The sequence below is a fragment of the Mobula hypostoma genome, chromosome 16, assembly GCF_963921235.1.
Source record: "Mobula hypostoma chromosome 16, sMobHyp1.1, whole genome shotgun sequence".
Lineage (NCBI taxonomy): Eukaryota > Metazoa > Chordata > Chondrichthyes > Myliobatiformes > Myliobatidae > Mobula > Mobula hypostoma.
Window position 1 is genome coordinate 6,427,021 of NC_086112.1, and position 144,179 is coordinate 6,571,199.

General features: G+C 42.8%; 3 protein-coding genes across 4 annotated transcripts in view; 2 read left to right on the top strand and 1 right to left on the bottom strand.

Annotated features, from left to right (window-relative positions):
- Positions 1–12,112: 12,112 nt before the first annotated feature.
- Positions 12,113–29,292, top strand: lysmd3 (LysM, putative peptidoglycan-binding, domain containing 3). The gene is made up of 3 exons (XM_063068479.1): positions 12,113–12,247; positions 14,062–14,331; positions 26,814–29,292. The coding sequence occupies exons 2-3, from the start codon at positions 14,068–14,070 to the stop codon at positions 27,453–27,455; spliced, it is 906 nt and encodes a 301-aa protein (XP_062924549.1). The 5' UTR covers positions 12,113–12,247; positions 14,062–14,067; the 3' UTR covers positions 27,456–29,292.
- A 17,402-nt stretch (positions 29,293–46,694) lies between these two features.
- On the bottom strand, positions 46,695–80,468 carry polr3g (polymerase (RNA) III (DNA directed) polypeptide G). 2 transcript variants are annotated; one of them, XM_063069134.1, is made up of 7 exons: positions 80,165–80,468; positions 66,621–66,716; positions 62,611–62,670; positions 60,867–60,923; positions 55,886–55,977; positions 49,616–49,729; positions 46,695–49,437 (listed from the first exon to the last, which is right to left on the bottom strand). In XM_063069134.1, exons 1-7 carry the CDS (start codon positions 80,187–80,189, stop codon positions 49,354–49,356), a joined length of 528 nt encoding a protein of 175 aa, XP_062925204.1. In that variant the 5' UTR covers positions 80,190–80,468; the 3' UTR covers positions 46,695–49,353. The 2 variants fall into 2 exon arrangements, with proteins under 2 accessions (XP_062925204.1, XP_062925203.1); XM_063069133.1 differs by having other exon boundaries at positions 66,621–66,750.
- Positions 80,469–105,980: 25,512 nt separating this feature from the next.
- The window catches only part of LOC134357514 (ATP-dependent Clp protease ATP-binding subunit clpX-like, mitochondrial), a 39,510-nt gene continuing 1,311 nt past the window's right edge, over positions 105,981–144,179 (top strand). The window contains exons 1-10 of the mRNA XM_063069135.1: positions 105,981–105,996; positions 108,149–108,272; positions 116,006–116,157; positions 118,457–118,619; positions 119,846–119,998; positions 121,915–122,079; positions 127,041–127,129; positions 129,790–129,954; positions 134,786–135,070; positions 137,820–137,912. Of these exons, the coding sequence (XP_062925205.1) occupies positions 108,167–108,272; positions 116,006–116,157; positions 118,457–118,619; positions 119,846–119,998; positions 121,915–122,079; positions 127,041–127,129; positions 129,790–129,954; positions 134,786–135,070; positions 137,820–137,912 (1,371 nt within the window). The 5' untranslated portion in view covers positions 105,981–105,996; positions 108,149–108,166. The remainder of the gene's footprint in view (positions 105,997–108,148; positions 108,273–116,005; positions 116,158–118,456; positions 118,620–119,845; positions 119,999–121,914; positions 122,080–127,040; positions 127,130–129,789; positions 129,955–134,785; positions 135,071–137,819; positions 137,913–144,179) is intronic.

The window sequence follows — 144,179 nt, forward strand, 5'->3', positions numbered from 1 at the left end:
GAGTAACACCTCTGGTGAAGGGGCTTGTCATGTCCATTCTGGGGCAGCTCACTCACCTTTGGTTCCCACCGGACACTCAGATCTCACCTGTGGCTGCCAGTAGATGTTTGCATTTGACAGTGGCCACACCCCGCTACACCGCTTTGACAGGTGACCTAAAGCAGGTGAGGGTAGCTGGCGGCCTCACACCCCGGTGAGATAGGGACGTGCCTGTCCCAGCGTGCGAAGTCAATTTCGGCGGACTGAGCGGATGAGAGCCACAGTGAGGTCCAACTGCCAGGACGGTGGTAAGGCAACACTCCGTGGAGAGCGAAGGGCATAGCTGCAAAAAAGGAAGACCCCAGTTTGTGACGTTTGTTCGTACCACTGGACCCAGACTTCTGAGCTTGAGAGTGGAACTGCCCCAGTGCAACAGCTTTTCCACTTTAAAAACTCTCCCACCCAGGTTTCCTGTTGTCATCGGACATAATGAACAACCACCCACAGGGGGACATGGAACTCTCCTGCACGGGCTTCCCGTCATCGTTGGATATGACGAATAACCACCACAAATGTCACCACATGATACCTTGAAATGCTTTTTTTTTGCAGTATATCAAAGAAATACAAAATAATCAATGGAGAACCACACACAATGACTGACAAACAACCAATATGCAAAAGAAGACAATCTATGCAAATAAAAAAATAAAGCAATAAGTAAATAAATAATACTGAGGACATGAGTTGTCGTGTACTTGAAAGTGAGTCCACAGGTTATGGAAACAACAGGAATTCTGCAGATGCTGGAAATTCAAGCAACATACATCAAAGTTGCTGGTGAACGCAGCAGGCCAAGCAGCATCTATAGGAAGAGGAGCAGTCGACGTTTCAGGCCGAGACCCTTCGTCAGGACCACAGGTTATGGAATCATTTCAGTGTTGAGGTGAGTGAGGTTATCCACACTGGTTCAGGAGCCTGATGGTTGAGGGATAGCAACTTTTTCTGAACCTGGTGCTATGAGTCCTGAAGTTCCTGTACCTTCTTCCTGATGCTGACAGTGAGAAGACAACATGGCCTGGATTGTAGGGATCCTTGATGATGGATCCTACTTTCCTTTGGTAGTGATACTATAATGCATCTGCCTTCCTATAATTCAGGATGATTTCTCGCATTGTTACTGTTGTTATTATTCAATGTTTAAAGTTTCAAACAACACACACAAAAAATGCTGGTGAACGCAGCAGGCCAGGCAGCATCTATAGAAAGAGGTACAGTCGATGTTTCGGGCCGAGACCCCTCATCAGGACTAACTGAAAGAAGAGATAGTAATAGATTTGAAAGTGAAAGTGGGAGGGGGAATGAAAGTGGGTAAGATCCTGAAGGATAGTCATTAATTTAAATAGAAAAAGGTAATTTATTTATGCTAAGTATGGCCGCAGAAAAAGGATCTCAGGATTGTATGTGGTGACATGTATGTAATCTGATCATAAATTTTAGTTTGAACTTCAACTTTAAAGGACTTGCTCTGCAGAAACAACATTTCTCAGCGCAGCTTCCTTTGCAGAGAGAGCCAGCCTGCATTGAAACAAGCAGTAAACATTGAATACATGCTTAACATCAAAGTCATATATTAGTCATAGTCATAGTCATAGTCATACTTTATTGATCCCGGGGGAAATTGGTTTTCGTTACAGTTGCACCATAAATAATAAATAGTAATAACACCATAAATAGTTAAATAGTAATATGTAAATTATGCCAGGAAATAAGTCCAGGACCAGCCTATTGGCTCAGGGTGTCTGACCCTCCAAGGGAGGAGTTGTAAAGTTTAATGGCCACAGGCAGGAATGACTTCCTATGACACTCTGTGCTGCATCTCGGTGGAATGAGTCTCTGGCTGAATGTACTCCTGTGCCCAACCAATACATTATGTAGTGGATGGGAGACAATATCCAAGATGGCATGCAACTTGGACAGCATCCTCTTTTCAGACACCACCGTCAGAGAGTCCAGTTCCATCCCCACAACATCACTGGCCTTACGAATGAGTTTGTTGATTCTGTTGGTGTCTGCTACCCTCAGCCTGCTGCCCCAGCACACAAGAGCAAACATGATAGCATTATGAGAATGATCTTAGAAATGAAAGGGTTAACATATGAGGAGTGTTTGATGGCCCTGGGCCTGTACTCACTGGTGTTTAGAAGAATGCCCGGGGGGGGGGGGGTCTCACTGAAATCTACTGAATATTGAAAGGCCTAGCATTGAAAGATGTCCTCTTAGGACAGAGATGTTTATGGAGGGAACATTTCCAGTAATGGGAAAGTCTCAGATCGGAGGGCACAGCCTCAGAATTGAAAGACATCCTCTAAGGACAGAGATGAGGAGAAATTTATTTAGCCAAGGGGTGGTGAATCTTTGGAATTGATTTCCACGGACAGATCTGGAGGTCAAGTCAGTGGGAAATTTAAAGCAGAGATTGATGGGTGCTTGATTAGTCAAGGTGTCAAAGGTCTTGGGAGAAGGCAGGAGAATGGGGTTGAGAGGGAAATAAATCAGCCATGATGAAATGGCGGAGCAGACTCGATGGTTCGAATGATCTCATTCTGTTGCTGCGTCTCATGATATCTAACAATAGGCTAAAGCTTTAACAGTTCTTGAAAACAGCACTGAGTTATCAAAATCAGAATCAGGTTTAATATCACCAGTATACAGTATGTGGTGAAATTTGTTCACTTTATGGCAAGAGTAGAGTGCAATACATGATAATATAGAAAACATAATTACAATAAGTATATATATATTAGCTAAATTAAGTAAGTAGTGCAAAGACAGAAATAAAAAAAAGTCATGAGGTAGTGTTCATGGGTTCAAAGTCCATTTAGGAATCGGATGGCAGAGGGGAAGAAGTTGTTCCTGAATCACTGAGTGTGCGTCTTTAGGCTTCTGCACCTCCTTCCTGATGGTAACAATGAGAAGAGGGCATGTCCTCAGTGGAGGGTGTCTTTAATGATGGACACCAGCTTTAATGAGGCACTGCTCCTTGAAGATGTCTTGGATACTACGGAGGCTAGTACCCATAATCGAGCCGACTAATTTTACAACTCCTTGCAGCTTTCTTCGATCCTGTGCAGCAGCCTCTGCTCCTCCATACCCAACAGTGATGCAGCCTGGCAGAATGCTCTCCGCGGTTCACCTGTGGTGTCTCCTCAAACTCTTAATGAAATATAGATGCTGTCTTGCCTTCTTTGTAGTTGCATCGAAATGTAGGGAACTGCTTAGAGATATTAACATCCAAGAACTTGAAATTGCTCACTCTCTCCCCCGATTGCTCTATAAGAATTGGATTGTGTTTCCTCGTCTTACCCTTCCTGAAGTCCACAATCAGCTCTTTTGTCTTACTGACGTTAAGTGCCAGGTTGTTGCTGCGACACCATTCAACTAACTGATATATCTCGTTCCTGTACCACCATCACCACCTGAGATTTTGCCAAAAATGGCTGTATCATCATTAAATTTATGGATGGCATTTGAGCTATGCCTAGCCACACAGTCATGGGTATAGAGAGAGTAGAGCAGTGGGCTAAGCTAAGCACACATCTCTGAGGTGTGCCAGTGTTGATTGTCAGTGAAGTGGAGATACTATATCCAATCCGCACAGATTGTGGTCTTCCGGTTAGGAAGTCGATGATCCAGTGACAACAACTGGGGAATGTGTAATTTACAAAGTTATTGTCTGTACCTCCAAAATTTTCTCCTATTGACAATGCAAACGTTGAAACGAAAATAAATTCTCATAGTGAGTAGCTATTTTGGTAAAGATGAAATAGCCCCACCTGGTGGATTGGTTGCACATTTACAACTCTCTCTAATTTTAAACACGAGGTTCTGCAGATGCTGGAAATCCAGAGCAACACACACACAAAATGCTGAAGGAACTCAGCAGGTCAGACAACATCAATGCAAATGAATAAACAGTCGAGCTTTTGGGCCGAGACCCATCATCAGGACTGGAAAGGAAGGGGGAAGACACCAGAATAATAAGATAGGAGAGGGGAAGGGGGATAAGCTGGAAGGTGACATGTGAAGCCAGGTGGGAGGGGAGGGGAGGGGGAAATGAAGAGAGATGCTGGGAGGTGAGAAGTGGAAAATGTAAAGGGCTGGAGAAGAATAAGGAGAGTGGACCATGGGAGAGAGGGAAGGAGGAGGAGCACCGGGATAGGGTGGTGGACTGATGAGGAGAGGAGGTGAGTGGGGAAAGTGGGGAAATGAAGAAGAGGAAAGGGGGAGGGGAAAAGAACGTGCCGGAAGTGTTGCTCCGCCAACCTGAGAGTGCTTTCATCGTGGCAGCAGAGAAGACTGACATGTCGGAACAGCAACACGGATAGGAAATTAATTGGTTAGCCACCCACCAGGAAGTTCCGATTTGTGCTGAGGTGCCCAGCAGATCAGACAGCATTTAGAGAGATGAATAAACTGTCGACGTTTCAGGAAGTATAACCAAAAGCACAAATAAGTGGTGCAAAATATTTAAATTACTGTATATTTTATATTTATAATTATTTATTTGTAACAATTCTTGCACTCTTAAAGCTCAAACAATCTCAAATACAAAAATGTTAAGAAAAATCTCTTACTTTTAAAACTAATCTCTTAGCCTCAGGCGAGAAAATCTGTCTGTATGCTTTGCGTGGGTGAAAGTTGTGCGTCAGTTCTGAGTTTCATTCAATGGAACAGAAACTCATTTGCCTATCACAAATCTATAAACACTTCTTTAAACATCCTGCAGTTTGGAGCTTTAAGAAGCGCACAATCAGAGATTGGAAGCCTGAGAAGATGTAGTTCTCCTGCTCTGCAATTGAGTTTGGCACTTTGAGCAGCAGGCAATCAGTGTTTGGGATTGATTGACAACAGCAAATTAAAGTAAGACAGGGGCAAGCAGAACACCCATTGTCAGAGCAGCCATCATTGGAGAGGTCAGAGTTAGAGGGGGGTTTTGAGATTTCAGCGAGGAGAGGCTTCAGTCAGAGAAGGGTAAAAAAGCTGTAAGTAGAGTTTTTCTCCTCCACAGTTTATTGTTTTCCCTTCTTTATAGTTGCTCAGTTAGGAACAGTAGAGGTTCCAGGCAAGATAGCAGAATGTGAGAAGGCAGGGAGACCTCCAGTGTCCCTGACAGCTACAACTGCGAGAAGTGCATCCAGCTGCAGCTTCTAACAGTCGGCATGGAGGAGTTGGAGCTGGAATTGGATGAGCACCGGGTCGTTCGGGAGGCAGAAAGGATGGTAGATAGAGAAGCAGTTACACCAAAGGTGCAGGACACAGGAAACTGGGTGACAGTCAGGAAGGGGAAAGGGGTTAAGGAGCCAGTGCAGAGTAATCCATCCCCCTCAACAACAAGTATGCCACTTTGGATACTGTTGGGGTAGATGACCAAGCAGAGGAAAGTCATTGTGATTAGGTCTCTGGCATTGAGTTTAACTCTTCAACTCAGAAGGGAAGGGGGGGAGAAGATGAAAGCTCTGGTGTAAGGGTATTCGTTAGTTAGGGGAACAGAAAGGAGGTTCCCAGATGACATGTTGTCTCCTGGGTGCCAAGGTCTGGGATATCCCGGACTGAGTCCTCAGCATTCTTAAGTGGGAGGGTGAACAGCCAGAAGTTGTGGTCCATGTGGGTACTAATGACATGGGTAGGGCGAGTGATGAGGTCCTGCAAAGTGAATTCTGGGAGTTAGGTGCTAAGTTAAGGGTTGTGATGTCAGGACTGCTGCCCATTCTATGTGCTAGTGAGGCCAGAACTAGGAAGATTATACAGCTAAGGAGTTGCTGTAAGAAGGAAAGCTTAAGATTTTCGGATCTTTGGGCTCACTTCAAGGGAAGGTGGGACCTCCATAGAAGAGGCAGTTTGCACCTGAACTGGAAGGTTTGCTATCATCCTAGTGGGAAGACTTGCTAGTGCTGCACAGGTGGAGGGGGTAGTGCAGAGATTGTGAAGAATGTTGTTGTTAAGACATCAGACCAAGTCAGTAATCTAGGGGTTGAGCATGGTGCAACTACTGTGTATACTTCAATGCAAGTAGTATTGTAAGAAAGGCAGATGACCTCAGGCCATGGATCAACACCCGGAATTCTGATACTTTAACCACTTGATTGCAGGAGGGGCAGGACTGACAGCTCAATCTTCCAGGGTTCCGTTGTTTTGGAGGTGACAGAGCGGGAGGGATTAAAGGAGAAGGAGTGTTGCTAAATTAAAGGGCAGAACCTCCAGGGTTGTGATCTCAGGATTAATTCCCGTGCTACTTGCTAGTGAGGCCAGAACTAAAAAATTACACAGTCTAATACTTGGCTAAGGAGTTGGTGCAAGTTCAAAGTGAAGTTTATTATCAGAGTACATACATGTCACCACATACAACCCTGAGATTCATTTTCTGCAGGTATACTTAGCAAATCTATAGAACACTAACTGTAAGCTATAAACATAGTCATAGTCATACTTTATTAATCCCGAGGGAAATTGGTTTTCATTACAGTTGCACCATAAATAATTACATAGTAATATGTAAATTATGCCAGGAAATAAGTCCAGGACTAGCCTATTGGCTCAGGGTGTCTGACCCTCCAAGGGAGGAGTTGTAAAGTTTGATGGCCACAGGAAGGAATGACTTCCTATGATGTTCTGTGTTGCATCTCGGTGGAATGAGTCTCTGGCTGAATGTACTCCTGTGCCCACCCAGTACATTATGTAGTGGATGGAAGACATTGTCCAAGATGGCATGCAACTTGGACATCATCCTCTTTTCAGACACCACCGTCAGAGAGTCCAGTTCCATCCCCACAACATCACTGGCCTTACGGATGAGTTTGTTGCTTCTGTTGGTGTCTGCTACCCTCAGCCTGTAAACTGTAAACAAACTCTACAAATGCAGATATAAATAAATAGCAATAAATATTGAGTATGAAATAACGATATAACGGAGTCCTTAAATGAGTGTAGCTATCCCCTTTTGTTCAAGAGCCTGATGGTTGAGGGGTAGTAATTGTTGTTGAACCTGGTGGTGCGAGTCCTGAGGCTCTCGCATCTTCTACCTGATGGCAGCAGTGAAAAAAGAGCATGGCCTGGGTGATGCGAATCTTTGATGATGGATGCTGCCTTTCTACGGCAACATTTCATGTAGATGTGCTCAATGGTTGGGTGGTTTTACCCACGATGTACCGCACCAAATCCACTACCTTTTGTGGGATTTTCCACTCAAAGGCATTGACATTGCGGGAGAGAGGGAATAAGATTCTTGGATCATTAGGCTCTCTTCCAGGGAAGGTGGGACCTGTACGGAAGGGACTGCTTGCACCTGAACTGGAGGGGGACTAATATCCTAGCGAGAAGACTTGTTAATGCTGCATGGTGGGGTTTAAACTGGAGTTGTAGGAGGATGGGAACTAGAGTGCCAGCACAGTTAGTGGAGAGGTTATAGAGGCAGATGTTGGTCAAACCTCAGACAAAGTTAGGGATTACAATGTTGAGTATGGTGTGACTCGTGTCCTGAGCTGCATACATTTCAATGCAAAAAGTATGGTAGGAAAGGCAGATAATAGTGCTGAAGATGAGGCAGCTGGTTTACAAACAGAGGCAATGTGTAGTGAGGAGGGGCTGTTGATAGGGCAAACAATACATAGAAATCCCAACAAGAGGGTGTGTGATACTGGATCTGAGATTAGGGAGTGAGACAGGACAGGTGACAGAAGCCTTTATAGGGGAATACTTTGCATCTGGTGATCACAGTGCCATGGGTTTCCAAGAAAATATGCAGAAAGATAGGTCTGGTCCGCAGGTTGAGATTCTAAATTGTAAAGGACAAAATAAGTCCTCTGGGACGTCAGAAAGGTAATGCACGTGTAGAGACAAAAGAGATGGGGTGGATCTTAAATGCAGGTTTTGCATCCATATTTACTCAGGAGATGGGCACAGAGTCTATAGAAGAGAGGCAAATCAGCATCAATTTCACGGACCCTAAACAGATTACAGGGGAGGAGGTGTTTGCTGTCTTGAGGCAAATCAGGGTGAATAAATCCCCAGGGCCTGACAGGTGTTCCCTCAGACTCTACAGGAGGCAAATGCAGAGGTTGCTATGGCCTTAGCAGAATATTTAAATCATCCTTAGCAACAGGTGAGGTGCCAGAGGATTGGAAGATATTGTTCCGCTGTTTAAGAAAGGCTCTAAAAATAAACCAGGAAACTATAGGCTGATGACCCTGACATCAGCAGTGGGAAAGTTATTGGAAGGTATTCTAAGGGGCTGGATATATGAGTATTTGGATGGACATGGACTGATTAAGGATAGTTGCCTCTCTGACTAGAGGCCTGTGACTGGTGGAGTGCCACAGGGATCAGTGCTGGGTCTGTTAATTGTCATCTACAGTACCTCAATGATCTGGATGATAACATGGTTAATTAGATCAGCAAATTTGTGGATTACAGCAAGATTTGGGGTGTAGTGAATAGTGACGAAGGCTATCATGGCTTGCAGGGGGATCTGGAAGCGGATCCAGCTGGAAAACTGGGCTGAAAAATGGCAGATGGAATTTAATGCAGAGCAAGTGTGAGGTGTTGAACTTTGTTAGGACCATCCAGGGTAGGTCTTACACAATGAAGAGTAGGGCACAGAGGAGTGTGGTAGAACAAAGGGGTCTGGGAATACAGGTGCATAATTCATTGAAAGTAGCATTACAGTTGATAGGATTGTAAAGAATGCTTTTGGCAGATTGGCCTTCATAAATCAAAGTACTGAGTACAGGAGATGGGATGTTATGTTGAAGTTGTATTAAGATATTTGTGAGGCCTAATCTGGAGTATTGTGTGCAGTTACCTACAGGAAAGATGTAATGTTTCAAAGTACAAAGTATATATACTGTACATCAAAGTATATATGCATTAAACAACCTTGAGATTCGTCTCCTTACAGGCAGCCACAAAACAAAGAAACCGAAAATAACCCATTTAAAAAAACACAACAAACTCCAAAATAAAATCACACAAACAGTAAACGCAAGCAAATAATGTTCTAAACTGAAGTCCACAGGGAGTCCATCCCCAGACACTCCGTTCAACACAGAGCCGAGTAAATGTCGTGGAGCAACAAACTGACCCATCCTGTCCCTCGCCTCGGGCCCCGACACCCTGGCTTTACAATCTGGCCTGGCGCCTAAATATTCGTCCAAATACCCCGTTCGGTTGCTCCAATTATCTGTCCAGTTTGCTTCCCAAAGCAAGACTTTGCCAAAATGCTGGAAATCAGAAATAAAACCAGAAAATACTGGAAACCCTCGGAAAATTAGGTAACATCATGGATGAAACATGTTTGTTTTAGGTTTCATTACAATTTCAACTTAGCTGTTTCTCTGTGTCACAGGTATCAGAAAATGACACTCAGTGGCCACTCTGTTAGGCACACCTGCTCATTAATGCAAATGTCTAATCAGCCAATCATGTGGCAACAACTAAATGAATAAAAGTATGCAGACGTGGTCTGCAGTTTTGGTCACCTACCTACAGGAAAGATGTAAACAAGGTTGAAAGAGTACAAAGAACATTTACAAGGGTGTTGTCAGGTCTGAGTTATAAGTGAAGATTGATTTGGTTAGGACTTCATTCCTTGGAATGTAGAAGATTGAGAGGAGATTTGATAGAGGTATACAAAAAAATTATGAGGGGTATAGTTACCAAGTGCAAGCAGACTTATTCCTCTGAGGTTGCGTGGGACCACAACCAGAGGTCATGGGTTAAAGGTGAAAGGGGAAAGGTTTAAGGGGAATTTGAGGGGAAGCTTCTTCACTCGAGGGTAGGACGAGCTACCGGCGCAAGTGGTGCATGTGAGCTTGATTTCAATGTTTAAGAGAGGATTGGATAGATACAGGGAATGTAGATTCTGGAGAGCGTTGGTCCTGATGCAGTCAATGGGCATAGGCAGTTGAGATAACTCAGCATGTTTCTGTGCTGTACTTTTCTATAACTTATTTTCTTTTCATCACAGTGGCAATATACCTTACCTTTGGCACTGAAATAAATGTCACTACTTTCGAGCAGTGTCACAACAACTTTGCACTCAACGTCAGTGAGACGGAGGAATTGGCTGTGGACTTCAGGAAGGGGAAGTCAAGGGAGCATACACCAGTCCTCAGCGAGGGACCAGCAGTGGAAAGAGTGAGTAGTTTCCAGTCCTGGGTGCCAACATCTCTGAAGATCTATCCTGGGACCAAAATATCCATGCAATTACAAATAAGACATGGTAGTGGCTATACATCAAAGTTTCATTTATTATCAAAGTATGTATGCAGTATACAACTCTGAGATTCTCTAGATAGCAACCAAATAAAGAAAAAAACATGCAATTCAGTTCAGAGAGAAACAGCAAACCCACCATCACAATCAACAACCCTAGAAAATACCCTTCCCCCACACAAAAACAAGAAAGAAGGGCAAAAAACACAGAATATAAAAATCGTAAGGCTGAAAAATGTCCACGGTCCATTGTCCAAAAATCCATATGCAAAAAACTCGGTAATATTCACCAGCACTATTGAAAGAGAGAGACTTGGACAAAACCCTAGGCCCCACAGCCTTCCTCTTTGGCAGCAGAGCAATCCCACTGTCGATCAGAAGGTCACTAGTGCTTGCCCTCAGCATTTGCCTCGATGTAATCAGTGAATAATGGAAGCTTTAAGCGGCAAAATGGAGTCAAACATCGGATCTTCGCTCTTGGTTCACAGTGCTTCCCAGAGTCTTCTTGGAGAGAGCAGAGCACTGGATTGCTCATTCGATCTCCAAATTGGGAATTGTGGGTTCTAGCAGTTCCAGGAACATGTTCAAGATGAAAAACAGACATACAGGAAGTAAGAAGAAGTGAAATAAATAGCTTTGTAGTTTATCCAAAAGATGTTGACCAAGGAGTGTTGTACGCAGGTGCCATTTTGACCAGAAGGAGGAGTTTGAAGAAACTTGGGACGACACCAAAGACTCTCACGAATTTCAACGGGTGTATTGTGGAGAGCATTCTAACTGGTTGCATCACCAGCCGGTATGGAGGGGCCACTGCACAGGGTCGGATGCGGAAAGTTGCAAACCAGGACATATTCAAAAAGCGAAGCCTCAAAAAGGGCAGCATCCATCACTGAGGACCCCATCATCCAGGGCATGCCCTCTTCTCATTACTACCATCAAGGGAGAGGTACAAGAGCCTGAAGAAACACACTTAATGTCTCAGGGGTAGCTTCTCCCCCTTCACCATTAGATATCTGAATGGATAATGAATCCACGAACACCACCTCAGTATTTTTTTCCTCTCTCTGCACTATTTATTTCATTTTACCAATGGTGTAGTGTCTTACAGCCACACAAGTGCACATGACTAATGCCGGTTAGAAATTGTTTAGCAGCAGTCTCCTGTCCAATTTAAGCAGCTAAGTGTCCCAAATAAATGAAGTGAATCCTGGTTATTTCCTCACTCAGTTTTTGCTCTTTAAGAGTTGTCTCAAATAAGTGGCTGCCCTTGTATACCAAATCAATAGTTCAATTAACCAAATCCACTGTATTTGTATTCAGAAGCTAACCAGTGATTGGGTAATTTTAACATTAGAAGCTTGACACCATCCAGGACAGAGCAAGTACTTAACCTCAGACTGTACTCCACCTGAGATATGCATTCCCTCTTCTACAGAAGCACTCTGTACTAATTGCAGTTAAGTTAATAACTGGGTTTCTCCTACAGCATCTCCCAAACCCGTGTGTCTACCGAGGAGCATAAGACCAGAAAGTGCCTAAAAGAAACTCACCACCCACACAGTTCTTTCTAACCAACATACCATCCTGCATCCACACTCCCAGGATCTCCCTTTCTCTACGGATCCTCTCTCCACGTTCTACTCTCCCCCGGACCCCCCTTCCTCAATTCGCCTCTCCTTGGAATTCTTCCTCTCCTTTTTACCTCTCTCCCTCCTCTCCCTATCCATCCTCATTCTCCCCTCCATTCCCTCCTCTTTCTCTCTCCACCCCATCCCCCTCCTATTCATGTTCATTCCTTCGCCACGCCCCTCCCTCGCCCCGCCCCCTTCTCGCGAGATTTCGGCTTCGCTGACCTGGCAGATTCGGGGCGTCGATTCTTGGTGTCGCAGCTCCGGGCCGTCGTCGTAACGGTAACGGTGAGCCCCCACTCCCTCGGATACCTGACGGCCATGCAGCCCGCTCCGCGCTGACGAGATGGCACCGGCGGGCCGAGCAGGTGAGCCAAGTCGATCTGCGTGGCTCAACGGCGCATCTCTCTTCGGGGAAGGGGGGGCAGATTACCTGTTAATGGGCTTGAAGGGTGAGGGATGGGGTAGGGAGAGATGGGGGCAGGGGGAAGTGGGGGAGAGATGGGGAAGTGGGGGAGGAGATGAGGCAGGGGGAAGTGGGGGAGGAGATGAGGCAGGGGGAAGTGGGGGAGGAGATGAGGAAGGGGGAAGTGGGGGAGAGATGGGAAGGGGGAAGTGGGGGAGAGATGGGAAGGGGGAAGTGGGGGAGAGATGGGAAGGGGGAAGTGGGGGAGAGATGGGAAGGGGGAAGTGGGGGAGAGATGGGGAAGGGGGAAGTGGGGGAGAGATGGGAAGGGGGAAGTGGGGGAGGAGATGGGGCAGGGGGAAGTGGGGAGAGTTTGGGAGGAGGAGATGGGGGCTAGTGATGGGGAGGGGAAAGAACTGGATGAGGGGGGAGGAGGGAGACATTATTTGAGGCCACAATCTAATTTCAAGTAATTTTGCAAATGTTTTAAGTAGATTTTTGAATGTATTTTACAATTTATACATTTTATTGTGAGAATATAACAAGCTACAATTCTTTAAAAAAAACAGATCCTGGAATTATCAAATGCAGTAAACGATCCAAGATTGTTTAACATCATTTCCAGAACATAAATTTAAAGGGGAATGACATAATTGTTACTCTGGATCTGATGCAGCACAAAAAAAACACAAGATAAAGAACACAATTTAAAAACAAACACAATAATTATATTTACATAAGGTAGCTTGTATGCATAAATTCGATTGTATGCCCCCACACACACAGTGGATTCCAGTTAACTGGGAGACTTTGAGCCCAGTACATTTTGACCCAATTAAGCAGCTGTCTGAATTAGCTGAAGCCTTATGGAATATTTAAAATGTATAAAAGTCAAAACTACCATTTAACTGAGTAACAAATTATATACCTAAATGAAATACAGAACAAATTAGAACTACCAAAATTACTGCTACGGTACCATAAAACTGAGTATTAGTTTCTAATGGTTATTGACAAAGGAATTCACTGCACGCTGCTGAGTTATTTTGATAGACTCTTAAAAGTCACACAGACACTTAGTGCAGTTAAGGGACTGCCTTCACACAATCCTTTTGACAATCATCTAAATCTTCATTTCCATCGTACCATTCAAGATCATTGTTGATTGATACCTTCAAATTCTTCGTAGCTCCTAACTTACTGAAGTAGTGAAATTGTTCCATTTTCATTCCCAACTGTTTCTGGAATCTCCAAGCCTGAATGCATGAAACCGTGGTGAGGAAAGCAGTTCCAAATTGGCTGCTTATTTCTCCAGGTATGGTGAACACATACAACTGATGCTATTTTAAAACGATTCACTCTAAGCACAGTGTAGTGCCTAGTGGCCACACATGCACTCAACTGACACTAGTTAGAAACTGGCAACAGTCTCCTGTCCCAGTTAAGAGGCTAATTTCTTGATTGGTTTTTGTGATTTAATAGTTGTGCCAAATAAGCATCTTCCCCAATTAACCTTTGGCCCAACCAACCAGAATCCACTTGAGGCAAGCACTATTAATAGATAATGAAATGAAATTTGTAAATATGTTCTTTGGAAGGAAGCAGTAGAGTTGATTATACAGCAAGATAATGTCAGAACAATTACTAACCTTAACAAGACAGCTGGATGCTGCACTAATGTGTTAGAATGGCTTGAATTATTAATTTATACCTGTTTTGTGATTGAATGTTTTGTTTGGCAATACTAGATTAATCATTGTTGTACCTTTCTTACAGTTAACCATGACAGGGAGGAGCCAAGCTCATTTTCTGCCAGCAACTATTCAGCAGTCGTTGGGAGGCAATGTTTATGTCTTTGCCAACAGCACGGCTTCGGAAAATGAACTTTCAGAAGAGGACGTAGAATGCTTTGAGCTTAGGCCAAGAGGGAAGGAGAAAATTCGAAGAACTGCATCTAAAGATCGATTGGACGATATTGTGTACCTGGTTCGAGAAATACAAGAGGGTGACACCTTGAATGCACTTGCTTTGCAGTATTGCTGTACTGTAAGTGATGATTTGATTAGTAACATAGAGGATTGTTGCAGAGAAGGAGTGGGAGGAATGGTAAAGGAAGCCATAGGTGGAACAGAGCATTGGAAATATTTATATATATAAAAGTAGAATATTCTGTTAAATGTAAACAAGAATAAACATAAGGAGTGACTACAGACCAGTTCTTCCCCCCCGCCCCCGGTATTAATTCCAAATTAGTCAAATGGCAGAAGTTTCACTTGTAAAATATTTTCCAAGTCCCAAAAAGATTTCCAATGCTGTGTTTCATTATACAGTTCTTTTATTAAACATTTCATCAAAATTTAATTTCCAGTGTGCTGTTCATTTGTGCGTCCTCTGAATGTTTGGCCTTTATAGACTTATCAATCAATTGATTGGTCCTCAATTCAGAATATAGGATCGAGGTCAACGTGTCTGTTTACAGTATTGTTTGCTGAAAACAGACATGTAGACCTCGATCCTATTTATAAGTCAATACGGGAAAAATACCAGAGCACAATGCACAACCAGTTAGTGACAAAACTCCCTTCCCATATCATAATGACAATCAGTTGATGGATAAGTTTTAAAAGGACTCGCCACAAATGAACAGCGCACTGATGATGTCTCCTTGTATGGTGATGAAACGTTTGCAAATGGATTGCCAAGATTGGAGAACAATTCTAATATCCTTTCAAGAAAGTAACTTATGCAATAATTAAATTTATGATAGACGTTTCAGGATGAGGATAGTTGTGCTTGATAATTTTCATCCTATTTTAAGACACTTTTGTATTCCTGTTTCCTTCCTTCCCTGATACCATTTTCACTGAGTGTATTTATCTACCAAGCCTGCCTTCACTGCTGTAGCCACTTGTGGTTAATATGTTATCAAAATCTTTTCACTGAAAGTTGTCTCCTAATTTTTCCTCTTGTCTCTGCTAGTACTATCACCAATTAAGTGCTACTAGCTTGCCAGAGTCTTCTATCCAGGACCAGTCCTTCGCGTTGATTCCAGGTGTAGCCCATCTTGGTGTCAGATCCTTCTTCTCCCATGGATGAGATCCTTGGAGCTTCTGTTGACGTTTTTATAGCACTGGGTTTTTACAGGATAAGGTTGCTAGCCCTTTGCCCACCCTTCTCCTTTCACAGCCAGGCTTGGGGCAGTCCTTGGTGGAGTTCAGCACCACAAAGAAGGGGCGTTAAATGTAGCCTTGGCAGTATCAGCTATATTGTACGAATTAAGAAAATCTTCAGAATTTTGTGTTTGTGGTTGATCTGCAAGAGTAAATAGTTTTGAATACTTGTAATCCCTCCGAATCATGAACAAGTCCTGAATTACTTAAGTCTGCGTTTAGCATCTTGGATATCGTACTGCTAAATCTGTACTATATCTGGATGTTAGCAATGACTTTATAAAAGGTGTTCAGAACAATGTAGTATTTTCTATCTCTCTAAATTCATCACACCCACATTTTTGAATTCGGGGGCCCTATATGTAAAATTTATCATTTGGTTTGAATTTCTGTTGTAACGTGCACAGAAAGCTGTAGGAACTCTGGAGGTGAGGCAGCACCTATGGAGAGGAATAAACAGTTTTGGACTGAGATGTTGTCGATTGTTTTTTTTCCCCCCCTCCATAGATGCTGCCTGATATGCTGAGTTCCTGTAGTATTTCGTGTGTTCATTACTCTGGATTTTACTTATCTCTTGTATTTTTGATTTCCTGTTGACTTTTTTCATTAAAATATGATTACATTTGGCCCTCTGTATTCGCGGGTTCCGCATCTGCCGATTCAACCAACCGCGGATCAGGATCGGAAAAAAAACCCGGAAGTTCTCCAACACTTGTTGTTTGAGCATTGTTCGCCTTGCGTCTCGTTCGGTCGCTACTTGTGTAGTGTGTATCCTTTGTTTCTGTGGATAAAATGACTCCTAAAAGCAATTAAGTGGTCAAAGCAATTTCTCAAAGGCTAAGAGGGAGAGTAAAGTACTGTAATCTAGAGATGATAAGAAGTATTACTCGTTGGTTGAACATTGTTCACCTCGCGTCTCATTTGTTCGCTACTTGCGTTGTGAGCGAGAGGAAGGAGTTTAAGGCTAGTAAGGGATAGCTGGCTAGCTATGTAAAGCGTGACAGCCTGAAGAACTTAAAGATCACAGGAGAATTGCCATCAGCTGATTCTGAGGCAGCATCAACATTCCCAGAAGAGCTACATGGTTGCGTTTGTACTGAACATGTACAGACTTTTTTTCTTGTCATTATTCCCTAAACAATACAGTATAACAACTATTTACATAGTATTTACATTGTATTAGGTATTATAAGTAATCTAGAGATGATTTAAAGTATACAGGAGGATGTTTGTAGGTCATAGGCAAATACTACGCCATTCTATATACGGGACTTGAGCATCCGTGGAATTTGGTGTCCGTGGGGAGTCCCGGATCTAATCCCCCGCAGATACAGAGGGCCGACTGTATTGAATATTAAATCCCTGCAGCTGCTGGTAGTCATTTGCCAAATTTGCATGTTCAAAGTTCAAATTAAATTTATTATCAAAGTACATATGTATATGCCACCTTATACAGCCCTGAGATTCATTTTCTTGTGGGCAAACTCAATAAATCCAATAACCAGAATCAATGAAAGCCCACACCAACAGGGCAGACAAACAATGTACAAAAAAACAACAAACTGCAATATAAAAAAAGGCAAGTAGTGTTGAACTGGTGGTGTTACGCTAATGATTGTTATTTGTTGTACGAGTGCCTTTTAATTGTTGACAGTATGTGACATTTCAATAGTCAACAGGTGATAATTTTGAAACTTTGGAAAGACTGCAAAGAGATTGGGGAAGTTAGAGTCAATTGTTAAGGATGAGGTGATGGAGTACTTGGTGACACAGGACAAGATAGTACAAAGTCAGCATGGTTTCCTTCAGGGTAAATCCTGCCTGATGAACCTGTTGGAATTCTTTGAGGAGATTGCAAGTAGGATAGATAAAGGGGATGCGGTGGATGCTGTATATTTGGACTTACAAAGGGCCTTTGACAAGATGCCACACATGAGGCTGTTTACTAAGTTAAGAGCCCATGCTATTACAGGAAAGTTACTAACATGGTTAGAGCATTGGCTGATTGGTAAGAGGCAGCGAGTGGGAATAAAAGGATCCTTTTCTGGTTGGCTGCCAGTGACTAGTGGTGTTCTGCAGGGGTCAGTGTTTGGACCACTTCTTTTTATGCTGTATATAAATGATTTAGATGATGGAATTGATGGCTTTGTTGCCAAGTTTGCAGATGATAATGAAGATTGGTGGCAGGGCAGATAGTGTTGAGGAAATGGGTAGGATGCAGAAGGACTTAGATGAGAATTGGCAAGAAAGTGGCAAATGAAATACAATGTTGGAAAATGCATGGTTATGCACTTTGGTAGTAGAAATAAATGTATGGACTATACTCTAAATGGGGAGAAAATCCAGGAATCTGAGATGCAAAGGGACTTGGGAGTCCTTGTGCAGAACACCCTGAAGGTTAGCTTGCAGGTTGAGTTGGTGGTGAGGAAGGCAAATGCCATGTTAGCATTCATTTCAAGAGGTCTAGAATAAAGAGCAAGGATGTGATGCTGAGGCTTTATAAGGCATTGGTGATGCCCCACCTTGAGTATTGTGAACCGTTTTGGGCCCCTCATCTTAGAAAAGATGTGCTGGCATTGGAGATGGTCCAGAGGAGTTCACAAGGATAATTCCAGGAATGAAAGGCTTATCATAAGAGGAATGTTTGATGACTCTGGGCCTGTACTTGCTGGAATTAAGAAGGATGAGGGGGGATCTCATTGAAACCTTTCAAATGTTGAAGGGCCTAGACAGAGTAGATGTGGAAAGGATGTTTCCCATGGTGGGAGAGTCTAGGACAGGAGGACACAGCCCTAGGATAGAGGGGCGCCCTTTCAAAACACATGCAGAGACATTTCTTTAGCCAAAGGAGGGTGAATTTGTGGAATTTGTTGCCACATTCAACTGTGGAGGCCAGGTTGTTGGGTGTACTTAAGGCAGAGAGTGATAGGTTCTTGATTGGACATGGCATCAAAGGTTATGGGGAGAAGTCTGGCAACTAGGATTAAGGAGGAGATCAAAAAAATGATCAGCCATGATTGAATGGCGGAGCAGACTTGATGGGCCACATGGCCTAATTCTCTCCTATGTCTTATGGTTGTGCTAATGATGAGTAAAATATTAAATGGCGTAGACAAACAGATGGGAGGAGCAGAGAGTGCTAGAGGAAACAAAAAGATACTGCATACTATTTCACTTGGAGCAAAATCCCCAAATGTTGAAATCTGATAGCAGAGGGGAAGAAGCTGTTTCCCTCTGCTATCAGATTTCAACTTGCTGGTTCCAGACACCTGACTTCTCTTGGCTTTAACCAGCCTGTCAACATCAGGGACCAGTTTCTGGGCAGTTGTGATTTTCATAATGTCATTTAGATGTTCGTGTGTCAGCTGCGAGTGCAGTTCAGATTTGTTAATGTTCATTATGAAGAATGCCTGCTCACAGAGATATGTTGTCCCGAACATGCAAAGGATCTTTGAGGCAGTGTCTGTCATCTTGGGATACATCTGTCCCAGGTAATGATAGAATGAGTCCAGACCCACAGTCTCAAATTTATATTTCAAAGCCGAGTTACACTGAATTTCAATTAGTTCCATTAGTTTCTCCGGCACAACTGATGCTGTGTTGACGGCAAACGGCGAGCAGAATAGTGAGAATTCCTTCTCAAGCTGAGTGAAGACTTGGAAACGATTCTGAAACTCACTTTTCAGCCATCATATTTTGTCCTTGTACCTGTCCATGTTGTCATTATTCCCAGGAGCGACATGCACAGACTGCAAAGAGGGGAAATGAGCTGGGTTGCTCCAGAATAGTTGCATCTCCCACAGGCCTAATTTAATTTGAAAGGCACGAATGCAGTCATAGTATTCCGTAACAAGTTTTTTACGGCCTTGCATGTTAACATTAAGCACACTTAAGTGCTCTGTTATATCCACCAGAAATGCAAGATCATGAAGCCAGTCTGGGTCATCCAACTTTGCCACTGGCTTCCCTTTCTTGTTCATGAATAATCCAATTTCCACATGTAATTGAAAAAAACACTTGAGCACAACCCCTCTGCTCAACCAGCGGACTTCAGTGTGGTAGGGTTGGCTGTGTCCAATATTACTTTCGGACAAAAGAGTGTTAAATTGCCAATGGCTGAGTTCCTTGGCTCTAATAAAATTGGATTATGAGGACACTCAGTCCTCGTTTATTGTCATTTAGAAATGCATACATTAAAAAAATGATACAACATTCCTCCAGAATGATATCACAAGAAAACACAGGACAAACCAAGACTAGAACTGACAAAACCACATAATTATAACATATAGTTACAACAGTACAAAGCAATACCATAATTTAATAAAGAGCAGACCATGGGCAGAGTTTAAAAAAAAGTCTCAAAGTCCCGATAGCTTCATCATCTCACGCTGGCAGCAGAAGGGAGAAACTCTCCCTGCCATGAACCTCCAAGCACTACAAACTTGCCTATGCAGCACCATTGGAAGCACCCGACTGCAGCGGACTCTGAGTCCGTCTGAAAACTTCAAGCCTCCGACACAGCCTCTCCGAGCACCATCCTCTGCTGAGGACTTGGGGCCTTCCCCTCCGGAGATTCTGGACCACACAGTAGCAGCAGCAGCGAAGCAGGCATTTCAGAAGTTTCGCCAGATGTTCCTCCGTGCTCTCACGTCCATCTCCATCAAATCAGGATTGTGCACGGCACCCTACTTGACAAATAACAGACATCACCACCGGAGTGGCCACTGCGAGCTGCGTCGCGTCGCCATCTTCTCCCGATTTTGATTACTAAATCCATGACATTGTCCATTTTCAGGCTGCTGCTACATAACGCCTCTTGGTGTATAATACAATGAAAATTCCAGAATTCCTGCTCTGGATTTTCTGTCTGAACTTGCTCTCTGAATTTCGCAACAACACCAGCCTTTTTCCCAACCAGGCAACCCCCGGTCTGTCCAAGGCCTCGACGAGGCTGGAGAAAACATCGTTCGCCGTTGTTTGTCATGACCATCTCCACAAAATCCTCGGTGACGGTCAAAGATGCATCAACACCACGAATAAATATTCCCAATTGAGCTATATCAGTCACGTCGGTGCTCTCATCAATTCCAATACAGAAGGCAATAAATGACTTCACTTTGTCTTTTAGTTGACTGTTCAAATCTCCTGCAAGGTCCCCGATTCTCTCTGCCACAGTATTTTTTGACAAGCTGATACTACCAAAAGCCTGTCTCGTCTCTCAGGGCACATCAGCTCAGCTGCCATTAGCATGCATGCTTTGATGAATTCCCCCTCTGAATATGGCTTCGATGCAGCAGCTATTTTGTTGGCAATAATATAGCTGGCCTTGACAGCTCCATCATGAGTCTCTTGACTTCTGGTGAACACTGATCGCTGTTTTTTTAGAGCTGCTTCAAGCTCGTTTACCTCCTGCGTTCTGAGTCGTCCTAAGTACTTGTCATATTTTTCTCCATGTGACGTCTCATCGTATCGTTTGATATTGCCACAGCCATTTGTTGCGAGCATATCAGACACACAGGTTTGCCGTTGACCTCACAGAAGAAAAAACGATCTTTCCAATTATCGTTGAATATCCGACTTCCAATGTCAACTTTTGGGTAACATTTTGAACCACAGCAGCAAACAGTCTCAGCCTTGCTACAGGTGTTACTTACCTGAGTACTCAGTGTTTATACTGTGTCTGATGATGTAAGTGGGGCCCTAGTGGTCTTCAGTGCAGGGTGGTAGGTGCTTGTACACTGCGAGTGGTTAACTGCCGCCTATTGTTTTCTAAGTACACACAAGCTGTCGGCGCAGCAGCTGGCACAGACAGCAGTGGGGGAGAGAGCGGCTGCCGTACAGATACACAATGAATGGTCGTGAATATACTTTTTTCTCCCCAAATCATCCCGTGGGCCAGTAATTTGACACCCCTGCAATAGCTATTATTATTAATGCTGTTTGAATTCTCCATGACCTTCCCAATCCATATCCCAATATCTTTCAACCCCTCAATCCTCTTGAGAATTATTAACAGCTCATTTCTTCAGAACTACATTCTGCCAGGCAGAGAAATTTTATCTCAAAACAATATTGTATAGAAATTGCAGCAATTTCAGTCTAGCCAGTCTATGCAGCTGATAATTCTCCACTCCAATGACTTTGCATTGAAATCAATTTGCTAATATTGTGCCTATCTGCAAGTCTATTAATGTTTTACTGTAATTTCTTGCAGTCCTCCTCAGTCTTAACTATCCCTTCTAGTTTTGTATCTTCAACAAATATGGAAGTACAGCATCTGATCAAGAAAAAATGCTATGGACACATCACACAAAATCTGGGTAACTCAGCAGCTCAGGCAATATCTGTGGAGGGGAGTAAACAGCAACATTTCAGGCTGAGACCTTTTCTCTCCCCGATTCCTCCCACTTTATTCTGGCTTCTGCCCACTTCGTTTCTAGTCCCAATGAAGAGTCTCGGCCTGAAACATTGACTGTTTAATCCTCTCCACAGATACTGCCTGACCTCCCAACTTTCTCCAGCATTTTGGGTGTGTTGCTTTGGATTTCTAACACTTGCAGAATCTCCTGTGTTTATGGAAATAATATGGATTATAGATTTATGGATTTTCAGAAGGCCTTTGACAAGGTGCCACACATGAGGCTACTTAACAAGATAAGAGCCCATGGAATTACAGGAAAGTTACATACGTGGATAGAGCGTTGGCTGATTGGCAGGAAACAGAGTGGGAATAAAGGGATCCTATTCTGGTTGGCTGCCGGTTACCAGTGGTGTTCCACAGGGATCAGTGTTGAGGCCGCTTCTTTATACATTGTACATCAATGATTTGGATTATGGAATAGATGGCTTTGTGGCTAAGTTTGCTGACGATACGAAGATAGGTGGAGGGGCCGGTAGTGCTGAGGAAACGGAGAGTCTGCAGAGAGACTTGGATAGATTGGAAGAATGGGCAGAGAAGTGGCAAATGAAGTACAATGTTGGAAAGTGTATGGTTATGCACTTTGGCAGAAAAAATAAACGGGCAGACTATTATTTAAATAGGGAAAGAATTCAAAGTTCTGAGATGCAACGGGACTTGGGAGTCCTCGTACAGGATTCCCTTAAAGTTAACCTCCAGGTTGAGTTGGTAGTGAAGAAGGCGAATGCAATGTTGGCATTCATTTCTAGAGGAATAGAGTATAGGAGCAGGAATGTGATGTTGAGGCTCTATAAGGCGCTGGTGAGACCTCACTTGGAGTACTGTGGGCAGTTTTGGTCTCCTTATTTAAGAAAGGATGTGCTGACGTTGGAGAGGGTACAGAGAAGATTCACTAGAATGATTCTGGGAATGAGAGGGTTAACATATGAGGAACGTTTGTCCGCTCTTGGACTGTATTCCTTGGAGTTTAGAAGAATGAGGGGAGACCTCATAGAAACATTTCGAATGTTAAAAGGCATGGACAGAGTGGATGTGGAAAAGTTGTTTCCCATGATGGGGGAGTCTAATATGAGAGGGCATGACTTCAGGATTGAAGGGCCCCCTTTCAGAACAGAAATGCGAAGAAATTTTTTTAGTCAGAGGGTGGTGAATCTATGGAATTTGTTGCCACGGGCAGCAGTGGAGGCCAAGTCATTGGGTGTATTTAAGGCAGAGATTGATAGGTATCTGAGTAGCCAGGGCATCAAAGGTTATGGTGAGAAGGCGGGGCAGTGGGACTAAATAGGATGAAATTGATCAGCTCATGATAAAATGGCGGAGCAGACTCGATGGGCCGAATGGCCTACTTCTGCTCCTTTGTCTTATGGTCTAATCTAGTCTCTGTGGGCTTTTACTTCCCACCATGTCATTGTGAAAGGCTACTCTTTCTTATGACTACTGTGTTTCAGTTAAGTGTCCACTCCGTTTATTTCACATCCTCTGTCCTTGCTCATTTGATATTCGTGTTGTACCTTATCAAAGGTATTCAGAAATCAGAATACATTAAAAGTATTGCATTGTTGTTATTGCATTGTTGTTATCCAATCTCCCTCTTCACAGAAAGGCTGGGTCAAGCAAGGTTTTGTACTTTGAAGTCCACATCAAGTATGCATTGAGAACCTACTCTGGATAAAAATGATGTACTGTAGTTCCGACTATATATATCCCTGTATAGACATAGATTTATTATATGCATAGAAAATCTGTACTATATTATACATGCATACAGTGGTGATACAATATAAGTAATGAAAGTCAGTTCATTTCTCCCATAGTGAAATCCAAAGATTCTAACCTCATGATCCAAGAAAATGATAGGTCAATCTGCTGGGCTATTAAAACAAAAACTTCACATCATCTTAATAATTTCTTCTCCCAGGGCAGTTAATTTGATCTACTATTCTCATTAGCACCCCTACCACCTTCTATCTGTTACCCTCATCACTGCACTGTAAGCACTTTAAAACAATTTTATTTTATAAGACCATAAGATGCAGGAGCAGAATTAGGCCATATTGCCCCATAAGAGCTTGCACTGCCATTTTATCGTGGCTGATCCAATTTTCCTCTCAACCCCAATTTCCTGTCTGCTCCCCATATCTCTTCAAGAACCTATCAACCTCTGCTTTAAAAATACATAAAAGACTTGTCTTCCATAGTGGCCTGTGGCATAGAATTCCACAGATTCACCCACTCCCTGGCTAAAGAAATTCCTCCTCATCTCGGATAGGTCTGGCCTCTATCCTGATGTTGTGTGCAATCCCCCTGCAACTCTAGTTTAAACCCCACTGTGCTGCATTAACAAATCTTCCCACTAGTATAATAGTCCCCCTCCAGTTCAGGTGCAAGCTGTCCCTTCTGTGCAGGACTCGCCTTCCCTGGAAGAAGTCAATGATCCAAAAATCTTATGCCCTCCTTTATACACCAACACTTTGGCCATGTATTAAACTTTATACACCAACTCTTTTGGCCATGTAGTAGACAGTGAGGAAGGTTTTCAGAGCCTGCAGAGGGACTTGGACCAGCTGGAAAAATGGGCTGAAAAATGGCAGATGGAGTTTAATACAGACAAGTGTGAGGTATTGCACGTTGGAAGGACAAACCAAGGTAGAACATACAGGGTTAATGGTAAGGCACTGAGGAGTGCAGTAGAACAGAGGGATCTGGGAATACAGATACAAAATTCCCTAAAAGTGGCATCACAAGTAGATAGGGTCGTAAAGAGAGCTTTTGGTACATTGGCCTTTATTAATCAAAGTATTGAGTATAAGAGCTGGAATGTTATGATGAGGTTGTATAAGGCATTGGTGAGGCCGAACCTGGAGTATTGTGTTCAGTTTTGGTCACCAAATTACAGGAAGGATATAAATAAGGTTAAAAGAGTGCAGAGAAGGTTTACAAGGATGTTGCCAGGACTTGAGAAACTCAGTTACAGAGAAAGGTTGAATTGGTTAGGATTTTATTCCCTGGAGCGTAGAAGAATGAGGGGAGATTTGATAGAGGTATATAAAATTTTGATGGGTATAGATAGAGTGAATGCAAGCAGGCTTTTTCCACTGAGGCAAGGGGAGAAAAAAACCAGAGGACATGGGTTAAGGGTGAGGGGGGAAAAGTCTAAAGGGAACATTAGTGGGGGCTTCTTCACACAGAGAGTGGTGGGAGTATGGAATGAGCTGCCAGACAAGGTGGTAAATGCGGGTTCTTTATTAACATTTAAGAATAAATTGGACAGATACATGGATGGGAGGTGTACGGAGGGATATGGTCCGTGTGCAGGTCAGTGGGACTAGGCAGAAAATGGTTCGGCACAGCCAAGAAGGGCCAAAAGGCCTGTTTCTGTGCTGTAGTTTCTATGGTTTCAATGTATAATCTTCCTAGTTCTGGCCTCACTAGCACATGGCATGGGTAACAGTCCTGAGATCACAACCCTGGAGGTCCTGCCCTTTAACTTAACTTTGTGAACTCCCTATGCTGAACATTGTCACTCGTCCTTACCCCTGTCATTGGTACCATGACTTCTGGTTGATCACCCTTCCACTTAAGAATGCTGATAACTCGATCGGAGAAATCCGGACCCTGGCACCCAGGAGGCAATATACCATCCAGGGATCTCTTCCTTGCGCACAGAACTTCCTGTCCCTTCCCCTAACTAATGAGTCCACCATCACCACAGCGTGCTGCTTCTCCCCTCTTCCCTTATGGGTCACAGAGGTAGACTCAGTGCCAGAGACCTGACCAGTGTGACTTTCCTCTCGTAGGTCATCCCTATAATAATGCTGTTTACATTGTAAATACTTGCTGGTATTTGTGCATATTTGCACATTTTATTCCATATCTATACTTTAACCTCTAACTTTTATTTTTCTGTACTAAATCAAAGTAAACTAACGGTAAGGTAGAAACAAACAGAGAAAATCTGCAGATCAGATGCTGGAAACCCAACCAATGCACACAAAATGCTGGAGGAACTCGGCAGGCAGCATCTGCGGAAAAGAGTGCAGTTGACATTTAGGGCCAAAGCCCTCCATCAGGACTCCAATTCCATAGATGCTGCCTGGCCTGCCGAGGAAGGGAAAAATTTGAAACAGTTCACTGCTCTGACATATGAATTGCAACCATAGTTTGTCCTATTGAGTGAGGACATCAATAAAATAGCTTCTCAAAAATTAGAGATTAGCTTTCTTTGTCATATGTACATTGAAACATACAGTAAAATGCATCATTTTGCATCGAGGATGTGCAAGTGTCACAATGCTTCTGATGCCAACAAGCGTGCGACAACTTAGTAATCAGCCAACCCATACGTCTTTGGGAGGGGACCAGAGCACCCGGAAGAATCTCACAGGGTCACAGGGAGAGCGTGTAAACACCTTGCAGACAGTGGTAGGAATTGAACCCTGATCTTACAACTGATGCTGTAAAGCACTACACTAACCACTATAATATTGTCTCCCCCCAAAATAACCTCCAGATTAAACAGTTCACAGCTTTAATGTTGAAAATGCACTTTAATTGCTGTCATAGTTTGACTGTCGTCTGGTAGAAACTATTTTGTTGATGCCCTCATTCTCAGAAGTTAATTTCCATAGGTTTTTATTTATTTTAAGATACAGCATGGGTCTGGCGCTTCAAGCTGTGCTGCCCAACAACTCTGATTTAGCCACAACCAAATCACGAGATTTGTTATGACCAATTCACCTACCTGGTATGTCTTCGGACTGGTGGGAAAAATCCCACACATTGCATGGAGACACTAACAACAAGGGTGCCAAAGTTGAACTCTGAACTCCAGTGCCCTGACCCGTGATAGCGTTGTGCTAACGACTATGCTACCATGACTGTTTGACTGCTTTTCTGATCATTATGTAACATTATATAATACCATTTATATTTTTCAGGTTGCAGATATCAAGAGGGTTAATAACCTCATCAATGACCAGGACTTCTTTGCTCTCAGATCTGTTAAGATTCCTGTGAAGAAAATCACTTTACTGGGGGAGAGGCACAATGCCGCTACCTCAAGACTGGTTCCACGTGTAGCCTTGGAATCTAATGCACAGTGTCAGGAATTTAAAACTGTAGACGCTTCTTCCAATGAAAATGCCGACAACTTTCTCAGAGAAGTTGATAAAGACTTAGAAAGGATAGTAAAATCTAATGACACCACTCGGGAGCATTTAAATGAGGTGGTTTCAGCATTATCTACCCAGCCATTTTATCAAGCAGCAGATCGCAAAATCGCGCGAAGAAAAGACCCCCATTATGGAGCAGACTGGGGCATGCGCTGGTGGAACGCTGTCATGATAATGTTGATTGTTGGAATTGTTACACCTCTGTTTTATTTACTGTACTATGAAGTTCTGGTAAAGGTTGAGACAAGCCATCATTCAACAATGGAATCAACGCATCTACCTGTTACTAACATTGTACAGCAAGACCCAAAGCATAACAGTGAAATTGATCCTTTGCAAAGGACTAAAATCCACTCACAGGAAGCTCTGCATCACGTGAATTCAAAACTTCAGCCATCTGACACCTGACATCAATCGTCTATCACATTTTTCAGTCCTGTGCAAAGCCTTACCAGCTGTTACCTAATGGGGAAAATTGCATCATGTTATCAGTTTGAATTGTAATGTGGAGGAGCTGCAAAAATTACATCATGTCATGAATTTTCTATTGAAATAAAGTGAGTCAGTGTTTGTAGAATAGTTGATAGGTCATCAAAACTTGCCTTCCAATGTTATAGGACAACATAACATAAAAACTGATACTGATATATGATTGGCTAAATTTAAAGGGTGAGATAGTTTAGGCTGGAGTCAGGTGACTATAAGACATAGGAGTGGAATTAGGCCATTCAGCCCATCAAGTCTGTTCTGTCATTCTATCATGGTTGATTTATGATCCCTCTCAACCTCATTCTCCTGCCTTCTGTCTGTAACCTTTGACACCCTATTAACCTATCAACCTCTGCTTTAAATATCCCCAATGTCCTGGCCTCCACAGCCATCTGTGGCAAAGAAATCCACAGGTTCACTGCCCTCCAGCTAAAGAAATTACTCTTCAAATTAGATTGAAATATACATTCCTCTATCCTGAGGCTGTGCCCTCTGGCCCTTAACTCAGCCACCATAGGAAAAATTCTCCACATCCACTCTTTAGAGCAGGGGTTCCCACCCTCAGGTCCACAGACCCCTCGGTCCATGGCATAAAAAAGGTTGGGGACCCCTGATCTAGGCCTTTCAGTTTTCAATATGCAGCAATATAATTTTGTAAACAATGATGTTAACCAAAAGCTTAATTTAAATAATGTCATGTGATCTTGATTAGTATGATGTTCTTAGCCAGGCTTTCTTTTGGGGTTCAATTGTATTCGATAACTAGTGAAAATACCCTAGTTATTAAATACACTATTATTCTTTTTGAGCAAATGGTAAAGCATAAATATGATTTAAATGCAAAACCTGACATCTACTGACAAATTAAGCATTTAATTTTATTCCCACCTTCATGTTCTTTAAACTTTGGAGTGATACCTTGTAGACTTTCAGTAGTCAGAATGGTTATACCACTTTATTACAGCTGCAAGCAAAAACATTCTAAATGTCAGAGGACCACATATTCAGCTGTTTATATAAAAAGTGATTCTGCTGCCTGAAAATAAGTTTTAATATAAAATATATTTATTGACTGTTAAATACAATAATTGAAGACATGCGTATATACTATCGGTGGCCATCTTATTAGGTACAGGTGGAGTGGAACCCATTTTGGTTTTCTGCTGTAGATCATCCACTTGAAGGTTCAATATGTGCATTCAGAGGTGACCTTCTGCACACCACTGTTGTAATATGTGGTTATTTGATTTACTGTCTCCTTCCTGTCAGTTTGAACCAGTTTGGTCATTCTCTGACCTGTCTCATTAACAAGGTGTATTCTTCCACAGAACTGCCACTCACTGAATGATTTTCAGTTTTTTGCACCATTCTCTGTAAACTCCAGAGACTTGTGCATGAAAGTCCCTGGAGGTCAGCAGTTTCTGGCATACTCATAACACTCTGTCTGGCACCAACCATCATTCCACAGAGAAAATCACTTTGATTGCATTTCACCCCATTCTGTTGTTTGGTCTGAACAACAATTGAATCTCTTGGCCATGTCTGCATGCTTTTATGCATTGAGTTGCTGCCACATAATAGGCTAATTATATATTTGCAATAAGAGTAGGTATACCTAATAAAATGGCCACTGAGTGTATTCTGTTAATAATGAGGCTTTTGAAAATTATCATATTATGTAATAGTTATTGATTCTTAAAGCTTTAAATTATACAGTATTCTTTATATTCTTTTCAAATAAAAATTGAAGCCTCGATGCACTCTGATTTCCGATTGATATTCAGATTATGTTTGAGAAGATTGTACATTAAGTACAGAAAGAGGCCCCTGCCAGCAGGATCACACCCAGCAATACTCTCCAATTTACAAATTCAGTATGGGATAATTTTCAAGGAATTGGTTAAATGTGTTCTAGTATCCCACTTGTGAGGTGGTGGTGGTAAGTGTTCCCTGATCTTGTTTGGCTTGAAGAATTAAATTAAGGACATGTACAGTATATGAAAAGGTGCCAGAAAAGGTCCAACAATATCGTGAAGGATCCTACCCCCACCCCCATTCGTGGACTGTTTGTCTCACTTCCATCAGGAAGGAATTTATGTACATTTAGGCCAGGACCACCAGACTTGGGTTTCGTCTTTCCTCAGGCAGTAAGGTTGATCAGGACCTCCACCCACTAACTCCATCACTACTTTTATCATCTCCCATCCGTCACCTTAGTGCAGCCTAGCATAATTTTGTGGACATGTATGTATATTAGCTACCTTATGTATTTATATTGTTTTTTTTCTGCTGCATTAGGTCCAGAGTAACAATTATTTTGTTCCCCTTTACACTTGTGTACAGGAAATGACATTAAACATTCTTGAAACTCGAAAAGGGAGAGATCAGGAAAACTTTTAAGTTTCTCACACAAATAAAGCATGATGTACATCAGCATATCTTCATTGCCACAACAGATCCCTACTTCAGCCAAACAGACAGGAATTAAGTATTGAAGTGATAGATAATATCAGAATTGGACAGTAGATTTACCTGAACATGGACACAGATAAGACTATTTAAAGTTAAATATCTGCATCTCAGAGATTAATAAATTTTCCAGGAAATTTATTGTAAGTGTGTTTTGGCTTGGTCTGTAATCCAGAACAAACGAAACAGTCCTCCAAACATGCTTTAGTATACTGTAAATGAAGTTGATTCTTAAAGGCAAACCACCCCTAGTGTAGGAGTTCCCTATCTGGGGTCCATGGCATAAACAATTATGGGAATCTCTGTCCTAGTGTGTGTGAGACAGACTGCAGAAGCACGAATCCGAGCAACAGTCAGCTGGAGGACCTCAGCAGGCTGAGCAGCAACCTACTGAATATTGAAAAATCTAGACAGAGTGAATGCAGAGAGGATATTTCCTATAGTGGAGGAATCTAGGACCAGAGGGCACAGCACAAAAAAGCAATGAAGAGGAAGTTCTTTAGCCAGAGGGAGATGAATTCATTGCCACAGATGGCTGTGGAGGCCAAATCATTGGGTATATTTATAGTGGAGGTTGATTGGTTCTTGATTAGTCAGAGTGTCAAACATTATGTAGCGAAGACAGGAGAATGGGGTTGAGTGGGAAAATAAATCAGCCATGGTGGAGCAGACGCAATGGATGAGTGGCCTCATTCTGCTACCAAAAAATCCTCAACAATTCCATTCTTCCCACAAATGCTTGCTCAACCTGCTGAGTCTCCAGCAGATAGTTTGTTGCCGTAGTGTATGAGTTTAATTAATTAGATTAGATTATGAGGACACGCAGTCCTCTTTTATTGTCATTTAGTAATGCATGCATGAAGAAATGATACAATATTCTTCCGCTGTGTTATCACAGAAACACAGGACAGACCAAGACTGAAAAACTAACAAAAACCACATAATTATAACATATAGTTACAGCAGTGCAACAATACCATAACTTGATGAAGAACAGGCCATGGCACAGTAAAAAAGTTCAAAGTCTCTCGAATGTCCCACATCTCACGCAGACAGGAGAAGGAAGAAAACTCTCCCTGCCATGCCTGACCACAGTCCAACTCTGAGTTGTCCGAAAACTTTGAGCTCTGATCAGCCCTCTGACACCAAGTACTGAGCGCCATCTCTGCCGAACGGTTCGACCTCGGCCTCGGTTGCCAGCAGCAGGCAAAGCTGGGGATTTTGGGGCCTTCCCTCCGGAGATTCTTGATCGCACAGTAGCAGTGGCAGCGAACCGGGCATTTCAGAAATTTCCAGATGTAATGGAAAATAACCGATTGGGTGTACCCATGTGCTAGCCACGTTAGTGCATCTGATAGTTTCTTGGAGTCAGAATCAGGTTTACTATCACCAGCTTATGTCATGAAATTTGTTGTTTTGTGGCAGCATAGAGTGCAAGACAAGAATTTTGTGTTCTATGGTAGGATAGTGGTTATCACATTGCTATTACAGCAATTACATCAGGTGTTCTCTCTAAGAAAGTTTGTACCTCCTACTGGTGGAATGCGTGGATTTTCTCCGGGTGCTCCAGATTCCTCCCACAGTCCAATGACATACCGGTTAATAGGTTAATTTGTCGTGTGATTAGGCTAAGATTGAATAGGTGGGTTGTTGGACCAGAAGGTCCTGTTCTATGCAGTATCTCTGAATAAATATAATTACTGCATTATAAAAACAAATAATATTACAAAAGATGAATAACAAGGGCTGTTCAGAAATCTGAAGCAAGAGGGGATGAAGCTGTTCCAAAAAAATTGTGTGTGGGTCTGCAGTATCCCATTTCTGCCTTAATGATATAAAATGGATGACAAAGATGCAAGATCAGTCCTGATGAAGGGTCTCAGTCTGAAACGTCAACAGTTCATTCCTCTCCATAGATGCTATCTGACCTGCTGAGATCCTCCAGCATATGCAGAGTCTCTCGTGTTTATGATGAAGAATTCTCCAGCATTTTGTGTGTCTTACTCTACGATAAATGGTGCAAACTTTATTCTGTTGAATAGTCAGAGTTGAGCTGGAAATATTTGACATTCTTCATCGTCTAGTAACCTGATTTCTCTGTCTGTGTCAGTTCTCCTTAAGGTTGTTATAGCCGAGTGGTAGTAATGGGAATAAGCTCCCGCTACCTATTAAATGCTCCCAATGGTGTGCGCCTCAAATAGCCTCTGACAACCAAGTCCAGCTTCTGGCCTTTACGTGTGGCTTAGCTACTAAGCCCAGTGCAACCATTTCTACTGGGCATGCAGGTACAGCAGGCGGTGAAAAAGGCGAACGGTATGCTGGCATTTATAGCGAGAGGATTCGAGTACAGGAGCAGGGTGGTTGGCGGCTCATTTAGGAGAAGGAAAACTCTGATCTGTATTGTGTGCAGTTTAGGGCCCCTTAGAGTGGATGCACTGGAATTAGAGAGGGTTAAAAGCAGGTTCATGAAAATGATTCCAGGTTTGAATGGCTTGTCAAATGAAGAGCATTTGATGGCTCTGGGCCTGTACTCACTGGAATTCAGAAGAATCAGGGGTGACCTCATTGAAACATATCGAATTGTGAAAGGCCTTGATAGAGTGCCTGTGGAGCGGATGCTTCCTATAGGAGGGAATGTCTAAGACCAGAGGACACAGCCTCAGAATAGAGGGACATCTTTTTAGAATGGAGTTGAGGAATTTCTTTAGTCAGACAATGGTGAATCTGTGGAATTCTCTGCCACGGGCAGCTTTGGAGGCCATCTTGATGTATATTTAAGGCAGAGATTGATAGGTTGTTGATTAGTGAGGGCAGGAAGGGATACAGGGATAGGGCAGGAGACTGGGACTGAGAGAAAATTTGGATCAGCCATGATGAAATGGTGAAAAAGACTTGATGGGCTAAATGTCCTAATTCTTATGGTGATCTCAAACTTCCACTGCCTTGCAGCTATACCCACTCAGATAAACTCCGAGGGAAGGATCTGGAGCTGGAGTCCCTAAGGCTGTCCTACATAGAGTTTAATGTTGATTGGCAACTCCTGCAATGCTGTTGGTACTGAACTGTATCAGTCTCTGCCGTTCTTTTGGGTTCATCAGAAGCATGGAGACGGGGAGCTTGTTACATGGGCAGCAGCTTGCTCTCTGTATCATACAGCCCAGGCTTGCATATATAAACAGCTAGGATGCAATATCCATGGTCAGCTCCTACTGATGGAGGCCTCAGACTCAGATTAGTTCTCCACCTGTATCTATTTTTCTTTGTTTCCCTTTCCCTCTGTATTTGGAGGACACATCCAGCCTAACCTGCTGAGCATTTTATCCTCGCAAACATGAGAAATTCTGCAGATGTTGGAAATTCAAGCAACACACATCAAAGTTGCTGGTGAACACAGCAGGCCAGGCAGCATCTCTAGGAAGAGGTACAGTCGACGTTTCAGGCCGAGACCCTTCGTCAGGACTAACTGAAGGAAGAGCTAGTAAGAGATTTGAAAGTGGGAGGGGGAGGGGGAGATCCAAAATGATAGGAGAAACATAGAAACATAGAAACATAGAAAATAGGTGCAGGAGTAGGCCATTCGGCCCTTCGAGCCTGCACCGCCATTTATTATGATCATGGCTGATCATCCAATTCAGAACCCAGCCTTCCCTCCATACCCCCTGACCCCTGTAACCACAAGGGCCATATCTAACTCCCTCTTAAACATAGCCAATGAACTGGCCTCAACAGTTTGCTGTGGCAGAGAATTCCACAGATTCACCACTCTCTGTGTGAAGAAGTTTTTCCTAATCTCGGTCCTAAAAGGCTTCCCCTCTATCCTCAAACTATGACCCCTCGTTCTGGACCTCCCCAACATCGGGAACAATCTTCCCGCATCTAGCCTGTCCAATCCCTTTAGGATCTTATACGTTTCAATCAGATCCCCCCTCAATCTTCTAAATTCCAACGAGTACAAGCCCAGTTCATCCAGTCATTCTTCATATGAAAGACCTGCCATCCCAGGAATCAATCTGGTGAACCTTCTTTGTACTCCCTCTATGGCAAAGATGTCTTTCCTCAGATTAGGGGACCAAAACTGCACACAATACTCCAGGTGTGGTCTCACCAAGGCCTTGTACAACTGCAGTAGTACCTCCCTGCTCCTGTACTCGAATCCTCTCGCTATAAATGCCAGCATACCATTCGCCTTTTTCACCGCCTGCTGTACCTGCATGCCCACTTTCAATGACTGGTGTATAATGACACCCAGGTCTCGTTGCACCTCCCCTTTTCCTAATCGGCCACCATTCAGATAATAATCTGTTTTCCTATTTTTGCCACCAAAGTGGATAACTTCACATTTATCCACATTAAGTTGCATCTGCCATGAGTTTGCCCACTCACCCAACCTATCCAAGTCACCCTGCATCCTCTTAGCATCCTCCTCACTGCTAACACTGCCACCCAGCTTCGTGTCATCCGCAAACTTGGAGATGCTGCATTTAATTCCCTCATCCAAGTCATTAATATATACATTGTAAACAACTGGGGTCCCAGCACTGAGCCTTGCGGTACTCCACTAGTCACCGCCTGCCATTCTGAAAAGGTCCCGTTTATTCCCACTCTTTGCTTCCTGTCTGCTAACCAATTCTCCACCCACACCAATACCTTACCCCCAATACTGTGTGCTTTAAGTTTGCACACTAATCTCCTGTGTGGGACCTTGTCAAAAGCCTTTTGAAAATCCAAATATACCACATCCACTGGTTCTCCCCTATCCACTCTACTAGTTACATCCTCAAAAAATTCTATGAGATTCGTCAGACATGATTTTCCTTTCACAAATCCATGCTGACTTTGTCCGATCATTTCACCGCTTTCCAAACGTGCTGTTATCACATCCTTGATAACTGACTCCAGCAGTTTCCCCACCACCGACGTTAGGCTAACCGGCCTATAATTCCCCGGTTTCTCTCTCCCTCCTTTTTTAAAAAGTGGGGTTACATTAGCCACCCTCCAATCCTCAGGAACTAGTCCAGAATCTAACGAGTTTTGAAAAATTATCACTAATGCATCCACTATTTCTTGGGCTACCTCCTTAAGCACTCTAGGATGCAGACCATCTGGCCCTGGGGATTTATCTGCCTTCAATCCCTTCAATGCGAAGACAAGAGGGGGAGGGATGGAGCCAAGAGCTGGACAGGTGATTGGCAAAAGGGATATGAAAGGATCATGGGACAGGAGGCCTAGGGAGAACGAAAAGGGGGAGGGGGAAAAACCTAGAGGATGGGCAAGGGGTATAGTCAGAGGGACAGAGGGAGAAAGAGAGAGGAAAAGAATAAATAAATAACGGATGGGGTACGAGGAGGAGGTGGAGCATTAGCGGAAGTTAGAGAAGTCAATGTTCATACCATCAGGTTGGAGGCTACCCAGACAGAATATGAGGTGTTGTTCCTCCAACCTGAGTGTGGCTTCATCTTTACAGTAGAGGAGGCCGTGGATAGACATATCAGAATGGGAATGGGACGTGGAATTAAAATGTGTGGCCGCTGGGAGATCCTGCTTTCGTAGGTGTTCAGCGAAACGACTCCCAGTCTGCATCAGGTCTCGCCTCCCTGTTCACCTTTTCACAATTCTCTCATTCTTCACTCTATGTTCTTGCTCTCCAATGTCCCTATTCATTTATTGACCACATGACCTTGTTTACAGCCTGTTTCTATGGACCACCACGGTTTTGCCCTTTCAGAGACAAAGCTCCTTCATTCCAACCCTGCAGCTTATCGGTGCATGTGAAAGAGAGTTGTAGATGGCTATACACCGAACACAGGCCGATGGAAGAGGTTGAATGAGCTCGGGCTTTTCTCTTTGGAGTGAAGGAGGATGAGAGGGTGACTTGATGGAGATGTACAAAATGATGAGAGGCAGAGATCGAGGGCATAGTCAGAGACCTTTTCCTAGGCCAGAAATAACTAATTTGAAGGGCCAAACAACAGGAATTCTGCAGATGCTGGAAATTCAAGCAACACACATAAAAGTTGCTGGTGAACGCAGCAGGCCAGGCAGCATCTCTAGGAAGAGGTGCAGTCGACGTTTCAGGCCGAGACCCTTCGTCAGGACTAACTGAAGGAAGAGTGAGTAAGGGATTTGAAAGTGGGAGGGGGAGGGGGAGATCCAAAATGATAGGAGAAACATAGAAACATAGAAACATAGAAAATAGGTGCAGGAGTAGGCCATTCGGCCCTTCGAGCCTGCACCGCCATTTATTATGATCATGGCTGATCATCCAATTCAGAACCCAGCCTTCCCTCCATACCCCCTGACCCCTGTAACCACAAGGGCCATATCTAACTCCCTCTTAAACATAGCCAATGAACTGGCCTCAACAGTTTGCTGTGGCAGAGAATTCCACAGATTCACCACTCACTGTGTGAAGAAGTTTTTCCTAATCTCGGTCCTAAAAGGCTTCCCCTCTATCCTCAAACTATGACCCCTCGTTCTGGACCTCCCCAACATCGGGAACAATCTTCCCGCATCTAGCCTGTCCAATCCCTTTAGGATCTTATACGTTTCAATCAGATCCCCCCTCAATCTTCTAAATTCCAACGAGTACAAGCCCAGTTCATCCAGTCATTCTTCATATGAAAGACCTGCCATCCCAGGAATCAATCTGGTGAACCTTCTTTGTACTCCCTCTATGGCAAAGATGTCTTTCCTCAGATTAGGGGACCAAAACTGCACACAATACTCCAGGTGTGGTCTCACCAAGGCCTTGTACAACTGCAGTAGTACCTCCCTGCTCCTGTACTCGAATCCTCTCGCTATAAATGCCAGCATACCATTCGCCTTTTTCACCGCCTGCTGTACCTGCATGCCCACTTTCAATGACTGGTGTATAATGACACCCAGGTCTCGTTGCACCTCCCCTTTTCCTAATCGGCCACCATTCAGATAATAATCTGTTTTCCTATTTTTGCCACCAAAGTGGATAACTTCACATTTATCCACATTAAGTTGCATCTGCCATGAGTTTGCCCACTCACCCAACCTATCCAAGTCACCCTGCATCCTCTTAGCATCCTCCTCACTGCTAACACTGCCACCCAGCTTCGTGTCATCCGCAAACTTGGAGATGCTGCATTTAATTCCCTCATCCAAGTCATTAATATATATTGTAAACAACTGGGGTCCCAGCACTGAGCCTTGCGGTACCCCACTAGTCACCGCCTGCCATTCTGAAAAGGTCCCGTTTATTCCCACTCTTTGCTTCCTGTCTGCTAACCAATTCTCCACCCACACCAATACCTTACCCCCAATACTGTGTGCTTTAAGTTTGCACACTAATCTCTTGTGTGGGACCTTGTCAAAAGCCTTTTGAAAATCCAAATATACCACATCCACTGGTTCTCCCCTATCCACTCTACTAGTTACATCCTCAAAAAATTCTATGAGATTTTTCCTAATCTCGGTCCTAAAAGGCTTCCCCTCTATCCTCAAACTGTGACCCCTCGTTCTGGAACTCCCCAACATCGGGAACAATCTTCCTGCATCTAGCCTGTCCAATCCCTTTAGGATCTTATACGTTTCAATCAGATCCCCCCTCAATCTTCTGATGAAGGGTCTCGGCCTGAAACGTCGACTGCACCTCTTCCTAGAGATGCTGCCTGGCCTGCTGCGTTCACCAGCAACTTTGATGTGTGTTGCGTTAATATGAAGGGCCATAATTTTAAGGGACTTCGAGGGTGATGATGCATGTATTTCTGAATTCTGGTTACTCTTTTTGCTGTTATTTTTGACTGGTTTGATCGATATGAACTGAGGTGCTTCAGCGAAGATTGGCTGGCATGTAACCTGCAGTGGGCTGGTGATGCGGTGCTGAACCAAACTAAACTAACCATTACTGGACTCCCGGTTTGATGATTGACGTTCTCTTGTGTTGTTCGCTTGCTTTTTGCAATTTGTGCAATATGTTCCTTTTTCAGGTGTTGGGTGTTTGAGGTTCTCTTGAATGGGTTCTATGGTGTTTCTTTGTTTCGTGGCTGCCTGCGGGAGGATGAATCTCAAGAGTTCTAACCTGTATATATACTTCGATAATAAATCATGGGAAAGCTTTTAGAAAGGCATATGGATGATAGAAAATGGAGGGTTATGTAGGAGGGAGGGGTAAGATTGATCTTAGAGTAGGTTAAAAGTTTGGCACAACATAGTGGGCCGAAGGCCCTGTACTACACTGTACTATCATGTTCTATATTTTATGGGACCGGCTCAATGGTAACACAATCAGCATGGACGAGTTCAGCCAAAGGCCCTGTTGCCATACTGTATGGCTTTATAAACTTATGACTCTAAACCTCAACCATATCTGCTGACATTAGCACTACATGCGACTTGATGCACATAGCTTGCGGAGGTAGGTGAGAGAATGTAGCCTGGAACTGAAGGAACCTAGACACAACCTGAAGAGGAGCACGAGCAAGAGGAGGTAGAGAGTGAAGAAAACCACAGTCGAGTGATCGAGTCATAGAGCACTACAGCACAGAAAACGATCCAGTCCATGCCAAACTATCACTCCGTCTGGTCTCGTTGACCTGGACCACAGTCCTGCATACCCTTCCCGTCCATGTGCTTATCCAAACTTCTCTTAAATGTTGAAATTGAACCTGCATCCACCACTTCCACTGGCAGCTTGTTCCACACTCTCACCACACTCCGAGTGGAGAGATTTCCCTTAAATATTTCACCTTCTGCCCTTAATGACACAAAACCCTTCCCTGTAGTCTCATCCAACCTCAGTGAAAAAGCTTGCTTGCATTCCCCCTATTGATACCACTCAATTTTGTATACCTCTATCAATTCTCCTATGCTCCAGGAAATAAAGTTCTGAACTATTCAACTTATTCAACTCAGGTCCTCAAGTCCCAGCAACAACCTTCTAAATTTTAGGTACACTCTTTCGATCATAGGTGACCAGAACTACATACACTTAGTTAGACATCACAAGTGTCCTTTGCAACTTAAGTATTACGTCTCATCTCCCATACTCAGTACTTTGATTTCTGAAGACCAATGTGCCAAAAGCTCTCTTTATGAGCCTATCCACCAGGAGGATGCTCAAGCTAAATATCCAAGGCCTCATTTCTCGAAAGGGCAGAGTAGAGGGGCTGCGACTGACAAAGAAATAAGGGACCACCAGGTTAAGGAACAGTTATTATCCCTAAAACATCAGCGCGCACAACCGTTCAGAATGATATTGATTATGTGTAACTAGGGGCCATGCACAATCCTGATTTGATGAAGACAGGCGTGAGAAGCACGGAGGAACACCTGGAGAAACTTCTGAAATGCCTGCTTCACTGCCGCTGCTACTGTGCGATCGAGAATCTCCGGATCCTCGGCTTTGCCTATTGCCTGTTGCCGGGGCCGGGGTTGAAGCGCTCGGCAGAGTTGGTGCTCGGTGCTCGGTGTCAGAGAGCTGGTCGGAGGCTCGGAGTTTTCGGACGGACTTGGAGTCGATCTGTAGTCGGATGCTTCCAAGATGCTGCATCGGCTGCATGAGATGATGGGACTTTCGAGAGACTTTGAGACTTTTACCGTGCCATGGTCTGTTCTTTATCAAATTACGGTATTGCTTTGCACTGTTGTAACTATATGTTATAATTATGTGGTTTTTGTCAGTTTTTCAGTTGGTTTGTCATGTGTTTCTGTGATATCATTCCGGAGAAACATTGTATCATTTCTTAATGCATGCATTACTAAATGACAATAAAAGAGGACTGCGTGTCCTCATAATCTAATCTAATCTAATCTTGAACTAGAGGGAATAATTTCACCTAATTTTGGTCAGCCCATCACTGAAATGTTCCCATGACCTATAGACATACTTTCAGATACTCTTTGTCTCACGTTCCTGATATTTATTGCTTATTTATTTATTATTTGTTTGTTTCTTTTTGTATTTGCACAGTTTGTTGTCTTTTGCACATTGGTTGTCTGTCCGTCCTGCTGGGTGCTGTCTTTAATTGATTATATTGTGCTTCGTGTATTTTCTGTGAACGCTTGCAAGAAAATGAATCTCAGGGTTGTATATAGCGATGTGTATGTGTTTTGATAATATTTATTTTGAATTTTGAATTTTGCTTCCTTAGCACACAGTTTTCAAAGTCAGGCTGCAAATTCACAGTCCTGACACATCATTTAGGATCATCTTTAACACGTTGCTTCACCAAGATCCCATGAAAACATCAGCTAAACCACAATAATCTCTTATATCCTCATTTAGCCAGCTTTAAGGATTAAAAGGGAGAGAACAGGAAGATTTTTAACACAAGAGATTCTGCAGATGCTGGAGATCCAGATTAACACACACAAAATGCTGAGGGAACTCAGCAGATCAGGCAGCATCTATAGAGAGGAATAAATAATCAATGTATCAGGTTGAGACCCTTCATCAGAAGATTTTTACATTTCTCACTTGTTTGAAGCATAATGTATCTAAATTCACATAGCATATCTTCTTTGCCGCTACGGCTCTGAACTTCAGCCAAGCAAGCAGGAATTATGTGTTGAAGTGGCAGATATTATCAGTATTAAGGTAATTAGTCAGCAGATCACCGGCACCTCATCCATACACATGAACGATACGAACACAGAAATTACATTTGCTTCCTGATTTTTAGAAAAATTATTGAGAGATACAGCGTGGAATAGTCGCTTCCGGCCCTGCGAGCTGCTCTGCCAGCAACCCACCAGGTTAAGCCAAGCGTAATCACAAGATAATTTAAAATGACCAATTATACTACTAACAAGTATGTCTTTGGACTGTGGGAGGAAACTGAGGGACCCACAGGAGACCCACACATTCCATGGAGAGGACGGACGGACAATCTCCTGACAGAGGACGCTGGGACTGAACTCCGAACTCCGAGCTATGATAGTGTCACACTAACTGCTACGCCACTACGGTGCCAAGGTAAAAGAATGTCGATCTCCACGCAATATACTCACTGATCTCTGACGAACTCAGCTTTGGTTATAATAGCTGCTCAGCATCAAAGGACGAAGAGGCTACTCTATAGTGCAGAAGAAACAGCCGGGACCCTTCATCAGGACTGGAAGGGAAGGGGACAGAAGCCAGAATAAGAAGGTGGGGTGGGGGGGGGGGCAGACTGGCAGGTTATAGATGAAGCCAGGTGAGCGGGAAGATGGGTGGGTGAGGGATAAAGTTTGGGAGGGGATAGGTGGAAAAGGTAGATGACCCTGACAGACTAACTGGTGAAGTGTTGCCTCACCTGGGAGGACTATTTGGAATACTGAATGGTGGTGAGGGAGGATGTGTAGGGACAAGTGTAACACTTGTCCTGCTTGCAGGGAAGGAGAAAAGATGAGTGGACAAAGGAGTCACATAGAGAGCATTCCCTAGGGAAAGCAGGGAGTGGAAGGGGAGGGGAAAGTTATGCTCAGCAGTAAATGGTGGAATGTACAGAGAATAATATGCTGGATGCAGAGTCTCAGGGGGTTTTGTTTTTTGTAGGGTTCGGCAGCTGGTCTCAGAACGCTACCCATATCAGATCGACTAGCTTGCTAATAACTCACATATCCTCTGTTCCTGAACAGTGCACGGCACAGCAAGATCTTCCGGGTCCGATCTGACAGAGGGGAAAAGACTGTGGTCGGGTCGGGTTTGGGGACAGATTTTTACTTGTAGAGTTTGATTGAAAAAATGGGGGACAGAATGTACAGGCAAGGAAATGAACATGGCAGTGGGATTAGTTGGAAGCTTCTTCCAAAAAGACAGCACAGAAGTAATGGCCTAAATAGCCCAATCAGTCACCTTCTGTACTGTACAGATAGGTACCTAGTGTCCCTTTACGTATGCACAATCAGTCTATATATATAAGCTAACAGAAGCATCATAGTTATAGAAGCAGGCCCTTCAAACCATCTAGTCTATGTTGTACTGTTAATCTGCCTAGTTCCATCAACCTCCACCTAGACCATAGCCCTCTATACCCCACTTTGATGTTTCAAACTTCTCTTAAATGTTTAAATCGAACCTGCATCTACTACTTCCACTGGATGTATTTAATCCTATGTACTTATATTTGTGCAACACACTTAAAATGCTGGAGGAACTCAGCAGATCAGGCAGCATCTATGGAAAAGAGTGAACAGTCGACGTTTTGGGCCGAGACCCTTCATCAGGACTGGAGAAGAAAGGTGAGAAATCAGAGTAAGAAGATGGGGGGAAGGGAGGAAGAAGTACAAAGTGGTAGGTGATAGGTGAAACTGGGAGCGGGATGGGGGTGAAGTAAAGAGCTCGATTGGTGACAGAGATGAAGAGCTGGAGAAGGGGTAATCTGATAGGAGAGGACAAAAGATCAGGGCCTAGCAATCCCCGATTCGATAGCATGATACCATAGTGGTTAGCACAATACTTGACAGTGCAGGCGACCCAGGTTCACTTCCTGCCGCTGCCTGTAAGGAGTTTGTATGTTCTCCCCGTGACCGCGTGGGTTTCTTCTGGGTGTTGGGTTTCCTCCTGTGGTCTGGGGACGTGCCCGTCAGAGGGTTGATTGATCATTGTGAGTCATTGATTAGGCTAGAATTAAATCAGGGGATTGCTGGGTGGCGCGGCTTGAAGGGCCTATTCCCTGCTGTACCTCATTCAATTAAATTGAAAGGCGAACGAAGTTCGAGAAATCGATGCTCGTGCCATTAGGTTGGAGGCTACCCAGATGGAATATAAGGTGTTGCTCCTGCAATCTCTGTGTAGACTCATTGCAGCAGTAGTGGTTTCTTGATCATCCGGTAACTGTTCCAATGCCCCGCTCCCACTCCCAACTTTTCTATCACCATTCCCACTTCAATTTCCCTCTTTCACCTTATCTCCTCACCAGGCCATCACCCCCTTCTGTTGCTCCTTCTCCTTCCCTTTCTTCCATGGCTTTCCGTCCTCTCCTATCAGATTCCCTCTTCTCTAGCCCTTTATCTCTTTCACCAATCTACTTTCCAGCTCTTTACTTCACCCCGCGTCCCCTCCCGGTGTCACCTATCACCTACGACCTTGTACTTCTTCCTCCCTTCCCCCCCACCTTCTTACACTGACTTCTCATCTTTTTTCTCCAGTCCTGATGAAGGGTCGCGGCCCAGAACATCGACTGTTTACTCTTTTCCATAGATGCTGCCTGGCCTGCTGAGTTCCTCCACCATTTTGTGTGCGTCGCTTGGATTTCCAGCATCTACAGATTTTCTTTTATTTATATTTATTCTGTTTTTTATTATGTTTTTTAATGCTCTTTTTTTTATTACAACAATGGGTGCATGCTAAAACACCATTAATTAATCTCCTGAAATTTACACCACTGCTGCATTCTGTGTCTCTACTTCTAGGCTTTGACTGTGTTTCCCTGTTACCACATCTGCACAATCCACATCCCAATTTACCCCTTTCTAGCCCTCACCAGTCTTTCCTGTGCAACACATTCTGAATCTGTGCAAATGTCTTAAGAAAGTACAGGCTTCACACATGATAAAGGTTTTCCAAGGATCTATCTAGTATTTAAATACTTTATTTGCAATGCACAGACATTTAGATACTACAATAGTAGATCATTTTACATTGTGGAAACAAATTCATTCGAAATGCTCCCTCTAAATAATAATACAGAATATATTCAGATATTTCTTAACATTAATAAATGTAATATAAATATCAATAATTTATTAGGCACAATATATCTATATATTATACAAAATCAAAGGCAAATAAGCTATTTTCTTTAAAAACAAAAAGTCAAAACTGTATAGGCAAAATTGTACTGCACTTTTTTTTCTTCAAGTTTAATCAGGGTAATTTAAATCCCGATCACACCACATTTTCCAAACCATTGTTCAATTGTTCCATGTAGAAGAGTGCATTTTACTGAAAGATAATAAAGTGGCCACTTATATTAGGTACACCTGCTTGTTAATGCCAATATCTAATCAGCCAATCATCTGGCAGCAACTCAATGCATAAAAGCATGTAGACTATGTTCAGAATGAGGAAGAAGTGACTTCCACTTTGGAATGATTGTTGGTGCCAGACAGGGTAGATTGAGCAGCTCAGAAACTTCTGTTCTCTTGGAATTTTCACACACAAATCTCTAGTTTACAGAGAATGGTGTGAAAAATAGAAAAAAAACATCCCTTGAGCATCGGTTCTGTGAGCAAATAGACCTCGTTAATGAGAGAGGCCAGAGGAGAATGGCCAGACTGGTTCAAGCTGACAGGAAGGCGACAGCAACTCAAATAACCAGGTGTTACAACAGCGGTGTGCAGAAAAGCATCTCTGAACGCACACCTTGAACCTTGAAGTGGATGGGATACAGCAGCAGAAGACCACAAACATACGCATAGTTGGCACTTTGTTAGGCACAGGAAGAACCAAATAAAGTGGCCACTGAGTGTATCTTTTATTCGAAAGATGACAACTAACAGTTAGCAATTGAAAGTACACCTTCAAAAAAATGTAATCAACTCTAACTGAAGCTTGCAATCCAAAAATGAATGTGGGCAACAGTGTTGCTGCTCCATCCCGAGAGTGGCTACACCATAGCAGAAGAGGAGGCCTTGGGCTAACATGTTGGAACAGAAATGGGGATTGGAATTAAAATGGTTGCCCACCTGGAAATTCCACTGATCCAATAACTTAAAAATCAATTACGTTGACCCTCAATACATTTGTCATTCATAATACCATGTCAGATAGAACATGAAAAGGCCCTTCAGCCCACAATATTGTGCTGAACCAAACACATCAGTAATCAAATGGTTAACTAAACTAACCTCTACTACCTACACAATATCTATATCCTTTCTTTTCCTGCACTTTCATATCCTGGGAGCATCTTGAACACCTCTATAGTATTTGCCTCCAGCACCACCCTGGAAGCGCATTCCAGACACCCAGCACTCTGTAAATTTGCCCTGCACATCTCCATTAATTTTCCCCCTTTCACCAGAAAGGCATGCCCTCTGGTACGAAACATTTCTACCCTAGGAAACAATGGCAGGACTCCAACTGTCTACTCCATCTCTGCCCCTTATAATCTTATAAGGCTCTTTAAACCTCATATACACCTCTAAAACTCGTGTTTTCCTAGAAGACAATCTATCTAAAATAGGGCTTCCCAACCTGGGGTCACGGACCCCTCAAGGCTTGATGGCATAAAAAAGGTTGGGAACCCCTGATGTAAATATGGTGGGAATGCTATGTTAGTGTCAAAATGTGTGGCCACACTGGCAGGCTGCCCTCAGTACATACTTGGCTGTGCTGGTTGTTAGTGGAAACAACACATTTCACTATATGTTTCGATGTACATGCGATAAATAAATCTGAATCTGAAAAATAAAATGTTTCAAAAGTATTATAGCTTGGGCCATTGTGAGAATGAGAAAGATGTGGCCTTTTCTTTGCATTTACTTTCTCTGGCTAAAACCTGCCTTGCAGGAACAATTAGGTGTTAATACAGAAAGGCACGCAATAAGAGCAATCTTCTGAAGTACACTGAATATTACATAAGAGTAAGTAAATACTGTTTCTAAATGGAGATTCATTAATAACTCGGGGGACCTCTGTAAAGAGAAGGTATAAGTGCTTTGGATAATTAAGGAAAATGTACAGTGAATTCCAGTTAATTGGGCCACTGGATAATCAGGGCAGCATATATTTGAGACAACTCTTAAAGAAGAAAATCTAAATAGAGAAAATAGCTGAGTTTCCCTTCATTTATTTGGGATACCATGCTGCTTAATTGGGGCAAGACCCCGTTGTCAAGCAGTTTCTAACTAGCATCAGACGCATCTACTTGTGTGGCCGTTAAGACACTACACTGTGCTTTGAGCGAACAGTTTTTAAAATAGCATCAGTTGTGTGTGCTTGCATTGAAAAAGCAGAGATTTTTGTCACTGATGATGGCAAGAAATAAACAGTAAGACAATTCAGAACTGTTTTGCTCACTGTGGTTTCAAGCATTTAGGCTTGGAGATGCCAGAAACGATCAGGAGTGAAAGCAAAATGATTTCACTACTTCAGTGAATTAGGAACTACAAAGAATTTGAAGGTATTGTCTTGAATGTTATAATGAAAGTGAAAATTTGGAGGATGCAGTCATTGATAATATTGTATGAATTATCTACGTACGCTAGGTGTCTGCACTCATTTTGTTCATCTAAAATCAATGAAAAGAACACCAGGGTACACTGGGTGAATTCCTTCATTGATAACTATTAGGAACAAATACAGTTGTATTTGTACTGTATAATAACATTGGTAGTGTTCATTTCGTACCGCTGTTCTTCTCCTACTCGGTTTCATGGCCATCGGGAAAAGCAGAAGTTTACAGTTGTATACTTTGATAATAAATGAACCTTTGTTTTAAATATATAATTTGTTACTCAGTTAAATGGTAGTTTATCTTTTTAAACTTTCTAAACTATTTCCATGAAAGATCATCTAATTGGGGCATTTGCTTAATTGGGTCAAAATGTACTGGTCCTCATGTATCCCAATTAACTGGAATCCACTGTATTTAAAGTTGGGAAATAAGACTTGGGAAGAGAATTAAAATTGTGAATTAACACCAAGTCATTCTAGCCTACAGAACAATTGATCATTTTGACAGAAACACAGAGCGTGCAAATGCAAGAAGCAAACTATCTTTGTTGATGCTGAGGTCACTTTGGAGTACATGGCTCCATTCTGATGACCACAATATGGTAATTCACTGAACGGACTAAAACAAAGCAGCCACGGTTGTAATTGCCTGAGGTTTGGAGCCAAGTTAAGGTGCAGTTAAAAGAAAGATTAGCTTTACTTGATCACATGTAAATTAAATATTGAAACATACAGTGAAATGCACCATTTGCATCAACAACCAACACAGTCTGAGGATGTGCTGGGGGCAGCTCACAAGTGTGAACACAACATACCCAGAGTTTACTACCTCTAACCCGTACGACTTTGGAATGAGTGAGGAAACCCTCATGGTGACAGGGAGAACATATAAACTTCTTTCAGACAGCAGTGGGAAACAAACTGGTGATCACCGGTGCTGTAAATTGTTTTGCTCTAACTACTGTACTAACACACCGTTCATTCTAGTCGCAGAGAGATGAGGTGAAAATTTATTTCTCAGGCCATTGCAGTCTTTGTAGCCTTCTTCCTCAAAGGGCTTGGGTATAAACATTTTAAGACTGAGGTATAGAGGTACTTGACAGGAAAGAAGTGAAAGGTCACCAGCACCAGCAGTATCCTAGATCAGGTTACGATCAGATTTTGCCATGATGTTATATAGACTTAACAAGATAATGGGTTGAGTGGCCTATAATCTGAATTTATATGTTTGCATGAATATTTGGTGTTCAGCTGTTTGACAGTACAATACTCTCCCATGTTCCTGTTCACAACATACATTCAGTGGCTACTATTAGGTATATCTGCTCAGAAACGTAATCTAATTGACTTTGACCGTGGAATGATTGTACCAGATGTGGTGGTTTGAGAATCTCAGGAACTGATGATCTCCTAGGATTTTCACATACAACAGTCTCAACAGTTTATAGAGAGTGGTGCAAACCCCCTCCCCCCAAAAAAAAACATCCAATGAGTGGGAGGGTCTGTGTGCAAATACATCACGTTAATGAGAGGGGTCAGAGGAGAATGGCCAGACTGGTTCAAACTGACAGAAATGCAACAATAACTCAAATAACCCCATGTTACAACAGTGGTGTGCAAAAGAGCATCGCTGAATGTACAGCACGTCAAACCTTGAAGTGGCCACCGAGTATGGATTAACATTGGGTTTCTTACAAAATTGCCAAATCTTAGAGAATAAGGAATTATCATACTGAAAGAAGTGGACTGCTTTTTTCTTGAAAAATATTTTAAGATATTTTTTCTAATGCAATATGTAAACAATTGCACAGAAAATGTGATGTGAAGTTGGAGATGTGAATTACCCGAAGTCCCACGTGTGCAGCAATAATTTAAGAGGTAGGTTACACACACAGGCAATGAAGGCAGTAGGCTCTGTAAACATGATTTCATTTCTTTATAATAATCCATTTGATAATGGTTTTCAACTCTTGTGACTAGCAGAAACACTCAAAGCTTGAGTCAAGATTAATCAGTCTTACTCAAACGTGAAGTTCGTTACACCAAAATGCTAACTGTTTCTTTCTCCATGGATACCGACCAGCTTGTTGCAAATTTCCAGAATTTCCTGTTTTTATTCAAACTTTTTGCTTTGAGCATTATTCATGCCAAAGAAATCAGAAACGGTAAAGAAACCAGATATGCTTTAGCACCAAGATAGTGTACATCCATTGAAATGGTCTTAATTTCATAATTACCAAGGCCTGCTTTAAAAATAGTTCATAAAAATGCCACCCAAGCCTGTTAACTTCCAGCTTACACATTCGGATCTTTAGCCTGTTTCTATTTATTGACCGGAGAGATACATCACAGATGTATCACCTCCAGCCCAATGATTTGTGCCGCCCAGCAACCCTCAAGTTCACCTAAGCCTCTAATCACGGGACAATTTACAATGACCAATTAACCTGCTAACTGGTACGTCTTTGGAATGCGGGAGGAAACTGGAGCACCTGGAGGAAACTCATGCGCACATGGGAAGAACGCACAAGCTTTCTTACGGAGTACACTGGAATTGTTTATTTAATTAATTTATTGATGGATGTGCAGTGTGGAATAGGCCTTTCTGGACCTCCGAGCCACACTGCCCAGAAATCTTCCGATTTAAACCTCACCTAACCACACAACAATTTACAATGACCAATTAACCTACCAACCCATACATCTTTGGACTGTGGGAAGAAACTAGCGCACCCAGAGCAAACTTACACAGTGAATGGGAGAACATACAAACTCCTTACAGGCAGTGGCGGGAACTGAACCTGGGTTTGCTGTACAGTAAAACGTCGTGCGAACCACTCACTAGTGTGCTACCCTAATTGAACTCCAAACTCCAATGCTGAGCTATAATAATGCTGCACTAACCCCTGGTGCCCTGAAATATTTTTGCAACATAACTTTGGCAACATGATTCTCCTCAAAATATGTGCGTAATTATATAATGGTTTATAATATTAGTGCAAAATCCAAGATCTATTACTATCCAATGAACGTCTGATGTGCAACTACCCATTTTAGCTCCTTTATGACTCTGTTATCTTCACTGTAAACAAGAATTTTTTTTTATTTGATTTCTTTACAAGTGCAAAACAAGTGACCTAAGGAAAGTTAAAATAATTGTAACAATATCACTGAATCATTTCACAGTGTTTAATATACATGGAATGCCAGGCACTGCTAGTATGTAGCTTCGTCCATATTATCGTCGCTAGCTGCATAGTCATCTCCATCTTCAAAGTATGATGCAATATAATCATTTTCCTAAAAAGCAAAGGCAGTGATTTCAGACTGAGTCTTCCCAAGATTACAAAGAATGTGTACTAATCCCATGCTGTGGACACTAGAGAGAAATACATCATCTTACAATCAGGCCCATTACTTCACTGTTAACAAATTACATCCAAATAATTGGTTTAAATGAATGCTGGAAATAATGTACCTCTTCAAATTCCTCCTCATTGTACTCTTCATCCTCAGCATTCTCATCTTCTTCTTTCTCCTTCTCTTCAGTTTCTTCATCAGATTTATTTTCAGTGTCTTTCTTCTCTAGATCCTACAAGATCATAAAATATTGAAGAATTAGGCCATTTGGGCCATCAAGTCTGCTCTACCATTCCATCATGGCTGATTTACTATCCCTCTCAACCCCACTCACCTGACTTCTCGTTATAACCTTTGATGCCCTGACTAATCAAGAATCTATCAATCTCCGCTTTAAAAATACCCAATGACTTGGCCACCACAGCTGTCTGTGGCAATGAATTCCACAAATTTACCACTCTCTGGCCAAAGAAATTCCTCTTTATCTCTGCTCTAAATGGACATCCCTCTATTCTGAGGCGGTGTCCTCTGGTCCTAAATTTCCCCATTATGGGAAACATTTTCTCCACATCTACTCTATCTAGGATTTCCAATATTCAAAAGGTTTCAAGAAGATCCCCCCCCCCATTCTTCTAAATTCCAGTGAGTACAGGCCCAGAGCCATTAAACACTCCTCATACATTAACCCTTTCATTCCCAGAATAATTCTTGTGAATCTCCTCTGGACTCTCTCCAGAGCCAGCACATCCTTTCTTAGATAAGGGGCCCGAAACTGCTCACAATACTCTACAATGCGGTCTGACCAATGCCTTATGAAGTCTCAGCTTTACATCCTTGCTTCTGTATTCTAGTCCTCTTGAAATGAATGCTAACATTCCATTTGTTTTTGTTATTATTGATTAAGTTAACCTTCTCAATCGAAGAGAACTGTACCAATGTTATTATGTAAGGAATTGTAAATTTAAAGACAGCTGGAAGTTTTTAAATCCAATGAAGTGTCTAGGCACAGCTGAAACAGCATCCATAAACTCACAGTGGAAAGGGTGAGCAGCTCCAAGTTCCTGGGTGTCAATATCTCTGAGGATCTGTCTGGGCCCAACATATCGATGCAATTACAAAGAAGGCACGACAATAGCTATATAGTTCACTAGAAGTTACAGGAAACTTGGTATGTTATCAAAGACTTCAGCAAATTACTATGGTTGTACCATGGAGAGCATTCTGATGGGTTGCCAATGCACAGAATTGAAAGAGGGTTGTAAATGTAACCAGCTCCATCATGGCACTAAACTCTCCACCATCAAGGACCGCTCCAAAAGACAAAGCCTCGAGAAGTGGCATTCATCATGAAGGGTCCTCTCCTTCTCACTGCTAGCATCAATGAGGTGGTACAGGAGCCTGAAGATGCACTCAACTTTTTAGCAACATCTTCTTCTCCTCTGCCATCAGATTTCTGAACAGTCCGTGAACCTATAAACACTACTGCACTATTTTTCAGCAGGCCAGGCAGCACCTATAGAAAGAGGTACAGTCGATGTTTCAGGCTGAGACCCTTCATCAGGACTAACTGAAAGAACAGATAGTAAGAGATTATCGAAGGGTCTCGGCCCGAAACGTCAACTGTACCTCTTCCTAGAGATGCTGCCTGGCCTGCTGCGTTCATCAGCAACTTTGATGTGTGTTGCTTGAATTTCCAGCATCTGCAGATCTCCTCGTGTCTGCATTATTTTGCTCTCTTTCTGCATTTTTAATATATTAATGTAATTTATTGTAATTCAAAGTTCAAAGTAAATTTATTATCAAAGTCATATGTCACCACATACAACCCTGAGATTCATTTTCTTGCGGGCACTGTAAATAAAAGAAACTCGATAGACCGCACCTAAAAGAACAACCCATGTGTGAAAGATAACAAAGTGTGCAAAAAGCAATAAATATTGAGAACATGATATGAAGAGCCATTGAAAGTGCATCTATACTGTATGGTTAAATGTATTTGACTGGTTTATGTATTTCACGGTACAGCAGCCGCAGAACAAATTTCATGACAGATCTCAATAATAATAAACCTGATTCGGGTTCTGAAAAGTAATGTCAGAACTTTGAAGACTTTATACATAGAATATAGAACAGTACAGTACAGGAACAAGCTGTTCAGCCAACAATGTTGTACTGAACCAGCTAAAAAATAAACTTTAAAACCCCCCCCAAAACTAATTGCTCTATCTACACAATGTCCATATCCAGGCACCCACACCTCAAGAGTAAAAAAAACTTAATCAAATCATCACATCCCCTCTCACCTCGGTATTCGACATTTTTACCCTGGGAAAAAGATACTCCCTGTCTACTCTATGCCTTTTATAATCCTATAAACCTCTAATCAGTTTTCCCCTCACCCTCTGACGGTACAAAGAAAACAACCCAAGTTTGTTTAGCCTGTCACAATAGCGCATGCCCTCTAAACCAGGAAGATCCTGTTAAATCACCACCACCCCCACCCCCCAACCCCCAGGGCCCTTTTTGAGTAGACATGCGGATTTCAGGCTACAGACAATAGTGAAGGCAGCCAAGGTTCAGGGAACAAAGAGTATTCATTTACTCAGTAAAGGCGGCCCTGGTTTCTATTGAGCTCAAGTGCTAAATTGCGTACTTCACACAGATCAGTCTGAAGCATCAATAGAGTCTTTAAACTGTTACTTATCACCTCAACTATTGTTCATTACAAACATCCTGACTGCTGAACAGAATCCAGTGCTGATGATTTTCTCAACGAATACAACGGATCATTCATGGAGAAGAGACCATGGCAAGTGTGACCAGTGTTTAACGATTCGGTGCAGGCAGGGACTGCGGGAAAATACCATGAAAGGAATGTGGACGCTTTTCTTGCACTCGTGACTAGGAGCTGTCTGCTGATAAAAAGGGATGAACAAATTGCGGAAGGGACGTGGGAAAGCAAACAGTTCATGCCACAGTCTGCTGTAGAGCAAATGACGGAAAAAAGTGGTCTCAATTTTGCAAAGCAAAAAAAAGTCAGGGTTTTAAACTAAAAAACCTGAACCTTAATTTCAATCAGAATCAATACATACGTCTTGATATTTGTTGTTCTCTGGCAGCAGTACATAAAATATACTATGAATTACAATAAGAAATGTTTTAAAAAATATTAAATATGTTGTGCAACCCCCACCACAAAAGTAGTGAGATAGTGTTTATGGGTTCATAGACCGTCCAGAAATCTGTTGGCAGAGGGGGAAGAAGCTGTTGCCAAAATATTGAGTGTGGGTCTTCAGGCTCCTTGATGGTGGCAATGAGAAGAGGGCTCGTCCAAGAATGATGATGGGGCTCCTTAACGAAGGATGCTGTCTTTTTGAGGCATGGCCTTTTGAAGATGTCCTCCATGCTCATTTGGCTAGTGCTCATGATGGAGCTGATTGAACCTGCGAAGTTCTGATCCTGTGCAGTGTGCCCCCACCCCCAACATACATATCAGACGGTGATGCAATCAGCTACAGTACTCTCCTTGGCTCAGTACACCCAAGGACAACTAGATTATTTCTGAAACAACAGTACAATGACATTTATAAACTGCTAGAAAAAAATGTAACCAGTTTAATAAATGGAGATTTATCAAATTTATGGAGCACTAAATAGTCCTACTTTTAAAATTACTAAATTGTGATTGTTCAAACGTTGCAATTACTTAACTGGAGTAGATTTGAATTTGTAAGACGTTTAAAACAATACTATGGTCTCAGTTTGGATAGTTATAAAGAAATGTAATGTGGTGTGGACTGAGAGTTCCAGAGATTAGAATGATTGTGCAACAGGTTTTTTCCCCAGGAAACAGAACACTGATCCCAGCTTCTCCCAGGGCCCGGCAGTCTGCGCTGTAAGGCTCTAAAGGAAGTGATGAAGACATTTTGAATGCATTATTGATTATTTTCTGACATTTCCCTAATTCTAGAGCAGACGCTCCAGATTGGAAGGGAACAAATGTAAACAGCTTCCTAAAAAAATGAGGAGAGTAAATGGGGAATTAGGGACTAATTAGTTTGATATCCTTTGTTTGTAGATTGTTCAAGCTCTGGCTACAGACGGGATAACACTCATAAAAATCCTGGAGGAACTCAGCAGGTCAGGTGGAATGGAACTGAATGGAACAGTTCCTATGGAACTGAATAACCAGTCAACATTTCGGGCTGAGACCCTTCATCAGGACTGGAAAGGAAGGGGGTAGAAGGCAGAATAAGAAGATTGGGGAAGGGGAAGGAAAACAAGGTAGAAGATGATAGGTGTAGCCAGGTGGGTGGGGGAGAAGTGGCAAGAAGCCGGCCGGTAATAAGCGGAAAAGGTACAGGGCTGGAGACGGAATCTGATATAGGAGAGCGGACCATGGGAGAGGGAAGGAGGGGCACCAGGGGGAGGTCTAGGCAGGCTAAAAATGGAACTACAGGGCCCTTGGAAAATCATTATGATTGAATAAAGTCAACACGATTTTATGGAAAGAGGAAAATGGTTGAAATTTTAAAAATAGTTTATTAATGGATACAATTCAAAATAATGTGCAAAATAAGGGCTCTTGTCAACAGACAGAAATAGAAATATGGAATAAATGGGTTATTTTTAGATGGGCAGATTATTTTAGTGGAGCGTTACAAGGATTAGTTCTGGGCTTTGAATATTTGATTATTTCTAGATATTGTTAAAAGGTGAAGGTCACAAATTACCATATTGGCATTTATATCCTCATTGGGCAGATAAACATGCCAGCACCCGGAGTACTAGTCAAGTAACAAGTCACTTTGATCCAGTGACACTGGCCAACAAGAATGAAACTGCATATTACCAAACTCCGGTTCAGGCCAGGCCTTACCATCAGCCTACCTTATCCACTGCATTTTAACTAACTTGGTTTTCCTAACAGTTTGCTAGATCAAAGGCTTCCATAAATAACGTAGCCTCTTCCCTCAGTCCACTCTGATGGGAGTGGGACAAAGTCCGTAAGCAGGGTGGGTGAGATCCTCGATGACATTGCTGGCCTTTCTCTGGTATCTTTCTGTATAAATATATCGTCGGTGGTGATGTGCTGAGGTGTTTTAACCACCTGTTGTACAGGCCTCCTCTCCAAATGCAAGGCAGTCAGATCAAACAAATCTGACCAAGGAACCAAAATGAAAACGTTACAACAGGCCTAGTTAAGAAAATGGGTTTTAACATTTGTATTAAACAAGAAAAGAGACTTTTTTTTAAAGACAATTCCAGTCTTTCATGCCTCAGCTGCTTAAGTCAGCGGTCCCCAACCACCGGGCCGCAAAGCATGTGCTACCAGGCCACAAGGAAACGATACGAGTCAGCTGCACCTTTCCTCATTCCCTGTCACGCACTGTTGAACTTGAACATAGGGTTGCCAACTGTCCCGTATTTGCCGGGACATCCCCTATATTGGGCTAAATTGGTTTGTCCCATACAGGACTGCCCTTGTCCCGTATTTCCCCCGCTAAGGTAGAGCGTTCCTATGAAACCTTTCATGCCGAAATGGCGTAAATAAGCAAAGAAGCAATTACCATTAATTTATATGGGAAAAATTTTTGAGCATTCCCAGACCCAAAAAATAACCTACCAAATCATACCAAATAACACATAAAACCTAAAATAACTCTAACATATAGTAAAAGCATTAATGATATGATAAATACACAGCCTATATAAAGTAGGAATAATGTATGTACAGTGTAGTCGGGAAGATTAGCCAAAACCGATTTGTGGGGAAAAAAATTGGCACGTATGCGCATGTGCATGTCACATATGCGAACGTCACACATGCGCACACAGGAGCCCGCGCAAGGCTTCATGGTCATGGTAGTCTTTCTCGGGGTAAACACAAGTGGCTCATCAACACACATAAAAAATGTTGGTGAACGCAGCAGGCCAGGCAGCATCTATAGGATGAGGTACAGTCGACGTTTCGGGCCGGGACCCTTCGTCAGGATTTGACTGCTACTTTTGTCCCTTATTTGGGAGTGAGAAAGTTGGCAACCCTAACTGTAAAAGACATGTTGAGGTGGGTGAGTTTAACCCTAATGGAACACCACCCCCCCCACCCTCCACGGCCGGCCGGTCCGCAAGAATATTGTCAATATTAAACCGGTCCGCAGTGCAAAAACGGTTGGGGATCCCTGGCTTAAGTCAATGGTGCCAGAGAGGAAATTTAAAATGCACTAAATAGAGGAATGTAGCAATCAGAGGGGATAAAGTACAAATACAAAAATCACTTTTAACTTAATTTATTACTGAACTGTCTAGGCCAAGGCTTAGAATGCTTTAGATAATTGCAAAAAGCCAAAATCAAGATGTAAAAATTATAAAACGGATTGACACCCACCTGAAGTTTTTGGATTACATCCTCATTAGATTTGTCAACCACAACCTCTGGACTCTTCATTTTGGACTCTGTGGGTACATTTGTGTCAATTCCTGCAAAAAGAAAATGTGATCCAGAAAGCAATAATTAGAAGCCTGTTCCACTAATATTTTTTTAAAAAGTTACCCAATAGCATGAAGGGCAGCGATGCTTCACTACCAGACAAACTCAACACCTTCTATGCATGCTTTGAAAGGGAGAACACAACTACAGCAGTGAAGATCCCTGCTGCACCTGATGACCCTATGATCTCTGTCTCACAGGCCGATGTTAGACTGTCTTTAAAGAGAGTGAACCCTCGCAAGGTGTAAGGTCCTAATGGAGTATCTCTGAAAACCTGTGTCAACCAACTAGTGGGAGTATTCAAGGACATTTTCAACCTCTCACTGCAATGGGCAGAAATTCACACTTGCTTCAAAATGGCAACAGTTATACCAGTGCCAAAGAATAACATGGGCTGCCTTAATGACTTTCACCCAGTAGCACTCACATCGACAGTGATGAAATGCTTTGAGAGGTTGGTCTGACTAGACTGAACTCCTGCCTCAGCAAGGACCCGGACCCATTGCAATTGGCCTATCGCCACAACAGGTCAATGGCAGACGCAATCTCAATGGCTCTCCACACGGCTTTAGACCACCTGGACAACACAAACACCTATGTCAGGATGCTGTTCATCGACTATAACTCAGCATTTAATACCATCATTCCCACATTCCTGATTGAGAAATTGCAGGACCTGGGCCTCTGTACCTCCCTCTGCAATTCTGGGGTGTGTGCTTAGCCCAATGCTCTACTCTCTATATACACATGACTGTGTGGCTAGGCATAGCTCAAATACCATCTATAAATTTGCTGACGATACAACCATTTTTGGTAGAATCTCAGGTGGTGACGAGAGGGTGTACAGGAGTGAGATATGCCAACTAGTGGAGTGGTGTCACAGCAACAACCTGGCACTCAACGTCAGTAAGATGAAAGAGCTGATTGTGGATTTCAGGAAGGGTACGACGAAGGAACAGGTACCAATCCTCATAGAGGGATCAGAAATGGAGACAGTGAGCAGCTTCAAGTTCCTGGGTGTCAAGATCTGAGGATCTAACCTGGTCCCAACATATCAATGTAGTTATAAAGAAGGCAAGACAGTGGCTATACTTTATTAGGAGTTTGAAGCAATTTGGCATGTCAACAAACACACTCAAAAACTTCTATAGTTGTACTGTGGAGAGTATTCTGACAGGCTGCATCACTGTCTGGTATGGAGGGGCTACTGCACAGGACTGAAAGAAACTGCAGAAGGTTGTAAATCTAGTCAGCTCCATCTTGGGCACTAGCCTACAAAGAACCCAGGACATCTTTAGGGAGTGGTGTCTCAGAAAGGCAGCGTCCATTATTAAGGACCTCCAGCACCCAGGGCATGCCCTTTTCTCACTGTTACCATCAGGTAGGAGGTACAGAGTCTGAAGGCACACACTCAGTGATTCAGGAACAGCTTCTTCCCCTCTGCCATCAGATTCCTAAATGGACATTGAATCTTTGGACACTACCTCACTTTAGAAAAATATATACAGTATTTCTGTTTCTGCACATTTTTAAAATCTATTCAATATACGCAAGTGATTTACCTATTTATTATTATTATTGTTGTTATTTTTTCTCTGCTAGATTACGTATTGCATTGAACTGCTGCTGCTAAGTTAACAGATTTCACATCACATGCCGGTGATAACAAACCTGACTCTGATTAAGACGATAGGTACATCAATTTACTTCATTTACGTTTTATTTATTTGGAGATGCAGTGTGTTAGAGTGAATTTTTTTGGGTAGATGATTTGTTTACACTTAAATGACTTTGGCCACCAGACTTCTATTTGACAAAGTACTGTGGATTGAGTCCACAGCAATGTGCTTCCTAAAAAGGTGTGAATACCAGATGCTTCTGCCACCATAGTTTGACCCGATGCTGTAGTTTTGAAGACAGTATTATAAGACCATAAGACAAAGGAGCAGAAGTAGGCCATTCGGCCCATTGAGTCTGCTCCGCCATTTTATCATGAACTGATCCATTTTCTCCTATTTAGTCCCAATCCCCTGCCTTCTCACCATAACCTTTGATGCCCTGGCTACTCAGATACCTATCAATCTCTGCCTTAAATACACCCAATGACTTGGCCTCCACTGCTGCCCGTGGCAACAAATTCCATAGATTCACTACCCTCTGACTAAAAAAATTTCTTCTCATTTCTGTTCTGAAAGGGCGCCCTTCAATCCTTAAGTCATGCGCTCTCGTACTGGACTCCCCCATCATGGGAAACAACTTTGCCACATCTACTCTGTTCATGCCTTTTAACATTTGAAATGTTTCTGTGAGGTCTCCCCTCATTCTTCTAAACTCCAAGGAATACAGTCCAAGAGCGAACAAACGTTCCTCATATGTTAACCCTCTCATTCCCAGAATCAGTCTAGTGAATCTTCTCTGTACCCTCTCCAACGTCAGCACATCCTTTCTTAAATAAGGAGACCAAAACTGCCCACAGTACTCCAAGTGAGGTCTCACCAGCGCCTTATAGAGCCTCAACATCACATCTATTCCTCTAGAAATGAATGCCAACATTACATTCGCCTTCTTCACTACTGACTCAACCTGGAGGTTAACTTTAAGGGTATCCTGTACGAGGACTCCCAAGTCCTGTTGCATCTCAGAACTTTGAATTCTTTCCCCATTTAAATAATAGTCTGCCCGTTTATTTTTTCTGCCAAAGTGCATAACCATACACTTTCCAACATTGTACTTCATTTGCCACTTCTCTGCCCATTCTTCCAATCTATCCAAGTCTCTCTGCAGACTCTCTGTTTCCTTAGCACTACCGGCCCCTCCACCTATCTTCGTATCGTCAGCAAACGTAGCCACAAAGCCATCTATTCCATAATCCAAATAGTTGATGTACAATGTAAAAAGAAGCGGCCCAAACACTGATCCCTGCGGAACACCACTGGTAACCGGCAGCCAACCAGAATAGGATCCCTTTATTCCCACTCTCTGGTTCCTGCCAATCAGCCAACGCTCTATCCACGTATGTAACTTTCCCGTAATTCCATGGGCTCTTATCTTGTTAAGTAGCCTCATGTGTGGCACCTTGTCAAAGGCCTTCTGAAAATCCAAATATACAACATCCACTGCATCTCCCTTGTCTAGCCTACTGGTAATTTCCTCAAAAAATTGTAATAGGTTTGTCAGGCAGGATTTTCCTTTAAGGAATCCATGCTGAGTTCTGCCTATCTTGTCATATGCCTCCAGGTACTCTGTAACCTCATCCTTGACAATCGACTCCAACAACTTCCCAACCACCGACGTCAAGCTAACAGGTCTATAATTTCCTTTTTGCTTCCTTGCCCCCTTCTTAAATAGCGGAGTGACATTTGCAATCTTCCAGTCTTCCAGAACCATGCCAGAATCTATCGACTTTTGAAAGATCATCGCTAATGCCTCCGCAATCTCCACAGCTACTTCCTTCAGAACACGAGGGTCATTCCACCTGGTCCAGGAGATTTATCTACCTTTAGCCTATTCAGCTTCCTGAGTACTTTCTCTGTCGTAATTGTGACTGCGCACACTTCTCTTCCCTGCCACCCTTGAGTGTCCGGTATCCTGCTGTCTTCCTTAGTGAAGACTGATGCAAAATACTTGTTCAGTTCCTCTGCCATCTCCTCATCTCCCATTATATTGCTCCAGCATCATTTTCTATTGGTTCTATATCTACTTTCACCTGTCTTTTACTCTTTATATACTTGAAAAAGCTTTTAGTATCCTCTTCGATATTATTTGCTAGCTTCCTTTCATAGTTAATCTTTTCTCTCTTAATGACCTTCTTGGTTTCCTTTTGTAAGGTTTTAAAAACTTCCCAATCCTCTGTCTTCCCACTAATTTTTGCTTCCTTGTATGCCCTCTCTTTTGCTTTAACTTTGGCTTTGACTTCTCTTGTCAACCATGGTTGCATCCTTTTTCCACTCGAAAATTTCTTCTTTTTTGGAATATACCTGTCTTGCACCTTCCTCACTTCTCACATAAACTCCAGCCACTGCTGCTCTGCTGTCTTTCCCGCCGGTGTCCCTTTCCAGTCAACTTTGGCCAGTTCCTCTCTCATGACACTGTAATTTCCTTTACTCCACTGAAATACCGACACATCAGATTTCGGCTTCTCTTTTTCTAATTTCACAGTGAACTCAATCATGTTATGATCACTGCCTCCTATCTATACATTATAAATATTAATTGTCTTCTATGCCAAGTAAATCCTAAAGGCTGTGGATACCAACCCAGACATGTTGGTGTCAGAAGGATGGTGTGATATTTTGTATGTAGCTTCAAAAGGAAGCATTGTCTATGCATTGTCTGTAATTTTTTAAGTAGCGATTGCCTTTGTGTTTAGCATATAAATATCGAGCCCACATTGAGTGGAAAGCGTCTCCGTCTGTATGATGCCTGCTTGTTGTGTCGAATAAAGAAGCTGCTTTGTATCTACCAGTGACTCTGTCTCTCCAGTGATTTCATCCACGCTACAACACAGTGCGGAGTAGGCCCTTCTCGCCTTCGAGCTAAACCGCCCCAGCAACCCCTGACAATCCCGATTAAACCAGAATCTGATCAAGCGATGAGTCACAATGGCCAATACATACACAGCAGGCCTTTGGATTGAGGGAGCAAACCAGAGCACCCGGAGAAAACCCACATATTCAACGGGGAGGATGTACAGAGACTCCCAGCAGAGGATGCTGGGATTGAAATCCAAACTCCCGATGCCCCAAGCTGTAATAGAGTCATGCTAACCATAACAGTTCTAGTTTAAGACTAGAATGTTAAACACTTCTGTGGAAGCTTAGCTAAACAAATCAAAATCAGCAATATGTACACACCAGACCTAATATTAGAAAACACTTACTTGCTTTTTTTGACATTTTAATTCTTGGCTTTAGCTCCCTTGGAAGTCTTCTCCAATCTGTACATTTACATATAAATTAACAGACAAGTCAGCAAAATCCATAAAAGAAATGATGGTCAAGCTCTCAAGTTTTAGCCTAAGTTTGCAAAGCGGGTCTGTGTCCACATATTTCTCAATGGAAGGTGGTGTCAGACACTAACACAACATAAATGATATTCTCCTATGTAAAAGACTACCAAGGACTGGGAAAACGATTAGTGTTTCTTTCCAAAGTGTTGAAAATGTATTGGTCTGTGTTAGAGGACAAGACCTAGGCCACAAAACCAATCAAACAGTCTTTTCTGGAGGGAGATGAAAGCTTCAGGGGTTTCCATAGCAGAGAGGGGATCTTACAGAAACATACACAAAATTTTGAAAGGGATAGATAAGATAGGAAAGTTGTTTCCATTGGTAGGTGAGACTAGAACTAGGGGATATTGCCTCAAGATTCAGGGGAGAAGATTCAGGATGGAGATGAGGAGAAACTGTTTTTCCCAGAGAGTGGTGAATCTGTGGAATTCTCTGCCCAGGGAAGCAGTTGAGGCTTCTTCACTAAATATATTTAAGAAACAGTTATATAGATTTTTATGTAGTAGGGGAATTAAGGGTTATGAGGAAAAGGCAGGTAGATGGAGCTGAGTTTATGGACAGATCAGCCATGATCTTATTGAATGGCAGGGCAGGCTCGATGGGCCGGATGGCCTACTCCTGCTCCTATTTCTATGTTCTTATGTAGATGAGGAGAGACAAGGGTGGAAAAGTCTATTTTATAAACATTAAAGATAAGCTTTATTTGTCACGAGTACATCGAAACATCAAAACAGACAGTGCAATACAGATTGTTGCCATGCTTCCAGTGTCAATATGGCATCTCCAAAATGTACAGACCCAAACCTGCACTGTACGTGAGAGGAAACCAGTGTATTCCACTGGGAGGATGTACAGACCCCTCATAGAGGACATTAGAATTGAACTCTGACGCCCGAGCTGTAATAGTGGCATGCTAACTGCTATGCTATTTAATAGTCATATGAATGCTTTTGCACTTTTGTAATAAAGTAATACTAACATAATCACAAGAGATTCTGCAGATTTTAGAAATCCAGAGTAGCACACACAAAATGCTGGAGGAACTCAACAGGTCGGACAGCATCTATAGAAATGAATAAATGGTTGATCCTTCAGTCCAAACCCTTCATTAGGACTGGAAAGGAAGGAGGCAGAAGTCAGAATAAAAAGGTGGAAGGCGGGGGAAAAACACAAACTGGCAGGTGATAGGTGAGAGCAGGTGAAAGGGAAGGAGGCTGGGTGGGGTAGGGGATGAAACAAGAAGCTGGGAGGTGATAGGTGGAAAAGGTAAAGGGCTGTAGAAGGAGGAATCTGATAGGAGGGGAGTGTGGACCATGAGAGATAGGGAAGCAGGAGGGGCACCAGAGGGAAGTAATGGGCAGGTGAGAAGGGAAGCGATGAGAGGGAAATTAGAATGGGAGACAGAAAAAGAGAGGAGGAGGTGGGAGAAATTACCAAAAGTTAGAGAAAACACATGATTAGTCAGGTTCTATAATAGTAATGGATGGAGTTATGCCGGTATATATAAAGTGTATCCAAAACATATTGAGTATTATAGACTTTTATGTAAATCAACAGATCACTTTGGAGTGGACTGAGTCCATCAATACTCATTAACAAATTAATCTGTACTTACCTGGTGTCCATTTCTTGGTGCCATTCTTTTCTGTATACTTTTGAGCATACCTTTCAATATCTATATTGAAGAAATATCTTTCAAAATTACATTTCATAATTTTTCAAAGCTGCTTCACAACAATATATTATGGTTGAATCATTTATGGTCATAATCAGCTTTTAGTAGTGATTGTTTAAGAAATGATCACATCTTCATCCTGTATTACATTACTCATGCTGGAATATGAAATAAAAATATACAAACTATATAAAAGAAATATATAAAAGAAATAATTTTAATTTAAAAATCAACCTCCAGTGCTGTCAAAATATAGCAATACATCATTGAGGACCCTTTTGGATTAGACTGTTTAATTATTATTTTCTTTGCAGTTTAACAATTACCTGCCGATATTTTATATAATTATTTTTATACAAGTAATTGTTTATTATGCTTCCTAGTGGTGACAATTTGTATATGCATGTTCAATGTGTCCCCTAATGGTTATATTGCTATAACACTGGTGTGGTTCTGAAAAGCTTCTTCGTTCTGCATTACTTGAATAAGAACTGTCTGATTCATTATCTCTTAGCTACAAATTTGAATGAAATTTTCCATATTGATGGGTGTAAAAGAGCTGCTTATGCTGGGCGCCATCTTTTTAGCATTTTAATCTTACTTCTTTTGTCTCTCCTTTGTAGACCTCCTTCTCTGCCCATTTTGACTTTCCTTTGTTCTGTTAACACTTAATAAAACAATCATGAAGCAACAAGTTTTATGCCTCTTTCCTGAGAGAACCTTGGATTTAAACATCAGAATCCAACCACTCTCATCACTGAGGACGTGCCCTCTTCTCGTTACTACCATCAGGGAGGAGGTACAGAAGGCTGAAGACACACACTCAATGTTTTAGAAACAGCTTCTTCCCCTCCACCATCAGATTTCAGAATGGTCCATGAACACCATCTCATTATCCCTTTTCTGCGCTATTTAATATTTTTTCGTTGTAGCTTATGCCTGCTCTGTAATGCGGCCACAAAACAACAAATTCACTCCACACATCAGTGATAACAAACCTGATTCTGATTCTGATCTTGGACTTTCAACTTATTTTTACTTGCCAACTGCAATGGTAATGAAATGAGAACACAAAACCAAAAAAACACAGCTTTACTTGTCATATGAACATTGAAACATACAGTGAAACATCAAATCAAATCACTGAGGATCAGCCTAAGAAGTGTCCCCATGATCCTAGCACCAACGTAGCATGTCCACAGCTTACTAACCCTAAAATGAATGTCTTTGGAACATGGGAGGAAAACAGAGCACCCAGGGGAAACCCACATGGTCACAGGGAGAACGTACAAACTCCTTAGATAGCGACGGGAGTTGACCCTCTATCTTACAGCTGGTGCTGGAAAGCATTACACTACTGTGATGTATGGGGCCACAAACCAGTTACTGGACTGATGCAGTTACAATTCATATTCATTTATTCATCACAGGGATATCAAAATATAGTGAAATGCATCCTTTCTCCTAACAACCAAAACAAGTAACGATGTGCTGGGGCAGCCCACAAGTGTCACCATGCTTTACAGCACCAACACAGCGGGCCCACTATGTTCAGCAGAACATAAGAACAACGACAAGAAGCGCATATTGTATTTATATATTTAGAGGTACAGTGCATTACAGGTCTTTCCGGTCCAACAAGCTTCCCTGGCCAGCATCCCATCGATTTAACCCTTGCCCAATCACAGGTCAGTTTCCAATGAACAATTAACCTACTAACTGCTGCATCTTCGGACTGTGGGAGGAAACCAGAGCACCTGGAGGAAACCGACAGTTCACAGGGAGAACATACAAACTCTCTGCGATGGACTCCAAACTAGAAATGCTGTAATAGCGTTGCACTAACAGCTATGATTCTGTCCAAAAAATACTACGGTGGTGGTGGTTGTCCGTCACATCCGATGACGACAGGAAACCTGTGCGGGAGAGTTTTTAAAGCAGAAAAGTCATTGTACGGGGCAGTTCTACCCTCTTGACCTCGGAAGGCCGAATCCAGTCCCAAACTGCAGTCCATGGTTGCAGTGGATGACCATGACGTCTTCTGTGCCTCGTCACACACTTCGCTTTCCGCTGAGCGTTGAGAACTGCCCTCCAGGTGATTGATCTCATCCACCCAGTCCACCGGCACTGACTTCACGTGCTAGGACAGGCGTGTTCCTCTCTCACTGGGGTACGAGACCCTCCAGCTACCCTCACCCGGTTTAGCCTGCCTGTTGAAGAGGTGTACCAGGGTGTGGCTGCTGTCACACGCAAATTGATATTTGGAGCCACAGGTGAGAGTCGAGTGTCTGTGGCGACCAAAGGTGAGACAGCTGCCTTGGACTGGACACAACAAGCCCCTTCACCAGAGGTGTTACCTCTCCACGACAATGATAGAGGGCCTTGGTCACTCCCCTGCAGTAATCTGACATCAGATTGTCAGAAATCCTGCCAGCCTAGCATCTGGCTAACACATTAGATGGGAAAATGCACAGAGGCCTAGAGGACAATCTGGGTGTGAAGCCACAGTTCCTGAATGTGGCCTAGACTGGGTCTGGATTGTGAACCATGTGTGAGACCAAATCATGGCTGGGATTTAGATCACAGAGAATCCGGAATCCAAGTATTGTCCCACGTGCCAGGCTACAGAGAAGAACTTGTGTACCGTTCATACAGATCAAATCATTACACAATGCATTGATAGAACAAGGCAAAACAGTAACGATACAGGATAAATGAGTGCCCCCGCAGTGTAGTGGGTTAGCACAACACTGTTACAGCTCGGGGCATCACGGTTCAGAGCTCTATCTCAGTGACTCTGTAAGGAGTTTGTATATCGTCCTTGTGGAATGTGTGGGTTTCCTCCGGGTGCTCCGGTTTCCTCCCACAGTCCAAAGACGTACCGGTCAGTAGGATAATTGGTCATTGTAAATTGTCCTCTGATTAGAGGCTAGGGTTAAATTGGGGGTTGCTGTACCTGTAAATAAAAGTAATTGAAGTGTAAAAGCTGCAGAGAGAGTGCAGTTCAGGTAAACAATAAAGAGCAAGATCACAACAGCAGGTCCATTCAGGAGTCTGAGAACTGTGGGATAGAAGCTGTCCTCGAGCCTGCTGATGCATGCCTTCCTGCTTTTTTTTATCTCCGGCCTATGGAAGGAGGGAGAAGAGAGAATGTCTGGGGTAGTTGGGGTATTTCATTATGCTGGCTGCATTACTGAGGCAGTGAGAAGTGTACAAAGACACCACAGAAAATGTAATTTATAGTAAGTTCCAGTCTTTCCACTACACTGCTGTCACAAAATAGCAAATTTCACATGCACCAGAGATAATACATCTGATTCTAATTCTATAAACTATCCCAGTTCATGTGAAAATGTATTATGATTTAAAATGTAAGCGTTTTTACCCCAACTTCATTGCTTCATTCTATAGATGCACAACCTAACAAGTTGCATCACTTCCTTGGTATGAAAATTTAACTACAGCGGACTGGAAGGCTCCACGATGGGTCGTCAAAGCTGCCCAATGCATCACCAGCACCAGCCTACCTACCATCAAGGATCTATATATACAGAAAGGTGCCAGAACAAGGCCAGTAACATCATTAAGAATCCCACCCACCCTGCTCACGGACTGTTTGCCCAGTGCTACAGGGGAGGACTCTATGCAGCATCCACACCAGGACCACCAGACTCAAAAACAGTTACTTTCCCCAAGCAGGAAGACTGATCAACACCTCCACCCACTAACTCCACCACTACTTTATTACTTCCTGTCAGTCACCTTATGTACAGCCATACAATCAATGTATACAAGCTATCTTATCTACTTATATCTATTATTTTTTTAAGTTATTATTGTATTTTTATCTAGTGCTGTTTGTGCTGCAACGGATCTGGAGAAACAATTATTTTGTTCCCCTTTACACTTGTGAACTGGAAATGACATTGAACAATCTCGAATCTTCTTACCTTTTTTTTCAATAGCAGCTTCAATGTAGTAAGGCAGCTTCTTGCAGGCTCCCCTTAACTCCTGCTTCAAGGCTAGGATATAGTTCACATCTTCCCCTGTATTCAAGGGGACAGGCTTAAATTCTGTGGGCTACAGATCGGTAATGTAGATTATCATACAGTGCAAGTACATTAGGAAATAACAAACTGAAACTAGGCAAGTACATTATTGATCCAAACAAACATCATGAAGGATACCCCACCCCACCCTGCTCATTAACTCCCACTCCCATCAGGGAGGAGTCTACGTAGCATCCACACCAGGACCACCAGACTCAAAAACAGTTACTTCCCCAAGCAGTGAGGCCGATTTACGCCTTCACCCACTAACCCAACCCTCCACACCTCCAACGACCTCTACTTTATCATTTCCTGTCAGAGTCACCTTGTAGGAGGTATGGATCTAATTTTATTTTGTGTTGCCTGTTTATTCTGGATAATTTAGTCAGATGGGTTGGACCACTGTAGAAGCAGATGAGTATAGTTTAGTTTAGTCTAATTGAAAGTCGTTGAGCCAGAGTGATCTTTTTTTGTTGATCACTTAATTACACTAATTGTAACATTAATTTTATTATATCACTGATTTAGTTTTGTTTAAAAAAGGGATCTAGTGTTTTTCCAGCTTACATGACTAATAAACTCTTCTCAGGCTCCCGGCCGGGTACAGGTATCAATTTTAATAGACAGAGTAGATGTGGAAAAGATGTTTCCCATGGTGGGAGAGTCCAGGACAAGAGGGCACAGCCTCAGGATAGAGGGGCGCCCTTTCAAAACAGAGATGCAGAGAAATTTCTTTAGCCAAAGGGTGGTGAATTTGTAGAAGTTGTTGCCACTTGCAGCTGTGGAGGCCAGGTCATTAGGTGTATTTAAGGCAGAGATTGATAGGTTCTTCATTGGACATGGCATCAAAGGTAATGGGGAGAAGGCCGGGAACTGGGGTTGAGGAGGAGATAAAGAAAAAGGACCAGCCATGATTGAATGGTGGAGCAGACTTGATGGGCCAGATGGCCTAATTCTGCTCCCATGTCTTACGGAATTAATCGACGTTTCGATGTCAAACTCTTGTCATCTTCATCAGGGATGATGCCTGAGTATGCATAGTCTGGTGGTATTTATACCCCTGTCTGGTCTGGACTAGACGAGTCCAGGCATAATCCCTGATGAAAATGAGACAGAGTTTGTCATCGAAACATCGGTTAAAATTGATATCTGTATCCGGCTGGTAGTCCCAGAAGAGTTTATTAGTTTTGTTAGATTTTTCTTTAAAATTGCTATAAGATTGCTCATCTTTGCTGGCTTGGAACCTCAGTTATTTGTAAGCACATCATACAATGTGAAATCCCATACTCAGTCTCTCAGCGGTTTTCCTTTGTTTTCAAGTAACGGCTACACACCTCATGTACAGACACTCCAGTGCCGAGCGTCACTCTATGGACGTACAATCCATGTATACACGTTATCTTACATATTTATATTTATTGCACTTTTTAAACTTATTATTGTGTTCTTTATCTTGTGTTGTTTGTGCTGCATTGGATCTGGAGTAACAATTATTTCATTCTCCTTTACACTTGTGTACTGGAAATGACATTAAACAATCTTGAAAATTCATCTATCTCAACCTCTCCTAGAATCTGAAAATCAACTTGATCTTAAATATATTAATTGAATCAGATTCTGCCTCTCAGAAGAAGTGTATCAATTTCATCAAGAATGCATTGACTGGGAGCTGATCCAAAATTCTAAATCTTCTCACAATTGGAAACTTCCTCTCAGCACCGACTCTATCAGACCTCTGGTGAAATCACCATACACACTTCACATGACCGCCTCACTCACTGCTTTGTTGAGTATCACACTAACCTGCTACACAAAAGACAACCCCTTCGCTCCAGAAACCAACACAGTCAACCTTTCCTCAACTTCCTCCAATGCAGATATATGCCAAAATTACGCAGAGTAGTCAGTCTTCCCCATTTTTACATCAAAATACATATATGTCACCATATACGACCCTGAGATTCATTTTCTTGCGGGCATAGTCAATAAATCCATTAACCACAATAGAATCAATGAAAGACCGCATCAACTGGACATACAACCAGTGCTGAAGAGACAACAAACAGTGCAAACATAAAAATAAATAATAATAACAAATAAATCAACAATAAACATTGAGAATCTGAACTGGAAGGGGACTAATATCCTAGTGAAATGGTTTACTGGTGCTGCACAGTGAGGTTTCAACTTGAGTTACAGGGGGCTGGGAACCAGAGTGCCACAACAGTTAGTAGAGGAGGTTGTGGAGACAGATGTTGGTAAGACCTCAGGCAAAGTCAGGAATCAAAAGGTTGAACATGGTGAGACTGGGGTCCTGAGCTGTGTATATTTCAACGCAAGCATTGTGCAGAAAAGGCGGGTGAGCTCAGGGCATGGAATTATGATGTTGTCGCCATTACTGAGACTTGGTTGCAGGAGGGACAAGACTGGCAGCTCAATATCCTTGGGTTCTGTTGTTTTAGACAGTGGGGGGGGGGGGGCGGCTGCGTTACTAGTCAGGGAAATTGTCATGGCAGCGCTCCGTCAGGACAGACTGGAAAACTCATCTAGTGAGGTGTTATGGGTGGAACTGAGAAATGAGAAAAGGTATGACCACACTAATGGGACTATACTACAGGACCACCCAACAATCTGAGGGATTTAGAGGAACATTGTAGAGAGATTGTAGCAAGACTGTAGCAAGAAACAGAAGGTTGTTATACTAGCGCAAACACGAGGAAATCTGCAGATGCTGGAAATTCGAGCAACACACACAAAATGCTGGTGAACGCAGCAGGCCAGGCAGCATCTATAGGAAGAGGTACAGGCAATGTTTTGGGCCGAGACCCTTCGTCAGGACTAACTGAAAGAAGAGATAGTAAGAGATTTGAAAGTGGGAGGGGGAGGGGGGAGATCCGAAATGATTGGAGAAGACAGGAGGGGGAAGGATGGAGCCAAGAGCTGGAAAGTTGATTGGCAAAGGGGATACAAGGCTGGAGAAGGGAGAGGATCATGAGATGGGAGGCCTAGGGACAGAGAAAGGGGGAGGAGAGCCCAGAGGAAGATGGAGAACAGTCAAGGAGTTATAATGAGAGGAACAGAGGGAGAAAAAGAGAGAGGGAAAAAAGGGAAAAAAAAAAATAATAAATAAATAAGGGATGGGGTAAGAAGGGGAGGAGGGGAATTAACGAAAGTTAGAGAAGTCGATGTTCATGCCATCAGGTTGGAGGCTACCCAGACGGAATATAAGGTGTTGTTCCTCCAGCCTGAGTGTGGCTTCATCTTTACAGTAGAGGAGGCTGTGGATAGACATATCAGAATGGGAATGGGACGTGGAATTAAAATGTGTGGCCACTGGGAGGTCCTACTAGGTGATTTTAACTTTTTGCGTATTGACTGGGACTTCCATATCGCAAGAGGACTACATGGGATAGAGATTGTCAAAGGTGTTCAGGAAAGTTTTCTTCATCAGCATGCAGAAGTCCCAATGAAAGAGCGTGCGACACTGGATCTGCTGTTAGGGAATGAGACAGGGCAGGCGACAGAAGTTTGTGTAGGGGAACACATAGCACCTAGACATCACAATGCCATTAGTTTCAAAGTAAATATGGAAAAAGATATGTCTGGTCTGAGTTGAGATTCTAAAGTGGAGAAAGGTCAATTTTGATAGTATCAGAAATGATCTGGCGACTGTGGATAGAGTTAGGCTTTTTCTCTGTCAAAGGTGTACTTGCTAAGCAGGAGGCCTTCAAAAGTGAAATTTTGAGAGTACAAAGCTTGTATGTGCCTGTCAGAATAAAAGGTAAAGATAAGAAGTATAGGGAACCTTGGCTTTCCAGAGATATTGAGGCCCTGGTTAAGAAATTAAAAAAAGGAGGTGCATAAACAGGTACAGGCAGGTAGGTAGGTACAAATGAGGTACTTATGGAGTACAAGAAATACAAGGGAACACTTAAGAAAGAAATCAGGAGGGCTAAAATAAGGCATGAGTTTGTCCTTATCAGACAAGGTGAAGGAAAATCCTCAGGGATTCTACAGACATGTTAAGAGCAAGAGAGTTACAAAGGAGAAAATTGATCCTCTGGAAGACCAGAATGTTAATCCATGTGTGGAGCCAAAATTAAATTTCAATTAATTTTTTTGTATCGATATTTACTCAGGAGATGGACACAATAACTATAGAAGTGAGTCTATGAAGGGTCTTGGTCCAAAACATTCACTGATTACTCTTTTCCATAGATGAGTTCCTCCAGCATTTTGTGTATGTTGCTCTGGATTACCAGCATCTCAATAAGTCAATAAGTACATTTAACGTCAGAGAAACGTATACAATATACATCCTGAAATTCTTTTTCTTTGCAGACATCTATGAAAACAGAGAAATGCTCCAAAGAAAGAATGACAGTTAAACATTAGAACCCCAAAGCCTCCCTCCAGCTCCCCCTCCCACACATAAGCAGCAGCAAAGCAATGAACCCCCCCTCCACCAGCAAAAAGAAACATCAGCACCCTCCACCGAGCACTCAAGCATGCAGCAAAGCATCAATAAACACACAGACTTGCAGATTTTCTTGAGTTTGTGGAGCTATGGTCAATAACTAGGAGCTGCCAAAGCGAAACCCTGCATCCCATTACCAGGCGTTGAACACCAGACAATGAACTCATGAACACTGCCTCATTATTCTTCTTTTCTTTTGGCTCTTTATAGACTGCTTACTTACTTTTATACATATTTCTTACTGCAATTTAAGGGGTCACTGCACAGGATCGAAAAAGCTGCAGAAAGTTGTAAACCCAGTCAGCTTCATTGCCACTAGCCTCCCAGCATTTAAGACATCTTCAAAAGGCGACGCTTCAAAAAGGCAGCATCCATCATGAAGGATTCTCATCACCCAGAATGTGCCCTCTTCTCATTGCTGCCATCACGGAGGAGATACCGGAGCCTGAAGACACACACTCGATGTTTCAGGAACAGCTTCTTCCCCTCTGCCATCAGATCATCCATGAACATTACCTCACTAGGTTTTCATCTCTTTTTGAACTATACAATATATTTCATTTATAGCAAAACTCATAAAATGCTGCAGGAACTCAGCAGGTCAGGCAGCATCCATGGAAATGAATAGGCAGTCGATGTTTAGGGTTGAGACCCTTCCTCAGGACTTAACTGAAACATCGACTATTTATTCATTTCCATAGATGCTCCCTCAATTGTAGAGGATTCAAAGGAGGTTCAGGAAAATGATCTCAGGATTGAATGGCTTGTCATATGAAGAGTGTTTGATGGCTCTGGGCCTGTATTCACTGGAATTCAGAAGAATGAGGGGGGAACCTCACTGAAAACTATTGAATATTGAAAGGCCCAGACAGAGTGGACATGGAGAATATGGCTCCTATAGCGGATGAGTCTAGGACCAGAGGACACAGCCTTAGAACAGAGGAGTGTCCTTTTAGAACAGAGATGAGGGAGAGTTTCTTTAGCCAGAGACTGGTGAATCTATGGAATTATTTGCCACAAGCAGCTGTGGAGGCTAAGTCTTTATGTATATTTAAGGCAGAGGTTGATAATTCTTGATTGTTCAGGGCATGAAGGGATACGGGTAGAAGGCAGGAGATTGGGGCTGAGAGGAAAAAAGGATCAGCTGTGACGAAATGGCAGAGCAGACACAATGGACCAAATGGCCTAATTCTGCTCTAATATCTTATGGTCTTATAGTCTATGGTCTCTTGTCCCCAGTGGTAGAAATATTTCTTCACAATTTACAAGCATAAAAAAAATCCCATATCTGACCTTGGACTGGCTGCTAATATAAACCTTAGTCAAAACAGAGCCGTAAACCTGGATCAGAGATAGAACACAAACATTTTCCTTCCATAATCTCATCTTCCAGAGGAAAACTGGATACTGCTCCATGGTTTGATTGGCTAAGACTTCAAACGCATTGTTCAATTGGTTGTTTGGCTGTGTTTTTTTTTCTTCATAGTTTCTCATAAATTCTATTGTATATATTTTTTATTTTCCTGTAAAGGCCTACAAGTGTGCTGGGCCAGATTGAAAAGGACAGGGTGTCAGGGCCAGAGGTGATGGACGAACTGGTGTTCAGCTCACTGCTCGGTCAGGTTTACTCGTCTCCGTGGACTGAAGCTGTGACCTATAACTAATGGGCTCCTGGACCAACTGCAGTAGTATCTGGCTTCATAGCTGTGGATTCACTTTCGTAAACTTCAGTTCTGAATATTACTTGTTTGTTTACTTTGTTGTTACTTTATTGTTTGTGCAATGTGCTTTTTCCCTCTGCACATTGGTGTTTCATTTTTTTAAAAAATCAGTTCAATTGGGTTTCTTTTGTTCTGTGGCTGCCTGTACGAAGACAAATCTCAAGGCGGTATATAGTATACATACTTTCATAATAAATATACTTTGAACTTTGAAGAAAGTGGCACCACAGTGTAGCAGTTAGTTCGACACTATTACAGCTCGGGGCATTGGAATTGAGTATTCAAACCCAGCGTTTTCTATAAGGAATCCTGTGGAAAGTGTGGGTTTTCTTTAGGTGCTCCAGTTTCCTCCCAGTGGCCAAAGACGTACTGGTTAGTAGGTTAATTGGTCTTTGCAGATTGTCCTGTGACTTGGCTAGGATTAAATTAGAGATTGTTGGGGGTTGTTGGGTGGTGCAGCTCAAGGTGACATATACACACTTCGATAATAAATTTACTTTGAATCCACTGATATGTAGCTACTGGGACTGGATTTAATTTAAAACACCAGATGCAGAGATGTTTTAGCAGAGTAGATGAGAAGATATTGTTCCTGGGGGGGGGGGGGGTAAGAATTGTGGAAATAAGGTGCAATTTATTTTTAAATGAAATGTTGTCCAACTAAGACAAGGTGAAATTTTGTTCTCTCGGGAGTTTGAGAATCTTAAGAATTCTCTTCCTCAGAATAAGTAATGGAGACAGACTCAGAATATCTTTTAAAATAGAGGCAGACAGATTCTAGATAAGCAAAGGAATGAAGATTACTGCAATCAGATTAAAATGCAGAATTGAGATTACAATTGGATCACACTTCAAGATGCAAATACAATGGATTCCAGTTAATTGAGTCATTTTTTAAAAAATTAAAATAAAAATCCTTTACATACGTTTCTATTATACTCAGTACATATCCGTACTTATAGCCACCCACGTGGCACTCCAGCAGTTCAGTTTAGCATATCATTGTTGAGGGGTATACTCCTTTAATGTAAGGATTATTATATATAGCAGAGTACTGTTACATATAAGACTACAAGATATAGGAGCAGAATTAGGCCATTTGGCCCATTGAGTCAGCTCCACCATTTCATCATGGCTGATCCTATTTTCCTCTCAGCCCCAGTCTCCTGCTTTCACCCTGTATCCCTTCATGCCCTAAACAATCAAAAATCCATCAACCTTTGTCTTAAATATACTATACATAAAGACTTGGCCTCCATGGCTGCCTGTGGCAATGAATTCCACAGAATCACCACTATCTGGCTTAAGAAAAGGACACTCCTCTATTCTGAGACTGTGTCCTTCGGTCCCCAACTCTCCCACCAGAGGAAACATCCTCTTCAAGTCCACTTTATCAAGGCCTTTCACCATTTGATTAGGTTTCAATTAGGTCACGCTCTTCATTTGAGAGACCATTCAATCCCGGAATACTTTTCGTGAACCTTCTTTGAAACCCTCTGATTTCAGTAAATCCTTTCTAAGATTAGGGGCCCATAACTGCTCACAATACTCCAAGTGATGTCCCACCAGTGCTTTATAAAATCTCAACATTACATCTTTGCTTTTTTATTCTAGTCCTCTTAAAATGAATGCTAACAGCGCATTTGCCTTCCTTATCATAAGTTCAACCTGCAAATTAACCTTGGGGAATCCTGCACAAGGACTCCCAAGTCCCTTTGCATTTCAGTTTTTTATGTTTTCTCTCCCTTTAGAAAGTATTCAACCCCTTCATTTCTTCTGCCAAAGTGCATGACATACACTTCCTGACATTGTATTCCATTTGTCACTTCTTTCCCCATTCTCCTGATCTGTCCAAGCCTCTCTACTTCCTCAAGACTAACTGCCCCTCCACCGATCTTTGCATCATCTGCAAACTTTGCAAGAAAGTCATCAATTCCATCATCTAAGTCATTGACATATAATGTAAAAAGAAACAGTCCCAACACAGACCCCTGTGGAACACCACTAGTCACCAGCAGCCAACCAGAAAAATATCTCTTTATTCCCACTCTTTGCCTCTTGCCAATCAACCTCTGCTTTAACCATGCTAGAAACATTCCTGTAATAATGTTTCCTGTTATCATGTATGTAATATATTGTGATTATTGTATGAACTAGAGAAAGCTTGGGCTTATCTCCATGGGGCAAAGCAGGATGAGAGGTGACTTGATAAAGGTGCATAAGATTATAAGACCATAAGACATAGGGGCAGAATTGGGCATTTAACCCATCGAGTCCACTCCACCATTTTATTATAGCTGATCCCAGATCCCATTCAACCCCCTATACCTGCCCTCTCACCATATCCCTTGATGCCCTGACCAATCAGGAATCTATCAACTTCAAGTTGAATATACTCACTGACTTGGCATCCACTGCAGTCTGTGGCAGAGCATTCCACAGATTCACTGCTCTTTGGCAAAAATAAATCGTCCTTACTTGTGTTCTAAAAGGTCGCCCCTCAATATTGAGGTTGTGCCCTCTAGTTCTGGATACCCCCACTAAAGGAAACATTCTCTCCACAACCACCTTATCTAGCCCTTTCAATATTTGGTGGGTTTCAATAAGATCTGCACCCGCCCCCCCCCAGTATTCTTCTAAATTCTAGTGAGTACAGGCCCAAAACTGCCAAATGCTCCTCATATGTTAACCCCTTCATCCCCAGAATCATCCTCATGAACTTCCTCTGGACTCTCTCCAATGGCAATACATTCTTTTTGAGATAAGGGGCCCCAAAATGCATCATAGATTTCCCAACACTGAATTCCATCTGCCACTTTTTGCCCATTCTTCCAATTTGTCGAAGTCCTGCTGTCATTGCATTGCTTCCTCAGCACTACCCACCTCTTTGCCTAGCTTCATATCATCCACAAACTTTGCCACAAAGCAATCAATTCTATTATCCAAATCATTAACAAACAATGAAAAGTAGCAATCCCAATACTAACCCCTGAGGAACACCACTAGTCACTGGCAGCCAACCAGAAAAGGCCCCTTTATTATGAGAAGCATTGATAGACAGCCAACATGTTTTCTCCCCAGGGCTTCAATGACTAATCCTTTTAAAGTTCCAAAGTTCAAAGTAAATTTATTATCAAAGTACATATATGTCAACATATACAACCCTAAGATTCTTTTTCTTGCAGGCATACACAATAAATCTATAGCATAACCATACGAATAACAGAAAGTGAGGGTTGAAACATTTAAGGGAGATGTCAGAGGTAGGTGTTAAGTGCCTGGGATCGTGCTGGAGGCTTGATACATTAAATGTCACTGTGTCTTCTCATAATTATAATAATAATTACTTTATTGATCCTGAGTTGGAAATTCTTTTGTTACAGCAGCAACATTTAAAAACACACTTAGCAGTTTGCTTAACTAATAATACAGAATCTTCTTCTTTGGCTGCCCATCGATTTCGATGTTGACTGACAGGCCTGGGCAAGGTTGTATGGAAGACCGGCAGTTGCCCATGCTGCAAGTCTCCCCTCTCCACGCCTCCGATGTTGTCCAAGGGAAGGGCACTAGGACCCATACAGCTTGGCACCGGTGTCGTCGCAGAGCAATGTGTGGTTAAGTGCCTTGCTCAAGACACAACACGCTGCCTCAGCTGAGGCTTGAACCAGCGACCTTCAGATTACTAGACTGACACCTTAACCACTTGGCCACGTGCCAACAATACAGAATAATAGCATAACATAGTAATATAAAAATAGTGTACTAACATGCAATAATGTACAAAATAATAAGACAGACTATTGTACTATGATGTGTGCTCTCCTGTCGCACAGAGATGAACTGTTGTATGTGCTTATTGCATTTGGTAGGAAAGATTTTCTCTAATGATCCTTGTGACAGAGGAGCTGAATGAGTCTGTTTGAAAGGGTGCTCCACTGCTTAGTCATGGAGAGGATGTGCCGGATTGTCCAAAATGGATAACAGTTTGTTTAATGACCTCCTATCCACCACCAATTCCAAAGAGTCCAAGTTGCAGCCAAGGGCGGATGCAGCCTTTTTGAGGAGCTTATTTAGTCTTTTTGCATCACCAGGACCGATGCTGCTCCCCCAACATAAAGCCACAAAGGCAACTGAACTTGCTACAAGAGACCGGGAAAAGATCTCCGACATCTCACTGCACACATTGCCTTCTTATGGAAGGCAGGAAAATGGGTTTGATTGGGGTAATAAATCAACTATGATGAAATGCTGGAGCAGACTTGATAGGCCACATATCCTAATACTGCTCCTACTGCAAGTCTTATGGTTTGATCCTTAGATAGGCATAGGGATGGAAGACAAATGGAGGGCAAGAGAGAAAGGTTAGATTGTGGAGTAGGTTAAAAGATTGGCACAACATCGTGAGCTGATGGGCCCCTACTGCGCCGGAGTGTTCTTTGTGTTCATAACAAGTTTAATACTCCCTTTATTTCAGACAGAAAATAACCTATCCGAGGCATACTTTAAAGACACATTGACATACATTTTAATCTCAGGGTTGTATATGGTGACATATATGCACTTTGATAATAAATTTACTTTGAACTTAATATCCATACAAAAAAAATCTTTCAATGGCTAATTTTAGCTTTCCAAGCCACAGATCTCACTGCTGTCAAAAATACCTGGGCGCTTCTATTTAAAGAATTAAGCTGACACTGCAACACAGGAAATTAACCTTCCTTTTTTCAAACGAAATAGCGGTCAATAAAACTAGACACGAGTGTATTAATTAACCTGTATTAAACTGAGGTGAAGTAAGTTTATTTTATATGCAAAATAAACTTTATTCATAATAAAAAATATTAGCCTCGCCCTCTCAACAGCCGGTAAGCAGCCAGACACGGGAGACTGAACCCGGGCTGCCGGTCCACGGCGTCTTGCGCATGCGCCGTAGGCAACTGCAACGCCTCCCACTGACCAAGCGAGAGAGAAGTACTGCAACTATTTATCGACGGCAATGTGAACTTTGGCAGCGTGCTTTTGAACATCCCAACCCCAGCCTTTACTTTCTAGCCTATTCCAGCATCAATCTAACCTTTTCCTCCCACGTAGCTCTCCATCTTTCTACCAGCCATTGTCATCACCACCAGGGAGGACGTACAGGAACACTTAGCCTTTAGGAACAGCTTCTTCACCTCACTTTTTTTGAGAGCGAGAGCGAGAATATATATATTATGGATAGATAGAACAGTGCAAATAGGTGCTGGAGTGCAAATACACCCTTTCCCCTCCGCTAGCCTGCAGGTCACCCTTGGGCAAAGTGTAGCACCTACTTAGCACCCCCCCCCACCCCGGATCAAGGTCTTCTGAAGCCACGGGAGCAGGTGGTGGATGGTCATATGAGCAGCCGGTGCAAATCACAAGTCCTGGTTATGTGACCACTGACACCAGGCAGGCAATCTCTGAAGAGTGTTGATAATGACTGGGGTCACCCGTCTTGTATAGATACTGCCCAGAAGGCAATGGCAAACCACTTATGTAGAAAAAATTGTCGAGAACAATCACGGTCCTAGAGATGCTGCCTGGCCTGCTGCGTTCACCAGCAACTTTTGTGTATGTTGCTTGAAAGACCATGATCACCCACGTCCTACGACACGGCACATAACGAACGACTGCGCAAAAGTCTGAGGCACCCTAGCTACATACATGTGCTGAAGACTTTTGCGGAGTACTATGGAATGTACTATAAATATATCATTGCAACCTTACGTCAATGATAAGAACCGGATTCTGGTCCATGTGCTTTTCTAAAAGTCTCTTAACTGTCCCTAATGAATCTGCCTTTGCCAGCGGCGCGGGAACGTGTTCTACACACCCACCACCGTCTGAATAAAAACTGCCTCGTGTGACAGCTGACATACCGAAAATGAGAGTTAATGGATGATCACAATGTATGCAAGAGTTAATAGCCCCCCCGGGGGGGGGTATCTAACTGAAACCCATCGAATATTGAAAGGCCTGGAGAGAGTGGACGGGGAGAGGATGTCTCTTTTACTGGGCGAGTCTAGGACCAGAGGGCACAAGGACGTCCCTTTGGAACAGTTGAGGATGAATTTCTTTAGACAGAGGGTGTTGAATCTGGAATTCGTTGCCAGAGACTACTGTGGAGGCCAAGTCATTGGGTATATTGAAAGCGGAGGTTGATAGGATAGTGATTTTTCGGGGCGTCAAAGTTACGGGGAGAAAGCAGGAGCATGGGTTGCAGAGGAATAATAAATCAGCCATGATGAATGACAGAGAAGTCTCAATGGGCCGAATGGGCTTAATCTGCTCCTATATTTTATGGTTTATTCCCACCCCCCATATTTTCCTCCAGTCACCTTAAAATTATGCCACCTGGTATTAGACACGATTTTAATTATATTTTTTGAGGAAAAAAATGAAATGACATCAGTTGATAGTCAAATTTCATTTCACGATCCAAATGTAATAAATCACACTTTTCCCAATTGACACTAAGAGATAAAAAAACACAATTCTCAAGAATAAAAGGCAATGAAAAAATCAGTAACGCAAAACACACCCCGTTCAATTCTCTAATACTGTACGGCATCCTTGATAGCTCAAACGCTTCAAACGGACATCCTAAACAGTTATAGTTATATATATATATATATACACACACACATACACATATATACATACACACACACACACACACACACACACACACACACCAGTGCTGGAGGAACTCAGCAGGTCAGGCAGTATCTCTGGAAAGGACCGGTCGACGGTTCAGTCCGTGCCCCCTTCACAGGGCTCAGCTATTTTACTTGTTAAAACTGGGTTAGCTGCGCTTAAATATTTCGGTCATCCTGTGTGGCATTGGTTTATAATCCGGCTTGATTTTCGGAACGGCAGGGAAAAAGGTCGTAAATATTTGAAACACGAGAGATTCACCAAATGCTGAAAATCCAGAGTAACACACACAAAATGCTAAAGGCACTCAGCAGCTATGGAGGAGAATAAAATGAGTCCTGATTAAGGATATCGGCCCGAAATTGCGACTGTTAATCCTCTCTATAGATGCTGTCTGACCTGTTGAATTCCTCCAGCATTTTGTGTATTACTCCTAAATCTTTTACTGGCCTCTCTTAAAACGGAGGTGAAGTTCGAAAAGCTGGTCACTCTGAGATTCCACTCCTGCACTGTACGACTTGACTAGCTGGGATTCGGCCCTTTTAGGAGAAACTGTTCGCACCTACCGGAAATAAAGGGAGCGGCTGGCATCCAGTATCAGGCAAGGATTCGCCTCTGGAGAAGCCGATGGCTTCGATGTTAAAGGTGAACTGTGCTCTGCCCCGGCCGCGTCCTCTCTCAGACATCACCCCGGGAGCGATGCTGACACCCTCCCCGCGACGCCGCCGCTTTCCACCAGCTCCCGGTTCCTGCCTCCCGTCCCAGGACTGCGGGAGCTCAGGCACCGGACCGACCGCGCCTTGATCACAAGTACACCTTTCCGCTCGGGGCAGCGCCGGCACCGTTAACCCGCTCCCGCATCCGCATCCACACCCAACCCTCGGCTGAACGCGACGAGTTCAGAGCCGGGGTCCCACTCCAGCTTCGGTCCAAAACTAATGATGGAGAGAAAAAACTGCCCCTCTCATACACGTCCCTATTTAAAAGGGAGTCTCCCCGCCCTCCGGCATTTCCCATTCGGCGTGGACCACGCATGCACCGTCCCAATGTGACATGCCTGACTCAGCATTTCCAAAAGAGCCTTGTCATGGAAATCATGGACAGCTACAGTAGAAGTCAGTTCTTCTCTTCCTCATCTTCCCCTCCAACATCGGATTTCTGAATGGACAATGAACCTATGGACACTACCCCAGTATTTTGCTTTCTGTTTGCACTCCTTATTCAATTTACATTTTAACATATACTTCTTCTTGTAATTAAAATTGTTATTATGTATACAACATACCGCTGCCTGCCGCAGAACAACAAATTTCACGACATACGCCGGTGATATTAAACCCGATTCTGGTTAAGGTGCATAACAGCGGGATACTTCTCTTCCGAGATGTTCCACAAACAACACCATTAAAGACAAAGTTATTCACCTCCTGAAGGGTTAGAACTGTGTTCGGCTGGGGGAGGAGCCTTCTGATCGAAAGCAGATGTTTGCATCGACAATATTCATAGTACTTTTTAAACACAAGGGATTCTGCAGATGCTGGCGATCCAGAGCAACACACGAAAAATGCAATACACATCAAAGTTGCTGGTGAACGCAGCAGGCCAGGCAGCATCTCTAGGAAGAGGTAAAATGCCGGAGGAACTCAGCAGGTCAGGCAGCGTCTATGGCTGGAAATTTAGGATGGAGATGAGGAGGAGCTGCTTTTCCCGAAGAATGGTGAATCCGTGGAATTTTCTGCCCAATGAGGCAGAGAAGGCTACCTCAGTAAATATATTTAAGCCAAGGTTCCTTGAACTTCCGGTAATGCCCCCCCCCACTTCACCATTTCCCCATCCCCCTTTCCCTCCCTCACCTTATCGCCTTACCTGTCCATCGCCTCCCTCTGGTGCTCCTCCTCCCGCCTTTTCTTTCTTCCCTGGCCTTCCGTCCTCTTCAATGAGACTCCCCCCTTCTCCAGCCCTGTGTCTCTTTCACCAATCAACTTCCCAGCTCTTTACTTCATCCCTCCCCCTTCAGATTTCACCTCTCACCTTGTGTTTCTCCCACCCTCCCCCACCTTTTAAAATCTACTCTTCAGTTTTTTCTCCAGTCCTGCAGAAGGGTCTTGGCCGGGGGCATCGACTGTACTTTTTTTTCCGTAGATGCTGCCTGGCCTGCTGAGTTCCTCCAACATTGTGCGTGTTGCTTGGGTTTTCAGCATCTGTAGATTTTCTCTTGTTTGCATTAAGAAAAGGTTGGATAGATTTTTGCATAGTAGGGGAATTAAGGGTTTTTAAAGGCGGGTAGGTGGAGACGAATCCATGGTCGGATCAGCCATCATCTTATTGAATGGTGGAGCAGCCTCAATGGGCCAGGTGGCCGACTCCTGCTCCTGTTTCTTATGTTCTTACGCTCTCAACCTAGGGTCTATGGACCCTCAGTTAACGGTAGGGGTCCAGGGCTAAAAAAAATAGGTTGGGAACACTTGATCTATGGAGGGAAATAAAGAGTCGATATTTTGGGCTGAGAACCTTCATCACTCGAGTTGAGCATGACGTTCTAGGAGGAGGTTGTCCATTGGTGAGTCAGCAAGTGGCTGCAGAGGCTGATCCAGGATGCACATAATGCATGAAGTCAGGGTGGATTCCCTTAATGCAGAATCTCTGCGTGTGACTTTGTTTAACGTGGGGAGGCTGATGCACAGGCAGTCACCACAGGGTCCATGACAGATCGGGGTCAGAGTCCAGTGGCGTGGAGTGCAAATCAACTGCGGACCTACCACTGCCATTGTGATGTGTCGTCATCTTCCATTAGCTCAAACACTGACATCTTATCACGACACATTACAGGCCCTTTGGCCCATGATGTGGTGCTGACCCATTACTCTTCTCTAAAATCATTCTAACCTTCTCTCCCACGTAACACTCCATTGTTCTTTTACCCATCTGTATTGGCCTCTACCACCACCCCTGACAGGGCATTCAATGCACCCACCGCTCCCTGTGTAAAAAACTTAGCTTTGACATCCTCCCCTATACGTTCATCAAAAACACCTTCCTCATACCCTCATACTCACCATTTCTGCCCTGGGTAAAAAGGCTCTGTCTGTTTATACTTCAAAGTAAATTAATTATCAAAGTACATATATGTCACCATATACTGAGATTCATTTTCCAGCAGGCATACATAGTAAATCCAAGAAACACAATAGAATCAATGAAAGATGGCACCCAACAGGAAGATTGAAAAACCAACAAGGACAAAAAGGATAACAAACTGTGAAATACAGAAAACACAAACAAGAAAGTATAAGTATAATAATATAATAAATATAATAATAAATAACAATAATAAATATAATAATAAATAAGCAATAAATATTGAAAACATGAGATGAAGAGTCTTTGAAAGTGAGTCCATATGTTCAGGAGCCTGAAGTTTGAAGGGTAATAACTATTCCTGAACCTGGTGGTGTGGGACCTAAGGCTCTTGTACCCCCTTCCTGATGACAACTGTGAGAAGGGACCATGGCTTTGCTCTCTGTCAATAAATGGTCGTCAGTCTACTGTCAATGATCAATTGGAATGCATTTGCTGCAGTAAGGTTTGCCAACTGTATGTTTAAACATGTACCTGCAACAGCTTAAATGATGAAATTAAGAGCAGTTGTATTGAAAACATACCTTTGAATAGCAAATAGTTTGTTTGTTCATTACGTGTCATGTCGTATGACATGGGTGATCTTGAGTATGATTGATCTTGTCAAATTTTTTCTACGGAAGTGGTTTGCCATTGCCTTCTTCTGGGCAGATCTTTACAAGACGGGTGACACTAGCCATTATTAATACTCTTCAGAGATTGTCTGCCTGGAGTCGGTGGTCGCATAACCAGGACTTGTGATATACACCGGCTACTCATATATGGCCATCCACCACCTGCTCTCATGGCTCCACATGATCCTGATCGGGGGCTAAGCAGGTGCTACACCTTGCCCAAGGGTGACCTGCAGGCTAGCAGAGAAAAAGAGCACCTTACACCTCCTTTGGTAGAGATGTATCTTCACTCCGCCACCCAGATAGTATTCGTTCTGAAGCCTCATTGTCAGGGAGTGCCACTGCATCCTAAACACTTTACTGTCTGTTCATCCGTACCACACAGACAGTGACAAATCAATTTTCACTTTCAAGGACTCTTTATCTCATGTTCTTGATATTTATTGCTTATTAACTATTATTATTGTTATATTGTTATTTTTTATCAGCTGAAGATGGTAAAACCTGAGGTACAGGCATAGCCAAGCACATTCATTTCTCAATTGCTAGGAAATTTTGGACACATCTAGTGGATTTTAGTACTGTGGCTTTCTGGAGATTTACATAAATATTGCTGTGTCGATCTACTTGTTTAAAGCTATTGTGTAGCGCCTTTGTGATGATACCAGTTGTAGATATTACTATTGGGACAATGTATATCCTGTTGATGTTCCAAAGTCTTTCAATTTACTCTTTCAATTCAGCATATTTCTGGTGTTTTTCACTTACTGATTTCTGTATCTTATGTGTGTTTGGAATGGCTATATCTACTAAGTAGGTTATTTGTGTTTATTTATCCTGTAATATTATATCTGGATGGTTATTATGTATTGTCCTGTCTGTAATAACGGATCAGTCATAATATAATTTGTGGATCCTGACTCTAAAACTGGATCAGATTTGTATTTATAGAAAGGTAAAATTTCTTTTATGTATCAGAATCAGAATCAGATTTAATATCACTAGCATATTGTGTGAAATTTGTTAACTTTACAGCAGGAGTACAATGAAATACATGATAAATACATATAGAAAAAATCCCGAGTTACATTAAGTATATGTATGTCTATTAATAGTTAAGTGAAAAATAAGTAGTGCAAAATAACAGAAATAAAAAAGTAGTGAGGTAGTGTTCATGGGTTCAATGTCCATTTAGATATTGAATGGCAGAAGGGAAGAAGCTGTTCCTGAATCACTGAGTGTGTACGTTCTGGCTTCTGTACCTCCTTCCCAACGGTGACAGTGTGAAGAGGGCACAGCCTGGGTAGTGGGGATCCTTAATGATGGAAGTCACCTTCCCAAGGCACCACTCCTTGAAGATGTCCTTAAGTTTGTATTTTAAAGCTAGATTTTGATGGATGATGTTTGTCACTTGATTATGCCTGTGAATAATTAAATTGAGTTAAACTACTGCAGGATCCAGTAATGAGTTGGATTGTTTCTGGTTTCTCTCAGCATTTTCTACATGTATCATTTTGAATTTATTGGTCTTTTATTATGTATTTTTGATCACTTTTGTGATCCTGTCCTGTATTGCCACAAGGAACCTCATGTTTCTGGGAAGAGGTTTTCAACTCTATGCCAGGTGTTCGATGCTTCCTTGTCGACATCTAGTCTGCTCAGATCATGGGGATGTCTTCCATGGAGAGTCATGCTCTTCCACTGATTAACCTTTTCTTCTATATTGATGATTTATTCACTTTTCTGGGTTGTGCTTTCATTTAATTTTAGTGATGTATACTTCTTATCTGAATTGCATATGCTCATGTGGAGTGCAGGATCCTGTTTTCATTGATGAAAGTATATCCTTAGAAGTTTTATCTGATGGTTGTGTAAATTTTTGTGTCTTATTCTTCTTCCTCCTTCTGTCCTAGGCAGTGTTAATCAAAGTGTGTTTGATTACGTGGTGTTTTCTAAAAATTGTTATTTTAGTTTTTCTTATTTTTTTTATTTTGTATTTGCACAGTTTGTTGTCTTTTGCACATTGATTGTTTGTCCGTCCTGTTGGGTGCCGTCTTTCCTTGATTCCATTGTGTTTCTTGTACTTACTGTGAATGCCTGCAAGGAAATGAATCTCAGGGTTGTATGTGGTAACACACATGTACTTTGATAATAAATTTACTTTGAATTTTCTAAGATGATCATATAAGCAGGGCGCCACAGTGATGTAGTAGTTGGCATGACACTTTTATGGCTTGGGGCCTCAGAATTAGGAGGTCAATTCCAGTGTCCCCTGTAAGAAGTTTTTATGTTCTCCCCCTGGGGTTCTTCCTGGCGCTCTGGTTTTCTCCCACAGTCCAAAGATGTATGAGTTATATTTATATTTATATTTAGGAGTTTAATTGATCATTGTAAATTGTCCTGCAATTAGGCTTGAGTTAAATATGTGGTGCAGCTCGTTGGACCGGGAGGGTCTGTCACGCACTGTATCTTTAAATCAGCGATTCCCAAAGGGGGTGGTCACATGTTCTGAGGGGGTGTTTGGGAAATAGAATTGTCCTGGGGTGTTAAAGATTCTGGGGGAAGGGTCCCTCAATGTCACAAAAACAAAGGAGCTGGTTGTGGATTACAGGAGGAATGGAGACAGGCTAAACCCTACTGACATTAATGGATCTGGGGTTGAGAGGGTAAACAGCTTTAAGTTCCTTGCCATACACATCACTGAGGACCTCACGTGGTCTGTACACACCTGCTGTGTGGTGAAAAAGGCACAACAGCACCTCTTTCACCTCAGGCGGTTGAGGAAGTTTGGTTTGGGCCCCCAAATCCTGAGAACTTTCTACAGGGGCACAATTGAGAGCATCCTGACTGGCTGTATCACTGCCTGATATGGGAACTGTACCTCCCTCAATCGCAGGACTCTGCAGAGAGTGGTGCGGACAGCCCAGTGCATCTGTAGATGTGAACTTCCCACTGTTCAGGACATTTACAGAGACAGGTGTGTAAAAAGGGCCTGAAGGATCATTGGGGATCCGAGCACCCCAACCATAAACTGTTCCAGCTGCTGCTATCCGGGAAACGATACCGCAGCATAACAGCCAGGACCAACAGTCTCCAGGACAGCTTCTTCCACCAGGCCATCAGACTGATTAATTCATGATGACACAGTTGTATTTCTAAGCTATATTGACTGTCCTGTTGCACATAATATTTATTATAAATTACACATTGCACATTTAGACGGAGATGTAACATAAAGATTTTTACTCCTCGTGTATATGAAGGATGTAAGAAATAAAGTCAATTCAATTCAATACAGTAAGTGGAACCCCAACTTGAGGCACGAGACCTGACCGGCTGTGTCAACTCATGCCATTGCCGACTTCCAATAAGCATTCCCAGTTTGTGTTAAGTTTTTATTTTAATTTAGACCATGAGACCATAAGACGTAGGAGCAGAATTAGGCCATCTAGCCCATTGAGTCTGCTCCACCATTCAATCATGAAGTAAAAGTTTTTTCAATGATGTTAAAAATAAAAGAGAAAGAAGAGTGGACATAGGACTGCTAAAAATGAGGCAAGAGAAATAATAATGAGGGACAAGGAGGTGGCTGATGAACTAAATGAGTATTTTGCGTCAGTCTTCACTGTGAAAGACACTAGCAGTATGCCCGATGTAGCGTGTGAAGGAAGAGAAGTGGGTGCAGTTACTATTATAAGAGAGAAGCTGTACAAAAGCTGAAAGACCTAAAGGTACATAAGTCACCCAGACCAGAGGAACTGCAACCTAGGGTTCTGAAAGAGGTAGCGTTAGAGATTGCGGCAGCATTAGAAATTATCTTTCAAAAATCATTGGATTCTGGCATAGTGCCAGAGGACTAGAAAATTGCAAACATTACTCCACTCTAAGAAAGGAGGAAGACAGCAGAAAGGAAATTATAGACCAATTAGCCTGACCTCAGTAGTTGGGAAGATGTTGGAGTCAATTGTTAAGGATGAGGTGATGGAGTACTTGGTGACATGGGACAAGACAGGACAAAGTCAGCATGGTTTCCTTCAGGGAAAGTCCTGCTTGACGAACCTGTTGGAATTCTTTGAGGGGTTTACAAGTAGGATAGATAAAGGAGATGCAGTGGATATTGTATATTTGGACTTTCAGAAGGCCTTTAACAAGGCCGTACATGAGGCTGCTTACCAAGTTAAGGGCCCATGGTATTACAGGAAGGTTTCTAACATGGTTAGAGCATTGGCTGATTGGTAGGAGGCAGCGAGCGGGAATAAAAGGATCCTTTTCTGGTTGGTTGCCAGTGACTAGTGGTGTTCTGCAAGGTTCGGTGGTGGGACTGCTTCTTTTTATGCTGTATATAAATGATTTAGATGATGGAATAGATGCCTTTGTTGCTAAGTTTTCAGATGATACGAAGATTGGTGAAGGGGCAGATAGTGTTGAGGAAACAGGTAGAATGCAGAGGACTTAGACCGATTAGGAGAATGGGTAAGAAAGTGGCAAATGAAATACAATGTTGGAAAATGCATGGTCATGCACTTTGGTAGTAGAAATAAATGTGCGGACTATACTCTAAACGGGGAGAAAATCCAGGAACTTGAGATGCAGAGGGGCAGTGGAGTCCTTCTGCAGAACACCCTGAAGGTTAACTTGCAGGTCCAGTTGGTGGTGAGGAAGGTAAATGCGATGTTAGCATTCATTTCAAGATCTCTAGAATTCAAGAGCAGGGATGTGATGCTGAGGCTTTATAAGGCACTGGTGAGACCTCACCCTGAGCATTGTGGACAGTTTTGTGCCCCTCATCTTAGAAAATATGTGCTGGCATTGAAGAGGGTCCAGAGAAGGTTTAGAAGGATGATTCCAGGAATGAGAGTGTTATCATACAAGGAACGTTTGATTGCTCTGGGTCTGTACTCACTGGAATTCAGAAGGCTGAGGAGGGATCTCATTGAAACCTTTCGAATGTTGAAAGGCCTAGACAGAGTAGATGTTGAAAGGATGTTTCCCATGGTGGGAGAGTCTAGGACAAGAGGGCACAGCCTCTGGATAGAGGAGCACCCTTTCAGAGCAGAGATGAGGAGAAATTTCTGTAGCCAAAGAGTGGTGAATTTGTGGAATTTGTTGCCATATGCAGCTATGGAAGCCAGGTTGTTGGATGTATGTAAGGCAGAGATTGATAGGCTCTTGATTGGACTTAGCATCAAAGGTTATGGGGAGAAGGCTGGGAACTTGGTTTGAGGAGGACAAAAAAAAGGATCAGCCATGGTTGAATGGCAAACAGACTCGATGGGCCAGATGGCCTAATTCTGCTCCTATGTCTTATGGTCTTATGGAGAAGAGCCAAACTGCTCTTTATTGCATTTCCATCCTCCTACCTTGCTGAAAGAGGCTTCAGTGCAGTGAACCACATACTTACAAAAAGAGAAAATACTTGGACATTGTTACGCACGGGGACTTAAGGCTTTTGCTGTCACAACTTGAACCAGATATTTCAAATCTTACGATAAAGCATCAAGCTCAAGGATCACATTGATATCTAAACTGCTGTACAGTGCAGAGGAACTGTGTAAGTTAGGTTTAAAGACAAATAAAAAAATCAAAGCATCATCATTTTTCTCATGTTAGCATACGGTAGACATGTTCTTACACTCTTGTTGTCATCTTCGTCGAACGTCAACTCAGACCATGAGGGGCCTGCATCGGGCATTTTCATGCCTTACAAGGCGCAGATTGGAAGTCTGTGTGGGGCACCACTCCTCGCACAGACACTAGAGCAATGTGTGGTTAAGTGCCTTGCTCAAGGACACAAAGATGCTGCCACAGCTGAGGCTCGAACTAGCGACCTTCAGATCACTAGACGAATGCCTTAACCACCTGGCCACGTGCCCAACGTATGAAAGTGCTTTAGGGGGCCATTGGACTAAAAAAAAGTTGGGAAACACTGCTGTAAATAAGTAAGTAAATAAATAAATAACCAGAGAAAGATAACCAATTCAGCACAGAAGTACGATATTTTTAATGTACTAAGCACAGACATACCCAAATATAATATCTGCATTGTGCCACATATGTTGTTTGATAATGAAGTAGAATTAATATACTCAAGCTTATTTAACAGATAAAGACTATAAGAGCAAAGATATAGGAGCAGAATTCGGTCATTTGACCCATTGAATCTGCTCTGCCATTTCATCATGGCTGATCCATTTTCCCTCTCAGCCCCAGTATCCTGCTGCCTCCCCATATCCCTGCATGCCCTGACTAATCAAGAATCTAACAATCTCTGTTTTAAATATACCCAATGACTTGGCCTCCACCGCTGCCTGTGGCAATAAACTCCACAGATTCACAATCCTCTGGCTAAAGAAATTCCTCCTCATCTCCATTCTAAAAGGACACCACTCTCTTCTGAAGCTGTGTCCTCTGGTCCTAGATTCTCCCACCATAAGAAACATCCTCTCCACATGCACTCTATCAAGGCCTCTCAACATTCAACAGGTTTGATAAAACAGGTTATTTAATTAATAGCTGGACGGCATGAACATTGATCTCTCTAACATCCAGTAATTTATCTCCCCTCCCCCTTCTCTTTTTCCATTCCCCATTCTAGTTCCAATTTCATCCCTTCTCTTCTCCACACCTACCTGTCACCTTCCTCTGGTGCCCCTCCTCCTTCCCTTTTCCCATGATCCATCCTACTCTCCTATCAGATTCCCTCTTTTCCAGCCCTTTGCCTCTTCCACCTATCACCTCCCAATTTCTCATTTCATCTCGCTCCCCTGCCCATCCACCTACTTACCCACTCACTTGGCATCGTCTATCACCTGCCAACTGGCTTCCTTTTCATTCTGGCATCTTCCCCCTTCCTTTACAATTGTGATGAAGGGTCTAAGGTGGAAACATCGACTGTTTACTGCTCTTCTTAGATGCTGAGTTTCTCCAGCATCTTGTGTGTGTTGTTCTGGATTTCCAGCATCTGCAGAATCTCTTGTGTTTAGGTTAGTTAACTTAATCTTCAATCTATTGTTTAAATACTTGCAACATCTTAATTACATCAACCTTTTTCATTTCATCCCAGGAGTAGTAATTGAGATACAAACTACTCTGCACTCATGCCTAGTTGAGGACCTTCAAATATGGAAGGGGTGTGGGACAGGTGGTAGAGAACGAGTGCCGGGGTGGGAGGTGGTGCAAGTGCAGACACACCCAGCTCTGAGACACCAGGCAAGGTCATTTGATTCTAGACAATTGGTTCATTGATCATTACAGAATAACTCTCTGGTGCTTCCTGCTCCCTCCCCTTTCCCTTCCCCTTTTCCTAACTATGATTCCTCTCTCCCTGCCCCCTTCCCACTCTCAGTCCACGATAGAGACCCATGTCAGTATCAGGTTTATCGTCACTCACATATGTCATGAAATTTGTTTTTATTTGTGACAGCAATACCTTGCAAATCATAAAATAACCACAGCCCTGTGCAAAAGTCTTAGGCACTATATATAAAGGTATATATAAGCCTAAGATTTTTGCACAGTACTGTACACCTGCTCCTTACTACAAATATCCAATCAGCCAATCTTGTGGCGCAACTCAATGCATAAAGCACGCAGACATGGTTGAGAGGTTCAGTTGTTTTTCAGATGACTTTGACTGTGGAATGATTGTTGGTGCCAGATGGGGTGGTTTGAGTATCTCAGAAACTGCTGATCTGGGATTTTCACACACAACTGTCTCGAGAGTTTACAGAGAATGGTACAAAAAACAAAAAAAAGTGAGTGGCAGTTCTGTGGGTGATAAAGCTTTGTTAATGAGAGAGGTCAGAGGAGAATGGCCAGACTGGTTCAAGCTGACAGGAAGGCGACAGTAACTCAACTAACTACCGTTACAACAGTGATGTGCAGAAGAGCATCTCTGAATGTAGAACAGTCGAACTTCGAAGTAGGTGGGCTACAGCAGCAGAAGTCGATGAACATACACACCCAGTAGTTACTTTATCAGGTACAGGAGGTAACGAATAACGTGGTCACTGAATTTATACAGCAATGTCTTTTTACATAATTTGACGTAACATGTGCTATTGGTGAGGGGAAATTCGTTTGTTTACGTTGAGACCCACGCCGGTATTTCAGACCTCATCTCCCAGGGCTTCCTTTTCTTTCCCCGTTGCCGAAAGTGCGTGACCCCGATAGCTCCGCAGTAACATCGCATGGAGCGAGATCCGACCCGCATACATCATGATGTTCCGAATCATCGCAGTTGGGACGAAAGGTATTTTTAGAATCCTGTTTCCATAATCATGCGCGCAGGTTTTAATTGTAGTCAATCCATGATGTTGACAGTTAAACTGTTTCGAAAATTTCACACACGATGGCTTTTTCAAGATAAACTTTTGCTGGGATAATAATTATGTAAGTAAGACGCCTTTATTCTGGTGCATTCCTTTCCAGTCCCGATGAAGGATCTCGGCCAGAAACGTCGACTGTTTATAGACGTTGTCTGACCTGTTGAGTTCCTCCAGAATTTTGTGTGTGTTGCTCTGAATTTCTACTATCTGCGGAATCTCTTGTAATTATTACGTACGTACCCGGAGGAGTGTTGCATCCTCCAAAACGCTAATGTCATATTAACTGTATTGACTGATGTATCCGGTTGTTTTGGCCAGGGGAGGTACTGCGGATAAACTCCCACTCCCTATTAAATGCCTCCAATGGCGTGCCTCTCGTCAGCCATGTCCAGCTCCTGGCCCTTACGTGTGGTTTAGCTACTAAGCCCGGCGGAACCGACTGGAGAACGGGCAAAGACGGGTCACTGGCACGTTAAAATCAGTCGCTTCGGGCAGATGGGGCTCGTCAGCATTGGTGGGCAGCTCATTTTGGAGAAGGGGAAGTCAGATCTATACCCATTCCATGGGGAAGCACTGAAGAAAAATCCAGAGCTGGAATCCCTAAGGTAGTCTTAAGTTGAGTTCAATGCTGACTGTCAACTTCTGTAACGCTGCTGGTGCCAAACTGTATGGGTCTCTGCAGTTCCTTTGGGTTCGTCAGCTGTGTGAAGAGGGGGAACTTGCTACATGAGCAACAGCTTGCTCCCCATATCATAAGACCATCAGATATAGGAGCAGAAGTAGGCCATTCGGCCCATCGAGTCTGCTTTGTCATTCAGTCATGAGCTGATGCAATTCTTCCAGTCATTCCCAGTCCCCTACTTTCACCCCATACCCTTTGATGCCCTGGCTAATCAAGAACCTATCTATCTCTGCCTTAAATGCACCCAATGACTTGGCCTCCACAGCCGCTCGTGGCAACAAATTCCACAGATTTACCACCCTCTGACTAAAATAATTTCTCTGCATCTCAGTTCTAAATGGACGTCCTTCAATGTCCTTTTGTTCTAGACTCCCCTACCATGGGAAATAACTTTGCCATATCTAATCTGTTCAGGTCTTTTAACATTTGGAATGTTTCTATGAGATCCCCCCTCATTCTGCTGAACTCCAGGGACTACAGCCCAAGAGCTGCCAGACGTTCCTCATATGGTAACCCTTTCATTCCTGGGATCATTGTACTGCCCTGGCTTGCTTAGACAGCTAGGATGCAACGTGATGGTGGACCCTAGATAACGGAGGAGCCTACAGGTGTATAAACTGAATCCCCTGATGGGTAGCGGCATGCTGGAGGAACTCTGCAGGTCAGGCAGCATCGGTGGAGGGGAATAGACAGTCACGTTTCTGGTGGAAACCATTCAATAGGGTTGGGGGGGGTAAATTGAGGTGGCGGGTTACTGGAAACTCAAAAACACACTTGTGGGTCCCCTACAAAATAATTACCGAAACTTCAACCACATTGTGAATGCTGAATGTATAACAGACTGGGAAAATATTTTCACAATATTCATCCATTGTCTACTGCATCTGCAGATTAGGTTATTAGTTTAGATTAGATTAGATTATGAGGACACTCAGTCCTCGTTTATTGTCATTTAGAAATTCATGCATGCATTAAGAAATAATACAATGTTCCTCTGGAGTGATATCACAAAAAAAATACAGGACAAACCAAAGACTAACACTGACAAGACCACATAATTATAACATATAGTTACAGCAGTGCAAAACAATACCATAATTTGATAAAGAGCAGACCATGGGAACGGTAAAAAAAAGTCTCAAAGTTCTGATCGACTCCCAATAGTCCCGACAGCAGGCAGCAGAAGGGAGAAACTCTCTCTGCCATAAACCTCCAGGCACCAACAACTGTCGATGCATTGGAAGCGCCCAACCACAGCCGACACTGAGTCTGTCCGAAAACTTCGAGCCTCCGACCAGCCCTTCGACACCGAGCACCGAGCACCATCTCTGGCGAGCGCTTCGACTCCGTCCCAGCCGCCGAGCAACAAGCAAAGCCGAGGACTCGGGGCCTTCCCCTCCGGAGATTCAGGATCACACAGTAACAGCAGCAGTTCAGAAGTTTCTCCAGATGTTCCTCCATTCTCTCACGTCTGTCTCCATCAAATCAGGATTGTGCACAGCACCCTACCTGACAGATAAAAGATATCATTCACTGGAGTGGCCGCGCAATCTGCATTGCGCCGCCATCTTCTCCTCCTCCTTAGAGACATCATCTATGACTCCTGTATCCCTCACAGATACATTTTTCAATATTTATACTGATCAAGTAGCTAGTTATCTCAGATTCAGAAGTATGTTTATTATCACTGGCATATGTCATGTAATTAACCCCATTCCTGTTCTGACATGTCTGTCAACCATTTCAATTCCTACCTCCGTTCCCTATCCGACATGTAGGTCGATGGCCTCTCCTCTGGCACTCTCGTGTGGAGGAGCAATGCCTCATATTCCATCTAGGTTGCCTCCAAGCTGATGGCATGAATACTAACTGTGGTAATTTCCCCCCCTCTTCCCTCTCCTATTCCCCACTCTCGGAATGAGGTGTCAAGGACACGAGCCCCTTTTCACCGATTGTGCTGTTGAGCAGGGTCAAAGTCGATGAGGCCCCGAGGGGAGGAGAGGCGGGTGCTTGGATCCGCCTGCCTGCGTTTGACTGGTCTTTGTCTCCCTCTTGCTAGCTGCTGTCGGAGGACTGTCTTGGTGCAAAGATTGATCAGAGAGGCTGTGGACTCATTTTGGGGGATTTCAGGGTTCATGTTGCACGTGTTCCTGGATTCTGGTTACTTATTGTTTTTGTTTTTACTCTTTTTGAGTGGTTTGATCGGGGCAATTGATGAGGACTGGGGCACTTTGGCGAAGAATATGCATTGTTTCTGTGTTGAATATACACTTTCTGCCGTTTGCATGATTAGTTCTTCTTTGTGTGTTGGGTGTTTGATGAGTTCCATGGTGTTTCTTTGTTTCGTGGCTGCCTGTGCGAGGATGAGTCTCAGAGTTGTATTCTGTATGTATATTTTGAGATTAAATGTTTTTTGAATCTTTATTTGTTACTATTCTCTTTCTTTTTTCTAATTGCACTGTCTTTTGCATGTTGGTTGTTTGTTCATCCCATTGGGTGCGGACTTCCATCAATTCTACTGTGTTTCTTGGATTTACTGTGATTGCCCACAAGAAAATGAAGTGCAAGGTAGTATGTGGTGACAATGTGTATATATACTGAGCCTATAAAAAATATTCACCCTCCTTTGGAAGTTTTCATGTTTTTTTATTTTATGACATTGAATCACAGTGGAGTGTTGGTGGCAGACACCAACAGAATCAACAAACTCATTCGTAAGGCCAGTGATGTTGTGGGGATGGAACTGGACTCTCTGACGGTGGTGTCTGAAAAGAGGATGCTGTCCAAGTTGCATGCCATCTTGGACAATGTCTCCCATCCACTACATAATGTACTGGGTGGGCACAGGAGTACATTCAGCCAGAGACTCATTCCTCCGAGATGCAACACAGAGCGTCATAGGAAGTCATTCCTGCCTGTGGCCATCAAACTTTACAACTCCTCCCTTGGAGGGTCAGGCATCCTGAGCCAATAGGCTGGTCCTGGACCTGCTTCATAATTTACTGGCATAATCTACATATTACTATTTAACTTTATGGTTCTATTACTACTTATTATTTATGGAGCAACTGTAATGAAAACCAATTTCCCCCAGGATCAATAAAGTATGACTATGACTATGACTATGATTTAATTTGGCTGTTTTGACACTGATCAACAGAAAAAGACTCTTGTGTCAGAATGAAAACAAATTTCTGCAAATTGGTCTAAATTTATCAGAATTATTGAACACAAAATAATTGATTGCATAATTACTCACCTCCTTCAAGTCAGTATTTGGTAGATGCAGCATTTACAGCCTTGAGTCTGTGTGGATAGGTCTCTGTCAGCTTTGTACATCCAGATACTACAATTTTTCCCCACTCTTCTCCTGCCTCAGCAAGGACCTGGACCCATTGCAATTTGCCTACCGCCACAATAGGTCAATGGCAGATGCAATCTCAGTGGCTCTCTACATGGCTTTAGACCACCTGGACAACACAAACACCTACATCAGGATGCTGTTCATCGACTATTGCTCAGCATTTAATACCATCATTCCCACAATCCTGATTGAGAAGTTGCAGAACCTGGCCTCTGTACCTCCCTCTGCAATTGGATCCTCAACTTCCTAACCAGAAGACCACAATCTGTGTGGATTGGTGATAACATATCCTCCTCGCTGACGATCAACACTGGCGCACCTCAGGGGTGTGTGCTTAGCCCACTGCTCTACTCTCTATATACCCATGACTGTGTGGCTAGGTATAGCTCAAGTATCATCTATAAATTTGCTGACAATACAACCACTGTTGGTAGAATCTCAGGTGGTGACGAGAGGGTGTACAGGAGTGAGATATGCCAACTAGTAGAGTGGTGTTGCAGCAACAACCTGGTACTCAACGTCAGTAAGACGAAAGGAGCTGATTGTGGACTTCAGGAAGGGTAAGATGAAGGACAACAATGTAAATTTAGTCAGCCCCTCATTGGGGACTAACCCACAATATACCCAGGACATCTTCAAGGAGCAGTGTCTCAGAAAGGGAGTGTCTGTTATTAAGGACCTTCAGCACCCAGGGCATGCCCTTTTCTCACTGTTACCATCAGGTAGGAGGTACAGAAACCTGAAGGCACACACTCAGCGATTCAGGAACAGTTTCTTCCTTTCTGCCATCTGATTCCTAAATTGACATTGAACATTACATCACTTTTTAAAAAATATATAGTATTTCTGTTTTTTGCACTATTTTTCATATATTCATATATGTATATTGTATAAAGTATACAGAATAAGATAGTACTAGATTATTTTATTTTTTCTTCTTCTAGATTATGTATTGCATTGAACTGCTGCTACTAAGTCAACAAATTTCACGTCACATGCCGATGATAATAAACCCGATTCTGATTCTGACAAAACTGCTAAGCTCTGTAAGCTTGCATGGGGATTGTGAGTGAACAGCCCTTTTCAAGTTAAGCCACAAATTCTCAGTTGGATTAAGGTCTGGACTCTGACTTGGCCGCTCCAGGACATTAACTTGGTTGTTTTTAATCTATTCCCATGCAGCTTTGGCTTTATGCTTGGGGTCATCGTCTTGCTGGAAAACAAATCTTCTCCCAAGTTGCAGTTCTCTTGCAGACTGCATCATGTTTTTCTCCAGGATTTCCCTGAATTTTGCTGCAGTCATTTTACCCTCTACCTTCACAAGAGTTCCAGGGCCTGCTGCAGTGAAGCATCCCCACAGCATGAAGCAGCCACCACCATGCTTCACAGTAGGGATAGTGTGTTTTTGCTGATGTGTAGTGTTTGACTTACACCACACATAGTGTTCAGTCTGATGGCCTAAAAGCTCAATTTTGATTTCACCAGACCATAGAGCCTTCTTCCAGTTGACTTCAGAGTCTCCCACATGCCTTCTGGCAAACTCTAGCCAAGACTTCGTGTGAGTTTTTTCCCCCCCAACAGTGGCTTTCCCTTTGCCACTCTCCCATAAAGCTGCGACAGGTGAAGCACCCAGGCAACAGTTATATGCACAATCTCTCCCATCTCAGCCACTGATGCTTGTAACTCTTCCAGAGTTGTCATAGGTCTCTTGGTGGCCTCCATCACTTGATCCCTTCTTGAATGGTCACTCAATTTTTGCGGATGACTTGCTTTAGGCAGATTTACAGCTGTGCCATATTCTTCCCATTTCTTGATGATTGAATTGACTGTACTCCAAGGGATACTCAGTGACTTGAAAGTTTTGTTGTATCCATCTCTTGACTTGTGCTTTTGAATAACTTTTTCGCAGAGTTGCTTGGGGTGTTCTTTTGTCTTGGTGTAGTTTTTGCCAGGATACTGACTCACCAGTAGTTGGAACACCTTCTTCCAACTTTTAATGGTGACTGGCAGTCCACCTTAAAAGTGTATTATCACCACCAACTGGACTGGAGTGTTGTGTAGAGAGTTGGGAAATAAAACTCCAGCTAGTTCTTTTTCAAGTGAAAACTAACTTGCCCCAAAAAGCCCTATAGGTTGTAAGTAATAAAAGACAATATTGTGAATTAAATTAAAGGTCTTCCATAACTTAAAAGTTTTAAAATGAAAACTTATTAACCCCCAAAGAGAGTAGTGCAGCCTGCATTTCCCTTCTTTCAACCTTATATTCTTCACATTGTAAAAGAGTGTGTTCAACTGTTTCATAATGATGACAAAATCTACACACCCCGGAGTGATATTATCCAACAAGATACAAGGAATAATTAAGTATAGTATGCCCAATTCAAAGTCGAGTCAATACGATTTCTTCCCTTCTTGTTTATCCCCCTTCTCCCAACAATCCAACACACAATTTTATGTATTCTGCTAAGGAGTCTCCCCTTATGCCCCTTAACCCAGAAGCCTTACCATAATCCCCTAATTGTTAGCTCCACCAATCCCTTAGCTTCTGATTTGCTAAGCGGAAGGTCTTTATCCACTAGTTGAACTTTTAACAGCATTTTTGGCCAAACAATCAACCTGCTCATTCCCCTCAGCAACTCTATGTGCTTTGACCTGTAAGAAGCAGGCATGTAAAACAATGAAATAAAGCTTGAAGAGCTTCCAGGAGTTTTAAGACTAGCCAAAAATGGAAAAAGATTCTGAACGTATTACAACTTTCCAAGGACAAATTTTCTCCAGCCACTGTAAGCCCAAATTGATGTCTACCAATATTGCTGTATATACTGAAAAATGATGTTTCTTTATTGTTACCTGTAATTCAGGCACAAAAACAGCCACACCAACATTCCCAGTTAAATTATCCCAAGATCAGTAATTTAACACATCACAGTAATTTAACTGAACACATTGATGAACCAACAGACTCTCATGCCTATCAGGATCCTTGGACTTCATTAAATCATGTAACCTAAAATTAACTGAAGGCACTGGAAAAAAAAAACAATGTGGGGTTACCGAAAAAGCCGCAGTGAGACACGTTGTATAATCCAGGAAACCCATATTCCTAAGAAAAGAACCTAGCCACCCAAAACTAAAAACACTCCTCATGATAATCCCAACAGTCCTCCAACACACTTATTCGGGTGAGCATTTCTTTGCTCCCTCACATCAATCCAGTATGTTATCAACAACCTCACCCTCGGCAACTGTAAGGGTAATTGTCCCACTTCAACCAGTAAAGCTGAAATAGGAGAGACCTTACTGCACCACAACACAGTTTTAAAGCCCGTGCATCCAAACATTTTAAATCTGAAGATGAAGCTGATCCGTAAGCCACACAGCCATAATCAAGTACAAATCTAGTCGATCAAATATTAATGATCAACAGAGATTTTCATGTAGCACCCCCAAAATACCCACATGTCCTGACGAAGGGTCTCAGCCTGGAACGTCGACTGTACCTCTTCCTCGAGATGCTGTCTGGCCTGCTGCGTTCACCAGCAACTTTGATGTGTGTTGTAAGGATATTTAATGCCCCTGTCTGTTTGTCTGTATCTTGTTTTATGGCGGTTGGCATCCAGCTTAATAGTGCATTACCGCCACCCTCTGCTCCAGAATGTGCACTAGACATACATTCTAAATCCCTTCACCCAATCTCACACACACACACACACACACACACACACACACACACACACACACATACAAACCTACACTTCACCCTCCCATCTTTGACCATCCTAGTATCCTATTCCTGTTTATTCGTCATATTCTATAAAAAACCCCTGTACCCCTTAAAAATGCTAGAAATACCCGGACGTGCTCGCTCACCCATGCCCAGCAACCCTTTTAATGTGAATTCCTGCATCCCCAACTCCCTTAATTTATTTCTCATCATCTCTCTCTGTATCCCATTCTTCCTGCAACTCAGAACTACATGTTCTACTGACTCCTCTTCCCGACATTCCTCACACAATCCTGTCTGGTGTTTCCCTATCATTTTCAATGTTGTGTTTAATGCACAATGCCCCAACCTTAACCTAGTCCACACAATTTCCTCTCTTCTGTTTCCATTACCTACCCTAGTAACTGCAACACTCTTTTGTATTTGATATAAATGCCTTCCTTTCCTCTCCCTGTCTCATCTTTCTTGCCACATTCGGTTGACTTTTTCCCAGATTACACACTTAACCTCTGCTTTACTGATACTAATGTGCGTTTCCACATTTTCTTTCTTTAACGCCCTCTTTGCCAACTCATCCACCCTCTCATTCCCCTTCACCCCTACATGTGCTGGAACCCATAGAAATTTTACCTGACCTCCTTGATTTGCAATTCTTGTAACTAACTGAAGAACTTCATAAAGTACATCTTGCCGACTGTTTGTGTGAAAAGACCTGAAACTTGCTAGAACTGAGGATGAATCTGAACGTATCAATGCTTTGGCTTGTCTGGCTTTCTACACCCATTGCAACGCAACCAACACTGCCAGCATCTCCACTGTAAACACCCCTAACTTATTAGATGTTCTTCTGCTGATTCCAGTTTCTTTTGCTGGTATTACCACCCCAAACCCTGTCACTCCTGTTTCAGGTTCCTTCGCACCATCCGTATAAATGTGAGTATAATCACTATACTTTTCCATCACATGACAGTTAAATGCATTTACCAAATCTGTTTTATATCTTTCTTTCCTTTTTACCTCTAACAAATGCTAATCTATGTCAGCTTCCATGGAGCTACAACCGGATAAACTACTGAAGGACTTATCCTCAGATAAAATAGTCCAGATTCTTTCACGATATCATTCCCTACCCGACTAAAGGTATCCCTCTGAAACCTCCCATTTTCCCAGCACCCCTGCAACACTCCTTTAGTAGGGTGAGAATCATTGTGCCCCTGCAAGTTAGCCCAATAGTTTGCCATCAGTTGAATTTAATGCCCCTTTACACTTATCGATTATTTAGCAGTTGGACCTTCCAGATACAGGTGTATTTTTACTACAATCAATTGAAACACCTTGACTGCACACTGGTGATCTCCATTTAACTAATTATGTGACCTCTAAAACCAATTGGCTGTGCCAGTGATGATTTGGTGTGTCATATTAAGGGGGGGGGGATGAATACTTATGCAATCAATTATTTTGTGTTTTATATTTGTAATTAATTTAGATCACATTGTAGAGATGTTTTCACTTTGATACAAAGGAGTCTTTTTCTGTTGATTAGTGTCAAAAGAAAAACAAATTAAATTCATTGTGATTCAATGCTGTAAAACAATAAAAATTGCAAACTTCTAAGGTGGATGAATACTTTTTATAGGCACACACACATTGATAATAAATTTACTTTGAACTTTGTGTTGTTCTGTGTTGCTGTTGCGTTGAACATTGTGGGTGTGCTTTATTGGCATGGGAACGTGTGGCAACACTTGCGGGCTGCCCCCAGCACATCCTTGGGTGTGTTTGTTGTTAACACGAATGATACATTTCACTCATTTCAACGTAATGTGATAAATAAATCGGAGTCTGTTTCCAAACCCAATTTTTTCAGAAACTCGGGATGTAGGTGATCAGATCCATGAAATTTATCAATTTTGCCTCATTAATTTCACCAATATATATTTTTTAAAATACTTATTTATTTAGAGAGACAGAGCAGAATTGGCTCTTCTGGCCCTCCAAGTCGCACCGCCAGCAAACCCGATCTTTACCCTATCCTAATCACGAGGCAATCATGCTGGCCTTCATAACGAGGGCAATTGAGTATAAGAGCAAAGAGGTCCTTCTGCAGCTGTACTGGGCCCTGGTGAGACCACACCTGGAATACTGTGTGCAGTTTTGGTCTCCAAATTTGAGGAAGGACATTCTTGCTATTGAGGGAGTGCAGCGTAGGTTCACAAGGTTCACCAGGATGGCGGGACTGTCATACGTCAAAAGATTGGAGCGACTGGGCATGTATACTCTGGAATTTAGAAGGCTGAGAGGGGATCTTATTGAAACATATAAGATTATTAAGGGATTGGACACTCTGCAGGCAGGAAGCATGTTCCCGCTGATGGGTGAGTCCAGAACCAGAGGCCACAGTTTAAGAATAAGGGGTAGGCCATTTAGAACGGAGTTGAGGAAAAACTTTTTCACCCAGAGAGTGATGGATATATGGAATGCTCTGCCCCAGAAAGCTGTGGAGGCCAAGTCTCTAGATGCTTTCAAAAAAGAGATGGATAGAGCTCTTAAAGATAGCGGAATCAAAGGTTATGGGGATAAGGCAGGAACTGGATACTGATTGTGGATGATCAGCCACGATCACAGTGAATGGCGGTGCTGGCTCGAAGGGCCAAATGGCCTACTCCTGCACCTATTGTCTATTGTCTATTGTCTATTAACTATTAACAATGACTGATTCACCTACTAGCTGGTATGTCTTTGGACTGTGTGTGGAAACCGAAGCACCTGGAGAAAACCCAGATATTCCATGGAGAGGACGTACAGACTCATAGAAACATAGAAACATAGAAAATATGTGCAGGAGTAGGCCATTCGGCCCTTCGAGCCTGCACCGCCATTCAGTATGATTATGGCTGATCATCCAACTCAGAACCCTGTACCAGCCTTCCCTCCATACTGCCTGATCCCTTTAGCCACAAGGGCCTATCTAACTCCCTCTTAAATATAGCCAATGAACTGGCCTCAACTGTTTCCTGTGGCAGAGAATTTCACAGATTCACCACTCACTGTGTGAAGAAGTTTTTCCTAATCTCGGTCCTAAAAGGCTTCCCCTTTATCCTCAAACTGTGACCCCTCATTCTGGACTTCCCCAACATCGGGAACAATCTTCCTGCATCTAGCCTGTCCAATCCCTTTAGGATTTTATACGTTTCAATCAGATCCCCTCTCAATCTTCTAAATTCCAATGAGTATAAGCCTAGTTCATCCAGTCTTTCATCATATGAAAGTCCTGCCATCCCAGGAATCAATCTGGTGAACCTTCTTTGTACTCCCTCTAGGGCAAGGATGTCTTTCCTCAGATTAGGGGACCAAAACTGCGCACAATACTCCAGGTGTGGTCTCACCAAGGCCTTGTACAACTGCAGTGTTACCTCCCTGTTCCTGTACTCGAATCCTCTCACTATAAATGCCAGCATACCATTCGCCTTTTTCACCGCCTGCTGTACCTGCATGCCCACTTTCAATGACTGGTGTATAATGACACCCAGGTCTCGTTGCACCTCCCCTTTTCCTTATCGGCCACCATTCAGATAATAATCTGTTTTCCTGTTTTTGCCACCAAAGTGGATAACTTCACATTTATCCACTTACAGAGGATATTGGAACTTAACTCCGAACTCTAACACCCCGAGATGTAGCAGTATCACGCTAACCGCTACACTACCAAGGCTAATTTCTTTCACCTGTTCATCCACACTGTAGTTCTTTCTATTATTCAGATGGTTTCTGCATCCTCTTCTGTAAATACAAGCACAGTTTTAAAAAATATTTTACCCCAGTGTAACTTACCCTGCATCTATTTGTAAGGGCCCCACATTAACATTAACTAATGGTTTTCTTGAATACCTGCAAAAACTGTCAGAGAATGTTTTTATTATATGTTCCTCACTAGCCTACCCTTGTGTTATATTTTTCTTCATTCACCTTCTTTGGAGATTAGTGAAACTTCTCCAGCCCACTGCAGTTTTGGGACTATTATGTCTTTTCCTTTGATGTTTTTAATTCTCAAGATACTTGGCTAGACTAATTTTGTCTCTTCACTATGAGATTAATTATCCAGACAAATATATTCTATTAGAATAGATGAGATTATACAAAAGAACAATGATCCTATATAATATTCCAAATAATATTTTGAACCACTCAGAGGGTCGTGAGAGTGCAGAACGAACTGCCAGCACAAGTGGTGTATGTGAGCTCGATTTCAATATTTAAGAGAAGTTTGGATTGGTACATGGATGATAGGGGTATAGAGGGCGATGGTCTCAGTGTAGGTCAATGAGAGTGGGCAATTTAAATGGTTTTGGCATGGACTAGTTGGGCTAGTTGCTGTAATTTTCTATAACTCTATGAAATAGAGTTTAACCAATTGCTGACATGTAAAAGGTTACCAAAGGTGAACCATATTCTACATTTTTCATGGAACATAGAACGGTACAGCACAGGAACAGGCCCTTCAGCCCTTAGTGTTGTGCTGAACCAAATAAATTCGTAACCAAGTGCCCAACTAAACTAATCCCTCTTGCCTACTGTAGTGGTTACTTGAAAAACAAATCAAAACCTCTGAGAGACTGAGGGACTCAACACTGTACAACGCAAATCCAAATAACTGCTCTTTAAGTTGAAAAAAGTACGATTGATCCTTTATTACAAAACCAGCTAAAAGGAATGATCAAAATTAGCAATATTAGTGAAGTAAGCGGTCTACAAAAACATCAAAACCCTACTCAGTTTATCTCTAACTAAAACTAACAACACAAAGAGTGAATATGTGACAATACTCCTTCCATCCACTACATAATGTACTGGGTGGGCACAGGAGTACATTCAGCCAGAGACTCATTCCACCGAGATGCAACACAGAGCGTCATAGGAAGTCATTCCTGCCTGTGGCTATCAAACTTTACAACTCCTCCCTTGGAGGGTCAGACACCCTGAGCCAATAGGCTGGTCCTGGACTTATTTCCTGGCATAATTTACATATTACTACTTAATTATTTATGGTTTTATTACTATCTAATTATTTATGGTGCAACTGTAATGAAAACCAATTTCCCTGGGGATCAATAAAGTATGACTATGACTATACTCATTCACCTCTATCTCACCTCAACCCATGTGACAAATTACTGTAACCCATAATAAAAATGCACAGCATAAGATACAATACAGACAGACAGAAGATAGTTAGAGTCTTGCTGAAAGGTTTCGGCCCACATCAACTGCACTTTTTTCCATAGATGCTGCCTGGTCTGCGAGTTCCTCCAGCATTTTGTGTGCGTTACTTGGATTTCCAGCATCCGCAGGTTTTCTGTTGTTTGTGACATGGCTCCTACACCTATATAATGTCTATATCCCTCCACTTCCTGCCCATTCATCTGCCAATCTGAGGGCCTCTTTAATGCCCCAGTCATATTTGCCTCCACTGCCCAATCCCCCACTGGCAGTGCATTCAAGGCACCTACCATTCTTTGTAATTAAAAAAAAAACTCTCCTCACACATCTCCTTTGAAGTTACCCCTATCCTACCTCACTTTAAGTGCATGAACTCTATTATTAGGCATTTTGTTAAAGATTAAATTTATTTGACACATGTACATTAAAACATGCAGTGAAATGCATCTCTTATGTCAGGGAGGTGCTGGGGGCAAGTGTCGACATGTTTCCGGCGCCAATACAGCATGCCCACAAATTACTAACCTTGCCCATACACCTTTAGCATGTGTGAGGAAGCTGGAACAACCGGAGGAAACCCACGCAGTCACGGGGAGAACGTACAAACTCCTTACGGACAGAAATGGGAACTGAACCTGTGTCACTGCGCTCTTAAGTGTTCCGTTAACCACTACACCACTGCACTGCCTCAACTCTGGGATAAAGATGCTAGTTCTCTTTCCTGAAAGCTCTGCCATGATTAATATTTTGACTCATATAATGAACTGGAGCTCTATTTAGGACGGTCCCAAGCAAGGCTGCAAAAGGAGGAGGTTTGGCATAGGGCTAGCAACCCCCTCCCGTAAAAATCCAGCACTACAGAAATGCCAGCACGAGCTCTGAAGACCACTGAGAGAGGAAGGAGACAGCTAGAAGATGTGCTACACCTGGAGACAACATGAAAGGTTGTCCCAGGACAGAGGAATCTCACAAGCTACTGTCAGCAGCCTATGCCGCAGTACCGTTGAAGGGCTTGTGTAAGTAAGTATCTTTCCTGATGGCACTGGTATAGCTTCATATTATGGAGTAGGACTATTATTAAATTTGAAAGTGAAATAATTACATTTCCAATTTCAAATGGACAGGTGGAGTTTCTGAGCGTTAAATTTCTGTACTTTTTTTTTAGCTTGCCAGCTCTTATTGCCCCCGACAAAGCTCCTAGCAATAGCAGCAACCTCCTGTGAATTGATTCATAAACCAGCATATAGTCCACTGAGATCATTTTCTGTCACTCCAATACTTGGCAAAAGACATGAAGGCTGTGATAAGGATAATTCCAGAAACAAGCAGGTACAGTTTTGTTTGCAATATTTCCCTGGACTATAAACCATATATGTTCACTTTTTTAAACAGAAGATGTCAATAAGATTGAAAGAGAACAGAGAAAATTTACAAGGATGTTGCCGGGACTTGAGCACCTGAGTTATAGGGAAAGGTTGAATAGGTTATGATGGTGGTGCACTCGAATGCAGCCTTTTATCCTGTCAATCAAAGATGCTTTTGTCTTTTTAAAATGTCTTTTATACATTCACAAGACGTTGCTGGAAATTAAGGACTTCAGGTACCGCAGGTCTGCCCATCAATAAGTTGCTTGTTAGCGGAGGAGTTGGACTTGGTGCAGACTGTGTTGCTGCCTGCTACAGAAAGGCATCGGAGTTGTTGTACAAAGGCGGTCTGCAGCCTAACAGTGAGTGATTGTCTTGGACATGATTCTCGTAACCGCAAGGGCCCGTTGGGCATTGAGAATGTATAATACTGCAATACTCTGGTTTATTGGTGTGTCTGGAGGTGGGGGAGCTGCGTGGCCTCGGTTGTAGTGTGGACTAGGCCTCGTACTGCAGTGTTGCTTGTTGCAGATGCCAGCAGGTTGTGTGGTGTGGCACCAATGCTGCCCTCCAGTGTTCGCTCAGTGGGAGACGAGCCGGATTGCATATGCGCATGCAGGCATTTGTCCGTCAGCTTGTTCTCACGGACAACATTTGTACTCCATCAGTCTATGGGACATGTCACTTAGGGATTTGGGCTATGTTTTTTTGTGTGACTGCATGTTTACAGCTTTCTTATACTGTATGTGCTGTCTGTGACTGTTGGTACTGTGCTTTGCAGCTTGGCTCTGGAGCACCACTGTTTCACTTGGCAGTATTCATGTATGTTGAATGATAATTAGACATGAACTTGAACTTGAATTCCCTAGAGAGTAGAAGATTGAGAGGAGATTTGATAAAGGTATGCAGAATTATCAGGGGTATGGAGAGGGTAATAGCAAGCAAGCTTTTTCTACTGAGGTTGGGTAACACTACAACTAGAGGTCGGGGAGTTGTGTATTTAATATTTCAGTAATATTTGAATAATATTGTAAATATATTGTATGATTAAGCATTCATTGTTTGTTTACATGATTCTTTATGAGCTACATGCCAGAAGTATGTACTGTACATGAATGGTACACGCCATTATGCCACCATGCCATATGTGAGCACCTCACTAAAGAAAAAGTTAAGTAGACAAGTATCCTGGCTCCTTTGTTTTTCTTTCCATCGGTGTCTGGAGTAACAAAATATAACAATGGGTTAAGAGGGAAAGGTGAAATGTTTAACAGGAACGTCAGGGGAAACGTCTTCACTCAGAGGGTGGTGAAAGTGCGGAATGAACTGCCAGAGGATGTGGTGGATGTGGGGGTGATATCACCATTTCAGAGGAATTTGCATAGGTACGTGGTTGGAAGGGGTTTGAGGGGTTATGGTCCAGGTGCAGATCGATTGAACTAGGCAGATTAATAGAACTAGACAGGCTAAAGGGTCTGTTTCTATGCTGTGATGTTCTATGACTATGACTAAGAGATTCTGCAGATGCTGGAAATCCAGAGCAACACACACAAAATGCTGGGGGAGCTCAGCAGGTCAGGCAACACCTGTGGAAATGAGTAAACAGTGGATGTTTTAGGCTGAGACCCTTCACCAGGATTGGAAAGTAAGGGGGTAGAAGCCAGGATGAGAAGGTGGGGGTGGGGAGGGGAAAGAGTACAAGCTGGCAGGTGATAGGTGAGACCAGGTGAGCTGGGAGGTGGAAGTGATAAACTGGGAAGTGATAGGTGGAAGAGGTAAAGGACTGAGGAAGAAGGAATCTGATAGGCGAGGAGCGTGGACCATGGGAGAAAGGGAAGGATGAGGGGAACCAGAGAGAGGTGATGGGCAAGAGAGAAGAGAGGAGGTAAGAGGGAAGCAAGAATGGGTGGTGGAAAGAGAGAAGGGAGAGGGGTGGAGCAATTACTGGAAGTTAGAAAAATCAATCAGGATGGCATGAATATTGATTCTTTTGTAGTTTGTTAGTCGAAGGGAAACAAAACTCAGTAAAGTTAACCCTTGGTTCCCACATGCCTTGCCCTTCGTCTGTCTGATTTGAAGTAAAATTGGAGCTAATTTGTATTAATCTGCTTTCACAGGCTCATCATAAAAATGGAATGAAGATAACGTACCAGCAGTCAAATAATTCTCTCAGGAAAAACTGCGATCAATTACGCTGCCCAAAATGTGGAAGTCATAGAATACACATAGAACCAATTACTTGTAAGTCTTAGTACAGTCACTTGGATAGTTAGGTTACCAATGACATTTCTACCCTATCTAAGAATTGTCAAGCTTGTTTGTCTTAACTTGGGGTACCACGGCAGCAGAGCAGTACACGGAATGCTATTACAGCTTGGAGAGTCTGAGTTTGATTTCAATCCTTGCGTCCTCTGTAAGGTGCCTCTGTACGTCCTCCCTGTAGAATGCATGGGTTTTCTCCGGGTGCACAGGTTTCCTCCCGCAGTTCAAAGGTAGGTTAATTAGTCATTGTATAAGTTAGGGTTGAATCGGGAGTTATTGGAGGTTGCTGCGTGGTGTGGCTTGAAGGGCCAGAAGGGCCTACTCCACACTGTATTGATAAATAAAATCAAAAGAAAATGAAACATTATACTGGGTCATGTGAAAACAAGAGACATTTTACAATGACCAGGGGGTTGCCTAATGATGCGTTCCAGTAGCTTGCAGGAGAACTGTTAAAGCACCAAGTCAATGGCTGACTACTTGTTTGAGACAACTGTGAGGAAACTAAAACCCAAGGTCCATAATGCCTGCATAATGGTATCTGAATGATTCAGATTTATTTAGTTATCACATGTACAGTACATGGAAACAAACTCCACCATGGAAGGTCAAGAGTCCGGCTGCGAAAGGAGGCGAGTTGGGCATGGGGCTAGCACCCTCATCCTGTAAAAACCCAGAACTATAGAAACACCAACAGAAGCTCTGGAGACCTCACCTCTGGGAGAGGAGGAGAGGAGGGATCTTCACTGAGAAGACGTATCGATGGGTTACACCTGGACCTGGGAGACTGGCCCAGGACAGAGGACCCTCATGAGCTGCTGTCGGCAGCCTATGCCCCAGTAACGGTCAGGAGCTTATGAAGAAAAAAAAACATGGAATCGTAGGGTGAAAAGAATCATTTGCATTCACAACCATCACAGTATGAACGTGCTAGGGTCAGCTCACAAGTGTTGCCACACATTCTGGTCCCCCCCACAAGCTCAGCAGAACCACAGAGAACACAGCAAAGCAGACCACGATAAGCAACAAAACAACAGCATAACAAGTCCCTTTCCTCCCTTCTTCTCTTCCACCTTCCCCTCCACCCGCCCACATGGACAGTCCTCCAGCTCCAGGACAGTCCTCCAGCTCCAGGACGGGCCTCCAGCTCCAGGACAGTCCTCCAGCTCCAGGATAGGCCTCCAACTCCAGGGCAGTCCTCCAACTCCAGGGCAGTCCTCCAGCTCCAGGAGAGTCCTCCAGCTCCAGGACAGGCCTCCAACTCCAGGGCAGTCCTCCAACTCCAGGGCAGGCCTCCAGCTCCAGGGCAGGCCTCCAGCTCCAGGGCAGTCCTCCAACTCCAGGGCAGGCCTCCAGCTCCAGGGCAGGCCTCCAGCTCCAGGACAGTCCTCCAACTCCAGGGCAGTCCTCCAGCTCCAGGACAGCCCTCCAACTCCAGGGCAGTCCTCCAGCTCCAGGACAGTCCTCCAGCTCCAGGACAGACCTCCAGCTCCAGGGCAGTCCTCCAACTCCAGGACAGACCTCCAGCTCCAGGACAGTCCTCCAGCTCCAGGACAGGCCTCCAACTCCAGGACAGGCCTCCAGCTCCAGGACAGGCCTCCAACTCCAGGGCAGTCCTCCAACTCCAGGGCAGTCCTCCAGCTCCAGGACAGTCCTCCAGCTCCAGGACAGTCCTCCAGCTCCAGGGCAGGCCTCCAACTCCAGGGCAGTCCTCCAACTCCAGGGCAGGCCTCCAGCTCCAGGGCAGGCCTCCAGCTCCAGGACAGTTCTCCAACTCCAGGGCAGTCCTCCAGCTCCAGGACAGGCCTCCAACTCCAGGGCAGTCCTCCAGCTCCAGGACAGTCCTCCAGCTCCAGGACAGACCTCCAGCTCCAGGGCAGTCCTCCAACTCCAGGACAGACCTCCAGCTCCAGGACAGTCCTCCAGTCTCCAGTCTCCAGCCATTGGGATTAAATTTCTGGACTTCTGATCAGTGGCAGCTATGGCAGGTAATGCACATGTCCTGGGCGCCACTTGAAGGGGGTGAAACTGAGCAGTTTCTATTAAAGTCAGATAAGCCATCCTCGGATAGTGAAAAAAGAATTTTCTTCAGATGTATGATCTGTCTTTGATTACCATGGGTGAGAAGCACTAGGATGGCCTTATTTCAGAGCACTGTGTAAGAAGACCATGAAACATTTCTTCACGAATAAGAAGGAAAGTGGAGCTGAAGGATGGAAGAGACGGAAGTTGGAGGCGGAGGAAGCCAAGAAGTCGAGCAAGTTCTTCGTGCCCTTCTTCGAAAAGCCCGGAACAAGTAGTTCGACACGTTCCATGGAGTCGCCTGCACCTGCTACAAGTTTGTTAGAATCCAAAGGTGGATCAAGTACAAATGCGTCACAAGCCAAGGAGGAAGTCAAGTCAGATAAATCGGAGTATGACGAGATTAAGAGTGAGGCTGCCACAGAGAACATGGACATGACAGGAGGGGAAGACGATGGTGGTGGTGGTGATGTTGAGTTTATTGATGAGGTTTTACCTGACGAGATTGAACCTGACGACACTGAACCTAGTGAACTGGATGGTGTCAAAGAGCCTTGAACTGTCATACCAGAAGTGATTGAACAGCACGACACTGGACTTCTGAAGTTCGACAAGGACACTGGAAAAGCAATTCTGCCTGACGTGTTGAGAACAGAAATAATAAAGCTGGGTTTGCAGTATTTTTAGGGGCCTTTTCTACCAACAAATAACCGCTCAATGAACAAAACTTGGTTCAAGAGGAAATTGGGAAATGGTCATGGTGAGGAAGTGACTCGATTATGTCTGGTCTATTCCCCTTCTAAAAAGTCTGCATTTTGTTTCTATTGTCTTCTCTATTCCCGGTCAGACCATCAATCCTCATTGGAGCAGCAAAGTGGATTCAACCAGTGGAAAGCACCTGAAAGGATTAGTGTTCATGAAAATGCCAAGAATCATCGGGAATGTTTTACACAGTGGAAAGAAATTTAGCTGGAAACAGAGGAGTTATTGATGTGATATTTCAGTCACAGATTGAGAAGGACAAGCAGAAATGGCGTGATATCTTGACGACAATCCTTCACTGCATAAAATTCCTTGCGACTCAGAACCTGGCCTTGCGAGGATGCAGGGAGTCACTTCAGCTAGGTGATGACTCCAATGTGGGAAATTTCCTTGGCTTACTGAAACTACTGGCCATCTTCGACCCTGTCATAAAAAAACACCTCACTCATTTGGAAAGTCATCCTGGATCCACGTCTTATCTTTCACGAGCTGTCCAGAACGAATTCATTCACATGATGGTATCCACTGTTCACCAGATTTCACTGAGAAGCATTCGTAAAGCCAAGTGCTATGGTCTCATGTTCGACTCAACTCCTGATCAGGCACACCGTGAGCAGATGTCAGAAGTAGTGAGTTATGTGGAAGTTGATTTTGAGAGGAAAACAGTCCGTGTTAGAGAGTCCTTCCTTGGTTTTATCCAGATAAGCCAGAAGGATGCTGAAAGCTTGGTTGAAGACATCTTGAAACAGCTAGAGAAGGACGAAATGGAGCTACAAGATTGTCGGTCACAGTGCTATGACAACGCTGCTGTGATGGCTGGACACAGAAGTGGTGTTCATCAAAGAATAAGTGATAAAAACAACCTGGCAGTCAGTGTTTGTGAATTGCGACAATCACTCACTCAACTTGGTGGGTGTCCATGCAGCCAAGCAGGATACAATGATGGTTACGTTTTTTGGAACCATCGAAGCTCTCTACGTGTTTTTCTCTCGTTCAACACAGCGCTGGGAAAAGCTCAAAAATGCCGTGCCTGTGGTTGTTAAGTCAGAGTCCGAAACCAGGTGGAGTGCAAGGACAGAAGCAGTGAAACTTGTCAACAAGTACCTTGAGGAGATACTTCAAGTTCTCCAGGACACGATAGACAATAAAAACGAAACGAGTGAAACAAGAAGTGACACAAGGCAGCTGTGCAACTGCGTGTTGAGTTGCGATTTTCTGATTTTGCTAGGATTTTGGAAGAAAGTACTCATTCGCATTGACCGTATTCAAAAGAGGCTGCAGGATCCTAGCATGAACTTCCACGATGCTGCCCTGGATTTGAAAACCCTTCCGAGATCATTTTTATGATGAAATAGAAGTGTTGGTCAGTGAGTCACTCGAAGAAGGAGTCGGTCTCTGTCAAGAATGAAATATTGAAGTTGAAAGAAGTCAGAGACGAAAGAAACAAATGGCTGATGATAACTCGAGAGACGCTGCGTTAACAGCTAAGGAGGAAATGGAAAGAGTCATAAAGGGAACACTCAACCATCTTCACAGAGAAATGGATGAAAGGTTCGCTCATTTGCATGACACTGACGCCAAGTTTGGGTTCCTTCTCGATGTCGAGGCATTGTGTTATGGCGCTGACAATAACGAACTAAAGAAGAAGTGCGAAAATTTGAGGGAATTGTACAGCTCTGATGTTGATGGACAGCAGCTATATGAAGAAATTTTGGATTGCAGAATATTGCTATCAAGGCAGGTCAACCTGAAAATATCAAGACCTGAAGAGCTTCTTGAATTTATTGTTCAGTATGGAGATGCGAGCGTCTTCCCCATTCTTCGCATTGCTATTCAAATAATGCTAACCATCGCAGTTTCCATCGCCAGCTGTGAGAGATCGTTCAGCAAGTTAAAACTAATACTTTCATATTGGAGAGCCTCCATGGGTCAAGGCAGACTCTGTGATCTTGCTCTGCCGAGTGTAGAAAGAGAAAAAACTGAACAAACTGACTTTGATCACATCATAGACCAATTTACATCAGTGAAAGCAAGGAAAGTACAGTTATAATATTCATGTAGTGCCATAATTTGTTAATTAAAAGATTAACGAGCTTGACTTGTATTTTTGAGCTGATATTATGGTAAAGTTATCTAAAAGATGAGTGTCAGATGTTTGGACAGGGGCGCAATTTCAGTGCTTGCCATAGACGCTATTTTCCGTAGATAGGCCCCTGCTTCTGATCAATCTTCAGGATTTGATCTTTGGTATCAATGCTAGACTACCCAAGGAGCCAAACTTTGGGTTTGCCAACGGACCAACTCATGCAATTCAACTAATAAAGCTAAAAATATGTTGAACTGACTTTATTTCTTACATCCTTCACATACATGAGGAGTAAAAATCTTTACACTATGTCTCTGAATGTGCAATGTACAAATTAGCAATTTGTAATAAATAGGATAGCAAATAGATTAGTGTTTGTAATAATACAGTAAACTATACAACAGAACAGTCAATATAGCATAGAAATACAACTGTACCAGTATGAATTAATCAGTCTGATGGCCTGGTGGAAGAAGCTGTCCCAGAGCCTGTTGGTCCTGGCTTTTATGCTGTGGTACCAGTTCCCGGATTGTAGCAGCTGGAGCAGTTTGTGGCTGGGATGGCTTGGGTCCCCAATGATCCTTCGGGCCCTTTTTACACACCTTTTGTAAATGTCCTGAATAGTGGGAAGTTCACATCTACAGATGCGCTGGGCTGTCCGCACCACTCTCTGCAGAGTCCTGTGATTGAGGGAGGTACAGTTCCCATACCAGGCAGTGATGCAGCCAGTCAGGATGCTCTCAATTGTGCCCCTGTACAAAAGGATTTGGGACCCACACCAGATTTTTTCAACCATCTGAGGTGGAAGAGATGCTGTTGTGCTTTTTTTCTTCACACAGCCGATATGTACAGACCATGTGAGGGCCTCGGTGATGTGTATGCCAAGGAACTTAAACCTTTTACCCTCTCAACCCCAGATCCATTGATGTCAATAGGGGTTAGCCTGTCACCGTTCCTTCTGTAGTCCACAACCAGCTCCTTTGTTTTTGTAACATTGAGGGAGAGGTTGTTTTCTTGACACCACTGTGTCAGGTTGATGATTTCTTCTCTGTTGGCCACCTCGTTATTATTTGAGATAAGGCCAAACCACGCAGTATCGTTAGTAAATTTAATTAGATTGGAGCTGTGGGTGGCGACACAGTCACGGGTGTACAGAGAGTAAAGGAGGGGGCTTAGTACACAGCCCTGAGGGGCTCCTGTGTCCACCAGAGGTGCAGAGGTGAGGGAGCCCACTCTTACCATCTGCCAGCGATCTGACAGGAAGCCCAGGATCCAGCTGCACAAGGCAGGGTGAAGGCCGAGGTCTCTGAGCTTCTTGTCGAGCTTGGAGGGAATTATGGTGTTGAATGCCGAACTTAGTCACATAAGCATCTCTCCTCTCCAGGTGTGTAAGGACAGTGTGTAGAGCTGTGGCTATTACATCATCTGTCAATCAGTTGTGTCGGTAGGCGAATTGTAGGGGGTGCAGTGTGGGTGGTAGCAAGCTGCAGATGTAATCCTTGACCAGCCTCTCAAAGCATTTGCTTATTATTGATGCGAGTGCAACAGGACGCCAGTCGTTCAGACATATTACCTTGGTCTTTTTAGATACAGGGACAGTGGTGGATGTTGCTTATTTACAATGACTACTGTTATGTATGTGCTCCTATATCTTATGGTCTTATAAATATTCGCTTTCTATTCTTTGTTCATGCACATAATGTTGACATTACTAATAAGGCATTCTTTTACCTGTCCCCAAATACCCTAGAGAAAATGATGGTTAACAGTTCGCTTGAACAGTTGGTTATTTTTCCAAAGGGGAAGTTTGAAACCTATTGTTGTAACATTGGTTCCATGACATCTTCAGATCTGATTCAAAATGATTTACAAGACTATAAGACCATAAGAGCAGAATTAGGCCATTCGGTTTATCGAGTATGCTCCACCATTCCATCATGGCTGATTTATTATCCCTCTCAACCCCATTCTCCTGCCTTCCCCCCTCCCCCATAACCTTTGACACACTGACTAATCAAGAACCTGTCAGCCTCTACTATAAAGATACCCAATGAATTAGCCTCCACGGCCATCTGTAGCAGCAAATTCCACAGATTTACCACTCTCTGGCCAAAGAAATTCCTCCTCATCTCTATTGTAAATGGACGTTCCTCTATTCTGAGGCTGTGGGCTCTGGCCCTAGATTCTACAACAATAAGAAATATCCTCTCTATCTGGGTTTGCTATGTTCTCCCTCATTCTTCTAAATTCCAGTGTGTACAGGCCCAGAGCCATCAAATGCTGCTCATATTTTAATCCTTTCATCCATAGGATCATTCTTGTGAACCTCCTCTCCAATGCCAGCACATCTTTCCGAAGGGCCCAAAACTGTTCACAATGCTCTAAGTGCGGTCTGACCAATGGCTTATAAAACCTCAGCGTTACATTCTTGCTTTTATATTCCAGTCCTCTCAAAATGAATGCTACTCACTGGATTTCAGAAGAATGAGTGGGAATCCCATTGAAACCTATTGAACGTTGAAAGGCCTTGAGAGTGGATGGGAGAGGCATCTATGGAGGTCAAGTCTTTATGTATATTTAAGGCAGAGGTTGGTAGATTCTTGATTGGTCAGGGAATAGAGATACAGGGAGAAGAAAGGAGCCTGAGGCTGAGAGGAAAACGGATTAGTCATGATGAAATGGTGGAGCAGACTCGATGAGCCAAATGGCCTAATTCTGCTTCTGTATCTTATGATTTTATTAAAATTATGTTCATGTAATGTGTTGGGTTCCTGGTTGCCAATAGAATATTTGATGATCTACACGATTTAATATGTATAAAATATTAGATGATCTTTTCCAGATGCTGCTCCATTTGTAAAATGCAATGCTTGCCAGCATTTCTTTCTGATGTTGACTTCAAAAACATCTCCTGCAAACAATTACAACGAAGTTGGTTTGTGGCATATGGCTGACAAAAGTGACTGCCAGGTGAATCTGCCAGCACCCAAAGAAGTAAGACTCTCACCTTTTTGGTTGTGGGTATTTATTGTTCATTAAAGAGGATTTTGTACATGGTTTTAAAACGCAAACACGAGGAAATCTGCAGATGCTGGAAATTCAAGCAACACACACAAAATGCTGATGGAACGCAGCAGGCCAGGCAGCACCTATTGGAAGAGGTATAGTCGACGTTTCGGGCCGAGACCCTTCATCAGGACTAACTGAAAGAAGAGATAGTAAGAGATTTGAAAGTGGGAGGGGGAGGAGGAGATCTGAAATGATAGGAGAAGACAGGAGGGGGAGGGATGGAGCTAAGAGCTGGAAAGTTAGAAAGGCTACAAGTTGGCTTCATCTTGACAGTAGCCTCCAACCTTTTGGCATGAACATTGACTTCTCCAACTTCCGTTAATGCCCCTCCACCCCTTTTGACCCCATCCCGTATTTATTTATTTATCTCTCTCTCTCTCTCTCTCTCTCTCTCTCTCTCTCCCCCCCCCTTTTCTCTCTCTCTCTTTTTTCTCCCTCTGTCCCTCTCACTATAACTCCTTGCCTACACTCCATCTTCCTCTGGTGCTCCCCTCCCCCTTTCTTTCTCTCTAGGCATCCCGTTCCATGATCCTCTCCCTTCTCCAGCCTTGTATCCCTTTTGTCAATCAACTTTCCAGCTCTTAGCTCCATCCCTCCCCCTCCTGTCTTCTCCTATCATTTCGGATCTCCCCTCCCCACTTTCAAATCTCTTACTATCTCTTCTTTCAGTTAGTCCTGATGAAAGGTCTCGGCCCGAAACATCGACTGTACCTCTTCCTATAGATGCTGCCTGGCCTGCTGTGTTCCGCCAGCATTTTGTGTGTGTTGTTTTGTACATGGTTGTCAGGTTGAATTTAAGTAAACTGATCCCTGTTAATTGAGGTGCTGTGCTAAAGATGGAATAGAACACAGGAGGTCGAACATTGGGGCGGCACGGTAGCACAATGCCTTACAGTACAGGTGACCCGGGTTCAATTCCCACCGCTGCCTGTGAGGAGTTTGTACATTTTCCCTGTGACCATGTGGGTTTCCTCCAGGTGCTCTGGTTTCTTCTCACAGTCCGTGGATATACTGGTTAGTAGGTTAACTGGGCATTGTAAATTGTCCTGTGATTAGCATAGGGCTTTATTGGGGGTTACTGGGTGGTGTGACTCAAAGAGCTGGAACAGCCTACTCTGTGCTATATCTCACTCAATCAATCAACCAATAAATCAATAAACTGGGGCATGGGCCGCCAACAGCAGCTCACCAGAGACCCCTGTCCTGGCCCAGTCTTTCACATTATCTACATGAGTATCATTCCTTTCCCAGGCAGGAGATGTTGGTGTTTCTTTTGCACTGGGATTTTACAGGATGGGGTTACTAGCCCCATTGGGCTGGCGACTGTCCACGGCAGAGTTAGCATCGTGGTTACCGCTATGATATTACTGCGCCAGTAAACCAATTTCAACTCCCACCATTGTTCATAAGGTGTTTGTACGTTCTTTCTGTGCCTCTGTGGGTTTCCTCTGGGTGTTCTAGTTTCCTCTCGTAGTCCAAAGACATAGAAATTAGTAGATTCATTTAGAAGGGAAGGTTATTCAGGATTGGAATGAGGAGAAATTTCTTTACCATGTGGGTGTTAACTATTTGGAAATCTTTACACGGGAGGGCTGTGAGTTAACTCAAAACAGGTACAGGTAGACTTCCTGATATTAAAGGAATTGAGGGATATTCAAGATTCAAGATTGTTTAATGTCATTTCCTGTACTCGGGTCTAAAGGAGAACAAAAAAAAATTGTTTCTCTGGATCTGATGCAGCACAAGAAAACAAAAAGGTTAAAGACCCCAACAATAATAAAAAATGCAATAAATATAAATCCATAAGACATCTTATATGAATAGACCGATTCTAAGTCCATAAGGTGATACTAGGCTGTACATAAGGTGACTGACAGGAAATAATAAAGTAGCGGTGGAGTTAGTGGGTGGAGGTGTTGATCAGTCTTACTGCTTGGGGAAAGTAACTGTTTTTGAGCCTGGTGGTCCTGGTGTGGATGCTACGTAGCCTCCTCCCCGATGGGAGTGGGACAAACAGTCCATGAGCAGGGTGGGTGGGATCCTTCATGATGTTACTGGATGATATGGGGATAGTGAAGGAAGATAACTCTGCAGGCGAAGATTAGTCTCCATCAGTGAAAGATGGAGCAGGTTCAAAAGATCAGATGGACAATTACTACCTCTTATCCATATTTTATAATGTATCTCACAGTATTGAAATGTTATCAAGTATCTTTGGTTTCAGCTCCATCGCATTTTGGACGAATATATTATCGGCCAAAATCAAGCAAAGAAAGTTCTCTCAGTAGCCGTCTACAATCACTATAAAAGGCTTATAAATAATATTCCGTCCCATGTCACACAACATTCCGAGGGTTATGGTCACGGCTTCCCCAGCTCGTCAAGAGGCAAGTTTTCTCTCTTTTTCTTAGACAGTTCCTCAGGTTTGGGGGATATTCCACCCCAGCTTTGACATGGTGGATGAGACAAATGTGTGACCCAGCATTCTGCCACAGCTGAGGCAGGACGGGTTTGATTGGGTGGGCAGACAGACGGATGACTGGGGGGGGTGAGTATGTGGCTGGGGAGTATAGGAGATGGTAGTTTCCTTTTCATGTTCGTACTGGGCTCCTCTGTGCTTCTGCTGAAGAAACGCGAAGTTCCCAGTGCCTCCTGAGATGCTGCTCCATTTTCATCAGTCACAGACCAGGGATTCCCACAAATTTAAGCTCAAATTCAGTTTATTACCATTCGCCCATACGCATGTATACCAGCAAACAAAACAATGTTCCTCTGGACCAAGGTGCACAACACAGTACATATAAGTCACACACAAGCACATAAAGTAATATCACTACAAATAAACTAACAAATAACAAAGTGTCCATAAGATACAAGTTAGAAAGTAAACAGGTTAATGCTGCAGGTGTTTCATACGTGATGAGACCTGGGTGATGGCAGGGAGCTCAGTATTCTCACGGCCTGGGGGAAGAAGCTCTTTCCCATCCTAACAGTTCTGGACCAAATGCTATGGTACCTCCTGCCCAATGGTGGGGGGGTCAAGGGAGATGGGAGGGATCATTGACAATGCTAAAGGCCCCACATACGCAGTACTCCTGATAGGTATCTCTGATGGGCGGAAAGAGACCCCAATGATCCTTTCAGCAGTCCTCACACCCCATTGTAGAGACTTGCTGTCAGATGCCTTGCAATTCCCATACCAGACAGCAATGCAGCTGGTCAGGGCACTCTTGATGGTGCTCCTGGAAAAATTGGTTAAAATGGAGGGGGTGGGCAGGGGGCACCTCACTCTCCTGAATCTCCTCAGGAAGTTGAGACGCTGCTGTGCTTTCTCGGTCAAAGATGTGGTGTTGCGGGACCGGGTGAAATCGTCCATTATGTGTACTCCCAGAAACTTGGTGCTCCTAAATTAGTGAGAACATAGAAAATAGAGCAACTCAGCAGAGAGCAGGTCCTAACATTGTCAAATTGACCTAATCCCACCTGCCTGCATCTCCTCCTTATCCTACCATTCCCCTTTTGTTCATGTGCCTGTCTCAATGCCTATTCAATGCTGTTTTGACTCCGCTGTGGACAAGGAGATATAAGCTGTTCCATCTTTTCTTTCCCACAGAACTAGTGAACATCTCAGGATTGATTCCACCCCCGACTTACTTATCACAACAACCAGTACTACAGAGAAATTTCCGGAAGAACTTTGATAATGTTAATAACGCTGTTCATTTTGACAAAAGCAACATCATTCTGCTTGGACCCACAGGTTCAGGTATTAATGCATTTCAATGTTTTTTTTTGTTCTGGGATGAAGAAATCCTGCCTCGAAGACAAACTTATATTGCTTGCTTAAGCATTAATCTGACATTTACAAAAATGATCATTTTTGCAAAATTCATTTGCCACTTGTCTCAAAACATCCCAAAACCTTCAATTATTAAAGTGAAACCACGGCAGCCATTTAAAAATAAATTCAAAGAGAATTTGTTATCAGAGTATATATATGTCACTGTAAACTACTCTGGGATTCATTTTGTTGCAGGCATTTACAGTAGAACAAAAAAAAAAACAATAGAATCAGTGAAAAACTATGCACAAAGACTGACAAACAGGCAATGTGCAAAAGAAGACAAATTGTGCAAATACATAACTTAGTAGTAGTATTAATAATAATAATAATAATAATAATAATAATAATACTGCCTAGGACTGAAGAGGGTGAGAAATAACAGACATAAAAAATTACACAACAGTCTGATGAAACTTCCAAGGATATTTTTCATCAATGAAAACAGGATTCAGCACTCTATATGACCATATGCAATTCAGATAAGAAGTCCACACCACTGGAGTTAATTGAAAACGCAACCCAGAAAAATGAAGAAATTATCACTATTGAAGAAAGAGTTAACCATGGAAGAGCGTGACACTCCATGGAAGACATCCCCATGATCTGAGCAGACTAGATGTCGACAAGGAAGCATTGAATGCCTGACTTAGAGTTGGTGACCTCTTCCCAGAGAGCATTGGTACCTTGGAGAGCATTTAACTGGCTGAATCACCGTTTGGCATGAGGAGACCACTGCAAAGAGCAAAAGAAGCTGCAGAAGGTTGTAATCTCTGTCACCTCCATCACGGCCACTAGCTTTCCCCAGCATCCAGGACATCTTCAAGCAGTGATGCCTCAAAAAGGTGGTATCCATCATTAAGAACCCCCATCACCCAGAACATACCCTCTTCTCATTGCTACCATCAGGGAGGAGGTACAGGAGCCTGAAGACACACACTTAGCGATTCAGGAACAGCTTCTTCCCCTCTGCCATCCGATTCCTGAATGGACAATGAGCCCCATGACTACCACCTCATTACTGTTTTGCATTAATATATATATATTTTCATATACTTCTTACTGTAATTCACATATTTTATTATTATGTAATATAATTTACTCCTGCCCTTAACGACAAATTTCACGACATTTGCCGGTAATATTAAACTGATTCTGATGAAGGGCAGTCCATTATTGACACTAGGTGTCTGTGCTGATTTTGTTCATTTACAGTCAATCAAAAGAATGTGTAAGTGGACAGTACACTGGATTAATTCCTCCGTTGATAACTATTAGAAACTAATACAGTTTTATATTACTGTAGCAGTATTGATAGTGCTCTAATCTGTTCTGTATTTCATTTAAATACATAATTTTATTCAGTTAAATGGTAGTTTGTCTTTTTTTATACCATTTGGAATGGAAACAACTTCTTCTTCCCTCAGGCCATTAGGCCTCTGAACTCCCCGGTGCATTGCATTCAAAGTGTAACTAGTTAATTTGTTATACCCTACAATATTTAATTTATGCACTTAACTTTGTTTATTTATGCATAATTCATTTGTAGATTTAATTCTTACTTTCCTAAGTTATTGTGTGTTATATATCTATTATGAATACTACTGTGCTTTACACCTTGATCTTAAGAAACATCTTATTGAGGGTGTACATTTACATACTTAAATAACTATAAACTTGATTTGACTTTTAAACTATTTCCATAAAACTTTGGCTAGTTGGGGCATTTGCTTAATTGGGCCAAAATGTACTGATCTTGATGTGTCCCACTGTACATTCTACACTCTAATGTAACAGCGGTAAGTTTTCTTTAGTCTAAACATCCTGCTGGTCTTTCATAGGGAAGACATTGATGGTCCAAACATTGGCCAAGTGCTTGGATGTACCATTTGCAATCTGTGACTGTACGTGCCTCACACAATCCGGCTATGTTGGTGAAGACATTGAATCAGTCATTGCCAAGCTGCTACTGGATGCAAACTTCAATGTTGCAAGAGCTCAGCAAGGTATAATTAATTATTTCTTTCAATTGTCACAGTAAAACAGTCAAATGCAAGGAACAGAAAAATATCAGTGTTTATTTTTCCAACCATGGTGTTGTGAGGCCTCTGTGGGTCGGGATCGACCATGGATGCTGTGTCCTAGCTGTCTGTACAAGCCATGGCAATAAATATAAGACCATCAGACATAGGAGCAGAATTAGGCCATTCAGCCCATCAAGTCTGCTGTGCCATTCCATCATGGCTGATCCTGGATCCCACCCAGCCCCATACACCTGCCCTGTCACTATATCTCTTGATGCCCTGACCAATCAGGAATCTATTAACTTCCACTTTGAATGTACCCACGGTCTTGGCCTCCACCGCAGTCTATGGCAGAGCATTCACAGATTCATCACCCTCTGGCTAAAAATGTTCCTCCTTACCTCTGTTCTAAAAGGTCACCCCTCAATTTTGAGGCTGTGTCTTCTAGTTCTGGACACCCCCTCCAAAGGAAACATATCTAGTCCTTTCAGCATTTGGTAGGTTTCAATGAGATCTCCCCACATTTTTCTAAATTCCAGTGAGTACAGACCCAAAGCTTCCAAACACTCCTCATACATTAACCCCTGCATTCCCAGAATAATCCTTGTGAACCTCCTCTGGAATCTACATAGAAACATAGAACACCTACAGCACAATACAGGCCCTTCAGCCCACAACGCCGTGCCAAACATGTACTGACTTAGAAATTACCCAGGGTAACCCATAACCCTCTATTTTTCTAAGCTCCATGCACCTACCCAGGAGTCTTTTAAAAGACCCTATCGTATCCGCCTCCACCACCGTTGCTGGCAGCCCATTCCATGCACTCACCACTCTCTGAGTAAAAAACTTACCCCTGACATCTCCTCTGTACCTACTTCCAAGCACCTTAAACCTGTGCCCTCTCGTGTTCAGCCCTGGGAAAAAGCCTCTGACTGTCCACACAATCAATGCCTCTCATCATGACAATCTCTCCAATGACAAGACATCCTTTCTGAGATATGGAGTCCAAAACTGTTGACAGTACTCCAAGTGCGGCCTGACTAGTATCTTATAAAGCTCTAGCATTATCTCCTTGTTTTTATATCCTATTCCCCTTGAAATAAATGCCAACATGCATTTGCCTTCTTTACCACAGACTCAACCTGTAAATTAACCTCTGGGAGTCTTGCATGAGGACTCCTAAGTCCCCTTGTACCTTTGATGTTTGAATTTTCCCCACATTTAGATAATAGTCTGCACTATTGTTCTTCTTTTACCAAAATGCATTATCATAGACTTCAGAAGTTTCAAAGGTATATTTAATGTCAGAGAAATGTACACAATTTAAATCCTGAAATTCTTTTTCTTCGCAACCATCCACAAAAACAGAGGAGTTCCCCAAAGAATGAATGACAGTTAAATGTTAGAACCCCGAGGCCCCCCACCTCCCCCTCCCACATGTAAGCAGCAGCAAAGCGACACTGTATTTCCCATCTGTCACTTTTTTACCCATTCTTCGAATTTGTCTAAGTCCTTCTGCAATTGCATTGCTTCCTCAGCACTACCTACACCTCCACCTATCTTTGTATCATCCGCAAACTTTGCCACAAAGCCATCAATTCCACTATCTAAATCATTGACAATGTGAAAAGTAGTGATCCCAATGCTGATCCCTGAGGAACACCACTAGACACTGACAGCCAACCAGAAAAGGTCCCCTTTATTCCCACTCACTGCCTCCTGCCTGTCCGCCGTTCCGCTACCCTTTTCAGTATATTTCCTGTAACACCATAGGATTTTATCTCTTTTAGCAGCCTCATGTGAGGTACCTTATCAAATGCCTTCTGGAAATTTAAGTAAATGACATCGACTGCTTCTCCTTTGTCCACCCTGTTTGTTACTTCCTCGAAGAATCCTAACAGATTTGTCAGGCAAGATTTCCCTTTACAGAAACCATGCTGACTTTGACCCCAGCTATTATCAATACTCTTCAGAGATTGTCTGCCTGGCGTCAATGGTCGCATAACCAGGACTTGTGATATGCACCAGCTGCTCGTACGACCATCCACCACCTGCTCCCGTGGCTTTACATGACGCTGATCGGGGTGGGGTGGGGCTAAGCAAGTGCTACACCTTGCCCAAGGTGACCTGCAGGATAGCGGAGGGAAGGAGCACCTTACACCTCCTCTAGTAGAGACGTATCTGCACTCCACCACCAAAAATAAAGATAAACTTCTTTATTACTCTGATCATTCTTTTTAATTTTTCTTTTATATTTAATTTAAAAATAAGATACAAGAAAGATAACAGTGGAAATTAAATGCCACATCGAACTTTTTTTCCTCTATCTATCTATTTACCTATATATACGTATATACCTGTAAAATATAGTTGTCATATTATGCATAACGTGAGCAGCATGGTAGTGTAGCAGTTTGCAGAACACTTGACAATGCCACAGTTCAGTGATCAGGGTGCAGTTCCCACCACTGTAAAGAGTCCACACGTTCTCCCCATGGCCATCTGGGTATTCTCTAGGTGCTCTCCTCTCCTTCCACCTTCCAAAGGTGTGCAGGTTATGGGCATGCTGTGTTTGCACCAGGAGCCTGGCAAAACTTGTAGGTTGTCCCCAGTACATCCTTGGGCTGTGTTGTTTACTAACACAAATGATTCATTCCACTGTAAGTTTCGATGTTTTCATGTGACAAATCTAATGAAATATAAGACAATTTCCAGTTACATTTATTTTGCTTTACTTCACTTGCTGAAGTACAACAAAGCTTATTTCTACCTACAAAGCAACAGCTCTAAGTAGTTGCAAATGAAATGTGTGCAAAATTTGCCTTGAACAATGATTACACCTCTTCAAAAACAGAGCAGTTAATGCCTATTTGAGTTATATTCATGAAAATATATGTACCATATTAATAGCAACACACACAAAGTGCTAGTGCCACTCAGCAGGTCAGGCAGCATCTATTGAGAAGAATAAACAGACAATATTTTGTGTCGAAACCTTTCATCAGTGTCAGGCCTGCACAGGAAGGCACCTCCCAGTCAACATCTAGGTAACTGAAGTCATCTGCCACTCGTTTCTAATTCATCACACACAGCCTATTTAAACCAGCTCTCATCCACAGTTCTTTGTTCACCCATTGAACAATAAGATATAGGATCAGAATTAGGATATTTGGCCCATTGAGTCTGATCTGCCATTTCATCATGGCTGATCCTATTTTCCTCTCAGTCCCATTCCCCTGCCTTCTCCTTTTATCTCTTTATGCTCTGACCAATCAAGAATCTATCAATCTCTACCTTAAACATATATAAAGACTTGGTCTCCACTCTGCCTGTGGCAAAGAATTCCACAGACTACCGCTCTCTGGCTAAAGAAATTCCTCCTCATCTCCGTTCGAAAAGGACGCCCCTCTATTCTGAGGCTGCGTCTTCTGGTCTTAGACTCTCGCACCACAGGAAACATCCTCTCCACATCCACTCTATCGTCCTTCTGCCTTTTGATAGGTTTCAATAAGGTTGCCCCTCATTCTTCTGAATACTAGTGAATACAGGGGCCCAGAGTCATCAAGCGCTCTTCACGTGACAAGCCATTCAATCCTGGAATCATTTTCGTGAATCTCCTTTGAACCCTCTCCAGTTTCAGCACATCCTTTCTAAATGCACTTTCAGTAACAGACTAAGACAACTGCGCTGTTCCAAGGTGTACTATATGAGGTCATTCTTACCCCCGGCCATCAGTTAACCTATAGCTGGGGAAGTGACCTTGTGTTCTTTGACCTGTAAATCTTGTACATCTTATTTTTAAGGTCACTTATTTTTATTCTTTCTTACTTCTCTTCTAATATTTGTGCATCTGTGCACTTGTTAGGATACTATGACACTGTAATTTCCTTTGGGATCAATGAAACATCTCTCCATTTATTTATAAGGGACCCAGACCTGCTCACAGTACTCACCAGTGCTTTACTAAGCCTCAACATTACATCTTTCCTTTGGTATTCTAGTCCCTCTTGGAATGGATGCTAACATTGCATTTGCCTTCCTCACCACAGACTCAACCTGAAAATTAACCTTTAGGGAATCCTGCACAAGGTCTCCGAAGTCCCTTTGCACCTCAGATTTTTGTGTTTTCTTTCCATTTAGAAAATAGTCAACCCTGTCATTTCTTCTACCGACCAGCCTCAACCAGTTGCTCCTAGCCTTCAGTTACCTTGTTTCCTTGTTGTGTTAATTTTTTGTTCCCTCTTGTTTTGTGACGCCCCGAAGCTTGTTACTTGGAGGTTTATTATTACAGTGATCACTCACTGCTGAATCGTCTTTGCTGCTTTGCATACGGGCGAAGCCTCCTCTACATTTCCCGACAATCAGCACCAGAAAGGAAAGGAGAAGAAGCCAGAATAAGAAAGTGGCGAGAAGGGGTGGAGTATAAGCGGGCAGGTGATAGGTGAAGCCAGGTGAAGGGGAAGGTGGGCATGTAGGGGAGGAGGGAGGTTCTCTGAAGAAGCTTGGAGGTGATCCGTGGACGATGTGAAGAGCTGAAAAAGAATGAATATAATAAGAGAGGAGAATGGTCCATGGAAGAAAGGGAAGGAGGAGGGGGAACCAAAGGGAGGTGATGGGAAGATGAGACAATGAGAAGGGGTGAAAAGGGGTCAGAACAAGTAATGGAAAAAAGAGAGAAGGGGGGACTGTTGAAATAACTCGGTAGACTGTCATGTCACCGGAGATATGGGCCATGGTTCAACTTTGTCTCTTTTTTGATGTGGCATTGGGTGATACAGGAAAGATTAAATTGAAACATTCAAAATTGTGACAGGATTTGGTGATGTTTCCTCTGACTGGATTGTCTAGAAATGGGGACGAGAGTCTAAAAATAATGTGTTGTCTATTCACAGTGGGTCACCGGTGTTTCGAATACTTATTTATCCATTTTAATTGATTAGGAATTGTCTTCCTTGATGAAATGGACAAGATTGGAGCAATTCCGGGAGGTCACCGGTTACGCGATGTGGCGGGAGAAGGTGTGCAACAAGTAAGTGCGATTGTTTAATGTCACGTAAGTACAGCTCACGTCAAACACGAGGTGAAGGCTATTGAAGCTCATTTCAAGCTGCTTGTTTCTCGACATCTTTACAGCCTAGCCTTGCTTTACGGACGTACAATCAATCTAGGTATGTACATAAGCTGGCTCGTATTTATATTTATTGTTTTGTTATTACTGTGGGTGGTGATTCTGTGGAATTCATTGCCAGAGATGGCTGTGGAGGTCAAGTCACTGAGTATATTTGAAGTGGCGGTTGATAGATTCTTGATTAGTCAGAGATTAAAATTTATGGGAAGAAGGTAAGGGAATGGTGTTGGGAGGGATAATAAATTGTGGATGACCGATTCCAGGCTGGTGCCGCTGACTGAGACTTCGTGGAGAAGGAACATCAGGATTTTGTTGTGGATGGGAGGTCTCTGTACTCGAGCAATCGATCGCTCTCTCTCTCTCTTTCTCTCGACGGTGGGGAGGGCTTCTGCCAATTCTTGAGTCAGAGAATCTCAGAATAAAATGTGACATGTAACATAACAGCAACTGTTAGTTTCCCCTTTCGCTGTGAAATGGGTGACATCTTTTTGTCCCTTGTTAGAGAGAGAGAGAGCCTGTGGCATGACAAACAGATTTTGTTGACTGCAGATCATGGTTCCTCTTTGGGGGCTTTGCTGTGGCTTGGTGGGTGGTGGGCACTGATACTTTTTGCTGAAATGGGTAGGGGGAGGGGGGAGGTTGGTGCTTGCTGCTGCTTGCACTGGGAGAGGGGGAGAGGGGGCTTTGGGATTCTAACATTTTTCTGTCATTCATTCTTTTGGGGTTCTTCTGTTTTTCATGGATGTTTGCAAGGACTAAATATTTTGGGTTGTAGACTGTATACATTCTCTTATAATAAAAAGAACCATTGAAATCAGCCATGATGGAATGTCAGAACAGACTTGATGGGCTGAATGGCCCAGTTCTCCTCCTATGTCTTATGGTCTAATTGTGTTCTCTATGTTTCGTGGGTTTTTTTTGGTGGTGCTTCGGTTCCAGAGTAACAATTATTTTGTTCTCCTTTACACTTCTGTACAGGAAATAACTAAGCAAATCTTGAATCTTCAATCTACACCATGGTAGTGTAGCGGTTAGCACAATGCTTTACAGCACCAGAAATTGGGTTTCAACTGCCACCGCTGTCTCCCACATTTCAAATTCCTAACTTCATTGGGTTTAGTTTACTGATGTACAGATTGAATTAAGATCATAAGACATGGGAGCAGAATTAGGCCATTTGGCCCATCGAGTCTGTTCTGCCATCCATCATGGCTGATTTATTATCCCCCTCAACCCCATTCTCCTGTCTTCTCTCCCTAACCTTTGACATCCTGACTAATCAAGAACATATCAACCTCAGCTTTAAGTATACCCAATGTCTTGGCCTCCACAGCTGTCTGTGGCAATAAATTCCACAAATTCACCACCCTCTGGCTAAAGAAATTCCCTCTTCATCTACGTGGAGGCTTTGTAATTATAAATATTTTCATAGATGTCCTCCCCACCTCTCCTTTCCAGATGAACCAATCCCTGCAGCTCCATTTTCCATATAGCTGAAGTGTATCCTCCCTGGCTAAAGTCATTCCTGCTCCTCTCTGTTCTAAAGGAATGTTCTTCTATTCTGAGGAGGTTCCAACCGTGCTCTCCATGTTCACTCTATCTTGGACTTCTGGTGTACACTCCGAAATGCGTATAGAGCTAGGTTGCAATTGTTTGAAGTGGAGACATGTGATAATGGAAATGTTCCAGGACATGGTCTAGAAACAGTGGTGAACACAGGAAAGCCCTCCCCACCACTGACTACAGAACAACTACAAGGAGCGCTGCCACCAGAAAGCAGCATCCATCATCAAGGAGCCCCACCATCCTGGCCATGCTCTCTTCTTGTTGCTGCCATCAGGAAGGAGGTACCGGAGTCTCAGGTCTCACACCACCAGGTTCAGGAACATTTATTGCCCTTCAGTCATTGAGCTCCTGAACCCGTGTGGATAACTTCACTTACCACAACACTGAACTGATTCCACAACCCATAGAAACAACAGGAATTCTGCAGATGCTGGAAATTCAAGCAACACACATCAGAGTTGCTGGTGAACGCAGCAGCCCAGGCAGCATCTCTAGGAAGAGGTACACAACCCATGGACTTACTTTCAAGGGCATTACAACTCATGTTCTCAGTATTATTTCTGTATTTATTTTATTTGCTCAGTTTGTCTTCTTTTGCACATTGATTGTTTGATAATCTTTGTAGATTTTCATTGGTTCTATTGTATTTCTTTGTTCTACTGGAAATGCTCGCAAAATAAGCAAATCTCAAGGTAGTATTTGGTGGTATATATGGTTATGTTTTGAAAGTTCAAATCATTAAACTAATTCAAAGGAAGACCCAGGAGTCCGAAATGTGAATCTATCTTCATATTTATTTGAAGCGAAGCGTGCACGTGTCACGTGGTAGTGTGATGATGCATGCAATTCACATGTTTTTACATATAACCCATAGTGAATTATATAAACATAAACAATGTCAAATTAAACAATATATTTACAAGATTACTCAAGTATTAAATCCACTACATATGTGTACTTTGATAATAAACTTACTTTGCACTTTGTGTTTTTAGGGCTTGTTGAAGCTGATAGAGGGAACAATTGTGAATGTTCCAGAACGCAGTCCACGGAAATACCGTAGTGACACCATTCCAGTGGACACCACCAACATTCTGTTCGTGGGTTCAGGAGCTTTTAATGGATTGGATAGAATCATCAGCAGGAGGAAACACGAAAACGTGAGTTCTGAACCAATGTTGTTTTCAATGTCCATGATCATTTGATTTTCTCAGTAGTCCTGGAATAACTGAGATAGGGCAGTTTCAGGTTGCTGGGTGTCAATATCTCTAAGGATCTAACCTGGACCCAGCATATTAATGAAGGCACGATTGCAGCTATATTTCATTAGGAGTGTTAGGATTTTGTACGACTACTAAAACACTGGCAATTTTCTACAGATGTACGGTGGAGAGCATTCTAACTGCCTGTGTCATTGTCTGGTACGGTGAGCGGTGGGGTTGGGGGGGGGATGTGGAGGGGGCACTACCGCACAGAATCAAAATAAGCTTTTTTTTGAATTGAATTGACTTTATTCCTTACATCCTTCACATACATGAGGAGTAAAAATCTTTACATTACATCTCCATCTAAATTTATAGTAATTTTTGATAAATAGTATGTACAACATGACAGTCAATGTAGCATAGAAATAGAATTGTATCAGCATGAATTAATCAGTCTGATGGCCTGGTGGAAGAAGCTGTCCTGGAGCCTGTTGGTCCTGACTTTTATGCTGCGGTACCGTTTCCTGGATGGTAGCTGCTGGAGCAGTTTGTGGTTGGGGTGACTCGGGTCCCCAATGATCCTTCAGGCCCTTTTTACGCACCTGTCTCTATAAATGTCCTGAATAGCAGGAAGTTTGCATCTACAGATGCGTTGGGCTGTCCGCACCACTCTCTGCAGAGTCCTGCGATTGAGGGAAGTACAGTTCCCATACCAGACAGTGATGCAGCCAGTCAGGATGCTCTCAATAGAATTGTATTCCATTGCAGAGAATTGTAAAATTAGTCATCTCTACCATGGGCACTAGCTCCACTTCAAGGAATGCTTTCTTTTTGCACTGCATATTTAATTTAACAATTTTATATATATCTATTTACGCTAATTCAGTTTTTTCTCAACCATGTGTTGCAATGTGCTGTTGCAGCATACCAACAAATTTCATGACATATGCCAGTGATATTAAACCTGATTCTGCAGGGTTTAATGACTTACAACAAAATGTTCCTCAATTCAACACAGTTCTGACTCTTTCTCAGTAGCACTCACAACTACGGTGATGAAGTGCTTTGAGAAGTTGGTTATGGCCAGAATTAACTCCTGCTTCCGCAAGGATCTGGACCCACTGCAATTTGCCTATCGCAGCAATAGGTCTACAGCAGACACAATCTCAAGGGCTCTTCACACGGCCTTAGATCACCTGGACAATATAAACACCTATGTCAGGATGCTGTCCGTTGACTATAGTTCCACAGTCCTGATCAATAAGCTATGAAACCTGGGCCCCTGTACTTCCCTCTGTAATTGGATCCTCGACTTCCTAACAGAAGACCACAATCTGTGCGGATTGGTGATAATATCTCCTCCTCTCTGACGATCAACACTGACGCACCTCAGGGGTGTGTGCTTAGCCCACTGCTCTACTCTCTTTATACCCATGACTGTGTGGCTAGGCACAGCTCAAGCGCCATCTATAAATTTGCTGATGATACAACCATTGTTGGTAGAATCTCAGGTGGAGATGATACAGGCGGGAGGAGAAGATGGCAGTGTGACGCAGTGCGCGCAGCTCTCTGGTGAATTCTGATTTGATGGAGACAGACATGAGAAGGCACAGACGACCATCTGGAGAAATTTCTGAAATGCCCAGTTCGCTGCCGCTGCTACTGTGCGATCGAGAATCTCCGGAGGGAAGGCCTCAAAATCCCCGGCTTTGCCTGCTGCTGGCGACTGAGGCTGGGGTCAAAGCGTTCGGCAGAGATGGTGCTCGGTACTCGGTGTCGGAGGGCTGAACGGAGCTCAAAGTTTTCGGACAACTCAGAGTCGGACTGTGGTCGGGCATGGCAAGGAGAATTTTCTTCCTTCTCCCGTCTGCGTGAGATGTGGGACTTTTGAGAGACTTTGAATTTTTTTACTGTGCTCATGGCCTGTTCTTCATCAAATTATGGTATTGTTGCACTGTTGTAACTATGTTATAATTATGTGTTTTTTGTTAGTTTTTCAGTCTTGGTCTGTCCTGTGTTTCTGTGATAGCACACTGGAGGAATATTGTATCATTTCTTAATGCATGCATTACTAAATGACAATAAAAGAGGACTGCGTATCCTCATAATCTAATCTAATCTAATCTACAAGAGTGAGATGTACAGCTAGTTGAGTGGTGTCACAGCAACAACCTTCTATTCAACGTCAGAAAGATCAAAGACCTGATTGTGAATTTCAGAAGGGGTAAGATGAGGGAACATGAACCAATTATCATAGAGGGATCAGAAGTGGAGAGAGTGAGCGATTTCAAGTTCCTGGGTGTCAAAATCTCTGAGGATCTATCCTGGTACCAAAATATTGATGTGGTGTCCACATTAGGGACTCATATCACTCAGGACATGCCCTCTTCTCACTGTTACCATCAGGTAGGAGGTACAGAAGCCTGAAGGCACACACTCAGCGATTCAGGAACAGCTTCTTCCCTTCCGCCATCCGATTCCTAAATGGACATTGAACCCTTGAACACTACCTCACTTTTTATTATTTCTGTTTTTGCACTATTTTTGATTTTACTATTTAATACACATATCTATACCTACTGTAATTGATTTACTTATTTATTTTCTCTATATTATCAGGTATTACATTGTACTGCTGCTGATAATAATTTTCATGACATATGCCAATGATATTGAACCTGATTCCGATTCTGATTTTCACACCATCAAGTTAATTAGTGTCCTTGAATCACTTTTGTTTGGATGTAACTTGAATTATTAAAGATTTTGTCACGGGGACCACTCTAGTTATCTTTGACAATTCAAGAAAGATGTATCCAAAAAGGGATTGCTTCAAGAGAACTAAACATGTTTTTGAGACATTTTTAGAAATGATGATCATATGATCTTTTAAGGAGTTCCCAGTACCGGCACATCCTGGTACTCCTTTTCTGCAAGTGAATCCAATGTTAAAAAAAAGAAAAAAGGCGGCCCCCATCACCTGGGACATGCCCTCTTCTCATTTCCACCTGAAAACACACAATCAGTGTTTCAGGACCAGCTTCGTCTCCTCTGCCATCTGATTTCTGAATGGACAAAGAGTGCATGAACTCTCCCTCACTATTATTTCCTGCTCTTTTTGCACTATTTATTTAATTTATTTTTTTAATTTCTTATTGGCATTTATTATTATGTATTGCAATGTACTGCTGCCATAAAAGAACAAATTTCATGACACATGCTACTGATATTAAACCTGATTCCGATTCTAGATTTAATATTAATTTTTCACATATTGATCCCCCAGGACCAATAAAGTATGACCATGACTATGACTAATTTCAACTGCAAAGGAACCTGTGTTTTATGTATTGGTATTGGATTACTTTATACTTTATTGTCACCAAACAATTGGTACTAGAACGTAAATCATCACAGCGATATTTGATTCTGCGCTTCCCACTCCCTGGATTACAAATATTAAATATTAAAAATTAGTAAATATTAAAAATTTAAATTATAATTCATAAATGGAAAATAGAAAAATGGAAATTAAGGTAGTGCAAAAAACCGAGAGGCAGATCCCGGTATTTGGAGGGTACGGCCCAGATCTGGGTCAGGATCTGTTCAGCTGTCTTATCACAGTTGGAAAGAAGCTGTTCCCAAATCTGGCCGTACAAGTCTTCAAGCTCCTGAGCCTTCTCCTGGAGGGAAGAGGGACGAAAAATTTGTTGGCTGGATGGGTTGTGTCCTTGATTATCCTGGCAGCACTGCTCCGACAGCGTGCGGTGTAAAGCGAGTCCAAGGACAGAAGATTGGTTTGTGTGATGTGCTGGGCTGTGTTCACAATCTTCTGCAGCTTCTTCCGGTCTTGGACAGGACAACTTCCATACCAGGTTGTGATACACCCTAGAAGAATGCTTTCTACGGTTATTATTATTATTACAATTATTATTGTCACATGTATTGATATACAGTGTATAGTCTTTATACAGATCAAACCATTACACAATGCATTGAGGTAGTGCCATGTAAAACAATAACAGTAGAGAATAAAATGCAAAAGCTACTGAGAACGTGCAATGCAGGTAAACAGTAAAGTTCAGGATCATAATAGGGTAGAGTATGAGGTCAAGAATCCATCTTATTGTACAAAATGTTTGCTCAAGTGTCTGGTAACAGCGGTATCAGCTGTCCTCGACCCTGGTGCCATGAGCTTACAAGTTTTTATATCTCCTGCCTGATGGGAAAGGGTGTGGGGAGGGGGGTGAGAAGAGAGATTGTCCGGGGTGGGTGGGGTGTTTGATTCTGCTGTTATGATTATGGAGTTCACATGTTTGACGAATGGATTGAAATATATTGCAAACAGAAATTTAAAACAGTTCAGAGTATCCAGTGCAGTTTAAATTAATGATTACCACCAATAAAAGGTTTTTTTTCCTAGCTTCCAGTTCAAGTTCAAGCTTATTGTCATGTGACTGTACACGTATACAACCATATGGAACAACGTTCGTCCTGATCACGGTGCACCCTCTCAACATCTATCACACACAGTACATAAACCAAGATATTATCTTCTGCTGAATGGGAGATGGCAGACTGTCTGGGTGGGTGGGGTTTTTGATGATGCTGTCTGCTTTACTGAAGCAGCAAGAAGGAGAGACGGAGTCCGTAGAGGGGGGGCTGATCTCCATGAGGTGTGGAGCTGTGTTCACAGCTCTCTACAGTTTCTTGCAGTTATGTGCATAGCAAAGCTCATTAAAAATTGCAGGTAGTGCATGCTAATTGCTGCATTTTTGTCATTCAGTACCTCGGATTTGACGCGGCACTTGGCTGTCGTGCTGCGGCAGCAGCTGGCCTGGCTAATTCCTCTGGAGTGAACGCCCATGAAGACTTCCCGGAGAGAGATAAGTTACTCCGTCAGGTGGAGCCCAGGGACCTAATGGAATACAGAATGATTCCTGAATTTGTAGGAAGATTTCCTGTCATTGTCACACTGCACAGTTTAACTGAGGACATGTTAGTTCAGATTTTGACAGAACCACGGAATGCAATAATGACACAGTACAAGATGCTGCTCAGCATGGATCAGGTACAGAAAAGAGAGAAGCAGAGTTTTGGGCTCGTATAACTGGGATTATATTAAAAAGGAGAAAATTATCAATTTGTAGTCTAAATAGTGGTGGTGATTTAAAGAAACAGCACTTTACAATTATTACACCAAGGTAGGCAAGGTGTAACCAAACTTCACTGCTTGCTCACGGAAAAGGGAATTGAATGAAATGGCGTTATCTCATCAAATCCCCATCAGCTGCTACTAATGTAACTCAGTTTATATTAATTTTCCTGGCATCTGACAACAGCTAGGCCTCCACACCCCTCCTATTCAAACTACTCTTAAATGTTACAATTCAACCCACATCCATCACATCTGCTGGCAGCTTGTCCCACACTTGCACCAACCCCTGAGTGAAGAAGTTCCACCTCAGGTTCCCCTTAAATATTTCGTCTTTCACCCTTAACCTATGACCCCTAGTTCTGGTTTCATTCGATCTCAGAGGAAAAGGCCTGCTTGCACTTACTCTCTCTATAACCAATTTCTATCGAATTGTCCCTCATTCTCTTACACTCTAGGGAATGAAGTCCTGAATAAAAGAGATTCTCAGATGCTGGAAATCTGGAGCAACACACGCAAAGTGCTGGAGGAGCTCATCAGGAAGGGGGAAGATGCCAGGATAAAAAGATGTGGGAGGGAGGTAGGGAAGACAAGCTAGAAAAGTGGTTCCCTACTGGGGTTCCACAGACCGCCTCAGTTAACGGTGGGGGTCCAAGAGTAAAAAATGAATGCTAGAAGGTGATAGATGAAGCCAGATGGGTGGGAAAGGTAAAATCCTAAGCTATTCAACATCTCCCTACAACTCAGGCCCTCAAGTCCCAGTAACATTCTGACACAAATTCATGTGACTCAGATTACATTAATTTTATTGTCTGCTTTTTAAAAGTAGGGTCGATGTATAATTTTACTTATGACAGGTATAAACTAATAATTTATTCTGATCAAAGTTGCTGCTTTATATCTCATGTGCCAAGGTTTGTTTTAAGAGCAGTATTGATGGCAAAGCCTCTGCTAGCAGTGTAACAAAGCTGTATTTTATAAACACTACATTTCTGTCACTAACAGTCATATATTCAGGAGGACAAACCTCAGAGTTGTGTTCTGTATACATATTTTGTTAATTAAATGTTATTTGAATCTTTAAATTCAATATATGACAATAAGAGACATCATTGGCCACCTTGCTATGGTTTCCATGGTAATGGAAACCTTACTTGATCTGGAAGCACCAGTTTTATTTGGAGTTACAGCACAGAAACAGGCCCATCTGGCCCAGCGAGGCCATGCAGCCTAACTACACCCGTGTGACCAATACCTGAATGTGGGAGGAAACTGGAGTAGCTGGAGGTAACCCACGTGTTCATAGGGAGAATGTAGGAATTCCTTATGAATAGCGGCAGGAATTGAACCCATGTATCTGGCAATGTAATAGCGTTACTCTAACTGCTACACTGAGGTGCTGCTCTCTTTTAGGAGCAGCATCTTTCCTCCACCATCGGATTTCTGAACGGTCCATGAACCCATGAACATTACCTCATTATTCCTTTTTTTGCACTATTTATTGACTTATATTTTTGTTACATAGTAATTTTTTGCCTTTGCACAGTACTGCCTCCACTAAACAACAAACTTCATTGACATACATCAGTGATAATAAACCTGATTCTGTTCCTAATGTAAAGATAAGTAGACTAGATATATATGAACTGTCACGACATTGTGTCCCCATTAGCACAGAAGATACATAGCAACCCAGCGGATTCCATAAGACCATAAGACCTGGAAGCAGAATTAGACCATTCAGCCCATCGATTCTGCTCCACCATTCCATCATGGCTGATTCATTATTCTCCTCAACTCCATTCTCTTGCCTTCTCCCCGTAACCTTTGACACCTTTGTTAATCAATAACCTCTGCTTTAAATTCAGTATCTCTTGTTGATATTGAGGCTGCTGTGAACCATGTTCAGCCAATAGAAAATATCCTGTCCAAATACACAAAACAATATGTAAGGAAAAGAGTAAACAGTTGACGTTTTGGGCTGAGATCCTTCATTAGGACTGATGAAGGGTCTCGGCCTGAAATGTAGACTGCTTACTCTTTTCTATAGATACCGCCCGATCTGCTGAGTTCCTCCAGCAGTTTGTGTGTGTTGCTCTGGGTTTTCTGCAACTGCAGATTTTTTTTCATGTTTGTGAAGCGATATATGTAGAAAATTAAAATATATATTAAAGTGCTACAGTTATGTTCAAGATTCAAGGTTGTCTAATGTCATGTCCAGTACACAAATGTAAAGGAGATTAAAGTAATTGTTACTCTGGATACAATGTAATGCAAAAAAAAGATAAAGAACACAATAAATATAAACACATAAGATAGCTTGATTGTATGTCCATAAAGTGACTCTAGGTACAGGAGTGTCAGTACATTAGGTGACTCTGACAGGAAATGATAAAGTAGTGGTGATTGGGGGTGTGAAGGGGTGGGTTAGTGGGTGGAGATGTTGATCAGCCTTACTGCTTGGGGAAAGTAACTGTTTTTGAGTCTGGTGGTCCTGGTGTGGATGCTACGTAGCCTCCTCCCTGATGGGAGTGGGACAAACAGTCATGAGCAGGGTGTGTGGGATCCTTCAAACATTTTTACATCTTTAAAATCGTTTTTGCGTTTAAATGAGAATTCCTTGGTGATATGGGATATCTCATAAATGTCACTCTGAACTTTCCAGTGTCATGTCTCCATTTCCGAGGAAGCCTTGCGCGCCATCGCAAGTAAAGCAATTGAGCGTGAGACAGGAGCGCGAGGACTGAGATCAATCGTGGTATGTTCAGTGTCAACAACTGTATCGTAAGAACTGAATGCTGCAGACGCATTTTGGAAATCAAATCAAATGTATTTTACGACTAAAACCAAAACTAATTGTTGTTGTGTAAGGTAGGACAAACATAACAAAGGCTCAGCTTCCAAGTGAATTATCACTGAATTGTAATATTTTTGAGCAATGTACACAGTGCATTACGATAATATTTGTGCCTATTTTGTGATTGCTGCTTATTTATTTATCTATAGATACAGCACAGTAAAAGGCCCTTACGCCAAACAAATACTTGTCACCCAATCACACCCATGTGACCAATTAACCTACAAACTCGTACATCTTTAGAATGTGGGAGGTAACCAGAGCACCCAGAGAAAACCCTGAATTAGGCCACTCAGCCCATCTAATCTGCTCCACAATTCCATCATGGCTGATTTATTATCCCTTTCAACCCCATTCTCCTGCATTCTCAAGTATACTCAGTGACTCAGTGACAGTCCTCTATGGCAATGATTCATCATCCTCTGGCTAAAGAAATCCATCCTCCCCCTGCACAAGGACTTCCAGGTCCTTCTCCTGCCATTTCCAGTGTGATCCAGGAAATCTTCACGTACCATTTCTACTCAGAGGGCAGAAATGCACCTTCCACAGCACTACTTCACTACATATCTGCTTCACTGTTAATATCGTTAGTGAGATGAGAGATTTTATTGTGGTAAAATCCAGTAATACAACACTCAGTGGTCACTTTATTTAGTGTCTCCTGTGCCTCATAAACTCACCACTCAGTTTATGCTCATGGTCTTCAGCTGCTGTCAGCCCATCCACTTCAAGTTTCGATGTGTTGTGCATCAGGGATGCTCTTTTGCACACCACTGTTGTAATGTGTGGTTATTTGAGTTCCTGTCACCTTCCCATCAGCTTGAACCAGTCTGGCCATTCTCCTCTGAACTCTCTCATTAACAAGGCACTTTTACCCACAGAACTGCTGCTCACTAGATGTTTTCTGTCTTTTGCGCTCTTCTCTGGAAACTCCGGAGACTGTTGTGTGTGAAAATCCCAGGAGATCAGCAATTCTGAGATACTCAAAGCAACCTATCAGGCACCAACAATCATTCCATGGTCAAAGTCACTTAGATCACATTTTTCTCCATTCTGATGTTTGGTCTGAACAACAACTGAACCGCTTGACCATGTCTGCATGCTTTTAAGAATTGAGTTGCTGCCACATGATTGGCTGATTAGGTATTTGCATTAATGAGCAGGTGTACAGGTGTATCCAAAAAAGTGGCCACTGAGTGTAGATGTGGGCAAAGAACAGGAATAAACAGCCCATGATCCAAAGCATGTTTTGTTTTAACTTTCATATTCTTAGATGATGTAAATCATATTCTTCTTCTTTCGTACTTACTTACGTACTTGGGCCCTTAGCCCGGCCATCGATGACCTCGTGATTCCACGGTCCTCTGAAGGCGATGGTTGAAGTTCATCAACACGTCTGCCATCCACTGCATCCACTGTACAGGGGATTGACCTGTACAGCTTCACCAGATCTCTCTTGGCAGCCTTACACCTTTCTGCCTCTCACAAAGGGGACATTGGGTTGGGCTTTGAGCAACTTCATGTGCCACAAAATGGAAAAGGAAATATTTGAATATAACACTTGGAATAGCTTGTCTGGAGATTAGATTGCATACATTTTTGCTGTGCTGAATGCTTTGCCCAAATACTAAATTGATTGTCATGTAAAAAAAAACCACAAAATTGGGACATATTTTCTTTGTTCTGTATGATCGTTATCATGAGTCAGACAACAGAAATACTCAGCAGCATCTTGTGTGAAGAGAAACAGGTTTAATATTTCAGATATTGGACACCATGGCAGCATAACAGTTATCGTGATGTTATTGCTGGTAGAGTTTAGAGTTCAATCCCAGCATCCTCTGTAAGGAGCCTGTACACCCTCTCCGTGGAATACATGGGCTTTCTCTGGGTGCTCTGGTGTCCTCCCATGGTCCAAAGACATGCTCATTAGTAGGTTACATAGAACATAGAATAGTACAGTGCAGGAGGCCATTCAGCCCATAATGTTGTGCTGAACCAGCTAATAAGCAAATCAAAAAACATCCAAACACTAATCCCTCCTACCTACACCATGTCCATTTCCTGCCATCCTTCTCAGATCTATGTGCCTATCGAAAAGTAACTTAAAAGCCTCTAATATATTTGCCTCTACCGCCATACCAGGTAGTGCATTCAGGCATCCACCACTCTCTGAGTAAAAAATTTACCCCTCACATCTCGCTTGAACCTAACCCCTCTCACCTTCAATGCATGCCCTCTGGTGTTAGACATTTCAACCCTGGTAAACAGATACACACTGTCCACTCTATCGATACCTCTCATAATCTTATTGTTCCATGGTTGTCGTTGATGAAGACCTTGACACCATTATGATGATGATGGTGTCGAGACTAGCGTATGATTTGGATTTAAGTGAGAGAGAGTTGCGCAGCGTCAGCCTCACTCTCTCTTCCCAATTCTCATCAGATGGCTGGAGATGGGACTAGGCGCAGTGGATGACCAGGACGTCTTCTGTGTCTAGTTGTGCTCTACACGTTCCACAATGCTTGCAGAGACCGCCTTCTTGACTGTTGGACCTTCCATTGGTCTCGTCCGCTCAATCCGCCGGAGTCTGTCTTCACATGCTGAGATAGATAACTCCCTGTCTCACCGAGGGTTTGAGACCCATCATCTACCTTTATCAGATCTCCCCTCAGCCTCCCCAGTGCTCCAGAGAAAACAGTCCAAGTTTATCCAGCCTTTAATTAATTGGCCATTGTAAGTTGTACTATGATTGAGACCCTCTGTAAGTCGGGTTCGAGCATGGATGTTGCATCCCAGCAGTCTATGTGATAAGCATACCAGGCCAGCACGATATGGAGAACAAGATGCTGCCCATGCTGTAGGCTTCCCCTCTTCCTGCATCTGATGAACCCAAAGGAACGACAGAGACCGATACAGTTTGGCACCAGCAGTGTCGCAGGAATTGCCAGTCAACTTCGGACTGCCCTAGGGACTCCAGCTTTGGATTTTTCCTCAGGGTTTACTCCCGAAGCCTTCCTCATGAGTGGATATAGCCACAAGGCTGTGGAGGTTTGAAATCAGAATTTGCCTTCTCCTAGATGAGCTGCCAGTCATAGCTGACAAGCCCCATCTGCCCAAAGTGATTGGTTTTAAGGTGCCAGTAATCTGTCCTTGCCACTTCTCCTGTCAGTAGAAACCATTCCGTCAGGCTTAGTAACTAAGCCACATGTCAAGGCCAGGAGCTGGACTTGGTTGTCAGAGGCCATTTGAGATTGGGAGCATTTAATAGATAATGGGAACTTTTCTCCACTACCACTCCCAGCCATAACAACCTGAAGGAACCATCTCGTGATCAGGTTAGGGTCTAAATCGGAGTTTGTCTGGGGTTGCTGGGTGGTGCAGTTCAAAGAGCTGGAATGGACTATTCCACGCTGTATCTCTAAATAAAATCTTTACACAGAATGCCCTTTGATTATGTTTGAGATTTTTAACATCAGTAATTTGTGGAATTTGGTTAATGTGGTTTCTAAGTCCTGTATCAATGTGGTGTCTCAAGGCTCTGATAGAGAGGAGGGAAACGGGTAAATTGCAGCAAATGGTTTTGGGAAGAGATTGAAGTGGGCATCAGGGCAACAGAACATGGGTCTTCATTGGTTGTCTCCCCCACCCCCACCAGAACACAGATTGGGCCAGTTGTGCTGTATTGCAAACCGAGCCACTGCAGGTCATGTCAATATCAAAACATCTACAAACTGAAGATATTGGACTACTTGAAAGTGCCGGGGGAGAGTGGGGTTTGAGATCATAAAACGTACAGTAGGAACAGAATAAGGGCATTCAGCCCATCGAGTCTGCTCTGACATTCCATCATTATTCATTTACTATTGTTCTCAACCCCATTCTCCTGTCTTCTTCCCATAACCTTTGACACCTTGACCAATCAAGAATCTATCAACAGAATATGAAAACAATATTGTGGAGATGTTAAATTCTGTATTTTTCACCACTTTCAATGAGGCGTAATCCTTATATGGAACATACGTGTCCTAGCATGCAAATTCAGCTCTGGCGGACTTGGTGTATGAGATCAACAGTTAGATCCAATGGCCAGGAAGGCGGTTCTGCAATGTTTCATGAAGAATGAAGGGCACAACAAGGCACAGAAGATGTCATGTTCATCAAATGCAACCACAGAAGACCTTAATTGTGATGACTTGTACTACCGGACCCAGACTTCTGAGGTTGAGAGAATGGAACTTCCCCAGTGCAACTGCTTTTCCACTGTAAAAACTCTCCCACGCAGTTCATCACAGCCAGGGCCCACAGCCCTTGATGATCCTGGATTTCAGTCTCTGAGGCCAGTGTGCGTGCAGCCTTCAGGAGGGTAAACCAACAAAAAAAGCATCCAGCTGGACAGGGTATCTGGCCAAGTTGTAAGGACCCGTGCTAATCAGCTGGCTGGAGTGTTCACTGAGATCTTTAACTTCTTGCTTTGGCAGTCTGAGGTACCCACCCATTTCAAGCAGGCTTTAATTATACCGGTGCCTAATAATAACCTGGTAACCTACCTCAATGACTGTTGTCCAGTAGCACTTAATCCACAGTGTTGAAGAGTTTTGAAAGGCTGATGTTGAAACATGTACACTGCTGCCTAGAAGTAACTTGGATCCACACCAATTTGCCTACCGGAGCAACAGGTCCACAGCAGATGCCATCTCACTAGCTCTTCACTCAACCCTGGAACATCCAGAGGGCAAAGATACATATACCAGGATGCACTTTATCAACTACAGCTCAGCTTTCAATACTATCATTCCCTCAAAACTTATCAATTAGCTTCAAGACCTTGACCTCAATACCTCCTTGTGCAATTGGATCCTCAAATTCCTCACTTGCAGAGCCCAGTCAGTTTGGATTGGCAACAACATTTCCTCCACAGTCTCCATCAGCACAGGTGCACCACAAGGCTGTGTGCTTAGCCCCCTGCTCTACTCACTTTACACTAATGACTGTGTGGCTAAGCACAGCTCCAACGCCATATTCAAGTTTGCTGATAACACCACTGCTGTAGGCAGAATCAAAGGTGGTGATGAGTCAGTATGCAGGAAGGAGATTGAACATCTGGCTGAATGGTGCCAAAATGAGAACTGTTTACTCAATGTCAACAAGATTCAGGCTGATGACTTCAGGAGGAAGAAACCAGAGGTCAATGAGCCAGTCCTCATCAGAGGATCAGAGGTGGAGAGGGTCAGCGACTTTAAATTCCTGTGTTATTATTTCAAAGGACCTGTCCTGGGTCCAACACATATGCAATTACGAAGAAAACATGGCAGCACCTCTACTTCCTTAAGATTTTGTGAAGATTCGCCATGACATCTAAAACTTTGATGAATTTCTATAGGTGGATAGTGGAGAATATATTGATTGGCTGCATCATAACCTGGTATGGAAACATCAATACCCTTGAACAGAAAATCCTACAAAAGGAGTGGATACAGCCCAGCCCATCATGGGTTAAAAACCTCCCCACCACTGAGTACATCTACATGGAGTGTTGTTGCAGGAAAGCAGCATCCATCACCAGGGAACCCCACCAGCCAGAACATGCACATTTTTTGCTGCTGCCATCGGGAAGTAGGTACAGGAGCTTCAAAACGCACACCACCAGGTTTAGAAGTAATTATTACCCTTCAACCATCTGGCTCTGAACTAAAGGAGATGACTTCACTCATTGAAATGTTTCCATGACCTATGGACTCACTTTCAAGGATTCTTCATCTCATTTTCTTGATATTTATTGCTTATTTATTTACTATGATTATTTCTTTCTTTTTGTATTTGCAGTTTGTGTTTTTTGCACACTGGTTAAAAGCACAAGTTGGTGTGGTTTTTCATTGTTTCTATTATGGTTATTATTCTATTATGGATTTATTGAGTATTCCCACAATAAAATGATGACATGGTGACATATATTTACTCTGATAATAAATTTACATTGAACGTTTGAACTTTGATTGGAGGAAAGTATCAGGGGATTTCAGCAGTAAGTATTTTACAGAGAGTGGTGGTGTGTGGAACAAGCTTCCAGGGGTGGTAGTAGAGGTAGATTCATTAAGAAACTCTTAGATAGGTACTTGGATGATTGAAAAGTAAAGGACTATTTGGGAGGGAAGGGTTAGATTG

Coding starts and splice junctions, on each gene's coding strand:
- lysmd3 (XM_063068479.1), top strand. CDS start 14,068: ATGACAGGGAGGAGCCAAGCTCATTTTCTGCCAGCAACTATTCAGCAG. Junction 14,332..26,813: donor CTTTGCAGTATTGCTGTACT/GTAAGTGATGAT, acceptor TATATTTTTCAG/GTTGCAGATATCAAGAGGGT.
- polr3g (XM_063069133.1), bottom strand. CDS start 80,284: ATGTCTGAGAGAGGACGCGGCCGGGGCAGAGCACAGTTCACCTTTAAC. Junction 55,978..60,866: donor TAAAATGTCAAAAAAAGCAA/GTAAGTGTTTTC, acceptor TTCTTTTTGCAG/GAATTGACACAAATGTACCC. Junction 49,730..55,885: donor ATGTAATCCAAAAACTTCAG/GTGGGTGTCAAT, acceptor ATGATCTTGTAG/GATCTAGAGAAGAAAGACAC.